The sequence below is a fragment of the Arachis ipaensis genome, chromosome B8, assembly GCF_059453495.1.
Source record: "Arachis ipaensis isolate K30076 ecotype BB chromosome B8, ASM5945349v1, whole genome shotgun sequence".
Taxonomy (NCBI): domain Eukaryota; kingdom Viridiplantae; phylum Streptophyta; class Magnoliopsida; order Fabales; family Fabaceae; genus Arachis; species Arachis ipaensis.
Window position 1 is genome coordinate 87281183 of NC_142443.1, and position 136615 is coordinate 87417797.

The following is a 136615-nucleotide window of genomic DNA, read 5'->3' on the forward strand; positions in this document are numbered from 1 at the left end:
TCGTGAGCAATAGTTAGAGAAATTAAGAATGCGATGCACCCGAATCATACAGTACAGTTAGAAATCGATTCTTGACATAACCTGACCTTGAATGAGGGCGTTCGATTGCACAACATCGTCAATAGTGATAGCAAACACTCATCCTTGTTGCTGGGTTCTAACTGAATTTTGAGTAAATCCCTTCGGACAATCCTTGGCAATATGTCCAAGTTCTCCACAAGCATAGCAGTTAGGTGATCCAAACTGGCAAGACCTGTTACTATGCTTTTTTCCGCATTGCTTACATGCAGGGTTTATGTAAGCCTGACGGGCTCGTTTACCATTGCCTTGCCTTACTTTACCTCGAGCGATAAATCCAAACTTTATAGTATTGCTAGTGGACTCATCTACCATTCTTGTTCGACAGTCTCTTGCCCGATGTCCTTCCTTATTACAGTAGTAACATAAACCTGTTCTGAACCGGCAAAGCCTACTACCATGATGCTTTCCACAAGTTGGACATACTACACCACTTTGAGCTTGGTGAGGTTGACTCTCATGTCCTTGTTCAATGTCACGGTTATTGTCACTACCATTATTGCAAGTTAAAAGGCTGACATCTCGGTGGTTTCCATTCCAACACTGGAATTGATCAATGGCTTTAAAGTTGCGACCTTGAGGGGCTAAATTTTGAACAAAGTCTCTTTGTGAATCCTCCCTACGTCTTGCTCGAGCTATCGCCACCTTCTTTGAACATTCTTCCATTAGTTTACTTTTATTCACCAGTTCAGCAAAATTTCATATCTCTAGCGAAACAACAGAATTCATCAGTTCTTCTCGGAGTCCTCCTTCAAACTTTAAACACTTCCATTCCTCAAAGTCTTCTGGGTTCCCTTGACAAATCTTGGAGAAACGGCACAAGTCATCGAACTTACGGGCATACTCAGCAATAGTCATATCCCCTTGTTTCTACTGCATAAGCTCCATCTCCTTAGCATCTCGTGCTGCTCCCAGAAAATACTTTTTATAAAATTTGTCCCTAAAGATATCCTAAGGAATGTCATTTTCATTCTATTGTAGCAGTCGCTGTATCCCCTGCCACCAGTACTCAGCTTCTCCCTCGAGCATATAAGTAGCAAACTCCACGTGTTGTCCTTCCGGAACATGTTGCGCTTTCAGTGATCGTTCAATACCTCGAAACCAATTATCAGTGTCAGTCGCAACGAGTGTACCCTTGAACTTAAGCGGATTAACCTTCAGAAATGTCGCAAGGGTCATAGGTCTTTCAGGATGCCCTAAGTTGTTCTCATCATTCCCATTATCTTCTCCGTATTCATTCTCGTTCCCATTTCTCACTCCGAGACGTTCAACAGCCCTAGCCGTTGCTACAGCAGCTTCACGCACTACTTCAGCCACGTTGTTCATGGTAGCCATAAACGTTTCCTGTTCCCTCTCGTAGTTAACATTAGGAATTCCTTCCCGTACGCCTCGTCTCTGTGAATCCATTGTAGTCTTGTTCACACCAAACAATCATTGTTAAGGTGATCAGTCTTAACACTTCAAGTCAAGTGTGAACATTCCCAAAATGAAAACACAGAGACAATCATGCAACATATATCACTGGGATATCCTATATGCATGAGACACACAACAGAGTATGCAATGAAGCATAGTCAGTCCACTCCCCAGGCTCTACTGGGAACGAACTGCTCTGATACCAAATTGGAACGACCCAATTTTCAATATGTCTAGATCATACCGGAAACTGAACGCTACCAATTTGTCTTCCTAATTATTATCTATTATTTATCATATGAGCCTGATTCGTTGTTAAACGCGTAGTTAATTTGCGTGGTGTATTTTTTTTTGAAAACATTTGGATTAATAGACAGAATCATTTATAATCAATTCATAAGTAATAACAGATAAAGCAGTTATAAACAACCACACAAAAATACGTCACAAGTAGTTGACAACATTCGGTAATTCAGCCTTTATTAGCATATAGACTGTTAGTTAGAACACCCCTAGATATAGCTAAATAATATCTATATACATATATATACATACAACATCCCAGGTCCTGACCTGTTCAAGAGGTCCCTAAACTGGCACCTAGGCTAGCCTAGACTCTATACTCACCTAGTCCCTCTAAACTACTAAAGCGAGGGAAAGTACGTTCTAGGTCTTCAAAACTCAAGTCAAGTGGAACGTCATCAAAAGATAGAACATCATCTGCTACTCCTTCTGCACGATCAGACTTTTCCACAGGACGTCTCTCTGGTACCTCATGAAGTAGCCACACAATAGGAATCTCGTACACAGGATTTAGGTTAAAGTACGCATATGAACGGGGTGCAGACGTTGGCTAGTCTCACAGTATATACATATAATCAGAGAACGATATTCACCCTAGACTAAGAAGACTATCTAGAGCAGAATCCTCTTCTTGCGAACGGTCATCAGCGAACTATGGTAAGGTACTCTTACTTCCATCTGAAGGGGAAAGGGAGAGAGAAGGGGTAAGAACTGGGGAGTTCTTAGTAGGGTCGGGGTTATTAGTTACGTTCATTTATTTGGGATTGATTAGTAGACGGATAATATAATATAGCGCAGCAGTAAACAGAAAATAAAGATAGGAAGAGAAAGTAGAGACAACAGAAAGCAGAACACAAACAAAAGAATACAAGAAAATAAAACACAGAAATAGCATACAAGCAGACAAACATAAAGAAGTAGATCACACACAGAAAGGAATGCAACAGAGAATGATGTGCAGACAAGAATGATGCATGTCTAGCCCTAGCACAGGCCATGAGCTCATGTGTCGGTTGGCTGCCCGCAATCCCGACATTTATCCGGTCACGAGTAATCCCGATTTCCCGAATACGATTTTCCGTTCCTAAATAAATGCGCATATAATAATAGCCGCTCATTTGAGACAGCCTCTGCTTACTGCAGAAAAATATATATATACTCTGCTCTGCTCTGGGGAAGCGAAAAATAGCTGTAGGTAACTTAGTTTCCCTACAGAAGCTCTGGGTTGCATTAAGCAACTAATATATATATATATATATATATATATATATATATAAATATAGCTCTGGGTTGCATCAAGCAACTAATATATATAAATATAGCTCTGGGTTGCATTAAGCAACTAATATATATATATATATATATATATATATATATATATATATATATATATATATATATATATATAGCTCTGGGTTGCATCAAGCAACTAATATATATAAATATAGCTCTGGGTTGCATTAAGCAACTAATATATATATATATATATATATATAGCTCTGGGTTGCATCAAGCAACTAATATATATAAATATCTCTTTATTATATTACTCTTCTCTTTATATCTCTTTACTCTGTATCTTTTTACTCTATTTTAATTACTCTGTTCTCTGTATCTCTTTTCTCTTCTCTGATTACTCTTTTCATCTGTATCTATATTACTCTTTTTCTCTTTATCTCTTTACTTTACTCTGGTTACTCTGTTATCTGTGTTATTTTAGTCTGCTCTGATTTCTCTGTTTAACATGTGTATTTAAAGCTTATGTAAATTTCGGTATGAATAGTTAGCCTGTCCCAAGTATAGGTTCATTAAGTCTATACTGAAACAGTTTAACTTTTCATATTATACCTAACCCTAGTCGCAACTCAAGGACTAACTATGTTGCCCTAGTTCGTTCGCTAGTCTCTGTCTGTTTCTCTGTCGTTAAAACGTTACAGACTTCTTCTTTGGTTTTTATCTTTTCTTTAACTTTTTATCTTTTATTTATCTTTGCCTCACTATCATGTTATTACCACTCCCTAAGTGTTTTATGAAGGTAATTATGAGATTCTGCACTTAAAGTTGTCTTTCTAAAGTTTTTACAGAAAATTGCCTTTTCCGCATTATTTTATTATTTTTATTAAAATATTATTTTTAATTAAATATTATTATTTAATATTTTATTATTATTTATTATTTTATTAATATATTTTCGAAAATTACCTTAACTTTACCTTTAACCTTTAAAATTCACTTTTTACCATCCGTAACTTTTAATATTTCTACTTTTACCACCCTAACTTCCAGAAATTACCATATAACCCCTCAAACACCAAAAATTTTACTTCCTTGCCCTTTCTAAGATCTAAAAGGTGTTCTTCAATGTTCTTCACCACACTCAAAGTGTTCTTCATGTTCTTCATAAATTCTTCAGATTCTTTCTCTGTTTTTAACCTTTTTTCAGTCTTTTCAGCAACCGATTTTTACCAAAATTCATAATAAATTAGCAGCCACTAAAACCCCATATTTTCTACATGATTTTAACACAAATTGAACCTCAATTTAAGCTTAGGGTTTCATTTTTCCAGCTGCCCAAGAACATGAACTTTAAAGCTTGAATTTCATCAAATTTCATCAAAATTTCACCAAAATTTCAGCAAGAATTACTCATACAAACAATCAATTTCAAGCACAGCCAAACCATATCATAATCATACAACTCAAACACAATCAATCAAGATTAAATTCGTCAATCCCTACCTGGTTTTGCTGCTCCTAATTCGGTTAAACTTTCAGGTGGTCCTTAAGCACTTTTTCCTCCTAAATCACATCAAGAACAACTTTAAATCCAAAAACTCTCAACTGACCAAATCTCACTCAGTATGTTAGGAAGAGATATCTCACCTTATACTTGCTGGAAATTCACGTTTCTTGGCCCTCAAGTCAAGTTAAGCATGATTCCTAAGGAAGAACATCAAGAAAACACATGTTTTGCATGGTTTTTCTTGAAAACCGAATTGAAATGGGAGAGAGACAGCCATCTCACCTTATTTCCATCCTTGATAAGTTACTTGGTTATGTAGAGGAAGAAAAGAGGATCATTTTGGTGAAATCGGAGTTTTGATTTGAGTTTTAGTTCAGAAGAAATCAAGCTTTGAAGATTAAGTGTTCATGAAAGTTTCTCTCTTTTCTCTCTTGTTATTTTCAGCCAAAATGATGAAATGAGACAGCCTTGGAGGTCTTGGGGGTGTAAGGTGAGTTGTGATTGGTTGGCTTGGAGGTGGATTAAAATAATATTAAAATATCTCTGGTGTACAACTACTAAAACTAGGTGTATCGGAACACTCGTAAAAACATCTCTAAAAATTATTTTCTGAGCTACTAGCATAAATGACACTAGTAACATTTTTATTATGAGAATAGAACATTATAATGAGGCCTTAGCATTGCTAAAGTCATCAGAGAGTGCTGGTGCTAAGCTGCACCAGTAAACCGTAAACCCGGTAACCTTATAATATCATTCAAGCATTTTCTAATACTAATATAATGATAATATTATACTATTATCTCTCTCCTCTCATGAATCGAGTCCGGTTCGTCAAACAGAGACTATTTACGAAAATCAGAATCAAAACTGCCAACCGATACGGTTCAAAAACTAGGTTCTTCGCGATTGCATTATCGAGCTTGCCTCAAAGGAGGTTCTAGCTTAAGGATGACATAATGATAATGAGGATTGAGATTCTTGATGATATAGCAGAGGTGTTCCCTTTACTGATCTTCCGAAGAAATCCATACTTTCAGAAAAGATCTCATGTACTCGAAAATCAGGGTTGTTACAGCACTTCCCATGACTTGGACTAGAACTTTGATGCACTTTATTGCTTGATTTCAGGACAAAGGAAGCAAAGAAGAACCACATTAGTTGCTACGTTAGTTATACTAACCTTAACACTAACGTGGAATGGGAGTAACTTGCAAAGTTAATGAGAAAAGTGATTGCCAATAACGCTCTCGAAGCCATCATTACCCACGTTAAGAGTCACGTTAACTAAGTTAACGTGAACTCTAACGTGGAAGTAAAGAAATGGAGCCAACGTTAGTGATACTTAACATTATCACTAACGTTGGACCAGGATCATGAGTGGCCACGTTAGAGTCCACGTTAACTTAGTTAACATGGCCTCTAACGTTAAGAAGAAAAGGGGGGAAGCCAACGTTAGTGACATTCAACATTGTCACTAACGTTGGCCAAGTCACACAAGGCCACGTTAACTTCCACGTTAACCTAGTTAACGTGGAAGCTAACGTGAAAAGACTAGGTGTCGACAACGTTAGTGACACTAAACATTGTCGCTAACGTTGGGATGAACACACACTATCCCCAAGAAGCCACGTTAACTCCAACGTTAACCTAGTTAACGTGGAAGTTAACGTGAAGAAGAGAGGTGACACCAATGTTAGTGACACCCAACATTGTCACTAACGTTGGAAGGAGCCCACACATGCCACCATGAGCCACGTTAACTCCCACGTTAACTTAGTTAACGTAGAAGCTAACGTGGATAAGAGAATGATGAGCCAACGTTAGTGACACTCAACTTTGTCACTAACGTTGGAGATGGCTAGCATGGCCACGTTAGAAGCCACGTTAACCTAGTTAACATGGACTCTAATGTGGGAGCTAAGGGTCACATTGGAACGTTAGTGACAATGTTAAGTGTCACTAACGTTCTCGAAGGTTGGCAAGCCTACGTTAAAAGAGCCACGTTAACTACGTTAACGTGGACTCTAACGTAGAGAAGGGGGAGGCTTCTCAACGTTATTGGGAAAGTTGAGTCCCAATAACGTGCGCGAAGGACAAAGAGGCAAAGTTAGTGGCAACGTTTGTGCCACTAACGTTGAGGTTAACATGGCTCTTACTTAGGTAAGGAACGTTAGTGAAAATGTTGAATGTCACTAACGTTCTCGAACCCATATCTTCACTGAACGTTAACACCACTAACGTCCTGAGCTAAAGTCTCTGCCCACTCCACACTTTCTCTCTACAAGTAAAGATGAGCCCAATGAAGAAGAGAACTGCTTCAAACTCAAGATCCAAAGGCCCATACCCAAGACTTGAAGAATCAACTAGAAGAACAGAAGAGTAGTATATATAAGAGGAGCTTTGAATTATTTTAGAGAGTTAGAAAATAGAGGGAGCCTCTTGGCATAGAACTACTCTCTGTATTTTACTTTCTTTGCACTTCTAGTTTTCATGATGTATTCTCCATCCTTGTTTTCATTTTCCAGAGCTATGAACAACTAAACCCCTTTCATTGGGTTAGGGAGCTCTGTTGTAATTTGATGGATCACTACTAGTTTTTATTATTCTTCTTCTATCTTTTCTCTTGATTTTACTTGAAAGCTTTCGATCTTCATCCAATTGGGTAGTTATCTTGGAAAAGAAGCTATTCATACTTGGATCTCTTCTGAACCTTGAAAGAGGAATGAAGAGATCAAGCTAGAAATGCTTTCTCATGCTGGACCAAATTGGGTTTGGATGGATATGTGACTATAATCCTCTCAACACTTAGTTTGGGAAATGCATGTGGTATAATCAGTGACCATACTTCATCTCTTCTCATGAGCAATTGACCAAGGAATTGGCTATTGATCAAGATTTGAGAGATTGAATTACAAGAAATTGCAATTCAATCACTTAAGATTTCTGTTAGTTACCCATTCTCTTTAATTTCTGTTAGTTACTTTTATGAGCAATTTTCCCATTCCCATTTACAATTCTGGAATTTACTTTCGGTCATTTACTTTCAGCTCTTTAATTCTAGCATTTACTTTTCTGTCCATTACCTTCCCGCATTTTATTTTCTGCAACTCTCAACTCAAATTCTGGATTCGCTCAACTAGAACATTCCTCTAACTAAAGTTGCTTGATCAATCAATCCTTGTGGGATTCGACCTCACTCTATTGTGAGTTTTTACTTGACGACAAATTTGGTACACTTGCCGAAGAAAATTTGTTATGAGACAAGTTTTTCGTGCATCAGTAGTTAGTTGCATTAAATAAATTGCTTACCCTACTTAATCCTTCTCCTTTGATTGTGATTAGCATGAGGACATGCTATTGTTTAAGTGTGGGAAAATTGATGAATCCATATTTGACGATATATTTTGCTTTGATTTGAGTGGATTTCATCACATAAACCCACATTTATTCATCCAAATAGCATACTTTTGTGTTCTCTCCATAAGTTGAGCTTAATTGTAAAAACATGCTATTTTGTGCTTAATTTAATCACTTTTATCCCACTTTTATCCCATTCGATTCCTTGATGGTTTTGATGAGTGATTTCAGGTGTAATAGGTTGGAATGGCTTGATAAAAGTGGAAGGAAGCATGTACAAAGGGAGAAAACATGAATAAAATAAAAGAGGAGCACACATTGGAGTGTGCATGCGCACAACCCCCTGTGCGTACGCACAAGAACCACACAGCCATGTGTGCGTGCGCACAATACCTTGTGCGCGCGCACAAGAGGAAAATCAGCATGTGTGCGTACACATATCCCAGCACGTGACTCACTTAATGAAAATCACTGGAGGCGATTTCTGGGCCTCCAAAGCCCAGTTTTTGGACTTTCTGAAGCTGATTCTTCCTATATCAAACAAGGCCTCACTCCATGTGAAAGGGGGGAAAATTAGGGTTAGTTTAGCATTATATAGGTTGTTTTCTAGAGAGAGAAGCTCCCCCTTCTCTCTAGAATTAGGGTTTCTTAGTTTAATTTCTTGCAATTTCTACTTTTAATTATTGTTTTCATTTACTTTTCCTTGTCATTTATTGTTATTGCATCTTTGTTCTTTCCTTCTATTTGTTATTTCATTTCTTTTGTCTTTTATGTTTATGACACTTTGTTATTTTAATTTACAATTAATGCAATTTATGTTTTATGCTCATTTATTGCTTTCTTTAGTTGTTGTTATCATTTTCTTGCTTTTGGTAGTTAGATATTATTTTTAATACAATTTAATATTATTTTATTTTCATGCATACCAAGTGTTAGATAAAATGCTTGGCTTAGTTTTTACTTAGTTTTTCTTCACTCTTGGCTTGGAATGGATGACTTTGGTGACGCTTGAGTCATTGATGTCCATTCTTGTTTGATACATTGGAGTAGTTAGTTGATTTGGTTTCCCTTGACTCTAGTGTTGACTAGGACTTAGGGATTGAAATCAACTATGCCTATTTGACTTATCCTCGATGTAGGGTTGACTAAGTAGGATTAACTCTTCATAATCATCATGTGTTTGTGGTCAATGTCTAGGATAGGTAACCTTAGCTCTCAATTACTTGCCAAGAGGTTTCTCGCATTTTAAGTTTCCTTCCCTTGCACTTAATTGCTTTGACTTTCATTGCTTTGACTTTTAATTTCTTGCATGCCTCTTTATTTTATTGTCATTTACATTTCTTGCCTCTATCAACCAAAACCCCAAAGAGATCTCTCATAGCCAATAACAATAACATTTCATTGCAACTCCTAGGGAAGACGACCCGGGAGTTAAATACCTTCGGTTATAATATTTTGTGTTTTGTATTGTGACATCTTTAAAATTAAATTTGATTGGGAGTTAATTGTTGATCTAGACTATAATTGCAATGAAGAGATCCTATTTTGATAAATTCTAGATCAACGATAAATTCTTATCATCAGTCGTCGCCTCAGCGTCGCAGGTCGTCGCCTCACCGTCGCGGGTCGTCGCCTCACCGTCGCAGGTCGTCGGCTTCTTGTCGTCACCGTCACCGAAGCGTCGTCAGGTCGCTCTGGCCTTTTGTGCTCTTCTGTGGTTAGTTCTGGATCATCTTCTGTTCTTCTGTTTTTCATTTTTTCAATCTTTTTGAGTTTTTGTTTTGAGTACTGTGATTTTTTCAATTAAATTTTTATTCAGTAAAGAATTTAGGAAAGATTTAAAGTAGGTTCATGTTCTTCAGATGCAGAGTTCTTCTGCTCTCTTGTTTTGTTCTTTAATTTTTTTTTATTTTGTTTATTATATGATTAAATATTCTGTAATGTTGAATAAATTTGATGTATGAATCATTAAATGGGATAGATTTGAGTTCATGGTTCTTGTTCTGTTTGTTCAAATCTTTTCCTCCGCCATCTTCCCCTCAATCTGCGACTTTCTCTCTCTCAGAGTCGAAGCTGAGCTTCTGTTCCATCCTCTTTCCGTTAGTGGATTCTAGGTTGTTGGAATAAGATAGTTCAATTTGTAGATTCTAGGTTTTTTGCAAGTTTTGAGAATTGAAAATTTCTTGGTTGGCTAATGCTTTGATTGCTGATATAAGCTTGGTTACTTCTATTTATTATTGTGTTTGGCTGTATTAAGTGTGGAAGTTGTTGAATGGGTAAGCATTGCAGCTGAAGTTTGTTTGTTTATGCTGAATTTGTACATTGCATGCTAGGTGTTCGATTAAATGCCTCTATGATGCTTTGAGTTTGAATTATATGTTGTAGTTACCATATAGTTTGAACCACTTTTTGTTTAGGCAAATTGTTCAAGAATAATGCACTTTGGTTGTCTCTTGATGCTTGTTTAAGTTATGAAACTCATGTTTATCCATTGCTCATGGTAGCTATTTATGCTTGTGCTTGATGTTATTTTTGTCATGAAAACACCTAAATGAGTGGAATGCTCAAACTTCTTGCAATTTAGGTGATTTCATAGACAGAATGCTTTAATTTTGTGAAGTGGTGGTGAATTTTAATGATAAATTATGGATAATTTATTTTGTGAAATTATTAAATTTTGAATTTTATTATTTTAGAAATGATTGAATTTAAATTTTTAAAATTATGTATTGAATTTTTTATAATTTTACTCTATATTTAATTAAATCGGTTCAATCACGGTTCAACCCTGATTAAACCATTGAACCGTTGAATCAGTCACTCGACTGATTCGATGACCGATCCAGTTCTCACAACCTTGCTTTAGACAAAAAAAAATACAAATACACCTATGTAATTATTATTATATAAATTTTTGTTAAAATGTTTTGACCATGGTTCACCTTGCACCAATTACTTTTTTCTAATTTTGTAACTGCAAGTTGAGCATGACCACTAATTAAGGTAAACACATGATTTTTTTTTTTAATTTTGAATGAAATATGAATAAGGAGGCTAACGCTTTTTGCAATGAGAAACCACAATAATAATACTTATTTTTTATTTATTTAACATAGATATAATGTATTTATCAATTATGATATTTAAAATAGAAATTTGACTATGTATTGTCAGTACAATTCTTTAATTACACAACCAACCAATGATAACATGTCAATAAGGAATAATTGTGTAAACATAGAAGAGTGTGATAGTTTTTTTTTTTTTTTTTTTAATTTGAATGTGCAAGTAGCCTTTATATAGTGTCAATACACAAAAATTGTAAAAATAATGTAACATATAGTTAAAATAAACTAATAATAATAATAGTAATAACTCATATACTAATTGACAACACACATCGAGAATTTCCCTCAAACATGCAAATGAAATTTCCTGGAAATTTCCAAAGTAAGAAGGATGAACGTCCTCTAGTTCAAAAATGGTAACCTTTGATATGAATGTAATTGGAGCTGCCTCATGATTTTGGGGGTTCCTGGATGTGGCAGGTTAGCAATGTAATTGCCGTGATGTTGGGTGGGCATTTTTCGAGGCCCAATGTAAAGAAAAAGGGCATTTATGTAATCTTACCGTTTCAATTAAGGGCATTATCGTCATTCACCTTGTGGGAATTTGCAATGTGGTCGTCAAATAAAGATAACGATGGCTTATGCTTTATAGGAATTAGAAAGAAGTATACTACTTCGAATGTACTCTTTCTTTTTCTTCTTTTTATTTTTTATTTTTTTTAATTTATTTTCGTGTCACTAAAATCATGTAGTAATGACTAGAGAGGTGTTACGTCTTTTAGACGAGTTTTGTTTTCAGAGATAGAACTGAAATTGAAAAGTTGAAATTTAGTATATATTATGTTTGATAATTAAAAATTAAAATTAAAATTTTAGTTTTAAACTATAAAATTTAATTTTTTTAATATTTTTAAAAAATAAAAACAAAAAAAGTTAAAATTTTAACAATATTTTTTAAAATATTTTTATGTAATTTTTTAAATCTCAAACCTATTTTTTTATTTTTATATTTATCTTAAACCAATACATAATATTTAGACATAACTTAATCTAATATATTTTACACTAAATATAATATAAAAATTTAATTTAATCTCTGTTTTTTAATCTTTGTCTTTCACTTTTAAACGTCGTCTTAAAACTTACTTCTTCAGCTGAGTGTATTTAGAGATGTCTCCAATTTTAACTAAAATTTAATTTTTTTGGGTAGATTTGTATACTTAAATCATACATTATATTTAGAATCAATCTCTTTTAAAATTAAAAAAAAAGTAAAATAAAAAAAGAGAATCTAATCACCTTCAAATTAGATTAAAGTAGCAAGATTTACAAATGATAAAAATTACATATTTAACAATAATTAACGGTTTACTTTATCAGTTTATAATTCTTTTTCGAAGATATTTTAATTATATATATTTGCTCTCTTTCATTCAAAGTTTTCGACTTTTCGCCATGATTATTCAATAAAACTGTATATTTTTAAGCCTTTCTTAGATAATGTGAATGGTTATTGATTAAATTAGATATTTTTATTAATCCGATAATATGCAAATTAAGCCAATGAGTAATAGCTCAAATGGCATAGACTCCACATACTTAATTAAGAGGTTGTGGGTTCGAGTCTCTTATCTTTCCAAATTTTTTTGCGGGAGTACGTACTCCGCATTCAGCGCCCCATGAGTTCGTTCACGCTCTGCTAGGGTTTCACTGCGCCGCCTCCATAGTTACACCTTTCTTTGTCTTTTCTTCGTCAAAGTCTTTTCTATCTTCTTCTACTTTCTTCTCTTAATTTCTTTTCCACTTAGTTCCCTAATTTTCGTTTTCTCTCCCAATTCATTCCTCTTTTAATTTATTTCGTTTCCTAATTCACCCATTCCATATATCTTATTTCTCTCTGAAATCATTAAATACCAATTCTGTTTTTCTCTACACCATGAGCAACAAATCAGAGACACAAAACTCTCATATAATTGATAGTGATCAGGAGGATGACTTGATCGTTTTAGCTTATGAAGATGTTTCTGAATGAATTCAAGCCTGTACACGGAGCCTGTCTGGAAAATTTTCTCAGATCGGATCTTTTCCGTAGGTACCATGGAAGGAGATCTCTATGCAATATGGAGAGAGGTTCACCTTGGTTATTCAAGAGTTTTGTCATTCATGTTCGCAGATGGAAGCAGTCAATAAACATGGAGGATAATCACATCTCTTCTTTTCCTGTAAGGACACAATTTTGGGGATTGCCTGAACAATACAAAACACTTGAGGTTGGACGAAAATTGGGTGGGAGACTTGGTCAAATTGAAGATGTTGCTCTATTTGAAGTTAGAGGCAAAGATACACGCATAGTGAAGGCTAAAGTGGAACTGAACGGTGATAAAAGAGTGAGGGATACACTGAAACTGCTTGATCCTAATCAGAAAATGCTGGAAATTGGAGTACGCTATGAATGTATAGGTGTGTTCTGTACTTATTGTGCAAAATTGGGGCATGAATCTAAGAACTGCCAATGTTTTATTGATGATTCTGCCCAAAACAATATTAAGGAAGATAAAGTTGGTGAATAGCTTAAGGCAGATCAAGTCGGTAGGCGTTTAACTGAAAAGAGAACTTCCTTCAATCCTAACCAACCTCGGGATGGTTCTATTCCAGCTCAACCGAAGAAAAAATCTCCACCTGCTTGGCTTTTTGATAGTTTCTCAAAAATGAGTGTGCAAGATGATCAGAAAAAATAGAATAATGAAAAAATTGCTGCCAATTCGGGTTCTAGAGAAGAAAATGAGGGTGAATCAGAAAACACAGGTACGGCTACTGATACTAATTCTTCTTCTAATGCTTTATTGGGGATATCCTATCCCATGAATAATGTCCAATACAATAACAACGTCATATCCAAGCTTAAAAAGGAGAAGAAAAAGCCAAACCTGAAACAACTTGCCAGAAAGTCTGTGATAGGTTTCAAACGGAGGAGTGGAGGTAATGGTACTGAAGAAATTTCAAAGAAAATTTGTCTCAATGATATTGTCTCTGATGCTATGACGGTGGAGGGTGCCAGCCTTCAAGTGGCACCTAAAGAAATATGAAACTGCTCTCGTGGAATTGTCGGTGTTTGGGGAGACCCCTGACAATCCACAATCTTAAAGGGATTTGCAAATCCTACTCCACCGAGGTTGGTTTTATCTGTGAAACAAAAAATCAATCTCGACAAGTTGAAGAAAAATTAAGATCTTGTGGTTTCAAGGAATGGTTTATTGTGGATCCGGATGGATTATCAGGGGGTTTGGCAATGGCATGGAGGGATGGTTGCACTGTTCAGATTTTGCAGCATGGTAGATTCTTCATTGCGGCATCAGTTCTGACAGCTGGTTCTAATGATCCCTGTGGTGTTCTAGGTGTCTATCTCAGTTCAAATGATCAACATAGAATGGCTCAGTTTGCTGAATTAACTTCAATCACGCAACAGTTTAATGGTAAGGTTGTGTTAATGGGTGATTTTAATGCCATTTCTAGTCAATTGGAGAAAGCAGGTGGGGGTGCTAAATCTCCTTCTTCTATCGAAACCTTTAACAGTTTTATTGATGATAATTCTCTGATTGATATTGGTATGGTCGGAAGACCATTCACTTGGTCGAATAGACGGAGGGGTGATGAGTTGATACAGGAAAGACTGAACCGATTCCTGGTAGGAGTTGATTGGCAGCAACTCTATCCCAATGCAACGGTTCTTAGACTATCAGAATCAGGCTCGGATCACTCCCCTATTCTCTTAGACTCTAATCCAAGAACTGAGAGATCTAAACACCGATTCAAATTCCAAGAAAGATGGTGTTCCAATGATGAAATAAGGCAGATTGTTAGAGAGGTTTGGCACGAACAGATTGATGGTTCAGCCATGTATATCCTAGCTCAAAAACTAAAGCGTTGTCGACATAAGATTGTCAGATGGCAGCAAGAATACAGATCTAATTCGAAGGTGGAGATTGATTTACTACAGTCTGAATTAGAGGAACTTCGTTTAGCAGGAATTCATGGAGGCGACATCATTTCAGAAATAGAGGACAAACTTGAAAAAGCATTGCAAAATGAGGAATCTTATTGGAAAGATAAGTCTAGAGTCAAATGGCTCAAATTTGGCGATCAGAATACAGCTTTCTTCCATCAGAAATTTAGAAATCGAACCCGAAGGAATAGAATTTGGCAACTAACTGGCAGTGACGGTGAAGTGGCTACTTCAAATGCTGGTATTGCTTCCGTGGCTGAATCTTATTTCAAGGACATCTTTTCCTCCACTTGTCATGAGAACCCTGAACCTCTGTTTACTGATTTTGAACCTAAGGTTACAGCTCACATGAACCGTAGGCTTCAAAGACCAGTGACTATGGAGGAAGTGAAACGTGCAACATTTAGCATTCATCCCCAAAGTGCTCCAGGAGATGATGGTATGACAGCAAAATTTTTTCAAAACTTCTGGAACATACTTAGTGGTTATGTGTTTCGAGCAGTTAAGAGCTTCTTTTCAGGGGGCAGAATTTTGAAGGGTTTTAACCACACTCAGATCTGTCTTATTCCCAAGATTTCTGATGCTAAAGATATGACTCAGGTAAGACCAATAAGCCTATCTTCAGTCTTTTACAAGATTATCTCCAAAGTATTTGTACATAGACTTCAGGGTATGATGAATAGACTAATTAGCCCTACGTAGAGTGCTTTTATTAAAGGCAGATTAATCTCTGATAATATCCTAATTGCTCACGAGTGTATGCATTACTTAAAGAACAAAAAAAGGGGACTCGAAAATGAAATGGCGCTAAAACTAGATATGAGTAAGGCATATGATAGGGTGGAATGGCACTTTCTTTGGTTTATATTGGAGAAGTTTGGTTTTGACTCCCGGTGGATCATGTGGATTCGAGAATTAGTGACAACTGTTTCTTATTCTGTTATTGTGGAAGGACAACCTTATGGTTTCTTCAAACCAAATAGAGGTATTCGACAAGGAGATCCTCTATCTCCCTATCTTTTTCTTTTCTGTGCAGAAAGCCTCTCCTTCTTGCTACACAAGGCAGAACAAAACAGACTAATTCAGGGTCTTCAGATACATAGGCGATGTCCCAAGGTCAACCACCTCCTCTTTGCTGATGATTCCATCTTATTCTGTAAGGCTAATCCTGAAGCATGTTCAAATATCCTGCATTTATTGAATTCTTATGAAAGCATTAGTGACCAGAGGGTAAATCTTAATAAATCTGCTGTATTCTTTAGCCACAACACTCCCTCCACTACTCGTACACTACTTGCTAACTCTATGAATATTAATCATATTGGGGCTCAGGATAAATACATTGGTTTGCCTTCTACAGTCTCTAAATCGAAAAAGGCTTCTTTTAGTATGATCAAAGAAAAGGTTCGGAAAAGAATCCAAGGGTGGAAGCGCAATCTTCTATCGTCAGGAGGTAGACACGTATTGCTTAAGGCAGTGGGAGAAGCTATTCCTATTTATACATTGTCTTGCTTCAAGTTGCCTGATGGTTTAATCTCGGAAATTCACTCTCTACTTTCTCAGTTCTAGTGGGGACAAAAAGGTTCTGAAAGGCGGATGGCTTGGATTAGCTGGGACACTATGACTCGCCCATGAAAAGAAGGAGGCCTTGGATTTAAAGATCTCAGAATCCAAAATCTGGCGCTTTTAGGCAAACAGTTTTGGCGACTTGTAACACAGCCTACTTCCTTATTATCCAAAATCCTAAGAGGTAAATACTTTAGCAATGGTAATGCTATAACGGCAGAAATTAGAGTCTTACCTTCTTGGGGATGGAGGAGCATACTGGAAGGCCGAAAGATTGTTGAAAAAGGTCTTAATTGGGCTGTGGGTACTGGAGAGAATATCCGAACCTTTGAGGATCCTTGGCTGCCTCCTCCGTATCCTTTAAAGATTTCTGACATGCCAAATAGACAAGCTATCTCTGAGTTGGTTCCAAGAGTTAAAGATCTAATTACTGAAGATAGGAATTGGAATCAGAATCTTATTCAAGAATTATTTCCCCAAGACGTTGCAAACAGGATTTTGTCAGTTAAAATTCAGCAGAGTATGGACAAATTGCAATGGGATTTGAACAAATCCAAACAATATGATACAGCTTCAGGTTACATAATTGGCTATTTATTTTACCATCCGCCTCTGGAGCTTTGCCCTAATTATATGCAACAGAAAAAGCTGTGGATTGATCTATGGAAGTTGAACTTGCCTCACAAAATTAAGCTATTTATTTGGAAAGCTCTCCATGGCCGGCTCCCGGTGCTTGCTCAGATTCATCACTGCATCCCATCTATATCACCAATATGCCCCTGTTGTCATGAAGCAACCGAAACAGTCACTCATTGTTTGATCGATTGCTCTAGAATTAAAGATGTATGCTCTCATAGTTATCTTCGTGATTGTCTTCCCCCTCAGAGTCCTAGCAACTTTTGGACATGGTGGATTGCATCAACAGAGATGCTTAACCCGTTGAAGAATGCTGACCGTAATCCTCAATTACTTGCCATCATTTGCTGGAACTGCTGGAAAGCTCGCAACCAGTTGATTTTTGAAGGTTCTACTTCAATGCCGTCTGCCATTCTAGCAAGCTCTGTCAAGTTGCTCCGTGAAATCCAAAGAACTCCCAGTTTAGGTCGTCATCTCCATGAGGCAAGCTCTTAGTTGCATTCAATTTGATTTATCATTCTTTCTTCTTTAAGATTTTTTTCGTTTTTCGACCATGCACCGTTGGATGAATACCTTCAGTGTAGTGTTTTTGGAAAATCCCCACTTTTCATTATGCTGTCCTGCTTTTGGACATCTTTGTATTTCATTTTTCAATAATTAATGAAATATAACCTATTATCTTTGGAAAAAAAAAAGATAATATATAGATTAATGTCTAGATAATAACTTTGTTTTCACAAACATTGTGTAGATGATAGAAATTGAATTTCTTAAATTGACAAATCACTTGTAAACAGTAATGTATTATGTATAGTGCCAGTTGAACTATTGTGCCATGAACACTTCAACTAATTAAGATTTGAATCCTATCACTTATACATTAATTAGTTTAGAAAAAAAGGATCACCTATAACACACTAACTACCCTTATATTGGTATATTTTTATCTTGGCATATAATTAATTCTTCTTATGACTTACTTCTATTGGTACAAAGGGATGTACTTCACAACAAACTTTCGTACAAAACTATATATAACATAGAAAATAAAATAAAAACAATTGAAACCTAAAATATGGGTTTCAATTATTTATGCTAAAAGAAAGAAAAACTTTCTTGTTAAGAAAAAAATTCACATACATTTATCTTTTTATAAAATTAATAATTAAAAATTATTATATAATAATTTAATTAAATATATCGAATCATCTAATAACGTAAGTGTAATTTAGTACCAAGCTCACTATCAACTCTTTTTAAAGAATAAAAATTTAAAAGTTTAAATTTTATTTTATACATAAAATAGTCCAATTAAAAAATTTTATGGAAGTTAAAAGAGCATGCAACCACAAAAACGATAGATTTTATTCAAAACCTACCCTTTGATTGGATTATGTTTTAAGTTGGCATTACATGCGCAAGTCAAGGTTGTGATTTTATTAACACTGCTACCTACACCACAATAATATAGACCATTATTTTCCATATGATTAATTCCATGAACGAATTGCATATGCCACCTAAGCTATAAGGATTAGGTTTACTGTAGGTGTGAACGAGCCTCCTCTCTCTCCAAAACCATACACTAATAAAACAAAAATCATATTATTAAATTAATTGCATTGAAATTAATTATATGATTAATTATGGATATTACTTCACGACACGGGAACTATTCATGGCAACAAATAATGTTTCAAAGATTTCATCATCCTAGTTCCATGATCCCCTTAATATGCTTAATACCCTACTCCATGTATACATGATGTATCTGTCTCAAAAGCTTGATCAAGGTTCAAGGAATGCTCTTAATTATATTCTCTTCAGATAATAAAAAAAAAAATTGCTTTTGTATTATATTGTATTAGAAACAAATAAACCGTTATTGATTTATGATCAAAATTATAATAATTAAAATAGATTTTATATGTTAAAAATATGATATTTTTTCCCTTCTTTATTGTAGTTACTTACGAGGAAAACACCCACACAGAAAAGGAGGTTGTATACTTTTAGTTTTATGTAATATGCACATAATTGTCCAGACCACATGTATTATTAGTATATTAGAGGTAATATAGTGTTCAATTATTAGAAATTTTACATAGAAGTTAGCTCTTTATTATTATTATTATTATTATTATTATTATTATTATTATTATTATTATTATTATTATTCAAGACAACAGTCTAATATGTTTCAAATAAAGATAATAAATAAAGTAATAGGTTATATGTTTAATTTTTTTCTCTTTTTTTATTTGTAAAAAATACATAACCTATTTATTTTTTTAAAATACTGTTAATCTGATAGTTAAACAGAATATTTTTTAAAATTTCAACCATTCGTATAAAATATAATAAAAAATAGAATTAATATTTAACTAATTAATAAAAACACCATTCTTTAGTTAGTAATAAAAAATGTTTTAGAATAAGCAATGCTTTTTAGTATTTAAATTTTCATACTTAGCATTAAAACTCAAATAAAATATGTTTGATACTTTAACCGACTATGATGTATTATTGGTTTGCATGAGAAATTGAGAATTAGGGGGTGAGTGAAATTAAGTTGGGTGTGACCTAGCTACATTATCTCCTCAAATAGGTAAAGTTTGTTCATACTTGTCAAAGATGTTTTGGTAAGTCTTCCCATATCAATTTTCAAAGAAGTTTCGGTGAGAATTGGAGCAGATGTTTAATTTGATATCAATTTTCTTTGGGTTTTGGTAAGTATGTGACCCAATTTGTGAACGTTAATATGTTTCTAATCAAGGAGGAGTATGTAGTGCAGGTAATAAAGACGAACTTCATGATGATGATGCTTTTCACTATTCAAGTATAGTACTTTTGTTGTCCTCTACGGCCGTTTAATTTCCAATCAATTCAGATAAAATGGTTTATTTACACAATCAAATTCAAATTAAAAATGGATCAAAACTTGATAACCTGGATTTTATTGATCCTATTTTTAACAAATTGTGGATCAGATTTTGGATTTATTTTCTAAAACTAATACAAAAATATTACAATTATTTTATATAATATGTTTAATTTATTTAATATTTTATTATATTTTATGGGTTTAATTACCGTGTCAGTTTTTATAATTTTATAAAATTTTTAATTATGTTTTTATATTTTTTTCTTTTCAATTGAATTCATGTACTATACCAGATTTTATCATAGTTGTAAAATTTAAACTGGACAGGCCGGTTGATAAACTATAATTTTATGGTTTATTTTATATTGTATTTGGTAGATTTTGTTAACTTTTCTCCCATTTATCCACTAAAATAGCATGATTTTGTAATTCTCCCAAATTTGTGCTTAATGATTGAAAACATGTTTTTTAGGCTTTTAAAGTGATGCTAAATTTAATTCACTTTTCTCCCATTCGATGTCTTGATATGTTTGTTGAGTGATCTCAGGGTTTATAAGGCAAGAATTGGATGAAAGAAGTGAAGAAAAAGCATGCAAAGTGGAGAACTCATGAAGGAATGAGCATTTGAAGGATTCATAGCGACGCGTACGCGTGACCACGCATATGCGTGAGGAGAAAATTTGGCAGGCGACGGGCACGCGTCAACTACGCGCACGCGTGACGTTGGTCATGTGACCTCATTAAAGTGAATATGTTGGGGGCGATTTCTGAGCCATCCAGGCCCAAATCCAACTTATTTCTGAAGCTATTAGAGGTCAAATTCAAAGAGGATCAAGGGGAGAGTAATTAGAACAGTTTTTACCATGCTTTAGGTCATATTCTAGAGAAAAGAGAGCTTCTCTCTAGAATTAGGGTAGAATTAGGTTAGATATCTCTTAGATTTAGATTTAATTCTTGTTTTTATTTACTTTTCCTTGAAATTTATTGTTCTTGCATCTTTGTTCCTTTAGTTTTACTTGTTATTTCTTCTATTTTGTTGCTTTCATGTTTCTGAACTCTTATTGATTTTAATTTCCTTTAATACAATTTATGTTTTATGCTTCTTGTTTAATTTAGTTGTTATTAGTGTTTTCTTGCAATTGGTAGTTGTTAGATTTTATATTTCTTGTCATTTTACCATGCTTTTCTTTTATGCCTTCCAAGTGTTTGATAAAATGTTTGGTTGAATTTTAGAGTAGATTTTTGTGTTGGCTTGGGTTGGTAACATGGGTGTCCTAGAGTTACTAATGTCCAAGTGATTGATAATTTGATGCCATTGACTCTAGTTTCTCATTAAATTAATTAGTGAGTTAGCTAGGACTTATGGACTAGGATCAATTAAGCTCACTTGACTTTCCTCTAATTTTGGAGATGACAAAGTGGGAATGATCTTTGTAATTATTATGTTGTGGTTAGTAACAAGGATAGTGATCCTTAACCATCAACCCTTGTCAAGGCCTTTTTATTATTTAAGTTTCCTTTACTTCCTTATAATTTACATTTCTTGTCCCTTATTTCAAAACCCCAAAAATATTACCTCATAACCAATATCATGAACATTTCCCTACAATTCCTTGAAAGACGATCCGAGGTTTAAATACTTCGGTTTATTTTTATTGGGGTTTGTACTTGTGACAAATAAATTAAACTTCGATTGAGGATTAATTGTTAGTTTGGAACTATACTTGCAACGTGATTATTTTTGTGAAATTCTTAACCGACATTTATCCTACATCACCAGTTTGTCCAGAAAAACCGGTGAAACTAGACTCTAAATCGATTTGGTTCATTCCTTGGACCGTTCAAGGATGAGAATCAATGTGAACCGATGAAAACCAGTCAAATTTGGTGAGAACTGGCAAAAATCGATCCAACCGGTTCAATCGGTTTGATCACACCAACTGCTCACTCTATGGTGCTCCATAGCACGGCTTGTCCACCTGTGATCTAATGTAGAACGTGCAGCCTACGGTGATCCAGCCTCCAACTAGCGCGTCACTTGTCCACCAGTGATTAACGTGTGTTATTTTGGAATTTTTGGTCCAAAATAGTAGAATCAGGTTCGAACAAGGAACCTCCTGGTTGTAGAGCCTCCTAATTCAATTTTAATTTTGTATTTCCTATTCTTTGAATTAGTTATATTTTTAATGATGTACAATTATTAATAGAAACATATATTTTACTAAAAATTTATTAATATGTTTAATCTATTTCAATGCTAGTGTTGTGGCTAACGTTCTTTGTTTTAATGTTAGTGTTGAAATCTACTGATATTATAGTTAGAAGATAGATTTTGTGAATTAATTAGGTGATGTACTAATGTGATTATTATTTTTATTGTGTTAAATTAAGATACTGTTATAGTAATACTAGCAAATTTTTATGTTTATTTTTATTTAGAATTTGAGACTTGATTATCTTAAATATTAGTAAAGATATGTATTTTAAATTTTAATTTTAAAATTTTGGCTATTTTATATTTTTTATTTACGTTGGATTGAGTCAATTGGTTCAACTAGTAACTTATCAGTTAAACCAATAAATCAGTAATCCGATCGGTTCAGTTATGATAATTATGAATTTTATAATTAAGTCTTTCTCATGACAAAAATATTAGAATTAAGAGAATATTTTGTTAATTTTAACAAAATATTTTATTAAGTCAAATGAAATATATTATTAATTTGAATATTTTTTGTCACGGTAAAAATTTATTAGTTACAATATCGGATATAATATAAAGATTTAATTAAAAAATATAAAAATTTAATTAAAAATTAGATAAAATTATAAAAACTACCAGAATAATTAAACTTATTTTATGAATGTAAAATAAAAATTATTTATTTATTATTTTTTCAAACCAAATCAAATAGTTCAATATAAATTTTATATGATACTTTGAATCGGATTAAATTAGATTGAAAAATAAAATCAAACCAACTCTATTAAAAAATTGTAACAAATACGGGTTATCATATGTATTTATATTTATTTATAATTATTTATAATTCAATGCTTTTAATTTATTAATACGGATTAATACTATTATATATTTGACCGTTATTTACCAAATCATATTAAAATGTTATCTATGTATATTAATAATATTTTAACAAATATTAAATATACTTTATCTTATTAAAGCATTTTACTAATAATTTTTTAAAAATTTAATAACATTTATTAAAAATCTTACAATAGATATTATATAGTTGTTCCGAGGGTTACCTGAAACCGCATGATGATTGGGCTTATTTGTGAGGCCCAAACGTTCAAGGAAGGTGGTCTCCGACTTGTCCTGCGTCAGTGAGCCGCCATCCGAGTTTTGTGTTTGAAAAGGTGAGGGTGGTACCTACAAAACACTCCGATGCCTAAGTCAGCAAATGGTTAAGCATGTTTAAATGTATTGGAACTTAAGCATATCTGGGGGTGTCAGTGTATTTATAGGTGATGAGCCAATAACTACCACTGAAGTAGTTCTACTTTTGATGGTGGATAACCGTCCCTTTATCTTAGGGTTGTTGAAATCTCTCTTCTAGAAGTGGGTGAGAGATTCGAGGAGGCAGTTACTCACTCAGATAAGCATGAGCTGTCTGCTTTCGTCGGACCCGACCTCTTTAGAAGAGGTCGGAGAAGTGGATAAGGCCACTCTTCTTGATTGGGCTCTTTAACTTTGTTGGGCCTGACCTACTGATAAACCACAATTTTATGGTATATTTTGGATTGAATTGAGTGGATTTTGTCAACTATTCTCATACTTATTCATGTAAATTGCATGTTTTTAAGTTTCCTTCCTAATTTTGTGTTATGATTGAAAACATGCTTCCTAGGCCTTAAAATCGCTAATTTTTAATTCTCTTTTATTACCATTCGATGCCGTGATATGTGCGTTAAGTGATCTCAGGTTTATACGGTAGGAATGGCTTAGAGGATGGAAAGGAAGCATGCAAAAGTGGAAGGAACACAAGAATTTGGAGATTTGAAAAGCTGGTTTCGACGCGTATGCATGGATGATGCCTACGCGTGACCAAGCCATAGTCCAAATGACGCGTACACATGTCTGACGCGTACGCGTGGCCAGTGCAGAACCCACTGACGCGTATGCGTGGCTGAAGCGTGCGCGTGACGAATGTCACATGCTGCAATAAAGGGAATACGCTGGGGACAATTTCAGAGCTCATTTCTGGCCTAGTTTCGAGCCCAGTATGTAGATTAGGGGATGGGAAGTGGAGCTGAATCATCAATTCATTCATTCACACACTTTAGTTTTTTATAGATGTAGAATTCTAGAGAGAGAGGCTCTCCCCTCTCTCTAGGTTTTAGGGTTTCCTCTTTTATTTCCAATTTCATCTAGGTTTAGATTCTACTTCTCATTTTAATTCAAGTTCCTCTTTTAATTTCTTGTTATTGCTTCCTAGCTTTCTTAGTTTTATATGTTGTTTCCTTTACCTTGTTGCCTTATTGTTCATGACTCGTTGTTGATTTCAATTTCCTTTTAATGCAATTGAGGTATTTTATGTTTATTGTTACTTTCTTTAATTTCTTGTTATTGTTTTCATGCAATTGTTAGCCTTATATTTTAATATTTCTTGTTAATTTTCTATGTTTTTATTTTGCGCCTTCCAAGTGTTTGATGAAATGCTTGATTGGATTTTAAAATAGATTTTTATGTTCTTGGCTTGGGTTGATGATTTGGAGACTCTTGAATTGTCAAAGTCTCTTGTTGATTGGTAATCGAAGATTGTCAGATAGCTTGAACTTCACTAAATCTAATCTCTCACTATGAGTTGACTAGGACTTGTAAACTCAAGTTGATTGTATGCACTTGACTTTCCTTCATTGATTAGAAGTTAACTAAGTGAAGGCAATTTACATTTACCATCACAATTGACAATGATAATGATGATAGGACTTCTAATTCTCTTTTCTTGCAAAGAGCTTTCTTAGTTATTAGTTTATTTTCTTGCCATTTTACTTTCTTGTTTCTTATTACAAAACCCCAAAAGTATACCTCATAACCAATAACATAAACACTTCCCTGCAATTCCTTGAGAGACGACCCGAAGTTTAAATACTTCGGTTATTTTTATTGGGGTTTGTACTTGTGACAAACAAATTAAACGTTGATTGAAGGATAATTTGTTAGTTTGGAACTATACTTGCAACGCGATTTTATTGAGAAATTTTTTACCAAGATTTATCCTCTGTCAAGTTTTTGGCGCCATTTCCGGGGAATTGCAAATGTGCGCCATATTATTGGTTAATGTATATATTGTGAATATGTTTAACTTTTTCTTCTTTGTTAGTTTTTGCTTGTTTTAGAACTTTGTTTGCTTATTTTTTGTTAGTTTTTGTCTTTATTTTATCTTGCTATCATGAATTCTCACCCCTTTGGCTATGAGTGTGGTTATAACTATGTTGTAGAAAATGAGAACTACAATGAAGGCTTGCAACAAAGATGGGACAATCAAAGGTGGGAGGAGCCTCAAGCATTTGATCAACCTCCATGGCAACAACCTCCACCAATGTACTATGAGTAAGAGCCATTCTAAGATGCATGCCAATTCAATGGTTATGGTGGACCTCCTTATGATTATCAACAACCACCACCATATACCTATGACTCCCCTCCTCAATATAGCCCTCAACCACCATACTCACAAGTCCCATACCACCAAACACCTCCCCTTTATCCACCATACCAACAACCATATGAACCATACATAAAACCACAACAATTCCAACCCAATTACTCCCAAGAAACACCACCTCAATATACACCATCTCCATATCATTATCAACATGAACCACCATCCTATTATGAGCCCTTTCTCCCAACCAATGAACCCCCTAATAGATGATTCTCTCACTTCACTATTTCAAGGGCAAAGAGAGATGTAAAGGACGACACTAGAAATCGTGGCTACCTTGACAGAGTTAGTAAATATTCTAACATCGCAATGTTTGGACACTCAAAGTACTCCCATGGCCACATGTGGAGAATCAATTGAAGAGAATAGCATGAAGGAGAGATTAGAAACTCCGGTGGAAAACCACGAATGGGACTTTGTACTAGAGCAAGTGGAGAAATCTGAAATCATCGAAAAAGATGAAGTGGTTGAAGACTTAGGAGATGCTGAACCTCCATGGGAATCTAGAGTTATAGAGTATTTCTCAAAGAAGCTTGAATTTGATGCTGAGAAGGATAATGCACAACCTCCAAGGCATATTCCCTATGAAGAATTGGAAGGAATAGAGCAAGAAATAAGTTCCTTTGGTGATGTAGATCCCACATCACATCCTCCTAGTGATGAACTTGCATCCTCAAGTTAACTCATTAAGTTTGAAGAACCTTCTCCTGATGGAATTGAAAGCAACGTTGAGGTAGATTTCTATCAACGTCCGGTTTATGATTTGAGTGACGGGAAAGAGTTGGAAGAAGTTAACAAGAAAGTGGGAATCGAAGAAAGTTGTCAAGAGGTGGAAGTCATCAAGGAAGAGCACAAGGGAGTGGAGTGATGACCGGAAAATTCACTCACTATATAATGAATCCATTCCTTGGCAAGTGCACTGACGGGCGAAAAATTGCCGATTAAGAATTTATAGTGAAAATAGCGTTGCAAGTACAGTTCTTAACCGACGAAAATTCCACTTATCAATTTAAAAAGAGTTGTCACAATTTAAGAATAAAATACTGGGAGTAGAATTCCCAGGTCGTCTCCCAACGAGTTGACAAAAGAGTGCTATTTATTGGTCAGAAATTTTCTAGAAAGTTTTAGAGTTGGAGAACGGGAAAATAAAATAATTATTAATTAAAGCAATGAAAATTAACAAGAGGTTTTATATATTTGAAATAAAAAGCCTTGACTGAGAGAAGATTAATTGGAAGTTCTATCCTTGTTGAATTTTCCCAAGTGTAATGGTAAGAGGTTGTTGTTTCTACTTAGTTATCCCTTACCGAATAAAGGAAAGTCAAGTAACTGAACCAGCTCCGATTCACAAGTCCTAATCATCTCTTATGAAAGGATTAGCGTCAGTGACTAGAGAGCCAGCCAACAACTTCCAATTTCCAATTAACAATTGAGTATTCCAACTTAAGGGTCTCCTTTTAATCAACTCCCAAGTCAAGTTGGGAGTCTACTCCATTGACATGAATGCCATTTTCATAAACATATAACGAGAATGAAAAGAAGACATGGTAATTTAAATAAAATAATAACAGAAAATTTATTAAAGGTAAAAATAACTCTTTGCATTAATTCTTTCCAAAATCGAAGATATCCATATGTAACTCTGAACAAAGTGAATGAAAAGTAAAAGAGCAAGGAAATAAGAAAGCAAACTGTAATGGCAAAGACTTCAAACGGAGGTAGTAACTCTTCTCAATATCCTAATCAAAAGCATAAAACTAAAAAACTATGAATGTGACGAACCCTCGAGGAAGTAGTAGTTTTCTCTCTAAGATTCAAAGCTAAAAACTAAAATTGTGTAAAGTGAATGTGTCTTGAGTCTCTGCTTGTCCCTTAGCTCTAGTCTGTGTTTCTGGGCCAAAAACTGGGTCCAAAACCAGCCGAAAATCGTCCCAGCGTCTTCTACAATTTTTGCACGTGGCGCACGTCACGCGTACGCGTCGATGGTGTTCTGCGCATGATGAGAGGACTTTTGTGTGGCTTAGAATTTCACAAATGAAATCTCGTTGCAATATAGTTTCTAAACCAACAATAGTCCTTTCATACAAAAGATTGTTTGTCACAAGTACAAATCCCTAAATTTATAAACCGAAGTATTAAACCTCGGGTCGTTCTCCCTAGGAATTACAATAAAGTGTCCTTGTTATTGGTTATGAAGTATGTTTGGGGTTTTTTTGAGATAGGAGACAAGAAATGTAAAATGCAATGAAAATAAACTAATAACTATGAATAGCTCTTGGAAAGGTTATGAGAACTAGAAGTCCTATCCTAGTTATCCTCCTCAATTGTGATCATAAATTGTCCATTGCTACCACTTAGTTAACCTCTAACCATGGAGGAAAGTCAAGTGGATGAATTAACTTGATTCCACAAGTCCTAGCCAACTCCCAAGGGAAAGACTAGCTCTAGTGGTATCCAAATCAATTAGCAACTTTTAATTATCAATCAACAAGGGAATTAGATAACTCAAGCGTTACTAATTACTCTACCATAGCCAAGAGGAACAAAATCTACACTAAAATCCAACCAAGCATTTCATCAAACACTTGGAAGGTACAAAAGAAAAGCATAGTAAATGGATAACAACAATAAAATCTAACAACAATTATTATAAGAAATCAATAACAACAATCAAAAGGAACACAATTATTATGAATTACCTCTAATTGAATTGAAAGAGAAGAGAAGGAACAAAAGTAGATCTACAACAAAGTATAAAAGAAACATAAAAGGAATTACAACAAAAGAATAGAAGAAGATGATTGCAACAACAAAGAATTAAGAAGCAAAAGTAGAGGGAAGCATGAATGAAAACCTAGATCTAAGAACTAATCCTAATCCTAATTCTAGAGAGAAGTGAGAGCTTCTCTCTCTAAAACTAACTAAAACTACTCCTCAAGCTTAAAACTAAAACTAATGATCAAAAGTATGTAAAGTATATTGATTCCTCTTCAATCCTTGGCTTAAATAACATCAGAAATGAGTTGGATTGGGCCCACAAGGCTTCTAAAATTGCTGGCCACGGGTTGCATTAAGTGAAGCATGTGCCACCATCGGCGCGTCCGCACACTGTGCACGTGCGCGCCCCTATGCAGGAATGCAACTATGGAAAATTTTATATCATTTCGAAGCCCCGGATGTTAGCTTTCCAACACAATTAGAACCGCATCATTTGGACCTCTGTAGCTCAAGTTATAGTCGTTTAAGTGCGAAGAGGTCGGCATGACAGCTTTTGCGATTCCTTCATTTCTTCATGAGTTCTCCATTTTTACATGCTTTTCCTTCATTCCCTTGATCCAATCATTGCCTCCTAAATCTGAAATCACTTAACAAACATATCAAGGCATCTAATAGAATCAAAGGTAAATCAAGATTAAACAATTAAGGACCTAAAAAGCATGTTTTCACTCTTAAGCACAATTAAAGGAGAATTTACAAAACCATGCTATTTCATTGGATAAATGGAAGAAAGGTTGACAAAACCCTCTAAATTCAACACAAGATAAACCCTAAATATGGGGTTTATCAGCGCATGTCGTGCGTACGCATCGCTGTGAAAAGCTCCAAGTCATGTACACGCATGAGCCTTGCGTGCGCGTCGATCCTCACTGGTCATCTCCTTTATTTCTTGTGTTTCTTCCATTTTTGCAAGTTTCCTCTCCATCCTCTAAGCCATTCCTGCCCTATATAGCCTGAAAACACTTAACACATGGATCACGGCATCGAATGGTATAAAGAGGAATTAAAAATACACACTTTAAAGGCTTAGGAAGCAAGTTTTCAATTATAGAACAAAATTGGGAAGGATTTGTAAAACCATGCAAATTATATGAATAAGTGTGCAAATAATTGATAAAAACCACTTAATTTAGCACAAGATAAACCATAAAATAGGGGTTTATCAATCTCCCCACACTTAAACATTAGCATGTCCTCATGCTAAGCTCAAGGAGACCAAAAGAATGAATGGGGGAAAGTAAGACTCATGCAATGCAACCTATGTATATGAATGCAACTATATGTTAAGATGTTTGATAAACTAGTATTTTATGATTTATATTGTGTTTAATTATGTGGTTTTATCAATTCTTTACCCACTTATTCATATGATAAGCATGTATTTACAATTTCTTCCCAAAATCACTCCATGATTGAAAACTTGCTTCCCAGAGACTTTTAATTATGTATTTTAATTCTCCTTTATCCCATTCGATGCCGTGATTCATGTGTTAAGTGATTCAGGCTTCATAGGGCACGAATGACTTGGAAAGTGGAGAGGAGGCTTGCAAAAATGGAAGGAACACAAGAAACTAAAGAGATGACCAGCGAGCAATGACGCGAGCGCATGGCCCACGCGAACGCGCGGAAATGGAGAATTCGCAATGACGGGGACGCGTGCCTGACGTAAACGCGTGGATTGGAGTCTGCACGAATGACGTGAACGCGTGAACCACGCGAACGCGTGGTAAGAAAAAACGCTGAATGACACGAACGCGTGGATGACGCATACGCGTGACCTGCGCAATCTGCAGAAGTAACAGAATTTGCTGGGGGTGATTTCGGGCCGCATTTTGACCCAGTTTTTGGCCCGGAAACACAGACTAAACCTAGGGAACATGCAGAAACTCAAGGAGGCATCCACAGGCATTCAGATTCATCACATTAGGATTACTCTTAGTTTTAGATCTGAATCTAGATTAGTGTTACATTGATAGTTTATGCTTTTGTTTTTGGATTGTGGATGTTGAAGAGCCATTACCTCCATTGAAGACATTACTTTAGTTTGTTTCTTTACTCCCTTATTTTTAATTAATTACTCATTGACTCTGTTCAGATAATTATGTTGCGTTTTGAATTTATTAATATATAGAGTTATTTTTATTTTAATTAATTTTAATTCTCTATTTTATTTTAATTAATTATGTATTCTCATATTTTTATGATTATTACTTTCATGTCAATGGAGTAGAATTTCTACTTGACATGGGGGTTGATTAAGAGGTGATACTTGAGTTGGAATGCTCAAGTGCTTGGTTAAACTGGACGTTGTTAGCTAACTTCATACTTACTAACACTAGACCTCCCCAAGGGAGAAGGCTAGGATCTGAGGGTAAGAGTTAGTTCAATCACCATACCTTTCCTTATTTAGTAAGGAAAAATCGAGTGAGAACAACAACCTTTTTACACCACATTTGAGAAGATCCCAACAAGGATAAAAGTTCCATTTAATCATTCCCCCAGTCGAAGCCTTTTATTCAGAATATCAATAATTATTCTTAGTTTATTTTTATTGCCCTAATTCATAGCTATTTTAATTACTCATTATCAAACTCAACTTTCTGGGAATTTTCTGATTAATAAATTAGCACTCTTTCCTGCAACTCGTTGGGAGACGACTTGGGACTCATACTCCCAGTATCTTTATTTCTAAATTTGTGACAACCCTTTTTAAATTGGTGAGACAGATCTTAGCTGGTTAAGAGCTATACGTGCAATGCTGTTCTCTTAATTGAAATTTCTTAATTGGTTAACTTCTGCCACGCACCAATTTTTGGCGCCGTTGCCGTGGAGTTGCAATAGTGTGCTAAATTATTAATTAGTGTATATATTTTATTTTATTTGCATATTTTATTTTTATTTCTGTTACCATGAGTTACATGTCTTTCTCATTGAATGACGCGTTCATTGCCCGATCCAAGTTTAGTCCGATTTGATCCTGAAATTGAAAGAACTCTTTCACATATTAGACAAACTCGACGTCAGTTAGCCTCCGAGGGTGGTGAATTGATTATTATCAATTCACCAGTCTCATCTGAGGACGAATCTGAACCGCCATCTGAGAGCGAGACAAGCTCATTTACTACTGATCCAGTTGATTTACGTGAAGGAAACATGGCAGCACCTAGGAGGATTACTCTCCAGGAGGCAGGAGCCCCAGATTTTACACTGCAGCCGTATCAAGTGCATCACCTGACTGCAGCTGCAGATTTTGAACTAAAAACCGCACTGATCAACTTGATGCCCAAGTTTCATGGTTTACCTGCTCAAGAGCCTATCAAGCACCTTAGGGATTTCCAGATAGCCTGTTCTACTGTTAGGCGTCATGGTGCAGATGAAACTTCTGTTCTGTTTATACCTTTCTCGTTTTCTCTTGAGGAAAAGGCAAGAGAATGGTACTACTCCCAACCTCAAGCGACTGTTACCAACTGGGATACGCTTAGAAGAGAATTTTTGGAAAAATACTTCCCAGCTAAAGTCACAAATAGACTGAGAAAAGAGATTTCCTTTATTGTTCAAGGTGAATCAGAGACTCTCTATGAATATTGGGAGCGCTTCAACAATCTCCTGGACGCATGTCCCCATCACATGATTGATAGACTAGTATTGGTCAGCTACTTCACCTAAGGCATGAACCCCCAGGATAAGACCACACTGGAAAGTGCTAGTAATGGTTCTCTGAAAAAGTACAAAACCGCAGATGAAGCATTGTAACTGATCATCGACTTAGCTGAGTCCACTAGGAATCACAGACAGAGGCGCAACCCCAAAGCTATTGCAGAGGTTTCCTCTAGCAAGGAAACTACTGCTCTGACATAGAGTATATGTGAAATGACCAACTTATTTAAACAGATGCAGTTGAACCAACAACAAGCACAACAAGCTCAGCCTCTTCCACCCCAATAAAGCCAACAGTTAGTTCCACAAAGAGTATGCGGGATCTGTGCTGACTATAGTCATTATACTGATGAATGCCCGCAACTCCAGGAAGACAACATTATGGCAGCCACTCACAACTTCTATGACCACCCGAATCAAGGATACAATCAACAAGGTGGCAACTACAACCAAGGTGGCAACAATAACCATGGATGGCAAGACAACTCCAACCAAGGCTGGAAAGATAATTCTAACCATGGCTGGAGGGATAACTTTAATAGAGGAGGCAGAGACAATAATGGAAACCAGAGGTGGAATAACAACAACAACAACAGACAGCAGAATCAGAACCAACCTTACAGAGCACCCCACCTAAGACAATCACAAGGACCCCAGCAACCCCAACAACAAGTTTCTCAGACTGCTTATTCTAATTCCTCATCAAATGACGAGATGCTCCGTTCTCTTGCACAAGGATAAAAAGACATGTAAGTGCAGCTGAACTCTGGTCTGAATGGCTTGACTGCCACTTTACAAGCTCTCATCTCCTGGATGGATTTCTCACTTAATTTCACACATCAACCTTCAAGCTCCAGTGGAATTCCTTCTCAACCACTGCCTAAGCCCAAAGGTGGCATCAACGCCATCACTTTAAGGTCAGGAACCACATTACAGGGGAGGAACCATGAGGAGCCAAACCCACCAGAAAACGTGCCAGCAGAGTATGTGGTGGAAGTGGAAGATGCTGAAGAGGAAGAGGACGTACAAGACATAGTTGAAGAAGAAGAATTTCAACCACAGATTGAAGCCCTAAGGGATGCTGAAGCTACAAATCACACCCCTCCTATCCCATTTCCACAACTTGCAAGGAAGCTCAGAAAGCAGATGGAACTTGATCCCAAAATAGTAGAAATATTCAAAAAGGTCAAGGTAACTGTTCCACTTTTTTATGTTATTCAACAGGTACCTAAATACGCAAAGTTTCTAAAGGATTTGTGCATACATAAAGATAAAATTAATGAATTGAAACTATTCCTTTAGGTAGTTCTATATTTGCTTTAATGGGGGGAATACCTGAAAAATGTAGTGATCCAGGTCCATGTATGGTTAGCTGTACCATTGGAGGTGTAATATTTTCTGACTGTATGTGTGATTTAGGAGCATGTGTTAGTATAATGCCTTTATCCATATATGATACTTTGAGGCTCCCTCCCTTAAAAAGGTCGGCAGCTCGTTTTGTGTTAGCAGATAAAAGCATTATTACAGTAGTTGGAATTTCTGAAGATGTACTGGTGAGCATTAAGGGGCTCACATTTCCCATTGATTTCTATATCCTGGAAATTCCCCCTAATGACTCAAGAAGACCATCATCAATCCTGCTTGGAAGACCATTCCTGAAGACTTCAAAGTTCAAGCTGGATGCATTCTCAGGAACTTACTCCTTTGAGATAGATGGCAGAACAGTGAATTTCAATTTAAATGAAGCTATGAAGCATCCTCCAGAAGATCATTCTATCTTCCAATGTGACATTATTGATGAAACTGTAGCTGAAGTTCACCAGGAAGAATTAGAAGAGAAGTATATGGAGCAAGGTCCAAGTGTGGGGACACTTTCTGAAAACCATGAGAAGACTTTACCATTATTACCAGTCCCGGATGATCCAGAGCCTAGCTATGAGCAGAAATTAGAGTTAAAGCCCCTTCCTCCACACCTCAAGTATGCTTACCTTGAGGACAAGCAAAGGTTCCCAGTTATCATTGCAAGGAAACTCACTTCTCAATAAGAAGAACAACTACTCAGTGTGTTGAGAAAACATAAGAAAGCAATTGGATGGAGCTTGGTGGATATAGTAGGCATTAGCCCCCAAGTTTGTGAACACAGAATATTCTTAGAAGAGGGAGCAAAGCCTGTCCGTCAGCCTCAAAGAAGATTGAATCCCACCATCTTAGAAGTTGTCAAGAAAGAAGTGACCAGGCTACTTGAAGCATATATTATTTACCCGATTTCAGATAGTGAATGGGTCAGCCCAGTACAAGTAGTGCCCAAGAAGTCTGGAGTCACAATAATAAAGAATGAGCATGGAGAGCTTCTGACAACTAGAGTGCAGAATTCATGGAGATTTTGCATTGACTATAGGCGTCTCAACCAAGCCACTCGCAAGGATCATTACCCCTTGCCATTCATTGATCAAATGCTTGATCGCCTGTCAGGTAAATCTCATTATTGTTTTTAGATGGTTATACAGGCTACTTTCAAATTCATATAGCTTCTGAAGATCAAGAAAAGAATACTTTTACATGTCCTTTTGGGACTTATGCTTATAAGAGAATGCCCTTTGGCTTATGCAATGCACCTGCTACTTTCCAAAGATGCATGATGAGTCTTTTCTCTGATTTGATTAAGAACTGTATGGAGATTTTTATGGATGATTTCAGCATATATGGTGATTCATTTAGCCTTTGCTTGGATAGTTTATCTAGAGTGTTAGACAGATGTGTTAATACAAAGCTTGTATTAAATTTTGAAAAATGTCACTTTATGGTCAAACAAGGAATTGTACTAGGACATGTTGTGTCTAATACTGCCATTTCTATAGATCTAGCAAAGGTGGATGTTATTTCTAGTTTACCTTATGCCTCCTCTGTGAGGGAAGTCCGTTCGTTCCTTGGCCACGCAGGTTTTTACAGGAGATTTATTAAGGACTTTAGTAAGGTAGCATTGCCTTTATCCAGACTGCTCCAGAAAGATATTGAGTTCGAGTTCAGTGAGAGCTGTATGCAAGCGTTTGATAAACTGAAGACCGCCCTGACTCAAGCTCCAATTGTGAGAGGACCTGACTGGAGCCAGCCATTTGAAATCATGTGTGATGCTTCCAACCATGCAGTAGGAGCAGCGCTGGCTCAGCGCGAAGGTAAGGAACCTTTTGTAATTGCTTATGCATCCAAGACTTTAGATGCTGCTCAGTCTAATTATACTACTGAAGAACTGAAGATTGATGGGTTAGAGGTTATAGTAAACTCTCGTTGTAAGTATAGTTACTAAACCAAGCAATCAACCTTTCTTACAAAAGTTTTGGTTGTCACAAGTAACAAACCCCTTTGAAATTGATAACCGAGTATTTAAACCTCGGGTCGTCTTCTCAAGGAATTGCAGGGAGGTATGTTCTTATTATTGGTTATGAATCTTGTAAATTAGGGGTTTTAGAAAGTAAGGAAGCAGTATGTTGAATGATAAGAAAAATAAAATAATAAAATAAACTCTTGGCAAGGTATGAAAATCAAAATTCCTATCCTAGTTATCCTTATCAATTGTGATGAGAATTGGATTTTTCTCTCACTTTGTTAACCTCTAACTATGAAGGTAAGTTAAGTGGATGAATTAATGAAATGAAGAAATCCAATTTTCAATCAAAAATGAGTTTGATAACTCAAGTGTCTCCAATGACTCAACCAAAGCCAAAAGGGAAAAAGGTCTACTTGAATGAAAATAATTTGGATAAACAAAGAGCATTAATAAATTAAAGAGAACAATCATAATTCTGAAATACCTCAAATTATATTAAATGAATATATCAATTCTAACATGGAAAAGTTCATAAATTAAATTAGAAAAATAAATAAAAAGAACATTGAACCTGGGATTGAGAGTCACTCCTAAAACTAAGAGAAATCCTAAATCCTAATCCTAAGAGAGAGGAGAGAACCTCTCTCTCTAAAAACTACATCTAAATCCTAAAATTGTGAATATGAAATCTTGTTCGATGAATGGATGCATTCCCCCACTTTATAGCCTCTAATCTGTATTTTCTGGGCCGCAAACTGGGTCGGAAACAACCCAGAATTCGCTGGTTGCGAATTCAAATACGCTGATTTTTTGTCACTACGACGCGTCCGTATGGAGCACGCGTTCGTGTCACCTAGCATCCTGGCAACTATGGCATATTATATATCAAATCGAAGCCCCGGACGTTAGCTTTCCAAAACAACTGGAACCGCATCGTTTGGACCTCTGTAGATAAAGTTATAGCCGTTTGAGTGCGAAGAGGTCAGGCTGGACAGCTTAGCAATTTCTCCAACTTCTTGTATTCCTTCCACTTTTGCATGCTTCCTTTCCATCCTCTGAGCCATTCCTGCCATGTAATCTCTGAAATCACTTAACACACATATCAAGGCATCTAATGGTAATAAGAGAGGTTTAAACATAGGGAACTTAAGGCCAAAGAAGTATGTTTTCATTCAAAGCACATAATTAGGAAGGCAAATGTAAAACCATGCAAATAGTATGAATAAGTGGGTAAAGAGTTGATAAAAACCACTCAATTAAGCACAAGATAAACCATGAAATAGTGGTTTATCAACTACTTCTGAAAAAGAGCTTCTAGCTATTGTTTTTGCTTTGGATAAATTCTGAGCCTATTTACTTGGTACTAAGGTAGTAGTGTACTCAGACCATGCAGCTCTAAAATATTTATTAGCTAAAAAGGAGTCCAAACCAAGGCTAATACGTTGGATACTGCTGCTGCAAGAATTTGATTTAGAAATTAAGGATAGGAGTGGTAACCAGAATCTAGTGGCAGACCACTTGAGTCGCCTTGAGCACATTAAGGGTGGCTCCACTCCTATAAATGATAATTTCCTATTTGATAACTTACAAGCAGTATCTGAAGTAGTTCCTTGGTATGCACCTGTAGCTAATTATCTAGTTAGCCACACTTTTCCTCCAAATTTTACTAAACACCAAAGAGACAAATTGAAAAGTGAGTCCAAATATTATATATGGGATGATCCATATTTATGGAGGTGCGGTGTTGACCAGGTAATTAGACGGTGTATGCCTCAATCAGAATTCCAGTCCATTTTAGAGGCCTGCCACTCATCTGAGAGTGGAGGACATTTTGGCCCTCAAAGAACAGCTAGAAAAATTCTAGACTGTGGATTCTAGTGGCCTACTATTTTTAAAGATGCTGCTGAATTTTGTAAATCTTGTTCCCCATGCCAAATGTTTGGTAATGTATCCAAGAGGGATGAGATGCCTCAACAGATTATGCATTTCTGTGAAATTTTTGATGTTTGGGGAAGCGAGTCTAAATATTATATATGGCATGATCCATATTTATGGAGGTGCGGTGTTGACCAGGTAATTAGACGGTGTGTGCATCAATCAGAATTCTAGTCCATTTTAGAGGCCTGCCACTCATCTGAGAGTGGACATTTTGGCCCTCAAAGAACAGCTAGAAAAATTCTAGACTGTGGATTCTGGTGGCCTACTATTTTTAAAGATGCTGCTGAATTTTGTAAATCTTGTTCCCCATGCCAAAGGTTTGGTAATGTATCCAAGAGGGATGAGATGCCTCAACAGATTATGCTTTTCTGTGAAATTTTTGATGTTTGGGGCATTGACTTCATGGGTCCATTTCCAAATTCTAGCGGTTACTCTTATATACTGTTAGCCGTAGATTATGTTTCTAAATGGGTGGAAGCAATTCCTACCCGTACTGATGATGCTAACACTGTTGTTTCCTTTGTTAGAAACCATATTATCTGTCGCTTTGGATAACCATGAGCAATCGTGAGCGATCAAGGCACCCACTTTTGTAACAGGAGACTAATAGGATTACTGAAAAAGCATGGGATAATTCACAAAGTAGCAACAGCTTATCATCCCCAGACCAATGGGCAAGCAGAAGTCTCTAATAGAGAGATTAAACATATTATAGAGAAGATAGTAAAACCTCATAGGAAGGACTGGAGTGCCAGGCTACAAGATGCACTATGGGCATATAGAAGAGCGTACAAGACACCCATTGGGATGAGCCCCTGCCGCCTGGTATACGAAAAGGCTTGCCACCTCCCTGTAGAGGTGGAACACAAGGCTTTCTGGGCTGTGAAGGAGTGCAACATGAATCTTACGAAAGCTGGTGCTGAAAGAAAGCTGCAACTAGCAGAACTAGAGACCCTCCGCCTAGAAGCATATGACAACTCCAGGCGTTACAAGGAGAAAATGAAGGCTGTCCATGACAAGCACATTAAAAGGAGAGAATTCAGACCAGGGGAGTTAGTTCTTCTTTATAACTCTAGACTGAGGCTCATGCCGGGTAAACTGAGATCACGATGGGAAGGTCCATACAGAGTAGAAAAGGTAGAGCCATACAGAGTTTTCCACCTGCGTCATCCTATTAACTCCAAATTTTTTAAGGTTAATGGACATCGCCTAAAGCTTTACCATGGTGAGAAGATGAAGAATCAAAAGGAACTAGAGATTTTCCTCTTGGAAGATCCACCAAGAGAAGCTGAATGAGCCTAACGAGCGTCCAACTTAAGGACGTAAAAGCAAAGTGCTAGGTGGGAGACAACCCACCATGGTATGATCGTTCCGTTTCAGTTTTAGTTTTATTTTTACTTTATTTTTATGATGTTAATGACTCTTCTCATCATCCCTGCATTTAGCTTCATATAGTTTGCATGTGCATTTTTCATTTTAGTTTTATATAAAAAGAAAATACACTCACGCGACGCGGCAGCGTCGTTGACGCGTCCGCGTCACCAGTGCGTTATGAAGAAAAGAGAATTGGACAGCAAGTCATGCGAAAGCGTGGATGGAGGTGTGCCTTAGGCACAAACATGCTTACGCGTCCATGTCACCCACGCGGCCGTGTCAATTGGAAAATAAGCCTCCCACGCGTCCGCGTCACCCACGCGAACGCGTGACCCTAAAAATCGACGTAAAAGAGGTGTATGGCAGCAAGTTGCGTTGGAGCTGGGCTGGAATGATGCAAGAAGCACCAGCCTTGTCACGCGACCGCGTGCCCCACGCGGCCGCGTCACCTCTCCAAACATGGCCATTCACGCGATAGCGTCAATCACGCGATCGCGTCACCCAGAATTTTGGCACGAAAGCAATTGAGAAAGAGAGTTGCGCGAACGCGTCGTTGCCCTCGCGCTATTCGCACAAAACAACTCACGCGACCGTATGACCCACGCATTCACGTCACTTGAACACATCGCATACCAAGCGACCGCGTCACTCACGCGTCCGCGTCGCATGCGGCGCGCAGAATATCCAGATTAGCCAAAATATCTTATCTTTTCTTCTCCCAAATCCTTATTTTTCTTTTCCCTTATTATCTCTTTCTTCCCCCTTCCCCTTTCTCTAACCATTCTCACTTTTTACCTTCTTCTTCCTCATTTTTCACACCCATCATCAAAGTTCTTTTCTTTCTCTCTTTAATTTTTACTTTCCCTTATCAATTTTATTTATGTTTTAAATTTTTTTTCACCGTCATTATCTATATTTTCCCTTATTCCCTTCCTTTTTATTCCTTTTTATTGGTGTTGAAAATTTATTTCTGTCTTTATTTTCCATATTTTGCTTGTGGATTATCATGGATTTGTTTGACAATTATATATTACTTTTTATAAGGGTTGCTTGCATGTTCCAATTTCCTACTCTCAATAATATTTTCATCATGCATGCCAAGTGTTGTGAAAATGCCCGTATGGCATTGCACACTACTTTACTTTATTTTATTCCACTACTTTAATGCCTTCTTTCCACATAACCTCTTTTATATTTTATTGATTAAAATATAATTATCAATACAAACAGATTGTTAGTTTGAATGATGTGGTAATCTAACTTGGACATTGAATGCTTGATCTATGCTACTCATGCCTTTGCCGGCATGCCAATAAACATCTTGCATTTAATTGCTATCACATGCATTTACTATCTTACCTTTGATGAACTTTTCACATGTAGTCTAGACCATGTGTTAATGACATACTTATTTATCGTGCATGGATTACCACCCATATTGTTCGCTCCCTTGCTCGAACCCTTCACTTTATACATTACTTCCTCTTTCCTTTTTCAGGATGGCCACCAAGAAAGGAAAAGAGAAAACTATTTCTAAACCACCAGCAAGGAGAGGAACAAAAAGAGCATTAGTGGCAGAGCCATCTTCAACAGCAGTAAAGCCCTCAACAAAAAGAATCAAGAGGATCATCAAGGTCGATGAAAAAGAAAAAGCCTTTCCAGCAAAAGACACTGCGCGGTTTCCTAACCGCTACTGTGAGCAGATGTTCCCCATCCTGGCAGAGAGGAATTACAACAATGAATACCTTCTTATCCTTCCAACCCACATTGCTGAATTTGTTGAGCCCCGCTTTGAGCGAAGACAATGGGGATTCCTACGGAAACAGCCACGGCAAGTTAATCTCTCATGGGTAGTAGAATTCTACTCCAACTTTCACGTGCCAACCATGCAGTCTGTCTATGTCCGTCAGAAGCAAATTCCTATAACTGAAGAGGCCATTCAACAATCTTTAGATCTTCCCCCTGCTCTAGAAGGATTGGACGCATTCCAAGAAGCCTCACTCAAGCGCCAAACATACCAATTTGACTGGGATGCCGTTCTCAGAGTTATCGCACAACCTGGTAGTAGATAGATCTACGGATACCATCGATCCCGACCAAAAGGGATATCGGCTTCAGCACTTACCCTGGAGGCTTGATGAGCGGATAATTTATACGCTTTTTGGCATTGTTTTTACTTAGTTTTTAGTATGATTTAGTTGGTTTTTAGTATATTTTTATTAGTTTTTTAATTAAAAATCACATTTCTGGACTTTACTATGAGTTTGTGTGTTTTTCTATGATTTCAGGTATTTTCTGGCTGAAATTGAGGGAGCTGAGCAAAAATCTGATTCAGGCTGAAAAAGGACTACTGATGCTATTGGATTCTGACCTTCCTTCACTCAAAGTAGATTTTATAGAGCTACAGAACTCCAAATGGCGCGCTCTTAATTGATTTGGAAAGTAGACATCTAGGGCTTTCCAGCAATATATAATAGTCCATACTTTGCTCAAGGATAGACGACGTAAACTGGCGTTCAACGCCAGTTCCATGTTGCAGTCTGGCGTCCAGCGCTAGAAACAAGTTACAAGTTGGAGTTCAACGCCAGAAACAGGTTACAACCTGGCGTTGAACACCCAAAACAGCCCAGGCACGTGAGAAGCTTAAGTCTCAGCCCCAGCACACACCAAGTGGGCCCCAGAAGTGGATTTCTGCACTATCTATCATAGTTTACTCATTTTCTGTAAACCTAGGTTACTAGTTTAGTATTTAAACAACTTTTAGAGATTTATTTTGCATCTCATGAAATTTTAGATATGAACTTTGTAATCTCTGACGGCATGAGTCTTTAAACTCCATTGTTGGGGGTGAGGAGCTCTGCTGTGTTTCGATGAATTAATGCAACTATTTCTGTTTTCTATTCAAACACGCTTGTTTCTATCTAAGATGTTCATTCGTACTTCAATATGATGGATGTGATGATCCGTGACAGTCATCACCATTCTCAACCTATGAATGCGTGCCTGACAACCACCTCCGTTCTACTTTCGATTGAATGAATATCTCTTGGATTCCTTAATCAGAATCTTCGTGGTATAAGCTAGAATCCATTGGTAGCATTCTTGAGAAAACAGAAAGTCTAAACCTTGTATGTGGTATTCCGAGTAGGATTCAGGGATTGAATGACTATGACGAGCTTCAAACTCGCGAGTGTTGGGCGTAGTGACAGACGCAAAAGGATCAATGGATCCTATTCTGACATGATCGAGAACCGACAGATGATTAGCCGTGCGGTGACAGCGCACCTGGACCTTTTTCACTGAGAGGACGGATGGTAACCATTGACAACGGTGATCCACCAACACACAGCTTGCCATAGGAGGAACCTTGTGTGCGTGAAGAAGAAGACAGGGAGAAAGCAGAGATTCAGAAGACAAAGCATCTCCAAAACTCCAACATATTCTCCATTACTGCATACCAAGTATTTATTTTATGTTCCCTTGTTCATTTGCAAGTCAACTGATAATTATAATTGACCTCCTAACTGAGATTTCAAGATAACTAGAGATTGCTTAAAACCAACAATCTCCGTGGGATTCGACCCTTACTCACGTAAGGTATTACTTGGACGACCCAGTGCACTTGCTGGTTAGTGGTACGAATTGTGAAAAGTGTGATTCACAATTCGTGCACCAAGTTTTTGGCGCCGTTGCCGGGGATTGTTTGAGTTTGAACAACTAAAGGTTTATTTTGTTGCTTAGATTAGGAATAATTTATTTTTGTTGCTATAGAGTCATCAAATTCCGAGTCCTTTATTTCCTTTTCAAAAATTTTTCAAAAATATTATTTTTCTTTATCAATTTTTAATTTTTTTTGTGAGTTTAGTGTCTTGTTCTAAGTTTGGTGTCAATTGCATATTCTATATTTTTCTTTTAAATTTTCGAAGTTGTGTTCTTTGATCTTCAAGTTGTTCTTGTTTATTTGTCTTGTTTGATTTTTAGTTTTTCTTGTTCTGTGTCTTTTCTTGTTTTTCTTGTGTTTTTCCAAAGCATTAGTCTTCAAAAAGGAATTTATTTTTAGTTCGTGAAAATATATCTCTTCAAAATAGGTGTTACATTTACAGCTCAATTGCCTAGAGCATTGGTTTATGTTCTTGATAATTGGGCACCGGTTCTATTAAAAATCTTTTTCAAAAATAATTTTTCTTGATTTAATCTTGTGCCAAACTTTAAGTTTGGTGTTTTCTTGTTAATCTTTATATAATTTTCAAAAAGTTATTTTGGTCTTCTAAAAATTTGAAGTTTGGTGTTCTTTCTTTTGTTCTTGGTGTTCTTGTGAATCTTCAAAGTGTTCTTGAGTATTCTTTGTGTCCTGATCTTAAAATTCTTAAGTTTGGTGTTTCTTGGTATTTTTCCTCCAAAATTTTCGAAAACAAGGAGCATTAGATCTAGAAATTTTAAGTCTTGTGTCTTTCATGTGTTTTTCTCTTTCATCATAAAATTCAAAATTCAAAAAAAAAAAAATATATCTTTTCTAACTATTTTTAAACCATATTTTCGAATTTTTTTTATAAAAATTCAGATTTCAATTTCAAAACTTTTCAAATCTTATCCTTTAAAAAAAATTTTTTTTTTATCTTTTTCAAAAAAAATCTATATCTTTTCCTTCTTAAAATCTTTTCAACTCATAAATATCTTTTTCAAATCTTCACAATATCTTTTTCAAAACAAATTTATCTTTTTCAAATATCTTTTATATTTTTTTTAATTTTCAATTACATCTTTTTCCTATCATATTTATCTTTTACAAATTATATCTTCTATCTTATCTTTTCTCATAATTTTCGAATTACTTGGGTTGACTTGGTCAAAAATTTTCAAATCATATCTTTTTCAAAACTTTCTAACCAATTTTTTTTCTCTTTTCTTTTTCGAAAATCTTCACCCATTTTTATTTATTTTATTTTAATTTATTTTATTTTTGAAATAAATAAATAAATAAATAAATAAAAATATTTTTTCTCTATTTTACATCATCTCCCTTTCTCCATCATGGATCTAAGTGGAAATGAACAGTCCAGAAGGACTCTGGGGTCATATGCTAACCCCACCACTGCTTCATATGGGAGTAGTATCAGTATACCCTCCATTGGAGTCAGTAGCTTTGAGTTGAATCCTCAACTCATTATCATGGTGCAGCAAAGTTGCCAGTATTCCGGTCTTCCACAGGAAGAACCTACAGAGTTTCTGGCACAGTTTTTACAAATTGCTGACACAGTACATGATAAGGAAGTAGATCAGGATGTCTACAGATTATTGCTGTTCCCATTTGCTGTAAAAGACCAAGCTAAGAGGTGGTTAAATAACCAACCTAAGGCTAGCATAAATACATGGAAACAGCTGACAGAAAAATTCCTGAATCAATACTTTCCTCCAAAACGGATGACACAGCTAAGGCTGGACATCCAAGGCTTTAAACAAGGAGATAATGAATCTCTTTATGATGCCTGGGAGAGATACAGAGAGATGCTAAGAAAATGCCCCTCTGAGATATTTTCAGAGTGGGTTCAGCTAGACATCTTCTATTATGGGCTTACAGAAAGAGCTCAGATGTCTCTAGACTACTCAGCTGGTGGATCTATCCACATGAGGAAGACAATTGAAGAAGCTCAAGAGCTCATTGATACAGTTGCCAGAAATCAGCATCTGTACTTAAGCAGCGAACCTTCCATGAAAGAAGAAGCTAAAACAGTGACTACTGAACTCAGTCCTGCTGAACAAGCTACTGAATTCAATCAGCAATTGGATTTTCTAACAAAACAGTTAGCCGAATTCAAGGAGAGACTACAAGAGACAAGGATGGCTAATATAAATATGGAAGAACAATTAAAGCAAACAAAGTAGCAGCTGTCAAAACAAATAACAGAAGAATGCCAAGCAGTTCAATTAAGAAGTGGGAAAACATTAAATACCCCACCTCAAGGCAGCAGGAAGCCAAGAAATGAGCAAACTACCCAAATTCCATCTGAGGACAGTAAGAGCCTAGGAAAAAATAATTCTGGCGCTAAAACGCCAGAAATTGGGTGGAAGGCTGGCGCTGAACGCCCAAACCATGCTCAGGACTGGCGTTCAATGCCAGAAACAAGCAAGGAACTGGTGTTGAACGCCCAAAGGAAGCACAGTTCTGGCGTTCAGACGCCAGGAACAGATGAGGAGTTGGCATCTAACGCCACTCCAGCTTCCAACCCTGGCTTTCAAATGCTAGTGAGGGATCAGACACCTGCAAGTGCTGATAATAAATCCTTCAAGAAGGCTTCTCAACCTACCTCTGTAGGAAATAAACCTGCAGCAACTAAGGTTGAGGAATACAAAGGGAAGATGCCTTATCCTCAAAAACTCCACAAAGAGGAGCAGGATAAGCAATTTGCCCGCTTTGCAGACTATCTCAGGACTCTTGAAATAAAGATTCTATTTGCAGAGGCACTTGAGCAAATACCCTCTTATGCCAAGTTCATGAAAGATATCTTGAATCATAAGAAGGATTGGAGAGAAACTGAAAGAGTTCTCCTCACTGAAGAATGCAGTGCAGTCATTATGAAAAGCTTCCCAGAAAAGCTTAAAGTTCCCGGGAGCTTTATGATACCATGCATGTTAGAGGGTAACTGCACCAAGACAGCTCTATGTGATCTTGGGGCAAGCATCAACCTAATCCCTACATCCACCATCAGAAAGCTTGGCTTGACTGAAGAGGTCAAACCAACCCGGATTTGTCTTCAACTTGCTAATGGCTCCATTAAATACCCATCAGGCATAATTGAGGACATGATTGTCAAGGTTGGGCCATTTGCCTTCCCTACTGACTTTGTAGTGCTGGAAATGGAGGAGCACAAGAGTGCAACTCTCATTCTAGGAAGACCATTCCTAGCAACTGGACGAACCCTAATTGACGTCCAAAAAGGGGAGATAACCCTGAGAGTCAATGAGGATGAGTTTAAGTTGAATGTTGTCAAAGCTATGCAACATCCAGACACATCAGACGACTGCTTGGGCGTTGATATTATTGACTCCCTGGTGGAAGAGGTCCATATGACTGAGAGTCTCGAATCAGAGCTAGAGGACATTTTTAAAGATGTTCAGCCTAATCTGGAGGAACCAGAGGAAATAAAAGAACCTTTGAAAACTCCTCAGGAAGAGGAGAAACCTCCTAAACCCGAGCTCAAACCACTACCACCATCCCTAAAATATGCATTTTTGGGAGAAGGTGACACTTTTCCTGTAATCATAAGCTCTGCTTTAGGGCCACAAGAAGAGAAAGCACTAATTCAGATGCTAGGACACACAAGACAGCTCTTGGGTGGTCCATAAGTGATCTTAAGGGCATTAGTCCAGCCAGATGCATGCACAAGATCCTATTGGAGGATGATGCTAAGCCAGTGGTTCAACGACAGAGGCGGCTAAATCCCGCCATGAAGGAGGTGGTGCAGAAAGAGGTCACTAAGTTACTTGAGGTTGGGATTATCTATCCTATTTCTGATAGACCCTGGGTGAGCCCTGTCCATGTTGTCCCTAAGAAGGGAGGAATGACAGTGGTTCATAATGAAAAGAATGAACTGGTTCCTACAAGAACAGTTACAAGGTGGCGTATGTGTATTGACTACAGAAGGCTCAATACAGCCACCAGGAAGGATCATTTTCCTTTACCATTCATAGACCAGATGCTAGAGAGACTAGCAGGTCATGAATATTACTACTTTTTGGATGGCTATTTAGGTTACAACCAAATTGCAGTGGATCCTCAGGACCAAGAGAAAACAGCATTCACATGTCCTTCTGAAGTGTTTGCCTACAGAAGGATGCCTTTTGGTCTGTGTAATGCACCTGCAACCTTTCAGAGGTGCATTCTCTCTATCTTCTTTGATATGGTAGAGAAGTTTCTGGAAGTCTTCATGGATGACTTTTCAGTATTTGGAGACTCATTCAGCTCCTGCCTTAACCATTTAGCACTTGTTCTGAAAAGATGCCAAGAGACCAACCTAGTTTTAAACTGGGAAAAATGTCACTTTATGGTGACTGAAGGGATTGTACTTGGGTATAAAATTTCAAACAAGGGAATAGAGGTGGATCAAGCTAATGTTGAAGTAATTGAAAATTACCACCACCTGCCAATGTTAAGGCAATCAGAAGCTTTCTGGGGCATGCAAGATTCTATAGGAGGTTTATAAAGGATTTTTCAAAAATTGCAAAACCTTTGAGTAATCTGCTAGCTGCTGACACGCCATTTGTGTTTGACACAAAGTGTCTGCAGGCGTTTGAGACCCTGAAAGCTAAGCTGGTCACAGCACCAGTTATTTCTGCACCAGACTGGACATTACCCTTCGAACTAATGTGTGATGCCAGTGACCAAACCATTGGTGCAGTATTGGGACAGAGGCATAACAAACTTCTGCATGTCATTTATTATGCTAGCAGTGTTTTATATGATGCCCAGAAAAATTACACAACCACAGAAAAAGAATTACTTGCAGTGGTTTATGCCATTGACAAGTTTAGATCCTACTTAGTAGGATCAAAAGTGATTGTGTACACTGACCATGCTGCTCTTAAATATCTACTCACAAAGCAGGATTCAAAGCCCAGGCTCATAAGATGGGTGTTGCTTCTGCAAGAGTTTGATATAGAAATAAGAGACAGAAAAGGAACAGAGAATCAAGTAGCTGATCACCTGTCCCGGATAGAACCAGTAGCAGGAGCATCCCTCCCTCCTACTGAGATATCTGAAACCTTTCTGGATGAGCAATTGTTTGCTATTCAGGAAGCTCTGTGGTTTACAGACATTGCAAACTATATGACACAAGGTTCTCCTTCTGTAACCATGGAGAGGAAGCATGAAAAGATTCTCTCACTGCAGAGTCAACCAAAGCCCCCACAGTCAAACTCTAAGTTTGGTGTTGGGAGGCCACAACCAAACTCTAAGTTTGGTGTTGAACCCCCACATTCAAACTCTAAGTTTGGTGTTGGGAGGTCCCAACCTTGCTCTGATTATCTGTGAGGCTCCATGAGAGCTCACTGTCAAGCTATTGACATTAAAGAAGCGCTTGTTGGGAGGCAACTCAATGTTATTTAATTATATATATTTATTTTCCATGGATATTTTATGTTTTCTTTAGGTTGATGATCATGTGAAGTCACAAAAACAAATGGAAAATCAAAAACAGAATGAAAAACAGCATGAAAAATAGCACACCCTGGAGGAAGATCATTCTGGCGTTTAAACGCCAGAAACAAGCATCTGTCTGGCGTTTAACGCCAGAAACAAGCACCAAGCTGGCATTTAACGCCAGAAACAAGCATCAGTCTGGCGTTAAACGCCAGAAACAGGCTATATTTGGGCGTTTAACGCCAGAAATAGGCAGCAGTCTGGCGTTAAACGCCAGGATTGCACAGTAAGGGCATTTTGTACGCCTAATTGGAGCAGGGATGCTAAATCCTTGACCCCACTGGATCAGTGGACCCCACAGGATCCCCACCTACCTCACCATTCAAATTCAAACCATTCCCCTCCCAAACCCACCCATTCACACACTTCCATCTCCTCCATCTTCTCCATCTTCTCCACTTCTTTCTTCTTTTGCTCGAGGACGAGCAAACCTTTTAAGTTTGGTGTGGTAAAAGCATTGCTTTTATTTTTCCATAATTCAGTGGTAAAGCAATTGACTGCAGATCAAAGAGCTATGAGGAAAGAGCAACAAAGGCAAGGAAGAGACATAGAGGAGCTCAAGAGCACCATTGGTTCTTCAAGAAGAGGAAGACACCACCCTCATTAAGGTGGACCCATTCCTTAATCTCCTTATTCTTATTTTCCTGTTTTTCATTTACTATGCTTCATGTTTAATTATGTTTGTGTCTTTACTATATGATCACTAGTATCTAAGTGTCTATGTCTTAAAGATATGAATGTCCTATGAATCCATCACCTTTCTTAAATGAAAATTGTTTTCTGAAAAAGAGAAAGAAGTACATGAATTTCAAATTTTAAAATAGTTTAATTATTTTGATGTGGTGGCAATACTTTTTGTTTTCTGAATTAATGCTTGAACAGTGCATATTTCTTTTGAATTTGTTATTTATGAATGTTAAAATTGTTGGCTCTTGAAAGAATGATGAAAAAGGAGAAACATTATTTGATAATCTGAAAAATCATAAAAATGATTCTTGAAGCAAGAAAAAGCAGTGAAGAACAAAGCTTGCAGAAAAAAATGCGAAAAAAAAGCAAGCAGAAAAAGCCAAAAGCTCTTTAAACCAAAAGGCAAGAGCAAAAAGCCAATAGCCCTTAAAACCAAAAGGCAAGGGTAATAAAAAGGATCCAAGGCTTTGAGCATCAGTGGATAGGAGGGCCTAAAGGAATAAAATCCTAGCCTTAGCGGCTAAACCAAGCTGTCTCTAACCATGTGCTTGTGGCGTGAAGGTGTCAAGTGAAAACTTGAGACTGAGCGGTTAAAGTCGAGGTCCAAAGCAAAAAAAAAAAAAATAGAGTGTGCTTAAGAACCCTGGACACCTCTAATTGGGGACTTTAGCAAAGCTGAGTCACAATCTGAAAAGGTTCACCCAGTTATGTGTCTGTGTCATGTATGTATCCGGTGGTAATACTGGAAAATAGAGTGCTTAGGGCCACGGCCAAGACTCATAAAGTAGCTGTGTTCAAGAATCAACATACTGAACTAGGAGAATCAATAACACTATCTAAATTCTGAGTTCCTATAGATGCCAATCATTCTGAACTTCAAAGGATAAAGTGAGATGCCAAAACTGTTCAGAAGCAAAAAGCTAGTAGCCCCGCTCATCTAATTAACACTGATCTTCATAGATGTTTTTGGAATTTATTGAATATTCTCCCCTTTTTATCCTACTTTGTTTTTAGTTTCTTGGGGACAAGCAACAATTTAAGTTTGGTGTTGTGATGAGCGGATAATTTATACGCTTTTTGGCATTGTTTTTACTTAGTTTTTAGTATGATTTAGTTAGTTTTTAGTATATTTTTATTAGTTTTTAATTAAAAATCACATTTCTAGACTTTACTATGAGTTTGTGTGTTTTTCTGTGATTTTAGGTATTTTCTATTGAGGGAGCTGAGCAAAAATCTGATTCAGGCTGAAAAAGGACTACTGATGTTGTTGGATTCTGACCTTCCTGCACTCAAAGTGGATTTTCTGGAACTATAGAACTCCAAATGGCGCGCTCTCAATTGCGTTGGAAAGTAGATATCCAGGGCTTTCCAGCAATATATAATAGTCCATACTTTTCTCAAGGATAGATGACGTAAACAGGCGTTCAACGCCAGTTCCATGTTGTAGTCTGGCGTCCAGCGCCAGAAACAAGTTACAAGTTGGAGTTCAACGCCAGAAACAGGTTACAACCTGGCGTTGAACACCCAAAACAGCCCAAGCACGTGAGAAGCTTAAGTCTCAGCCCCAGCACACACCAAGTGGGCCCCAGAAGTGGATTTCTGCACTATATATCATAGTTTACTCATTTTCTGTAAACCTAGGTTACTAGTTTAGTATTTAAACAACTTTTAGAGCTTTATTTTGCATCTCATGACATTTTAGATCTGAACTTTGTAATCTCTGACAGCATGAGTCTCTAAACTCCATTGTTGGGGGTGAGGAGCTCTGCTGTGTTTCGATGAATTAATGCAACTATTTCTGTTTTCTATTCAAACACGCTTGTTTCTATCTAAGATGTTCATTCGCACTTCAATATGATGGATGTGATGATCCGTGACAGTCATCACCATTCTCAACCTATGAATGCGTGCCTGACAACCACCTCCATTCTACTTTCGATTGAATGAATATCTCTTGGATTCCTTAATCAGAATCTTCGTGGTATAAGCTAGAATCCATTGGCAGCATTCTTGAGAATCTGGAAAGTCTAAACCTTGTCTGTGGTATTCCGAGTAGGATTTAGGGATTGAATGACTGTGACGAGCTTCAAACTCGCAAGTGTTGGGCATAGTGACAGACGCAAAAGAATCAATGGATCCTATTCTGACATGATCGAGAACCGACAGATGATTAGCCGTGCGGTGACAGCGCACCTGGACCTTTTTCACTGAGAGGACGGATGGTAACCATTGACAACAGTGATCCACCAACACACAGCTTGCCATAGGAGGAACCTTGCGTGCGTGAAGAAGAAGACAGGGAGAAAGCAGAGATTCAGAAGACAAAGCATCTCCAAAACTCCAACATATTCTCCATTACTGCATACCAAGTATTTATTTTATGTTCCCTTGTTCATTTGCAAGTCAACTGATAATTATAATTGACCTCCTAACTGAGATTTACAAGATAACCAGAGATTGATTCAAACCAACAATCTCCGTGGGATTCGACCCTTACTCACGTAAGGTATTACTTGGACGACCCAGTGCACTTGCTGGTTAGTGGTACGAATTGTGAAAAGTGTGATTCACAATTCGTGCACCAAGGCTCGAGTCTGGACACAAATTATGTCTCATTATGTCTTTCCGAGCACTCACGAGTCCTCCTTCACTGCAGACATGGCTATTTTACTCTGGTCTATCCTTACAGACCAGCACCTCAATTTACCAAGACACATCCGGAATGCAATGGGACACGTATAGATAGCGGGCAACTTACCTTTTCCCGCCTTGGTTTTAGATCTCGTCTCGGCAGCCGGAGTCTCCTACAGAGCTGGGGACACCAAAGCCATACTCCCACGGGATGATCAGTACGTCCCTAACAGGAAATATATTAGACCACCAGCAGCCACTACAAGCCAGCCTACAGAATCGGCTGAAGACATTCCTCCTTCAACACCACAAGCACCTACAACAAACCAACTGCTCCATCAAATACTTGAAAGGTTGGATTGGCAGGAACACAAAGCAAAGTTAAGAGAACGCCGTAACAAGCACCGATTTACATACCTCAAGGAGCTATTTATGGGAAAATACAGATCTGACGACGGCCCAGACGCCCCGGACTCCACCTCATTTACCAGCACAGGGAGCCATGACGGTCCCGATAGTGGAGATGCTGCTACCAGCCCCCCTTTATTCCTGACAGATGGCACCGAAGACGGTGTAAAGCCTTAAGTGTGGGGAGGTCGGTCAGTACCTGACTTCCAGAGGTAATTTCTTTTCCTTAAAACACCAATAAAATAGGATATTTAGTTAATTTTTCTTTTGTTTAGGATAGGATAAATTGCATAGTAATAATTAGTTGCATGCATGTTCTACTTGATTGAAAATAATAAGTTTCTTCTAAGACCCTACTTTTTGAAAAATTTCACTAATTTAAATCAAAACCTTTGTGTAAACTTGTTTGAAGTTGTATTTGGAACATAGTTTAAAAAGCTACGAACACACAACCTGTGAGATTTGAGCTTAATTACATGGTTACATTATTTAACCATAAATATTTTATTCTTGTGTGTTTACTTCTCTATGATTGTAATCTTATTTTGTTTCATCCTATATGTCCAATATTTAATATGTTATATGCATGCGTATGATTGAGGCCATTATTTGTTTAGCTCACTTATCCCAAATAAGCCTACCCTTTAAATTACCTTTGTTAGCCACTTTGAGCCTTTTTATCCCATTTGTTCTATATTTTACCACATTACTAGCCTTAAGCAGAAAAATAAAATATAAACTCCAAATTGAATCTTTGGTTAGCTTAAGATAGGAATAGTGTGTTAATTGAGTATGGGAAGATTGTGGGAACAAGGGTTAATAAGGGGATGCTTCATGATAAAATAATGGGAATTTGGGTACCTACTCATGTGAAACTATAAAAATTCAAAATCCATGTGCATTGATAAAGCTATATTTATTTTCACGTTCAAAAAAAATTTTTTAAATAAATATAAGAGGACAAAATTACCCTGATTCTAAGTTAGGTTCAAGGATCAATGCAAGTGTGATGAGCGGATATTTTATACGCTTTTTGGGGTTAATTTCATATAGTTTTTAGTATGTTTTAGTTAGTTTTTAGTTTATTTTCATTAGTTTCTAGGAAAAATTCATATTTCTGGACTTTACTATGAGTTTGTGTATTTTTCTGTAATTTCAGGTATTTTCTGGCAGAAATTGAGGGAGCTGAGCAAAAATCTGATTCGGCTGAAAAAGGACTGCTGATGCTGTTGGATTCTGACCTCTCTGCACTCGGAATGGAGTTTCTGGAGCTACAGGAGTCCAAATGGTGCGCTCCCAATAGCGTTGGAAAGTAGACATCCAGGGCTTTCCAGAAATATATAATAGTCCATACTTTGCTCAAGGATAGACGACGTAAACTGGCGTTCAACGCCAGTTCCATGTTGCAGTCTGGCGTCCAGCGCCAGAAACAAGTTACAAGTTGGAGTTCAACGCCAGAAACAGGTTACAACCTGGCGTTGAACGCCCAAAACAGCCCATGCACGTGAAAAGCTTAAGTCTCAGCCCCAGCACACACCAAGTGGGCCCCAGAAGTGGATTTCTGCACCATCTATCATAGTTTACTCATTTTCTGTAAACCTAGGTTACTAGTTTAGTATTTAAACAACTTTTAGAGATTTATTTTGTATCTCATGACATTTTAGATCTAAACTTTATACCTTTTGACGGCATGAGTCTCTAAACTCCATTGTTGGGGGTGAGGAGCTCTGCTGTGTCTCGATGAACTAATGCAAGTATTTTTGTTTTCCATTCAAACATGCGTGTTCCTATCTAAGATATCCATTCGCACTTCAATATGAATGTGATGAACGTGACAATCATCATCATTCCTCCACGAACGCGTGCCTGACAACCGTTTAACATTCAACTGTAGAATGAATGAATATCTCTTAGATCTCTTAATCGGAATCTTCGTGGTATAAGCTAGATTGATGGCAGCATTCAAGAGAATCCAGAAAGTCTAAACCTTGTCTGTGGTATTCCGAGTAGGATTCAGGGATTGAATGACTGTGACGAGCTTCAAACTCGCGAGTGCTGGGCATAGTGACAGACGCAAAAGGATAGTAAATCCTATTCCGGTACGATTGAGAACCTGCAGATGATTAGCCGTGCGGTGATAGCACACCTGGACCCTTTTCACTGGAAGGATGGATGGTAGCCATTGACAACGGTGATCCACCAACACATAGCTTGCCATAGGAGGACATGCATGCGTGAATTAGAAACAGAGGAAAGCATAATTACAGAAGACAAAGCATCTCCAAAACTCCAACATATTTTCCATCATTGCATACAAGTATAATTTGTGTTCTGCCCTTTTATTCCTTGCAATCAAATTTGATAAGTGAATTATTTTATTGTTTTCCTGACTAAGAGTTACAAGATAACCATAGATTGCTTCAAGCCAACAATCTCCGTGGGATCGACCCTTACTCACGTAAGGTATTACTTGGACAACCCAGTGCACTTGCTGGTTAGTTGTGCGAATTTGTGAAGAACTGTGATTTCCAATTTCGTGCACCAAGTTTTTGGCGCCGTTGCCGGGGATTGTTTGAGTTTGGACAACTGACGGTTTATTTTGTTGCTTAGATTAGGAAAAATTTTTCTTTTTGGTTTAGAGTCTTTTATTATTTATACCTTGTTAAAACACTTTAAATTTATAGCTCAATTAGCTAGAGCGTGGTGCTTATGTTCTTAGTAATTGGCTATCCTATTTTTAAAATCTTTTTCAAAAATAATTTTTCTTTGAATAAATCTTGTGCCAAACTTTAAGTTTGGTGTTTTCTTGTTGATTTTTCTTTGTTTTTCGAAAATTTTAGTTTGGTTTTCTAAATATTTTAAGTTTGGTGTTCTTTCTTCATGTTCTTGTGCTCTTGTGAGTCTTCAAAGTGTTCTTGAGTTTTCCTTGTGTCTTGATCTTAAAATTTTTAAGTTTGGTATTCCTTGGTGTTTTCCCTCCAAAATTTTCGAAAACAAGGAGCATTAGATCTAAAAAAATTTTAAATCTTGTGCTATCTTATTATTTTTCTCTCTCCTCTTTAAATTCAAAAATATCTTCTCTCTCTATTTTAAAGCAAATTTTCGAAATTTACCTTTAAAATTTAGATTTTTATTTCAAAATTTAAAACCTTTTTCAAAAATCATCATATCCTTTTCAAAATTTCCTAACCACTCTCTCTCTCCTCATTTTTTTCGAAAATCTTCACCCATTTTTATTTATTTTAATTTATTTTGTTTTCAAAATAAATAAATAATTAAATAAATAAAAATATTTTTCTTCTATTTTACATCATCTCCCTTTCTCCATCATGGACCTAAGCGGAAATGAACAGTCCAGGAGGACTCTGGGGTCATATGCTAACCCCTCTACTGCGTCATATGGGAGCAGTATCTGCATACCTTCCATTGGAGTCAGTAGCTTTGAGTTGAATCCTCAGCTCATTATCATGGTGCAGCAAAGTTGCCAGTATTCCAGTCTTCCACAAGAAGAACCTACAGAGTTTCTGGCACAGTTTTTACAGATTGCTGACACAGTACATGATAAGGAAGTAGATCAGGATGTCTACAGATTATTACTGTTTCCATTTGCTGTAAAAGACCAAGCTAAGAGATGGTTAAATAACCAACCTAAGGCCAGCATAAGGACATGAAAACAGCTGACAGAAAAATTCCTGAATCAATACTTTCCTCCAAAACAGATGACACAGCTAAGGCTGGACATCCAAGGCTTTAAACAAGGAGATAATGAATCTCTTTATGATGCCTGGGAGAGATACAGAGAGATGCTACGAAAATGCCCCTCTGAAATGTTTTCAGAGTGGGTTCAGTTAGACATCTTCTACTATGGGCTTGCAGAAAGAGCTCAGATGTCTCTAGATTACTCAGCTGGTGGATCTATCCACATGAGAAAGAGAATTGAAGAAGCTCAAGAGCTCATTGATACAGTTGCCAGAAATCAGCATCTGTACCTAAGCAGTGACCCTTCCATGAAAGAAGAGGTTAAAACAGTAACTGCTGAACTCAGTCCTGTAAAACAAGCTGCTAAATTCAATCAGCAATTGGACTTTCTAACAAAGCAGTTAGCCGAATTCAAGGATAGACTACAAGAGACAAGGATGGCTAATATAAATATGGAAGAACAATTGAAGCAAACAAAACAGCAGCTATCAAAACAAATAACAGAAGAATGCCAAGCAGTTCAATTAAGAAGTGGGAAGACATTAAATACCCCACCTCAAGGCAGCAAGAAGCCAAGAAATGAGCAAACCACCCAAAATCCACCTAAGGACAGTAAGAGCCCAGGGAAAAATAATTCTGGCGCTAAAATGCCAGAAATTGGGTGGAAGGCTGGCACTGAACGCCTAAACCATGCTCAGGACTGGCGTTCAACGCCAGAAACAAGCAAGGATCTGGCGTTGAATGCCCAAAAGAAGCACAGTTCTGGCGTTCAAACGCCAGGAACAGATGAGGAGCTGGCGTCTAACGTCACTCCAGCTTCTAACTCTGGCACTCAATTGCTAGTGAGGGATCAGACACATACAAGTGCTGATGACAACCCATCTAAAAAGGCTTCTTCAACCACTTTTGTAGGAAATAAACCTACAGCAACTAAGGTTGAGGAATATAAAGCCAAGATACTTTATCCTCAAAAACTCTGCCAAGAGGAGCAGGATAAGCAATTTGCTCGCTTTGCAGATTATCTCAGGACTCTTGAAATAAAGATTCCATTTGCAGAGGCACTTGAGCAAATACCTTCTTATGCCAAGTTCATGAAAGAGATCTTGAGTCATAAGAAGGATTGGAGAGAAACTGAAAGAGTTCTCCTCACTGAAGAATGCAGTGCAGTCATTCTGAAAAGCTTTCCTGAAAAGCTTAAAGACCCTGGGAGTTTTCTGATACCATGCACATTAGAAGGTAAATGCACCAAGACAACTTTATGTGATCTTGGGGCAAGCATCAACCTAATACCTGCATCCACTATCAGAAAGCTTGGTTTAACTGAAGAAGTTAAACCTACCCGGATATGTCTCCAACTTGCTGATGGCTCCATTAAATACCCATCAGGCGTGATTGAAGACATGATTGTCAGAGTTGGGCCATTCGCCTTTCCCACTGACTTTGTAGTGCTGGAAATGGAGGAGAACAAGAGTGCTACTCTCATTCTAGGAAGACCCTTCCTAGCAACTGGACGAACTCTCATTGATGTCCAACAGGGGGAAATAACCCTGAGAGTCAATGAGGATGAGTTTAAGTTGAATGCTGTCAAAGCCATGCAGCATCCAGACACATCAAAAGACTGCATGAAAGTTGATCTTATTGACTCTTTGGTAGAAGGGATCAACATGGCTGAGAGTCTCGAATCAGAGTTGGAAGACATCTTTAAAGATGTTCAGCCTGATTTGGAGGATTCAGAGGAAATAAAAGAGCCTCTGAAATTTCCTCTGGAAGAGGAAAAACCTCCTAAACCCGAGCTCAAACCATTACCACCATCCCTAAAATATGCATTTATGGGAGAAGGTGACACTTTTCCAGTGATCATAAGCTCTGCTTTAAATCCACAGGAAGAGGAAGTGCTGATTCAAGTGCTAAGGACACACAAGACAGCTCTTGGGTGGTCCATAGGTGACCTTAAGGGCATAAGCCCAGCTAGATGGATGCACAAAATCTTATTGGAGGATAATGCTAAACTAGTGGTTCAACCACAGAGGCGGCTAAATCCAGCCATGAAGGAAGTGGTGCAGAAAGAGGTCACCAAATTACTGGAGGTTGGGATTATTTATCCTATTTCTGATAGCCCCTGGGTGAGCCCTGTTCAAGTTATCCCCAAAAAGGGAGGCATGACAGTGGTTCATAATGAAAAGAATGAACTGGTTCCTACAAGAACAGTTACAGGGTGGCGCATGTGTGTTGACTACAGAAGGCTCAATACAGCCACCAGAAAGGATCATTTTCCTTTACCATTCATAGACCAGATGCTAGAAAGACTGGCAGGTCATGATTATTACTGCTTTTGGATGGCTACTCAGGCTATAACCAGATTGCAGTAGATCCCCAGGATCAAGAGAAAACAGCATTCACATGTCCATCTGGAGTGTTTGCTTATAGAAGGATGCCGTTTGGGCTGTGCAATGCGCCTGCAACCTTCCAGAGATGCATGCTCTCTATTTTCTCTGATATGGTGGAAAAATTTCTGGAAGTCTTCATGGATGACTTCTCAGTATATGGAGACTCATTCAGCTCCTGTCTTGATCACCTGAAACTAGTTCTGAAAAGATGCCAAGAGACCAACCTGATTTTAAACTGGGAAAAATGTCACTTTATGGTGACTGAAGGGATTGTCCTTGGGCATAAAATTTCAAACAAGGGAATAGAGGTGGATCAAGCAAAAATAGAGGTAATTGAAAAATTACCACCACCTGCCAATGTTAAGGCAATCAGAAGCTTTCTGGGGCATGCAGGATTCTATAGGAGGTTTATAAAGGATTTTTCAAAAATCGCAAAACCTCTGGACAATCTTCCATTTGGTGTTGTGATGAGTGGATATTTTATACGCTTTTTGGGGTTAATTTCATATAGTTTTTAATATGTTTTAGTTAGTTTTTAGTTTATTTTAATTAGTTTCTAGGAAAAATTCATATTTCTGGACTTTACTATGAGTTTGTGTGTTTTTCTGTAATTTCAGGTATTTTCTGGCTGAAATTGAGGGAGCTGAGCAAAAATCTGATTCGGCTGAAAAAGGACTGCTGATGCTGTTGGATTCTGACCTCTCTGCACTCGGAATGGAATTTCTCGAGCTACAGGAGTCCGAATGGCACGCTCCCAATTGCGTTGGAAAGTAGACATCCAGGGCTTTCCAGCAATATATAATAGTCCATGCTTTGCTTAAGGATAGACGACGTAAACTGGTGTTCAACACCAGTTCCATGTTGCAGTCTGGCGTCCAGCGCCAGAAACAAGTTACAAGTTGGAGTTCAACGCCAGAAACAGGTTACAACCTGGCGTTGAACGCCCAAAACAGCCCATGCACGTGAAAAGCTTAAGTCTCAGCCCCAGCACACACCAAGTGGGCCCCAGAAGTGGATTTCTGCACCATCTATCATAGTTTACTCATTTTCTGTAAATCTAGGTTACTAGTTTAGTATTTAAACAACTTTTAGAGATTTATTTTGTATCTCATGACATTTTAGATCTAAACTTTGTACCTTTTGACGGCATGAGTCTCTAAACTCCATTATTGGGGGTGAGGAGCTTTGCTGTGTCTCGATGAACTAATGCAAGTATTTTTGTTTTCCATTCAAACATGCGTGTTCCTATCTAAGATATCCATTCGCACTTCAATATGAATGTGATGAACGTTACAATCATCATCATTCCTCCACGAACGCATGCCTGACAACCACTTACGTTCCACTGTAGAATGAATGAATATCTCTTAGATCTCTTAATCGGAATCTTCGTGGTATAAGCTAGATTGATAGCAGCATTCAAGAGAATCCAGAAAATCTAAACCTTGTCTGTGGTATTCCGAGTAGGATTCAGGGATTGAATGACTGTGACGAGCTTCAAACTCGCGAGTGCTGGGCGTAGTGACAGACGCAAAAGGATAGTAAATCCTATTCCGGTACGATTGAGAACCTGAAGATGATTAGCCGTGCGGTGACAGCACACCTGGACCCTTTTCACTGGAAGGATGGATGGTAGCCATTGACAATGGTGACCCACCAACACATAGCTTGCCATAGGAGGACATGCATGCGTGAATCAGAAACAGAGGAAAGCAGAATTTCAGAAGATAAAGCGTCTCCAAAACTCCAACATATTCTCCATCATTGCATACAAGTATAATATGTGTTCTGCCCTTTTATTCCTTGCAATCAAATTTGATAAGTGAATTATTTTATTGTTTTCCTGACTAAGAGTTACAAGATAACCATAGATAGCTTCAAGCCAACAATCTCCGTGGGATCGACCCTTACTCACGTAAGGTATTACTTGGACGACCCAGTGCACTTTCTGGTTAGTTGTGCAAATTTGTGAAGAACTGTGATTTCCAATTTCGTGCACCAATGTGTAACAAAAATTAAAAGAAAGTTAATGCTTGAGTATGTAATGCAAAAGTGAAGACTATGGGTAGCTAGGCATGATTCTAAAGTTATATAGAGTATATGTATGTTAGGTGAAGGCTTAGGTTAATTAAAGATTCAATTTATAAAGCTCACTTAGCCATATACATATACTCTCACCTTTACCTTGACCTAATTACAACCTTGAAAAAGACCTCATGATGTTTGCATTGGTATATTAAATATTGTTGATTGGTTAGGTGAAGAACAAATTTTAGAAAGCATGACTAAAGAAGAGTAGAGTGATTACCCTATACACTTGAGAGAATAGAGTGCACATACACCATTAGTGAGGGTTCAGTGCTTGATTCTATGTTCCCTGCTTTCATGAGTTGTCTTCTTACAATGTTACCTGTATTTACTATATGAATTGAGTTAGTGAAATCTAATTTATATTTGTCTTGAAGAGCTTACTTACTTTTAACCAAGTAGACAAGAAACATATAGTTGCATTCATATATATATATATATATATATAGGTTGCATTGCATTTCATGAGTTTTATATTTCCCTATTCATTTACTTTATCTCCTTCAACTAAGCATGAGGACATGCTAATGTTTAAGTGTGGGGAGGTTGATAAACCAGTATTTTACGACTTATATTGTGTTTAATTGTGTGGTTTTATCAATTCTTTACCAACTTATTCATATGATAAGCATGTATTTACAATTCCTTCCTAAAATCACTCCATGATTGAAAACTTGCTTCCCAGAGAATTTTAATTATGTATTTTAATTCTCTTTTATCCCATTCGATGCCGTGATCTGTGTGATAAGTGTTTCAGGCTTCATAGGGCACGAATGACTTGGAAAGTGGAGAGGAGGCTTGCAAAAATGGAAGGAACACAAGAAACTAAGGAGATGACCAGCGAGCAATGACGCGAGTGCATGGCCCACGCGAACGCACGGAAATGGAGAATTCGCAATGACGCGGACGCGTGCCTGACGTAAACGCGTGGATTGGAGTCTGCACGAATGACGTGAACACGTGAACCACGCGAACGTGTGGCAAGAAAAAACGCTGAATGATACGAACGCGTGGATGACGCGTACGTGTGACCTGCGCAATCTGCAGAAGTAACATAATTTGCTGGGGGTGATTTCGGGCTGCATTTTGACCCAGATTTCGGCCCGGAAACACAGACTAAACCTAGGAAACATGCAGAAACTCAAGGAGGCATCCACAGACATTCAGATTCATCACATTAGGATTACTCTTAGTTTTAGATCTGAATCTAGATTAGTGTTACATTGATAGTTTATGCTTTTGTTTTTGGATTGTGGATGTTGAAGAGCCATTACCTCCGTTGAAGACATTACTTTAGTTTGTTTCTTTACTCCCTTATTTTTAATTAATTACTCATTGACTCTGTTCAGATAATTATGTTGCGTTTTGAATTTATTAATATATAGAGTTATTTTTATTTTAATTAATTTTAATTCTCTATTTTATTTTAATTAATTATGTCTTCTCATATTTTTATGATTATTACTTTCATGTCAATGGAGTAGAATTTCTACTTGACATGGGGGTTGATTAAGAGGTGATACTTAAGTTGGAATGCTCAAGTGCTTGGTTAAACTGGACGTTGTTAGCTAACTTCATACTTACTAACACTAGACCTCCCCAAGGGAAAGGGCTAGGATCTGAGGGTAAGAGTTAGTTCAATCACCATACCTTTCCTTATTTAGTAAGGAAAAATCGAGTGAGAACAACAATCTTTTTACACCACATTTGAGAAGATCCCAACAAGGATAGAAGTTCCATTTAATTATTCCCCCAGTCAAGGCCTTTTATTTAGAATATCAATAATTATTCTTAGTTTATTTTTATTGCCTTAATTCATAGCTATTTTAATTACTCATTATCAAACTCAAATTTCTGGGAATTTTCTGATTAATAAATTAGCACTCTTTCCTGCAACTCGTTGGGAGACGACCTGGGACTCATACTCCCAGTATCTTTTTCTAAATTTGTGACAACCCTTTTTAAATTGGTGAGACAGATCTTAGCCGGTTAAGAGCTATACGTGCAATGCTGTTCTCTTAATTTAAATCTCTTAATTGGTTAACTTCTGCCACACACCAATATTTTTGCCTACTTGGTTAAAAGTAAACAAGCTCTCCAAGACAAACATAAATTAGATTTCACAGATTCAAATTACACAATAAAAGACAAGTAAAATTGTGAGAAGATATCTCACGAAAGCAGGGAACATAGAATCAAGTATTGAACCCTCACTGGTAGTGTATATGCACTCTAATTGCTCAAGTGTCTAGGGTTAATCCACTCTACTATTATCTAGTCATGTTTTCTAAAACTTTGTTCTTCATCTAACCAATCAACAAATATTTAGTGTATAAATGTAAACATCATGAGGTCTTTTCAAAGTTGTAATGGGGTTAAGATAAGGGTGAGGATGAATGTATGGCCAAGTGAGCTATAATATGAATCTTTGACTAACCTAAGTTCTCACCTAACACACACACACACTCTATATAACTCTAAAATCATGCCTAGCTACCCAAAAATCCCACTTTTGCATCACATACTCATGTATCAATTTTTAATTCCACCACATATGCATTGATCTTTTATTGAACTCAGCAGTGGGGTAATCTTTGTCCCCTATTCATAAGTATTTTTGGTATATATATTTTTTTTATATATGAAAGCATAATATATCAATGCATATGGTTTTTCAATTTTTACATGAGTAAGCACCCAAATTACCAATATTTTTGTCAATAAAACACAACACATTCTCATTAACCCAAGTTCCCACAATTCCCCACACTTAGTTGACACACAATCTCTATCTTAAACTAACCAAAGATTCAAATGGGGTAATTAATTATTTTTTTGCTTAAGTCTAGTGATGTGATAAAATATAGAAAAAATGGGAATTAAAAGGCTCAAAGTGGCAAATAAAGGTAATTGAAGTGGTAGGCTATTTGGGATAAGTGAGCTAATAACAAATGATGGCCTTAATCATATGTATGCATGCAAATACACTAAACAATGGACATATTGAATGGAAAAAACTATAGATTGCAATCATAGAGAAGAAAACACACAAGAATGAAAGTCATGGTTAAATAATGTAACCATATAATTAAGCTCAAAATCTCACAGGTTGTGTGTTCTTAGCTATAAACCATGTCCAAGTTAAAATCTTCAAACAAGTTTAACACAAATATGAATTTGAATTAGTGAAATACTATAAAATAGGGTCTTGAAAAGAAATTTATTACTTCAAGCAAGAAAAACATACATGCAAGCAACTATTATCATGCAATCTATCCTATCTAACAAAAGAAAAAAATCAAATGCTAGTGTTAAGAGAGAGAGAGAGAGAGATTACCTTCTGAAGTCAAGGACTGACCTCCCCACACTTAAGGCTTGGCACGGTCCTCCGTACCGTCAGTAAGGAGCAAGGTAGGGGTGGAAGCATCGCCTCTGGTGTCTGGTTTGCCATGGCTCCCTGTGCTACTGGGTGAAGGGGAATCCAGGGTGTCCTTTGGTTCCGGAGGTGGGTGAGTACCAACAATGAGCTCCTTCAGATAGTTGTATTGGCGCTTGTTTCGGTGCTCCAATTGTTCCATCCGCCGGTCTTGCCGTTCGAACCTTTCAAGGATCTGAAGGAACATCTGATGGGTGGATGGTGCTTGTGGTGTGGATGATAGAGGAGTAGAAGAAGGAGGAGTGTCTAAAGATGGGCCAGAAGGCCGGCTCGCAGAGGGAACTGGAGTTCTGATATATTTCCCATTCGGGACATACTGATCGGCCCTAGGGATCATAACCTTTGTGTCTTCAGCCCGATGGGAAACACCTGCTGCAGAGACTAACTCTGAAACCAATGCGGGAAAAGGAAGGTTACCCACAATCTGTACGTGTTCTATTGCCTGCCGAATGAGTCGAGGCAGGTTGATAGGTTGCTCTGTCAGGATGCACCAGATGAGAACAACAATGTCCGCTGTGAAGGTGGACTCGTGAGTGCTCGAAAAGATATAGTGGGACATAATCTGTGCCCACACGCGAGCCTCCAAGGTAAGTGACTAGGCTGAGATGCTCTTGGATTTTGACCGATGCTGTCCATAGATCCAGGTGCTGTCAGGTTGGGCTATAACTCCAAGGACGCTATCCCAGTCGAACTGATATATCTGGTCCTTAAGAGAGGCCTCTTGATATGCATCCAATCCTTCTGGGCTAGGTGGAAGATCCAGTACTCTCTGTATAGTTGATGACAAGTCATCTTAGGCTAGTTTCACAAGGCTATTTCATTAGTTTTCCCTTAGTTTTCATGCATTTTTAGGCAATAAGTAAGTTTTTGAGTGAGAATTTCATGCTTGTCTAGATTCAACCAAACATTGGTAATTTTATGTATTTTCATTAGATTTCTTGCAAGATTTAGTTGATAATATGAATGGTGCAAGAGTTGATTATGCCAAGGCTTTGATGTATTTGTTTGGTTGATGATTGGTGAAAAGATGAAGGAGAAGGAGCAATAAAAGCACTAAAAGAAGAATCACAACTCCAAGGTGGCAAAAGAGTGGAAACAGAGTCAATGAGGAGCAACGAGGATTTGCACCCCTGACCTCTTTACAGTCCAACAAAAATAACTCAAGCTATAAAACTCTAAATGAGGTGATTCTAATGGTATTGGAAAGTAGGAATATAGAGCTTTCCAAGCATATATGGCACTGCATGGTGGACACTAAATCTGAGGGAGAAAACTTACCCCGAAAGTGCAAAAATGATCATAGTATCAACCTGCAGTAAGGCCAGCTGACCTCTCTACCTTCCAAGGAGGATAACTTGAGCTGTAAAGCTTGGAATGATTTGCTCTCAAATGCATTGAAAATTAGACATCCAGAGATTTCCAACAATATATAATCGTATGGGGTGAACATTAAGTTTGGGCCACAAAAGCTGGTGTTAACTTTGGCCTCCAATGCAGCGTTCACTAAGTGAACGCCACGTTCACTAAATTGAACATTTTCGGCCTCCAAAACAGCATGACCATGCCTTCTTCAAAGGACCATAACTTGAGCTACAGATGTCCAATTGATATGCTTCTAGTTGCGTTAGAAAGCTGACATTTAGAGCTTTCCAACGATATATAGCAATCTATATTTGGCCTGAAATTGAAGCACAAGTGATAGGCATCTTTATGGCCCAAGAACCACACTAAGCAACACTTTTGGAGTAACGTTCACTTCCAAAGTGAACGCTATGTTCAATTTTGTGAACTTTTTGGGTGCTCAACCAAGGAAGCAAAGGCCAGCGCTCAAAGGATCCAAGGGAGCACTCAACCAAGGGAACGCTAGAAGGGAGTGCTCAACCAAGGAAGCACTTATCCAAGGGAGCCACGTTCAGCAAAGTGAACGTGACGTTCACTAGAGTGAACGTTTTCGCGCGCATCCAAGGAAGCATGAAGTGTAGCGCTCACAATTTGAGTGCCGCGTTCACTTATTGAATGCTAGGAACCAAGGCGCACCAAAGGAGCACCAAAGGCATGCCATGAAAAGTGAACGTGGAGTTCACTTGTCCAAATGGAATGCTCCCCTGGGAGTGAACCAAATGCACCCTGACCTATACCCCCAAGTGCCAAGTTGGATCCATTTATTCACAAACCCAAAAGGCCCATTCCAAGCTTTGAAGACTAGTATGGAAAGTGTATAAATAGGATTTAATTTGATTTGATATGGACCTTTAGCTCATTTTTAGTTTTTCACTTTTAGTTTTTATTTTGAATTTGGGAATTGGGATTAGATCTAGTTTTCTTTCTGTTTGTTCTTGCCTCTGCAACTTCTACTTTTTGTTTTGGGTTTCTAAATTGAGATTGAAGAATTTCATTAAATTTCTGGATCTGAGAATCATTGTTTTGCTTTCATATAGTTATGAGAATTGAAAAATTGGATCTAAATCTTCTTTTCTGTTTTCAATTTTCATTTCTTCTGCAATTTATTTTCTGTTTGGTCAAGGGAGTGATTGAGATCTAGAGCTGCTTTCTAATCTCATTGCTCTTCTTCGATCTTCAATTTCTCTTTTAGAATTTCATAATTGAGCTAAGGTTTCTTGCTGTTTCTTCAAGCAATTCTCCATTTCTGTTTTGCTACTGAGCTGAATCTCTTCATCTCATAACTCTCTGATTTACTTCAATTTGTATTTTCTAGTTCAATTATGAATCCCAGTACCCAAATTCCTTTTATTCTTTGAGAAATTTACATTTCCCAGCAATTTAGATTCAGTAATTTATGTTTCTTGCACTTTAAGTTTTAGTCATGTACTTTTCTTGCAATTTAAGTTTTCAGCTCTTTTACTTTCTTGTTCTTTAAGTTTCTGTAATTTACTTCTTTTGCACTTTAAGATTCAGTCAATTTACTCTCTCCATTTTATTTACTTGCAATTTAGCTTCTGTTAATCAAGTTTCACTCAAATCATCAAATATTCGCTTAACTAAATTCATCACGTAACTAAAATTGCTCAATCCATCAATCCCTGTGGGATCGACCTCACTCTTGTGAGTTATTACTACTTGATGCGATCCGATACACTTGCCGGTGAGTTTTGTGTGGAATTATTTTTCCCTCATCAATGGCACTCTCAGAGACAGGGGCTTGCTCCTGACGAACATAGACAGTCTGCAGAGTAGGCAAGTAGAAGTTGGAGTAGAATTCAACTACCCATGATAGGTTGGCCTCTCGCGGCTGCCTCCTCAAAAATCCCCACTGTCTCCACTCAATGTAGGGCTCCAAAAAATCTACAAAATGGGTTGGGACAATGAGTAGATGTTCATTATTGTAGTTCCTCTCAGCTAGGATGGGGAACATCTGCTCGCAATAATGGTTGGTGAACCGTGTGGAGTCCTGTGCGGAAAATGCTTTCTCTGCTTCATCAACTTTAATGATCCTCTTTACCCACTTTTTTGGTGGCTTGACGCTTGTAGAAGGGAACGCCATAGCTGGAGCTCTCTTGGTTCCTCTCCTTACCGGTGGCTTTTCAGAAGCCTTCTCTTTTCCACTTTTAGTGGCCATCCTAATGAAGGAAGAAAGAGAATTAAATTCAAATATAGAGTACTAACAATTGGAAGGAGGGAAATTCAAGTAATAATGAATGCCAAAGTAATAATGATGTCGTATATATGGTAGCTACAACATGCATGGAAGACATTAAGTAAAAATCATAAAGGCAATTCATAGCAATTAGATGCAAGACGGTTAAAAGCATGCAAGTAATAGGCATGAGAAGCATAGCTCAAGCATCAATTATTAGATTTACCACTTTAAAGAGAATTTGTATGATGACAATTGTGAATGATAATCCCAATACATGTGAATTACAAGTGTTGTGAAAAAGAGAGGCATTAAAGTGTAAGAGTAAAGTAGAAAAGAGTCCAAAATGCCATGAGAATTTTTTTCACAAATACTTGGTGTGCAAGTTAAAATAGGAATTAAAATAATAGATCCAAATATATATGAGAGCCAAAATTAAATGTCAATTGTCAAATTACTCCTCATAATATCCACAAGCTCAATGATAATAAAGTAATACCCAAATAAAGTTTCAACACCAACATAAAAAAAAATGCATGATAAAAGAATGAAAAAGAAACCATAAATAACTAAGCTAAAAGAAAAATTGAGAAGAAAGTGAAATAAATAAATGCAATAAGTGAAAGAAGAATGAAAGAGGAGAGGGGAGGGAGAAAAGAAACCTGAGGGAGAAGATGAAAAAGGGAAGAAGTAAGTAGTAGATATTGAGAAGGAATAAGGAAGAAAGAAGGAAGAAGAAAGAAGAAAGAAGTAAGAATGAAAGAGAATTAGGATTTAGGAGAAGAAATATTAAAACTGGGCGGTGCGCTGGTTTAGTGGTGCGGCACATGCGACGCGCACGCATACGGCACGCATACGCGTGGGTCGCGCAAAATTGAAGGTGACGCGTAAGCGTCCGGCACGCGTGCGCGTGCCCTTGGTTGTGCGAATCGCGTGCGGGCAGCCCCACGCACGCACAACTCTCTGTTCATTCTGGGTTGGGGCCAAAATTTTATACGACGCGTGCGCGTGCCTGATAGCCAGTAAGTGAAATTGACGCGCACGCGTCAGGGACACATACACGTGATTGAGGTTGTGCCTCTAGCACAGTGCCAGCCCCAAACCATCATAACTCTCTGTTCAAACACCCATCTATGCCAATTTCCAGGATCACGCGTACGCGTCAGGGACGCTTACGTGTGGTTGCTAGAAACACAAGTGCCGTGCACGTGTGACGTACGCGTACGCGTGGGCTTGTTGGCGCGCAAAGCACGCTTCCTACACCATCCCCGCCTAACTCTTTGTTTGCTTCATATGTGTTGCGAATTCACCCCTTTTTTTTATGTAGAATGCAGATGAATTATGCAGAATTTATAAAGTAACACTTGATAAAAAGTAAGATAAAACTAAGAATAAAAAGGAAAGATCGTACCATGGTGGGTTGTCTCCCACCTAGCACTTTTCTTTTACGTCCTTAAGTTGGACGGTCCACAAGCTCAGTCTTCTTCTGTTGGTGGATCCTCCAAGAGGAAGACCTCCAACTCCTTATTGTTCTTCATTTTCTCACCATGATACAGCTTCAAGTGATGGCCATTGACTTGATGAATTTGGAGCTTGAAGGATGACTCAGGTGGAAGACTCCGTATGGCTCTGTCTTCTCTACTCTATAGGGGCCTTCCCACCTTGATCTCAGCTTGCCTGGCATGAGCTTCAACCTGGAGTTGTAAAGGAGGACCAACTCCCCAGGTCTGAACTCTCTTCTCTTGATATGCTTGTCATGTACAGCCTTCACCCTCTCTTTGTATAGCCTGGAGTTGTCATATGCTTCGAGTCGAAGGTTCTCCAGTTCTGCTAGTTGCAGCTTCCTTTCAGCACCGGCTTCCTCAAATCCCATGTTGAATTCCCTTACATCCTAGAAAGCTTTGTGCTCCACCTCCACTGGGAGGTGACAAACCTTTTCGTAGACTAGGCGGAAGGGACTCATTCCGATGGGTGTCTTGTATGCTGTCCGATAAGCCCAAAGCATATCTACAAGTCTGGTCCTCCAGTCCTTCCTATGAGGCTTGACAATCTTCTCCAATATGCGCTTTATCTCTCTATTAGACCCCTCGGCTTGTCCATTGGTTTGAGGATGGTAAGCCGTTGCTACCTTGTGAACAATGCCATGTTTCTTCAGTAGACCTGTCAATCTCCTGTTACAAAAATGAGTGCCTTGATCACTCACGATTGCTCATGGTGATCCAAAGCGACAGATAATATTATTTCGAACAAAGGAGACAACAGTGTTAGCATCATCAGTACGGGTAGGAATTGCTTCCACCCATTTAGAAACATAATCAATAGCTAACCATATGTATAAGAAACCACTAGAAGTTGGAAATGGACCCATGAAGTCAACGCCCCAAACATAAAAAATTTCACAGAACAACATAAGTTATTGGGCATTGGTGCACGAAATTTTGATCTCTAACGATGGCGCCAAAAACTTGGTACACACAATTTTGATCTCAACTCTTTTTCACAACTCCGCACGATTAACCAGCAAGTGCACTGGGTTGTCCAAGTAATAAACCTTACGTGAGTAAGGGTCGATCCCACGGAGATTGTCAGCTTGAAGCAAGCTATGGTCATCCTTGTAAATCTCAGTCAGGCAGATTCAAATGGTTATGAGGTTTTGATAATTAAAATATAAATAAAATATAAAATAAGATAAAGTTACTTATGTAATTCACTGGTGGGAATTTTAGATAAGGGTCTGGAGATGCTTTGTTGCTTCTGAACCTCTGCTTTCCTATTGCCTTCTTCCAACCATGCGTTACCTCTTTCTATGGCAAGCTGTATGATCCTCTCGGATGAAAACAAATCCATATGCGCTGTCACCGCACGGCTAATCATCTGTCGGTTCCCGCTAGCGTCGGAATAGGACCATTGTCCTTTTGCACACTGTCACTTGTGCCCCACATTCGCAGATCTCAGGAATGCTGCCAATAGTTCTAGCCTATACCACCAAGACTCTGATCTCACAGTATGGAATGCTCTGTTGTCAGGAGAGGCAACCATGCATCGTGAACCAGGAGGCCAAGAGATACACACTCAAACTATTACAGATAGAACCGAAGTGGTTGTCAGGCACGCGTTCATAAGTGAGAATGATGATGAGTGTCACGGGTCATCATATTCATCAGGTTGAAGTGCGAGTGAATATCTTAGAGAAGAAGTAGGCGTGAATTGAATAGAAAAATAATAGTACTTGTATTAATTCATGAAGAACAACAGAGCTCCACACCTTAATCTATGGGATGTAGAAACTCCACCGTAGAAAATACATAAGTGAAAGGTCTAGGCATGGCCGTGAGGCCAGCCTCCAAACATGTACAATGGTCTATGATAGCATAAAACTTATCAAAGATATAAAATAAGTCTCTAAAAGTAGTTTTTATACTAAACTAGTAACCTAGGGTTACAGAAAATGAGTAACTAAGTGCAGATAGTGCATAAATCCACTTCCGGAGCCCACTTGGCATGTGCTTGGGCTGAGCAATGAAGCTTTTTCGTGCATAGGCTGTTCCTGGAGTTAAACGCCAGCTTTGGTGCAAGTTTGGCTGTTTATCTCCAATCCTGGAGCCAGTTTGGGCATTTTACACCAAGATATTTTAGGCTGACTTTGAACGCTAGTTTGGGCCATCAAATATCGGGCAAAGTATGGACTATTATATATTTCTGGAAACCCAGGATATCTACTTTCCAACTAAATTAAGAGCGCACCAATTGGGCTTCTCTAGCTCCAGAAAATCCACTTCGAGTGCAGGAGGGTCAGAATGCAACAGCATCTACAGTCCTGTTTTAGCATCTAAATCAGATTTTTGCTCAGGTCCCTCAATTTCAGCCAGAAAATACCTGAAATTACAGAAAAATACACAAACTCATAGTAAAGTCCAGAAACGTGATTTTTGAATAAAAACTAATAAAAATATAATAAAAAGTAATAAAAATATACTAAAAACTATGTAAGAACAATGCCAAAAAGGGTATAAATTATCCGCTCATCACAACACCAAACTTAAATTGTTACTTGTCCCCAAGCAACTGAAAACAAAATAGGATAAAAAGAAGAGAATATACAATGAATTCTAAACTTATCAATGAACTTAGTTCAAATTAGATGAGCGGGACTTGTAGCCTTTTTGCTTCTGAACAGTTTTGGCATCTCACTTTATCCCTTGAAGTTCAGAATGATTGGCATCTATAGGAACTCAGAATTCAAATAGTGTTATTGATTCTCTTAGTTCAATATGTTGATTCTTGAACACAGCTACTTTATGAGTCTTGGCCCTAACCCTAAGCATTTTGTTTTCCAATATTACCACCGGATACATAAATGCCACAGACACATAACTGGGTGAACCTTTTCAGATTATGACTCAGCTTTGCTAGAGTTCCCAGTTATAGGTGTCCAGAGCTCTTAAGCACACTCTTTTTGCTTTGGACCATGACTTTAACCACTCAGTCTCAAGCTTTTCACTTGACACCTTCACGCTACAAGCACATGGTTAGGGACAGCTTGGTTTAGCCGCTTAGGCCAGGATTTTATTCCTGTGGGCCCTCCTATCCATTAATGCTCAAAGCTTTGGATCCTTTATACCCTTGCCTTTTGGTTTAAAGGGCTATTAGCTTTTTCTGCTTGCTTTTTCTTTTTTTCTTGCAAGCTTTGTGTTCACTGCTTTTTCTTGCATCAAGAATCAATTTTATGATTTTTCAGATTATCAAATAACATTTCTCCTTTTTCTTTATTCTTTCAAGAGCCAACAATTTTAACATTCATAAACAACAAATTCAAAAATATGCACTGTTCAAGCATTCATTCAGAAAACAAAAGGTATTGCCACCACATCAAAATAATTAAACTAATTTCAAGATAGAATTCGAAACCATGTACTTCTTGTTCTTTTGCAATTAAAATAATTTTTTATTTAAGAAAGGTGATGGATTCATAGGACATTCATAGCGTTAAGATATAGTCACTAAACACTAATGATCATGTAATAAAGACACAAACATAAATAAAACATAAGGCATAGGAAACGAAAAATAGAAAATAAAGAACAAGAAAATTAAAGAACGGGTCCACCTTAGTGATGGCTGCTAGTTCTTCCTCTTAAAGATCTTATGGAGTGCTTGAGCTCCTCAATGTCTCTTCCTTGCCTTTGTTTCTCTTCCCTCATGGCTCTTTGGTCTTCTCTAATTTCATGGAGGAGGATGGAATGCTCTTGGTGTTCCACCCTTAGTTATCCCATGTTGGAACTTAATTCTCCTAGGGAGGTGTTGATTTGCTCCCAATAGTTTTGTGGAGGAAAATGCATCCCTTGAGGCATCTCAGGGATTTCATGATGAGAAACTTCCTCATGCTCTTGTTGAGGTCCATGAGTAGGCTCTCTTGTTTGCTCCATCCTATTCTTAGTGATTGGCTTTTGAGATGAATCTCTCCATCTCTCATGACTAGGAGGTGGAAGCAATTGCCTTCCCTTTCCTCTTTCTAGAGGTTTCTCCGGCCTTAGGTTCCATTAGTGGTTATGGAAAATAAAACGCTTTAGCTTTTCCCACACCAAACTTAGAATGGTTGCTCGTCCTCGAGCAAAAGAAGAAAGAAAGGAGTAGAAGAAGAAGAAATGGAGGAGATGGAGGGGGGTGTGAATTCGGCCAAGGGGGTAGTAGTATGTATGTTGTGTGAAGATGAAGGTGGTAAGGAGGGGTATTTATAGGGTAAAGGAGAGAGGGTAGGATTTGATAGGTGATGGGTGTTTGGGGAAGAGGTTTTGATGGGATTGGTCAAGGGTATTTAGGGAAGAGTGTTATGGAAAGGTGTGAAGAGGAGAGAAGAAGAAGTGGGATAGGTGGGGATCCTATGGAGTCCACAGATCATGAGGTGTCAAGGAATTCGAGTCCCTACACCATTCTGACGTTCAAACGCCCATTCTGTGACAATTCTGGCGTTTAACGCCAGCTCTGCTACCTTTCCTGGTGTTAAACGCCACTCTGCTGCCCATTTCTAGCGTTAAACGCCAGTCAGATGACCATTTCTGGCGTTTAACGCCAGCCTGTGCCAAACAGCCCTTTCTGGCATTAAACGCCCAGAGTGCTGCCCATTCTGGCATTTAACGCCTAGAATGCTGCCAGGCTGGGCGTTAAACGCCCATTCTGCTATCCATACTGGCGTTTAGACGCCAGTAAGCCTGTCCTCCAAGGTGTGCTATTTTTAATGCTGTTTTTCATTCTATTTTTTTATTTTTTAGTTGTTTTTGTGACTTTACATGATCATCAACCTAAAGAAAACATAAAATAACAATGGAAAATAAATAAATATAATTAAATAACATTGGGTTGCCTCCCAACAAGCGCTTATTTAATGTCAATAGCTTGACAGTGAAGCTCTTAGAGAGCTTCACAGAGACTCAGAGCTTGATGTTGGCCTCCCAACACCAAACTTAGAAGTTCAGTGTGGGGGCTCTGTTTGACTCTGTATTGAGAGAAGCTTTTTATGCTTCCTCTCAATGGTTACAGAAGAAGATCTTTGAGCCTTAAATACAAGGTAGTCCTCATTCACTTGAAGGACTAACTCTCCTCTGTCCACATCAATCACAGCTCTTCCTGTGGCTAGGAAGCGTCTTCCAAGGATGATGGATTCATCTTCATCCTTCTTAGTCTCTAGGATTATGAAGTCAGCAGGGATGTAATAGCCTTCAACCTTCACTAAGACATCCTCTACAAGTTCATAAGCCTGTTTCCTTGAATTGTTTGCCATCTCTAGTGAGATTCTTACAGCTTGCACCTCAAAGATCCCTAGTTTCTCCGTTACAGAGAGTGGCATGAGGTTTATACTTGACCCAAGGTCACACAGAGCCTTCTTAAAGGTCATGGTGCCTACGGTACAAGGTATTAAAAACTTTCTAGGATCCTATTTCTTCTGAGGTAATTTTAGTTGAACCAGATCATTCAGTTCATTGATGAGCAATGGGGGTTCATCCTCCCAAGTCTCATTACCAAATAACTTGGCATTCAGCTTCATAATTGCTCCTAGATACTGAGCAACTTGCTCTTTAGCAATATCTTCATCCTCTTCAGATGAAGAATACTCATCCGAGCTCATGAATGGCAACAGTAAGTTCAGTGGAATCTCTATGGTCTCTATATGAGCCTCAAATTCCTTTGGTTCCTCATTAGGGAACTCCTTGGAGGCCAGTGAATGTCCATTGAGGTCTTCCTCACTGGAAATCATTGCCTTTTCTTCCTCTCCAGGTTTGGCCATATTGGTTATAGTTATGGCCTTTCACTCTCTTTTTGGATTCTCTTCTGTATTGCTTGGGAGAGTACTAGGAGGGAGTTCAGTAACTCTTTTACTCAGCTGGCCCACTTATGCCACCAAATTTCTAATGGAGGACCTTGTTTCAGTCATGAAACTGAGAGTGGTCTTAGATAGATCAGAGACTACAGTTGCTAAGTCAGAGTGGCTCTGCTTAGAATTCTCTGTCTGTTGCTGAGAAGATGATGGAAAAGGTTTGCTATTGCCAAACCTATTTCTTCCACCATTATTATTATTGAAGCCTTGATTAGGCTTCTGTTGATCCTTCCATGAGAGATTAGGATGATTCCTCCATGAAGGATTATAAGTGTTTCCATAGGATTCTCCCAAGTAATTCACCTCTTCCATTGCAGGATTCTCAGGGTCATAGGCTTCTTCTTCAGAGGAAGCTTCCTTAGTACTGCCTGTTGCAGCTTACATTTCAGACAGACTCTGAGAAATCATATTGACTTGTTGAGTCAATATTTTGTTTTGAGCCAATATGGCATTCATAGTATCAATCTCAAGAACTCCTTTCTTCTGAGTTGTCCCATTATTCATAGGATTCCTTTCAGAAGTTTACATGAACTGGTTATTTGAAACCATTTCAATGAGTTCCTGGGCTTCTGCAGGCATCTTCTTCAGATGGAGATCCTCCAGCAGAGTGGTCCAATGACATCTTGGACAATTCAGACAGACCATCATAGAATATACATATGATGCTCTATTTTGAAAACATGTCAGAAGGACACCTTCTGATCAATTGCTTGTATCTTTCCCAAGCTTCATAGAGGGATTCACCTTCCTTCTGTCTGAAGGTTTAGACTTCCACTCTAAGCTTGCTCAACTTCTGAGGTGGAAAGAATTTGACCAAGAAAGCATTGACCAACTTTTCCCAAGAGTTCAGGCTATCTTTAGGTTGTGAGTCCAACCATGTCCTAGCTCTGTCTCCTACAGCAAAGGGGAAAGCATAAGTCTGTAGACCTGAGGATTAACCCCATTGGTCTTAACAGTATCACAGACTTGCAAGAATTCAGCTAAAAACTGATGAGGATTTTCCAATGGAAGTCCATGAAACTTACAGTTCTGCTGTATCAGAGAAACTAATTGAGGCTTAAGCTAAAAGTTGTTTTCTCCAATTGCAGGAATTGAGATGCTCCTTCCACAGAAGTCAGAAGAGGGTGCAATAAAGTCACCAAGCATCTTCCTTGCATCTCCACCATTATTGTTGGGTTCGGCCATCTCTTCTTCTTTTTCGAAAAATTCTATCAGGTCCTCTCCAGAGTGTTGTGCTTTAGCTTCTCTTAGCTTCCTCTTTAGAGTCCTTTCAGGTTCCGGATCAACTTCAACAAGAATGTTCTTATCCTTGCTGATGCTCATATGAAAAAGAAGAGAACAGAAAAGAATAGGAATCCTCTATGTCACAGTATAGAGATTTCTTTATGTGAGTAGAAGAATAGAAGAGTAGAATAAAGAAGAGAGAAGATGAAGAATTCGAACACAGAGAGGGAGAGAGGGTTCGAATTATAAGAAGAAGAGAATTGTTGGTAAATAAATAAATAAATAGAAAGAGATGAGGGAGAGAGAATTCAAATTTTAAATTAAAATAAAAGAAAAATATTTTTGTTTTTATTTTAATTATTGGTTAGTATTCGAAAATTAAGGGAAGAAGTAAAATAAAATTTGAAAACTAAATAAATTAATTAATTAAAAAATATTTTTGAAAAAGTGGTTAGTGATTTTTGAAAATTGGAGAGAGAAAAGTAGTTAGGTGGTTTTAAAAAAGATATGATTGAAATAGTAAACTTTTAAAATTAAACAAAAAGTTAAGTGGTTAATTGAAAAAGATTTAAAAATTAATTTTGAAAAGATAAGAAGTTAGAAAAGATTTTGAAATTGATTTTGAAAAATATATGAATGAAATTTTATTTTGAAAAAGATTTGAAAAGGAAATTAAAAAGATTTGATTTTTGAAAATTAAAGTTGATTACTTGACTAACAAGAAACTAGAAGAAATGATTTTAAAATTCAAAGATTGATCCTTTCTTAATAGGCAAGTAACAACTTGAGATTTTTGAATTAAAACATTAAATGTTAGCATTAATTTTGAAAATATGAAACAAATTAAGAAAAAGATTTTGAAAATCAAATTTTTAGAATTTTCGAAAATATTGAAAAAATGAAAAAGATTTGATTTTTAAAAAAGATTTAAAAAAGATAGAAATTTTAATTTGAAATTTTGACTTGACTACCAAGAAATAACTAAATTTTAAAACTCCTTGACTAAATCAATTCAAAATTTCGAAATTTATGAGAAGAATAAGGGAAAGATATTTTTTTGATTTTTGAAATTAATGAGGAAAGAGAAAAACAACTAAATGAAACATGACATAAGAATTATGAATCTAAACAAGAAAAATATGCAAGAACATTTTGAATGTCAAGATGAACACCAAGAACACTTTGAAGATCATGATGAACATCAAGAACATATTTTTGAAAATTTTTAAGAAAAGAAAGACATGCAAGACACCAAACTTAAAAATTTTTATTCTATAGACAATAATAATTCAAGAAAGCATATGAAAAACAAGAAAAGACACAACCAGAAAATGCAAAGATCAAACAAGAAAAATCATCAAAAACAACTTGAAGATCATGAAGAACAGTTCCATGCATGTGTTCTTCGAAAATTTAAAGAAAAATTAAAAAGATGCAATTGACACCAAACTTAAAATTTGACACAATACTCAAACAAGAAACATAAAATTTTTGTTTTTTATGATTTTATTAAATTTTTTTGGATTTTTCAAATTAATTTGGAAAAGACAATAAAGAAATTCAAAATTTTTAATACGAATTCCAGGAATCATGCAATGTTAGTCTAAAGCTTCAGTCTAAAAAAGATTAGACATGGCTAGCAAGCTTCAGCAGGACATTACATACAATAGCCAAATTGATGGGAATCAACTAGCTCCTGTGATGATAAAAGCATCATCTGAAACTCTAGAATTCTTTCTTAAAATTTATGAAGAACAAAATAAATTTTTTTGTATATTTTTTTTTGAATTTTTCAAAAATAAAAAAAGCTTAAAAATAAATAAAATTACCTAATCTGAGCAACAAGATGAACCGTCAGTTGTCCAAACTCGAACAATCCTCAACAACGGCGCCAAAAATTTGGTGCACGAAATTGTGATCTCTAACAATGGCGCCAAAAAACTTGGTACACACAATCTTGATCTCAACTCTTTTTCACAACTCCGCACAACTAACCAGTAAGTGTACTGGGTCGTCCAAGTAATAAACCTTACGTGAGTAAGGGTCGATCCCACGGAGATTGTCGGCTTGAGGTAAGCTATGGTCATCCTTGTAAATCTCAGTCAGGCAGATTCAAATGGTTATGAGGTTTTGATAGTTGAAATATAAATAAAATATAAAATAAGATAAAGTTACTTATGTAATTCACTGGTGGGTATTTCAGATAAGCGTCTGGAGATTTGTTGCTTCTGAACCTCTGCTTTCCTATTGCCTTCTTCCGACCATGTGTTACCTCCTTCCATGGCAAGCTGTATGATCCTCTCGGATGAAAACAAATCCATATGCACTGTCACCGCACGGCTAATCATCTGTCGGTTCCCGCTAGCATCGAAATCGGACCAATGTCCTTTTGCACACTGTCACTTGTGCCCCACATTCATCAGGTTTAGACTTTCCAGATCTCAGGAATGCTGCCAATGGTTCTAGCCTATACCACGAAGACTCTGATCTCACGAAATGGAATGATCTGTTGTCAGGAGAGGCAACCATGCGTCGGGAACCCGGAGGCCAAGAGATACACACTCAAGCTATTACAGATAGAACGGAAGTGGTTGTCAGGCACGCGTTCATAAGTGAGAATGATGATGAGTGTCACGGGTCATCATATTCATCAGGTTGAAGTGCCAGTGAATATCTTAGAGAAGAAGTAGGCGTGAATTGAATAGAAAAACAATAGTACTTGTATTAATTCATGAAGAACAGCAGAGCTCCACACCTTAATCTATGGGGTGTAGAAACTCCACCGTAGAAAATACATAAGTGAAAGGTCTAGGGATGGCCGTGAGGCCAGCCTCCAAACATGTACAATGGTCTATGATAGCATAAAACTTATCAAAGATATAAAATAAGTCAAAGTAGTTTTTATACAAAACTAGTAACCTAGGGTTACAGAAAATGAGTAACTAAGTACAGATAGTGCAGAAATCCACTTCCGGGACCCACTTGGTGTGTGCTTAGGCTGAGCAATGAAGCTTTTTCGTGCATAGGCTATTCCTGGAGTTAAACGCCAACTTTGGTGCCAGTTTGGGCGTTTAACTCCAATTCTGGTGCCAGTTTGGGCGTTTTACGCCAAGATGTTTTAGGCTGACTTTGAACGCCAGTTTGGGCCATCAAATATCGGGCAAAGTATGGACTATTATATATTTCTGGAAAGACCATGATGCCTACTTTCCAACGCAATTGAGAGCGCACCAATTGGGCTTCTGTAGCTCCAGAAAATCCACTTCGAGTGCAGGAGGGTCAGAATCCAACAGCATCTGCAGTCCTTTTTTAGCCTCTGAATCAGATTTTTGCTCAGGTCCCTCAATTTCATCCAGAAAATACCTGAAATCAAAGAAAAATACACAAACTCATAGTAACGTCCAAAAATATGATTTTTGAATAAAAACTAATAAAAAGTAATAAAAATATACTAAAAACTATGTAAAAACAATGCCAAAAAGGGTATAAATTATCCGCTCATCAGGCATCTCATCCGTCTTGGATATATTCCCAAACCTTTGGCATGGAGAGAAAGATTTACAGATGGTAGTAGTATCCATAAAAAGAGTGGGCCACCAGAATACACAGTCTAAAATTTTTCTAGCTGTTTTTTGAGGACCAAAATGTCCACCACTCTCAGAGGAGTGGCAGGCCTCTAAAATTGAATGGAATTCTGATTGTGGCACACACCTTCTAATTATTTGGTCAGTACCATACCTCCATAAATATGGGTCATCCCATATATAATATTTGGACTCGCTTTTCAACTTGTCCCTTTGATGCTTAGTAAAATTAGGAGGGAAGGTATGACTAACCAGTTAATTAGCAATAGGTGCATACCAAGGAACTACCTCATATATTGCGTGCAAGCTATCAAATGGAAAAGCATCATTGATAGGAGTGGAGTCATTCTTAATGTGCTCTAGGTGACTCAAGTGTTCCGCCACTAAATTCTAGGAACCACTCCTATCTTTGATTTCTAAATCAAATTCTTGCAGCAGCAATATCCAACGTATTAACCTTCGTTTCGACTCTTTTTTAGTTAACAATATTTTAGAGCTGCATGGTCTGAGTATACTACCACCTTAGTACCAAGTAAATAGACTCGAAATTTATCTAGAGCAAAAACAATAGCCAGAAGCTCTTTTTCAGTGGTAGTATAATTAGACTGAGCAGCGCCTAAGGTCTTAGAAACATAAGCAATTATAAAAGGGTTCTTACCTTCGTGCTGAGCTAGCGCCGCTCCTACTGCATGGTTGGAGGCGTCACACATAATATCAAATGGCTGGCTCCAGTCGAGTCCTCTCATAATCGGAGCTTGAGTCAAGACGATCTTCAGCGTATCAAATGCTTCTATGCGGTCCTCACTCAGCTCGAACTCAACATCCTTCTGCAGCAGTCGGGATAAAGGCAATGCTACCTTATTGAATTCCTTGATAAATCTCCGGTAGAAACCTGCATGACCAAGGAACGAATGGACTTCCCTCACGGAGGAGTGGTAAGGTAAACCAGAAATCACATCTACCCTTACCGGATCTACAAAAATACCAGTATTAGAAATAACATGTCCTAGAACAATACCTTGTTTGACCATAAAATTACATTTTTCGAAATTTAATACAAGGTTTGAACTAACACACCTATCTAATACTCTAGCTAAACTATCCAAGCAAAGGTTAAATGAATCACCATACACACTAAAGTCATCCATGAAAACTTCCATACAGTTCTCAAGAAGATCTGAGAAAATGCTCATCATACACCTTTGAAACGTAGCCGGTGCATTACATAAGCCAAATAGCATCCTCTTGTATGCATACGTTCCAAAGGGACATGTAAAAGTAGTTTTCTCTTTATCTTCAGGAGCTATATGAATTTGAAAATAGCCAGTGTAACCATCTAGAAAACAGTAGTGTGATTTACCTGACAGGCGATCAAGCATCTGATCGATGAAGGGCATTGGCTAGTGATCCTTGCGAGTAGCCTGCTTGAGGCGCCTGTAATCAATGCACACCCTCCAGGAGTTCTGCACTCTAGTTGTCAGGAGCTCTTGACGTGGCGGAAATTGGCGAGTCAAGAATTGTTTTAAGATATGCGTTGCAAGTATAGTTCTTAACCAACCAGAAATCCGCTTATCAATTTAGAAGGGTGTCACAAAAATTAAAATTAAAATACTGGGAGTATAAATCCCAGGTCATCTCCCAACGAGTTGCAGAAAGGTATGCTATTTTATTAATCAGATGTTTTCAAAATGGTTTGAATTGAATAACAGGAAATTAAATTAGAGAATTTATGTAAATTAAATAAAAGCCTTGACTGGGAGTAGATTAGCTGGAAGCCCTATTCTTGTTGGAGTACTCTCAAGATTAATTGACAATTGATGGTTGTCATGTTTAGTTATCCCTTACTAGGTAAGGGAAAGTCAAACAAGTTGGAATGCTACGTCTATTCACAAGTTCCAACCCACTCGATTAAAAGGGATTGGTGTCAGTGACTAGAGGGCAATCCAACAATAAACTCAATTACAATTTTTCTTTTTGAGCATTCCAACTCAAGGGTTCCTTTCAATCAACTCCCCATCAAGTTAGGGAACTACTCGCTCATTGTGAATATAGAATTCATAACATAGGAAAGGGAATTAAAGAAAGACATGATAAATAAAAATCAAAGAAATCAATTAAAAATAAAAGTAATTCTTGTATTAATAAATCCTAAAATAATTCAATAGTAAAATTGAGTAAATTAAAGGACATGGAAAAGTAAGAGCCAAGTAAAGAAAACGAACTAGAATGGCGAAGTCTTGATGAGGTAATAGCTCTTCCCAATATCCCAATGCAAAAAGTAATAGAAATAAAATCCTAAGAACTATGAATGTGTACAGAGAAAAAACCTAGAGAAGGAGTAAAACTAGATCTAAAAACTAAAAATTGTGTAGAATGAATGTTGTTCTCGGTCTCTGCATGTTCTCTGGCTCTAGTCTGCTTTTCTGGGCCGAAAATTGGGTCAAAACAGGGCCCAAAATCGCCCCCAGCGAATTCTGCAGATTATGCAGATCGCGCACGTCACGCGATCGCGTCATTCATGCGGCCGCGTCATTCGGCGTTTTGCCCTGTCACACGAGCGCATCGTCCACGCCTCCGCGTCACTTGTGCTATTCCAATCTGCGCGGTCGCGTGAGCCATGCGGCCGTGTCACTGTGATTTCCTCTCTTTCGCGCGGTCGCATGAGCCATGCGGCCGCGTCACTTCTCGCTGGTCATCTCCTCAATTTCTTGTGTTCCTTCCATTTTTGCAAGCTTCCTTTCCAATCTCCAACTCATTCATGCCCTATAAAGCCTGAAACACTTAACACACAGATCACGGCATCAAATGGAATAAAGGAGAATTAAAATACATAATTAAAAGTCTCTAGGAAGCAAGTTTTCAATCATGTAATAATTTAAGGAAGGAAATATAAATGCATGTTAATCATTTGTATAAGTGGGTAAAGATCATGATAAAACCACACAATTAAACACATCATAAACCATAAAATAGTGGTTTATCAACCTCCCCACACTTAAACATTAGCATGTTCTCATGCTTAGTTGAAGGAGATAAAATAAATGAGTAGGAACATGTAAAACTCATGCAATGCAATGCAACCTATATATGTGAATGCAACTATATGATTCTTGTCCACTTGATCAATAGTAAATAAGCTCTTCAAAACAATTACAAATCAAATTCCACTAATTCAATTCTTATACAGTAAGAACAGATAAAAATGCAAGAAGGTAGCTCATGAAAGCAGGGAACATAGAATTTTAAGCATTGAACCCTCACTGATGATGTATGTACGCTCTAATCTCTCTAGTGTATAGGGCAATCACTCTATCCTTCTCTAATCATGCTCTCTAATTTTTGTTCTTCTCCTAACCAATCAACAACATTTAATATACCAATGCAAACATCATGAGGTCTTTTCAAGGTTGTAATGGGGCCAAGGTAATGGTAAGGATACATATGTAGCTAAGTAATCTTATAAACTGAATCTTTAATTAACCCAAGCTTTAACATAACCTATATATATTCTTTATAACTTTAGAATTCATACTTGGTTACCCAGAATTTCCCTTTCACATTCCATACTCGTGTATCAACTTTTTATTTTAATTTTATCATACATGCATTGATCTTTGAATTTTTAACTTAGCATTGGGGTAATTTTGTCCCCTTATTTATTTATTGAATATTTTTGGTTTTTTTTTTAACATGAACATAAAAATAAACATAGCTTATCAATGCACATAGATTTTTAATTCTTATAGTTTCACATGAGTAGGTATCCAAATTTCCATTATATTATCATGACACATTCCCTTATTATCTTTTGTTCCCACATGTTCCCATACTTAATTAGTACACACAATTCTATCTTAAGCTAACCAAAGATTCAATTTGGGTTATATAATTATTTTTTTTTGCTTAAGGCTAGTAATATGGTAAAATATAGAATAAATGGGATTTAAAGGCTCAAAGTGGCTAACAAAGGTAATTGAAAGGGTATGTTTAATTTGGATAAGTGAGCTAAACAATTAATGGCCTCAATCATATGCAAACATATAAATATAATAAACGTTGGACATAAAGGATGGAACAAAATATAGATTACAATCATAGAGAAGTAAACACACAAGAATAAAATAATTATGGTTAAATACTGTAACCATGCATAAAGGCTCAAATCTCACAGGTTGTGTGTTCTTTTAGCTCAAAAATCATGTTCCAAATACAACTTCAAGCAAATTTAACATAAGAGTTTTAATTAAAGTTAGTGAAATTTTGTTCCGAAAATAGGGTCTTAGAGGAAAACTTATTGTCTTTTCAATCAAGTAGAACATGCATGAAACTAACCTATTGCTATGCAATTTATCCTATTCTACAAAAGAAAAACTAACTAAATATCCTAATTTATTGGTGTTTAGTGAAGAGAAATTACCTCCGAAAGTCAGGTACTGACCGACCTCCCCACACTTAAGGCTTTGCACCATCCTCGGTGCCATCTGTCAGGAACAAAGGTGGGCTGGTAGCAGTATCTCCACAGTCGGGACCATCATGGCTTCCTGTGCTGGTAAAGAAAGTGGAGTCCGGGGTGTCCGAGTCCTTGAATTTTCCCATAATCAGCTCCTTGAGGTATGTGAATCGGCGCTTGTTACGGCACTCTCTCATCTTAGCTTTGTGTTCCTGCCGATCCAACCTTTCGAGTATCTGATGGAGCAGCTGGTCTGTTGTAGGTGCTTGTGGTGTTGAAGAAGGAATATCTTCAACCAGTTTAGTAGGATGGCTTGTGGCGGCTGGTGGAGGTCTGATGTATTTCCCGTTAGGGACATACTGATCATCCCGTGGGAGCATGGCTTTGGTGTCCCCAGCTTTGTAGGAAATTCTGGCTGCTGAGACAAGATCTGGGACCAAGGCGGGAAAAGGTAAGCTTCCTTTCCAATCTCTAACTCATTCATGCCCTATAAAGCCTGAAACACTTAACACATAGATCACAACATCGAATGGAATAAAGGAGAATTAAAATACATAATTAAAAGTCTCTAGGAAGCAAGTTTTCAATCATGTAATAATTTTAGGAAGGAAATATAAATGCATGCTAATCATATGAATAAGTGGGTAAAGATCATGATAAAATCACACAATTAAACACATTATAAACCATAAAATAGTGGTTTATTAGCTCTCCATGCTCATTCTTCACTGTTGTGACTCCAGATTTCTTTGGTACCACCTGTACTGGGCTAACCCATTCACTATCTGAGATGGGGTAGATGATGTCAGCTTCAAGCAGTCTGGTCACTTTCTCTTGACAACTTATAAGATGGTGGGGTTCAACCGCCTTTGAGGTTAACAGACAGGCCTTGCTCCCTCTTCTAAAAATATACAGTTCACAGACTTAAGGGCTGATGCCTACTATATCCGCCAAGCTCCACCCAATAGCTTTCTTGTGTCTTCTCAGCACACCAAGCAACTGCTCCTCCTGTTGGGAAGTGAGTTCCCTTGCAATGATAACTGGGAGCTTCTGATGATCCTCAAGGTAAGCATACTTGAGGTGGGGTGGAAGGGGCTTCAACTCCATTTTCTGCTCATGGCTGGGTACTTGATCATCTGGAGCCATGGTAGGTGGCAAGGTGTCTTCATCTTGTTCAGAGAGTTTCCCCACTCTTGGATCTTGCTCCATGTGCATCTCTTCTACTTCTTCTTGGTGAACTGTAGCTACAGTTTCATCAAGGATGTCGCACTGGAAGATGGAGTGATCTTCTGGAGGGTGCTTCATAGCTTCATCCAGGTTGAAGCTCACTGCTCTGCCATCTATCTCAAAAGAGTAAGTTCCTGAGAAGGCATCCAATTTGAACCTTGAAGTCTTCAGAAATGGCCTTCTAAGTATGATGGATGATGGTCTTCCTGAGTCATTTGGGGGCATTTCCAAAATGTAGAAGTCAATAGGGAATGTTAGCCCCTTAATGCTCACCAGCACATCTTCAGCAATTCCAACCACCGAGATTATGCTTTTATTTGCCAAAACAAAACGTGCTGCCGACCTTTTTAAGGGAGGGAGCCTCAAAGCATCATATACAAATAATGGCATAATACTAACACATGCACCCAAATCACACATGCAGTCAAAAAATTGTACACCCTCAATAGTAATAGTAACCATGCATGGACCTGAATCACTACATTTTTCCAGTACAACACCCATTAAAGCAGAAATAGAGCTACCTAGAGGAATAGTTTCCAAATCATGTATTTTATCTTTATTCATGCATAAATCTTTTAGAAACTTAGCATACTTAGGTACCTGATGACTGGCATAAAAAAAGGGAATAATTACCTCAACCTTTTTGAAGATCTCCACTATCTTGGGGGTCTAGTTCCATCTGCTTTCTGGATTTCCTAGCATGGTGTGGAAAAAGAATGGGAATGGTTTCTCTTGTAACTTCATCTTCTTTTGGTGCTCCATTCCTTGGTTGAGCCACTTCTTCTTCAACCATGTCTTGTACTTCCTCCTCTTCTTCAACATCCTCTACCTCAACAATGTCTTCAACTTGAATGTCCTCCCTTGAGCTTGGCTCCTTATGACTCCTCTCTTGCAGTGTGGTACCGGACCTCAAAGTAATGACATTGATTCCACCTTTGGGTTTGGGTAAAGGTTGAGAAGGTAGTGCACTAGAGCTTGAAGGTTGTTTGTTGGGAGTAGAGGCTGGCTCCAACCAGGAGATGAGAGCTTGTAGAATGGAATTAAGACCATTTATGGTAGATTGAAGTGTATTCTGAATGTCCTTTTGTCCTTGCGCAATAGAGCGAAGCATCTCATCATTGGAAGAGGGAAGGGGGTAAGTAATTTGAGGGGCTTGCTGTTGATTGTTCTGAAGTGCTTGGAATTGCCTTTGGTGAGGTGCTCGGTAAGTCTAGCCTTGGTTCTGCTGTTGGTATGGGGGGTTTGTTGATACGGGTTCTGTTGATTGTTGTTGTTTCACCTCTGATTTCCATGTTGTCTCTGCCTCCTTGGTTGTAGTTGTCCCTCCATCCTTGGTTGGAATTATCTCTCCACCCCTGGTTGGAATTGTCTTTCCAACCTTGGTTGGAGTTATCTTGCCAACCTTGATTGTAGTTCCCACCTTGGTTATAATTACCGCCTTGTTGATAATTCCCTTGATTCGGGCGGTTATAATAGTTGCTGGTAGCTGCCAAGGTGTTGTCTTCTTGTTGGAGTTGTGGACATTCATTAGTGTAGTGGGAATAGCAGGCACATATTCTACACACTCTCTGAGGAACCAACTGTTGACATTGTTGTTGTGGAGGAGGCTAAGGTTGTTGTTGATTCAGCTGTAGCTGCTTCAGCTGTAGCTGCTTCAGTATGTTGGTCATCTCTCCAGGGTCTTTGTGGGAGCAGCAGTCTCACTACTAGAGGAAACCTCCGCAATAGCCTTGGGATGGTTGTTCCTGTGCCTTACATTTCGGGTAGACTAAGCTAGATCGGCGATCAGTTGCCACGCTTTTGTCGCCGTCTTGTACTTAGTCAGAGAGCCATTACTCGCAGCATCTAATATATTCTTGTCTTGAGGCTTCATGCCTTATGTGAAATAGCTAATCAACACCAACTAGTCAATCGTGTGGTGGGGACATGAGTCTAGGAGATTCCTAAAGCATTCCCAATACTCGTAAAGAGTCTCTGATTCGCCTTGGATAATGCAGGAAATTTCTTTCCTCAGTCTATCTGTAACTTCAGTTGGAAAGTATTTCTCCAGGAATTCCCTTATGGGTATATCCCAATTAGTAACAACTTCTTTAGGTTGACTGTAGAACCACTCCCTTACCTTCCCCTCAAGAGAAAATGGGAAGGCATATACCCAAATAGTAGTCTCATCTGCACCATGATGCCTAGTAGTTGAGCAGGCTGTCTGAAAATCTCTGAGGTGCTTGATAGGCTCTTGAGTAGGTAGGCCATGAAACTTAGGCAGTAGATTGATTAGCACAGTCTTCAATTGAAAATCTACAGCCAGATTTGGATGACGCGCTTGATACGGTTGCAGTGTAAAGTCCGGAGCTCCTGCTTCCTGGAGAGTAATCCTTCTGGGCTCCGCCATATTACCTGCGCGTAAATTAGCAGAATCAGCAGAAGATGAGCTTGTTTCTGCCTCAAATGGCACTTTAGATTCGCCTTCAAAAAATACTGGTGAATTGGTAGTAACCACTTCACCACCCTCAAAGGCTAACCGACACCGAGCTCGCCTAATATGTGAAATAGTTCTTTCGATTTCAGGATCAAACTCGGCTAAGCTTGGATCAGGTAGTGAACGCGTCATTCAATGAAAGAAACATACAGCTCATGGTAATAAAATAAAATAAAATATGCAAATATGTAAATTTAAAAATATTTACACCAACCAATAATTTAGCACACTGTTGCAACTTCCCAGCAATGGCGCCAAAAATTGACGGGCAGAAAATTGCCGATTAATAATTCATAGTGAAAATAGCGTTGCAAGTACAGTTCTTAACCAACAAAAATTCTGCTTATGAATTTAAAAAGAGTTGTCACAATTTAAGAATAAAATATTGGGAGTAAAATTCCTAGGTCGTCTCCCAACGAGTTGACAAAAGAGTGCTATTTATTGGCCAGGAATTTTCTGGAAATTTTTAGAGTTGGAGAACGGGAAAATAAAATAATTATTAATTAAAGCAATGAAAATTAACAAGAAGTTTTATATATTTGAAATAAAAAGCCTTGACTGGGAGAAGATTAATTGGAAGTTCTATCCTTGTTGAATTTTCCCAAGTGTAATGGTAAGAGGTTGTTGTTTCTACTTAGTTATCCCTGACCGAATAAAGGAAAGTCAAGTAACTAAACCAACTCCGATTCACAAGTCCTAATCCTCTCCTATAGAAGGATTAGCATTAGTGACTAGAGAGCCAGCCAACAACTTCCAATTTCCAATTAACAATTGAGTATTCCAACTCAAGGGTCTCCTTTTAATCAACTCCCAAGTCAAGTTGGGAGTCTATTCCATTGACATGAATGCCATTTTCATAAACATATAAAGGGAATGAAAAGAAGACATGGTAATTTAAATAAAATAATAACAGAAAATTAATTAAAGGTAAAAATAACTCTTTGCATTAATTCTTTCTAAAATCGAAGATATCCATATGTAACTCTGAATAAAGTGAATGAAAAGTAAAAGAGAAAGGAAATAAGAAAGCAAAATGTAATGGCAAAGACTTCAAACGGAGGTAGTAACTCTTCTCAATATCCTAATCAAACGCATAATACTAGAAAACTATGAATGTGAAGAACCCTCGAAGAAGTAGTAGTTTTCTTTCTAAGATTCAAAGCTAAAAACTAAAATTGTGTAAAAGTGAATGTATCTTGAGTCTCTGCTTGTCCCCTGGCCCTAGTCTGTGTTTCTGGGACGAAAACTGGGTCCAGAACTACTGTCTATCCTGACCTCTTCGCACTTAATTGGTCATAACTTGAGCAACAGAGGTCCAAATGAGGCAGTTCTAGTTGCGTTGGAAAGCTAACATCCGGAGCTTCAAAATAATATAAAATCTGCCATATTTTCTTGGCGTTTAGGGATGCGTACGCGTGATGTACATGTACGCATAGAATGTTGCATGTGAGTCACTAAAGGCAACTCGTGGCCAGCGATTTCTGAAGCATCTTGGGCCAAATCCAACTCATTTTTGATAATATTTAACCCAAGGATTAAAGAGGGATGAACCAATTAGTGACCAATTAGTTTAGTTTAGTTTAGTTTTGGAGGGAAAGTTAGTTTCTAGAGAGAGAAGCTCTCACTTCTCTCTAGAATTAGGATGAGATTAGATCTAGATTAGAATTTCTTAGATCTAGATTAATTTCATGCTTTGATTTACTTTTCCTTTGCAATTTCTTCTTCTTTACCTTTTCTCTCTCTAGTTTAGCATTCAATTCTTGTAATTCTTTACTTTTATGTTGATGCATTTTTGTTCCTCCATTTTCCTTTTTATGCAATTCATGTTTTGATTTTCTTTATTGTTGATTTGCTTTATTGTTGATTTGCTTTATTGTTGTTAATTCCTTGCAATTGAGTAGTGTAGATGCCTTCCAAGTGTTTGACAAAATGCTTGGTTGGATTGTAGAATAGATTTTTCTCCTCTTGGCCTAGGTAGAGTAATTGGTGACTCTTGAGTTATCAAACTCCTTTGTTGATTGATAATTAGAAGTTGCTAATTAACTTGGATGCCACTAAAGCTAGTCTTTCATCATGATTAGGCTAGGACTTGTGGAATCAAGTTAATTCATCCATTTGACTTTCCATCATAGTTAGAGGTTAACTAAGTGGGAGCAATGGACAATTCTCACCACAATTGAGGAGGATAACTAGGATAGGACTTCTAGTTCTCATACCTTGCCACAATTGAGCCATATGAGCCACATATAGAACCACCACCATTCCAACCTCAATACTTCCAAGAACCACCTCCTCTATACTATGACCAAGATGAGCCACCTCCAATGTACACAAATTCTCAACCTCAAGATGAATTCTATCTCCTACCACAACCCTCCATGGAAGAATATCAATGTCCATCTCTCAAGGAAACCATGGATCGGCTTCAAGCAACCGTCCGTCAAAAGTTAGATGCATGGGACTCATACCACATGTCCACGAATGATTGCGGGAGAACAATCGAAGAGGGTAGTTTGAAGGGGATTGTGGAATATCAACTTGAGAATAATGAATTGGAGTGTGTTGAGCAATAAGAAGAACAAATGGAGAACATGGAACCACCACATCCTTATTATGATGACTCACCTTCCTATTATAAACCCTTTCCCCAAGATAATGAACCTTCTCATCCATCCCAACCTCCAATGGATGACATCCTTGGTGTTCTTCTTTAAGGACAAGCGGAGATGAAATGGGATGTACAAAATTTCACGGCCGCCTTAGACGAGGTGGTAAACCGGTTAGCATCCCAATGCTTGGGAACTCAAGGAACTCCCATGGCTACATGTAAAGGATCCAAGGAAGAGCATAACATGAAGGAGAGATTGGATGATGAGAAATATTGCTTAGTGTTGGAACAATTAGAGGAAGCTACCATTGATGAAGACAAGGAAGAAGTGGTTGAAGACTTAGAAGATGCGGAGCCTCCATGGGAACTTAGAGTTGAAGAAAACCCCTCTAAGAAGATTGAATTTGTTGCTAAGGAGGTATGTGCACAACCTCCAAAGCATATTCCATATGAAGACTTGGATGGGATAGAGCGAAAATCGAGTTCCCTTGGTGATGAAGATCAAGCATCAAGTCTTAGTGGTGAGGAATCCTTTGAGCATGAAGAACCTTTTCCCGGTGGATTTGAAAGCGTTGTGGAGGTAAATTTTTCTCACCCTCCCAATTATGATTTGAGTAAGGGAAAAGGCTTAGATAAATTGTTGAACAAAGGATTACATTTGAGAAAACTTGTGAAGAGGTGGGAGTCCTTAGGAAGAGAAGGACAGGAGTTGGATATGCTTTGTCACGACCCTTAGAAGCATCTTTGCCTAGGTTACCATCTACTCCTTCATTTGAGTGGGTGAAATTCATTTCTATTAGCTTTATTATCCCACTTGAATATGGATTGCTTGAAATGGATGGCCAACTTAGGGAACTTTGTGGGGGTGAAACGTAAGCGAAAAATATTTTGTGGTTAGCGTTGCAAATCAAGGCTCATTAGTGTTGACACATCAAACATGAAATATAAAGGTTGGAGTATTACTCAACTAGGTGGGTCTAGGAGGATTGTTGGTCACTTTATTGAGAATTCACCTTACTTGCTGCTCGGATGGACTAATAATGATCAACTTCAAGACGAGTGTGAAAATAAAGTGTGGGATCTAGGATTACAAGAAGCGGATCGGCTTTAGGAGCCCTAAGCTTGTGAAGAACTCCATCAAGACTTGGTGCAACTCATGAGAAATCTTGGGGCACAATGGAGAACCAAGCATTGGTGGGAGTTCCAAAAAGAATTCAAGCACAAGTGATGCACGAAAAACTTGTCTCTCAACAAATTTCCTTCGGCAAGTGTACCAAATTTGTCGTCAAGTAAAAACTCACAATAGAGTGAGGTCGAATCCCACAAGGATTGATTGATCAAGCAACTTTAATTAGAGGAATGTTCTAGTTGAGCGAATCCAAGATTTGAGTTTAGAATTGCAGAAAATAAAATGGCGGAAAGGTAAATGACAGAAAAAGTAAATGCTAGAATTAAAGAATTGAAAGTAAATGACTGAAAGTAAATGACTGAAAGTAAATTGCAGAATTGTAAATGGGAATGGGGGAATTGCTCATAAAAGTAAGTAATAGAAATTAAAGAGAATGGGTAAGATCAGAAATAGGGGGTTCATTGGGCTTAGGAGATGTTGCATTCTCCGGATCAATTTCATTTTCATCTCTTCCTCAATCAATGCACTCATTGATCTCCTTGGCAGTCTTAAGTGATTGAATTACAATTTCTTGTAATTCAATCTCTCAAATTTTGATCAATAGCCAATTCCTTGGTCAATTGCTCATGAGAAGAGATGAAGTATGGTCACTGATTATACCACATGCATTTCCCAAATCAAGTGTTGAGAGGATTATAGTCACATATCCATCCAAACCCAATTTGGTCCATGATGCCAAGGCATCTTAGGCTAGTTTCACTAGCATTTTTCTGTTAGTTTTAGTTGTTTTATGCATTTTCTTGAGCTTAAAGTAACCAAGAATGGTTAAATGAATAACAAAGCAATGAATCATCCAAACAGTATGATTTTGATGCAAATTCCATGAGTTTTTAGTTATATTACTTGAATGCTATGAATGGAAGATTTCTCATGAAATTTTGCAAGACTTTGATGCAATTGTTTGGATGATTTCAGGGAAGAAGAGGCTAGGCAAGGAAGCAACAAAATCAATAAAGGAAGCTTGAATATCACATGTGGAGTTTAAGTTCCAGTTTAAGCTTAAACTGGAGCTTAAACGCCAGAATCATGAAGGCTAAGAAATGCTGGAACTGGCGTTTAACCTCCAGTTTAACCTTAAACTGGAAGTTAAACGCCAGAATGAGAATTTCACCAAGGGAGCATTTCCACGTTTAAGCTCCAGTTTAACCTTAAACTGGAGCTTAAACGTGTTCGACACAAATTCTCACCAAAGAAGCATTTCCACGTTTAACCTCCAGTTTAACCTTAAACTGGAGGTTAAACGCCAGAAGTAAGAAAGGCACCAGGAGCATTCCACGTTTAAGCTCCAGTTTAACCTTAAACTGGAGCTTAAACGTGTTCGACTATTTCTCTCCTCCAGGGTTGCTTTCTCATTTCCACGTTTAAGCTTCAGTTTAACCTTAAACTGAAGCTTAAACGTGTTCGACCCAATTGCTCCTCCAGGGTTGCTTCCTTCATTTCCACGTTTAAGCTTCAGTTTAACCTTAAACTGAAGCTTAAACGTGTTCGACATTTCACACTCCTGGGTTGCTTTCTTCCATTTCCACATTTAAGTTTCAGTTTAACCTTAAACTGAAACTTAAACTTCAACTTAAACGCCACTTTTTGAAAGGGGTTTCTGGGCCAAATATATTGAAGTTTAAGTTAGCATTTGAGCACAAACATTAACTTAAACGTATTATGGTATGAAACCCAATTGAATATCATGGTTTATGGGATTGGGCCTGAAGAATTGATGAGTCTGGAGCTTTAATTTGTTGAGTCTTGTGTCATTACTTGTTTATCACTAAGTTTGCTCAATGAATGTTACAGAATTGGACCACAGCCTCATCAGAATTATGGACCATAAACCCAAAGCAAAAGGAATTCAGGGAAAGGCCTCAAAGCCCAAGAAACACAACAGAAGCTCAATTTAGAAAGTGTATAAATAGGATAGAATTTAAGTTAGTTGGGGATTTTTACATAGAACTTTTGGGGAGAAAAACACGGAGAACTTTGGATCATTTTCTTTTAGTTTTGTAATTGAATTCAGAGCTATGACTCACTAAACCCCTTTCATTGGGTTAGGGAGCTCTATTGTAATTCAATGAATCAATAATAGTTTTATCTTCTTCTTCAATCTTTTCTCTTGAATTTTGTTAGAAAGCTTCTCGATCTAATTCCATTGGGTAGTTGTCTTGGGAAAGAAACTACCCATAATTGGAATCCTTCGGAACCTTGGGAAAGGAATGGAGGATTCATGCTAGAGAAGCTTTCTCACAGTGAATTGGATTGGGGTTTGGATGGATATTGTGACATGTAATCCTACCAAATTGTGGTTCATGAAACTGTGTGGTATAATCAGTGATCGAGCATCATCTCTTCTTATGAACATTTAAACCAAGGGATTGGGAATTTGTTTGTTTTTAGAGAGAATTGGTGAGCTAAGGGATTGGGATCCAATCATATAAGATTGCCAAGCAAAATTCAATGAATGCATTGGTTGAGGAAGGGATAAAAGTTGTTTTGATTCGGAGATCTCAATATCTCCTAACACCCAATGAACTCCCATTTCTGATCTACCACTTTCTCTTTACATTCTGCAATTAAATTCATGCAATCACCCCCATCCCTTTTAATTTCAGCAATTTAGCTTCTCGCTCTTTAATTCATGCAATTTTACATTCCGCAATTCTCATCTAAATCTTGATTCCGCTCAACTAGAACATACTTCTAATCCGAATTGCTCACTCAACCAATCCTTGTGGGATTCGACCTCACTCTATTGTGAGTTTTTACTTGACGATAACCGGTGCACTTGCCGGAAGGAATTTTGCCGATCGTGCAATTTTCTAAATCGTAGCATAACAAGTTTATGCACATCAAGTTTATGGCGCCGTTGCCGGGGATTGGTTTTCGATTGACAATTCTCAAATTGGAAGTTAACTAGATTGAGCATTTTTCTTGCTTTGTTAATTCAGTTCAAGTTACTTGTTGAATTTTAATTTCTGCACTCTGTTACATGCTTTCTTTCTTTATGCCTTTAAATTCAAGCAACTAACTCACTGACTCACTAACTATTTGAATTAATTCCTCAACTGCTCTAACCATACTCTTCCATTAACCAAGAGTATTTCACTTGTTTGGTGCCTATGCTGTGTTCTTGTATGACAGGTAGGAGAGGAGAGACATCAACTCCTCCATATACCGAACCAGAGAGGACCCTTCATAGACTTAGAAGGGAAGCAAGAGGGAAGAGAGTACTGAGAGAAGAGGAATCTGAAGGAGAATCTGAGGACAATTTTGAGGAAGCTCTAGATCTCAACATGGATAGAGAAGTTCACAACCATGAGAGAGCTGATGGAAACAATGCCATTCCCGAGAGGAGGGTTCTTAGTTCATACATAAACCCAACCTCTGGGAATTGTGGTAGCAGCATTCAGAAACCACCGATTCAGGCCAACAATTTTGAACTCAAACCACAGCTAATATCACTTGTGGAGGATCATTGTTCATTTGGTGGGAGTGCTAACGAAGATCCAAACCAACATCTCACAAAATTCCTGAGAATTTGCGACACTGTGAAGTCCAATGGAGTCCAGGAAGATACCTATAAACTGCTCTTGTTCCCATTTTCACTTAGGGACAAGGCAGCTAAGTGGCTGGAATCATTCCCAAGGGGGAGCCTAACAACCTGGGATGAGGTGGAAAGCAAGTTTCTGGCACGTTTCTACCCCCCACAAAAGGTCAATAGGCTTCGATCTGAGGTTCAGACTTTTAGACAACAAGATGGTGAAACTCTCTACGAGGCATGGGAGAGGTTCAAGGATTTGACAAGGAAATGCCCACCAGACATGTTCCATGACTGGGTGCAATTGCATATTTTCTATGATGGACTTTCTTATGAATCAAGGAAGGCTGTAGACCATTCATCAGGAGGTTCATTAAACAGGAAAAAGACTGTGGAAGAAGCCATTGAAGTGATTGAGACAGTGGCTGAGAATGAGTACTACTATGCTTCAGAGAGACACAACACTAAGGGAGTCATGGAGCTGAACCATGTTGATACAATTTTAGCCCAAAACAAGGTGTTTGCCAAGCAACTAGCAGAGCTCACCAGGAAATTAGAAACAAAGCAAGTGGCTGCAATACACACACAAGATCAAGAGGAAGTAAGCACTGAAGGAGGTGATTGGGAAGAGGCCAACTATGTGGGAAACCAACAAAGGCAATCATATGATCCACATTCCAACACTTACAAACCAGGATGGAAAAACCACCCAAACTTTGGGTGGGGGAACCAACAAACCCAACCACAAAACCACAAACCTTACAACCATAACCAACATAACAATTCCACATACCAAAACTCCAACCAAAGATCATACCAAGCCACACAAAATACTTACTCCCAACCATCATATCATGGCCAAAATAATCAACCTACCCAACCTAATCCGAACCAACAATTTCAAGATCAATTAAACAGGATAGAAGGAACGCTTGCAAACATGGGTCAGGACATAAGTGAGTTGAAAAGCTTTAGGGATGATGTGAGATCTACCTTAAGGAACCATGGTGAAAAACTCAAGAGGATGGAGTCTCAAGTAGGAGAGCTATCTCAACAGGCCCCCAAGTCAACTGCAGTGTTCCCTAGTGACACAGAAAAGAATCCTAAAGGGGAACAAAAGGGAGTGAGATGGGAAGAATGCAAGGCCATCACCATATTGAAGGAAGTCTCAGAAGAAGAAAGAATCAGACCCTCAGAACAGGAGCCAGAAATCTTGATGGAAGGTGTGGAAGAAGCTAAGCAGGAAAGTGAAACTGAGCAAGCCAAGGAACTGCAAAAAGGCATGCTGGAAACATACCAACCAAAAGCACCATTTCCTCAGAGGTTAGGAGGAGGTGAAAAAGGGAAAACCTATTCAAGGTTTTTAGAGACATTTAAGTCTCTCCATATCAATATTCCCTTTCTTGAGATTCTCCAGCAGATGCCTACACATATCAAGTATTTAAAGGAATTGCTGAGCAAGAAAAGAGTTTTGAAGGGAGGACGAACTGTAATAATGAACAAAGAATGCAGTGCCCTCATCAAGAAGGACATAGTCTCTAAGAAAACAGACCCAGGAAGTTTTCATATCCCCTGCATCATAGGGGAAACAAAAATTGACAAAGGATTCTGTGATCTAGGAGCTAGCATAAATGTGATGCCTCTGACTCTTATGAAGAGGCTACAACTGAATGAGGTGATATCCACTGATGTAATCATACAACTGGCTGACAAAACTCAGAAGCAAGCTGAAGGGGTAGTTGAGAATATGCTGGTGAAAGTGGGAAATTATTTCTTCCCCACAGACTTTGTCATTTTGGACATGGAGGAAAGCTACCTACACCCTATCATTCTGGGAAGGCCATTTCTAGCCACTGCTAGAGCGCTCATAGATGTAGAACAAGGAGAGCTAATTTTGAGAATACATGATGAACAGCTCATTTTCAATGTTTTCAAACCTGCATCTGAGCCTGAACCAGAACCTGAAAAGCCTAAGGATGATAGTAGCCATCTGTGTTTGGAGGAAAGCAATCCAGCAGCTGAAATTCTGAAACAGTCCTTGGAAGGCAAACAAGAATTGCAAGAGTCAAAGCCACAAGAATCAATAGAAACAGATCAGAAGGATCCTCCTGGCATAAGGGTCAATGAAGAAATCCTCAAGAGAAAGGGAAAAATTGTAAAGAAATTGCCAAGAGGGTGGAGAAACAAGAAAATTCCCACTGAAGGTTTCTCTCCAGGAGATAAAGTGATATCAAGTCATTATCTGCCAATCCCACCTGGCCTCAAAACCATTCCTTCCCAGCTCCCTCAAGTGTTCACAATCAGAAAAGTTCTTTCTATGGAACATTTAGAAGTCATGAAGGAATCAAATGGGGACGTTTTCATAGTGAGAGGAGAAGACATCAAGCACTACAATCCACCCTAACAAGGGGCAACCGTCAAGCTAATGACGTTAAAGAAGCACTTGTTGGGAGGCAACCCAACCTGAGGTAATACTCCCTTGCTGTTTCTTTTATTTGTTTCAATAAAAAGGTGAAGTAGTTTCTGTGCATTGCAAAGAATTAAGTTTGGTGTTTCACACCAAACAATGAATTCGTGGATCAATAATTCAAAGGGGAATGTGTGACTCTAAGTTTGGTGTTCCACCACACAGATCAACTGAACACAACAACCTTTGAATTATATGAAAGGAACAACCATTCTAAGCAATCACAGGAATGCTTAAAATCCTTAGCAGCAACTTCATTCCAAGGAGAATTCAAGGACTCAAAGAGCAGAGGAGTAAGTAGGAAACTAAGTTTGGTGTTCACACACCAACTTAAGACTCAGACACTTGCCCATACATAGTTGAGCTAACCACTCAAGTGCTTGAGAAGCAAGCAACTTCATCACTCTTTGCAAGAAAGGAAACAAGGATCTGAGAAAGAACATGAAGCAACAACTAGGAGAAGAAGGAGAAATCAAATTGTTTCCTGGCAACAAAGAGAAAACAAGAAATTTCACAAGGTGGTGGTGTTCCTTGACCATTCTTTAAAAGGCAAACAAAATCATGCTTGTTCTGGTTTAAACTGTAATTGTTGAATCTTTCTGGAATGTGAAGTTTCTAGTATGTTTGTCTGTTTATTGCTTTGAATAAAGTGAATGCCTAGATGTTTGGATATAACTTCACCTTCTTAAACAAATGCTTGCCATGCTTGTTCTGTTTCCAAAAATAAAATAAAAGTTTGAACAAAAGTAACTTGGCTCAATTAGTGACAAATCAAGTAGAATTAAGTGGTGGTATGCATGCTTGATTGTTTAGTCAGATCACTGAAAATAGAATGAAGAATTATCATTTTTTGTGTAGAAATTGAAAACTGTCTATGGATCTTGATGAATAAATGTCTTTGGCCATGAAAAAGAAAGAAAAAGAAGAAGAAAAAGCCACTGAAAAAGGGCAACCAAAAAGCAAAAAAATTGAGAAAATAAGCTAGGCACCAATGGTTTGAACTTCTGAGACAAATGCCTGTGGTGTTTATGTATTAAGGATATGCTTGGATGAATAGGTTCTGAGGAGTGTTTCAACACTTGGTAACTTGGGTTAACTAACCCGGGATTATCAACCAAAAGTCCATTATCAAGAGCAACCTAAATACAAAACATTTAGTCACACAAAGAGGTGCTAGGCACCAATGTCTCAAGAAGAAATGTGAACTAAAATGCCTGTAGTGGATATGTGTAGTGCACTGATAAGAAAAAGAAAATGCCAAAGGCTTGTGCAACACATGACACTAAGCAAACAAGGAGCAAAGGAGCTCTAAGAAAAAGAAAAGAAAAACAAAGAAGAGAAAAGTGCCAAGGACATAAGAATAACAAGAGGCCATAGCAGTGTTTGATGGATGCAATGAAAAAGTGATAATCTTACCTGATAAGAATGAAAAAGTGATGCTGCAACTTTCTGCATAAAACCCTTCTGATGAACTTCAAATGCTTGCTAATATAGCCAATGTAATTGCTTTCTGTTTCATACTTTCTTCTCAAATAACTCAGGACTTGCTTAGGGACAAGCAAGTATTAAGTTTGGTGTTGTGATGCCAAGGCATCTTAGGCTAGTTTCACTAGCATTTTCTGTTAGTTTTAGTTGTTTTATGCATTTTCTTGAGCTTAAAGTAACCAAGAATGGTTAAATGAATAACAAAGCAATGAATCATCCAAACAGTATGATTTTGATGCAAATTCCATGAGTTTTTAGTTATATTACTTGAATGCTATGAATGGAAGATTTCTCATGAAATTTTGCAAGACTTTGATGCAATTGTTTGGATGATTTCAGGGAAGAAGAGGCTAGGCAAGGAAGCAACAAAATCAATAAAGGAAGCTTGAATATCACATGTGGAGTTTAAGTTCCAGTTTAAGCTTAAACTGGAGCTTAAACGCCAGAATCATGAAGGCTAAGAAATGCTGGAACTGGCGTTTAACCTCCAGTTTAACCTTAAACTGGAAGTTAAATGCCAGAATGAGAATTTCACCAAGGGAGCATTTCCACGTTTAAGCTCCAGTTTAACCTTAAACTGGAGCTTAAACGTGTTCGACACAAATTCTCACCAAAGAAGCATTTCCACGTTTAACCTCCAGTTTAACCTTAAACTGGAGGTTAAACGCCAGAAGTAAGAAAGGCACCAGGAGCATTCCACGTTTAAGCTCCAGTTTAACCTTAAACTGGAGCTTAAACGTGTTCGACTATTTCTCTCCTCCAGGGTTGCTTTCTCATTTCCACGTTTAAGCTTCAGTTTAACCTTAAACTGAAGCTTAAACGTGTTCGACCCAATTGCTCCTCCAGGGTTGCTTCCTTCATTTCCACGTTTAAGCTTCAGTTTAACCTTAAACTGAAGCTTAAACGTGTTCGACATTTCACACTCCTGGGTTGCTTTCTTCCATTTCCACATTTAAGTTTCAGTTTAACCTTAAACTGAAACTTAAACTTCAACTTAAATGCCACTTTTTGAAAGGGGTTTCTGGGCCAAATATATTGAAGTTTAAGTTAGCATTTGAGCACAAACATTAACTTAAACGTATTATGGTATGAAACCCAATTGAATATCATGGTTTATGGGATTGGGCCTGAAGAATTGATGAGTCTGGAGCTTTAATTTGTTGAGTCTTGTGTCATTACTTGTTTATCACTAAGTTTGCTCAATGAATGTTACAGAATTGGACCACAGCCTCATCAGAATTATGGACCATAAACCCAAAGCAAAAGGAATTCAGGGAAAGGCCTCAAAGCCCAAGAAACACAACAGAAGCTCAATTTAGAAAGTGTATAAATAGGATAGAATTTAAGTTAGTTGGGGATTTTTACACAGAACTTTTGGGGAGAAAAACACGGAGAACTTTGGATCATTTTCTTTTAGTTTTGTAATTGAATTCAGAGCTATGACTCACTAAACCCCTTTCATTGGGTTAGGGAGCTCTATTGTAATTCAATGAATCAATAATAGTTTTATCTTCTTCTTCAATCTTTTCTCTTGAATTTTGTTAGAAAGCTTCTCGATCTAATTCCATTGGGTAGTTGTCTTGGGAAAGAAACTACCCATAATTGGAATCCTTCGGAACCTTGGGAAAGGAATGGAGGATTCATGCTAGAGAAGCTTTCTCACAGTGAATTGGATTGGGGTTTGGATGGATATTGTGACATGTAATCCTACCAAATTGTGGTTTATGAAACTGTGTGGTATAATCAGTGATCGAGCATCATCTCTTCTTATGAACATTTAAACCAAGGGATTGGGAATTTGTTTGTTTTTAGAGAGAATTGGTGAGCCAAGGGATTGGGATCCAATCATATAAGATTGCCAAGCAAAATTCAATGAATGCATTGGTTGAGGAAGGGATAAAAGTTGTTTTGATTCGGAGATCTCAATATCTCCTAACACCCAATGAATTCCCATTTCTGATCTACCACTTTCTCTTTACATTCTGCAATTAAATTCATGCAATCACCCCCATCCCTTTTAATTTCAGCAATTTAGCTTCTCGCTCTTTAATTCATGCAATTTTACATTCCGCAATTCTCATCTAAATCTTGATTCCGCTCAACTAGAACATACTTCTAATCCGAATTGCTCACTCAACCAATCCTTGTGGGATTCGACCTCACTCTATTGTGAGTTTTTACTTGACGATAACCGGTGCACTTGCCGGAAGGAATTTTGCCGATCGTGCAATTTCCTAAATCGTAGCATAACAAGTTTATGCACATCAGTCCAGCATGAGAAAGCATTTCTAGCATGATCTCTTCATTCCTCTTTCAAGGTTCAGAAGAGATCCATGTATGAATAGCTTCTTTTCCAAGATAACTACCCAATTGGATGAAGATCGAAAGCTTTCAAGTAAAATCAAGAGAAAAGAGAGAAGAAGAATAGTGAAAACTAGTATTGATCCATCAAATTACAACAGAGCTCCCTAACCCAATGAAAGGGGTTTAGTTGTTCATAGCTTTGGAAAATGAAAACAAAGATGGAGAATACAAGATGAAACTAGAAGTGCAGAGAAAGTAAAATACAGAGAGTAGTTCTATGCCAAGAGGCTCCCTATAATTTCCAACTCCCAAAATAATTCAAAGCTACTCCTATATATACTACTCTTCTGTTCTTCTAGTTTATTCTTCAAGACTTGGGTATGGGCCTTTGGATCTTGAGTTTGAATCAGTTTTCTTCTTCATTGGGCTTAGCTTTACTTGCAGAGAGAAAGTGTGAAGTGGGCAGAGACTTTTAGCTCAGGAAGTTAGTGGTGTTAACGTTCAGTAAAAATGTGGGTTCGAGAACGTTAGTGACAATCACCTTTTTCACTAACGTTCCTCACCAAAGTTAAGAGCCACGTTAACCTCAACGTTAGTGGCACAAACGTTGCCACTAACGTTTCCACTATGTCCTTTGCACATGTTATTGGGACTCAACTTTCCCAATAACGTTTAGGATTCTCCCCCTTCCCTATGTTAGAATCCACGTTAACTTAGTTAACGTGGCTCTTTTAACGTAGGCTTGCCAACCTTCGAGAACGTTAGTGACACTTACCATTGTCACTAACGTTCCAATGTGCCCCTAATTCTCACGTTAGAGTCCACGTTAACTAGGTTAACGTGGCTTCTAACGTGGCCATGCTAGCCATCTCCAACGTTAGTGACAAAGTTGAGTGTCACTAACGTTGGCTCAACATTCCCTTATCCACGTTAGCTTCCACGTTAACTAAGTTAACATGGGAGTTAACGTGGCTCATGGTGGTATGTGTGGGCTCCTTCCAACGTTAGTGACAATGTTGGGTGTCACTAACGTTGGCGTCACCTCCCTTCTTCACGTTAACTTCCACGTTAACTAAGTTAATGTGGGAGTTAACGTGGCTTATTGGGGCTTGTGTGGGTTCCTTCGAACGTTAGTGACAATGTTTGGTATCACTAATGTTGTCGACCACCTTGTTTCCTCACGTTAGCTTCCACGTTAACTAGGTTAACGTGGCTTAATGTGACTTGGCCAACGTTAGTGATAATGTTGAATGTCACTAACGTTGACTTCCCCCCTTTCTTCTTAACGTTAGAGGCCACGTTAACTAAGTTAACGTGGTGACTAATGTGGCCACTTATGAGCTTGGTCCAACGTTAGTGATAATGATAAGTGTCACTAACGTTGGCTCCATTTCCTTTCTTCCACGTTAGAGTTTACGTTAACTTAGTTAACGTGACTCTTAACGTGGGCAATGATGGCTTCGAGAGCGTTATTGGCAATGACTTTTCTTATTAACTTTGCAAGTTACTCCCATTCCACGTTAGTGTCAACGTTAGTGTAACTAACTTTGCCACTAATGTGGTTCTTCTTTACTTCCTTTGTCCTGAAATCAAGCAATAAAGTGTATCAAAGTTCTAGTCCAAGTCATGGGAAATGCAACATTCAATTTGTCCTTAAATTCATGCAAAATCCTCATGAAATCATGTAAAGTGCACAATGTATGCTTGAATCAAGATGTAAGTGAATATGTACCCAAAACTAGCTTATTTCCTAAGGAAATGCATGAAACTACCCTAAAAACAGTAAAAAAAAGGTCAGTGAAACTGGCCAAAATTCCCTGGCATCAACAAGCCACCTTGAGAGGAGCTCCCCATAAGTCCAACTTAAGGACAATAAACAAAAGTGCTAGGTGGGAGACACCCCACCATGGTAAAATTTTTTCATTTTCTCTTTTGTAAATATTGGCCAAAGTAGTTTAATTTCATGTTTTGATTGATTTTTGTTGAGTTTATTTGGTAGTTTGGTATGTTAAATAAGGTTTTATAGTATTTGGGTAGCTGTTTAGAGGTTTCGAAGGTTTGGTTTGGTGCAAAAACAAAGAAAAATTTTTGAAAAAAAAAAGAACCATCCACGCGTACGTGATAAACCCCATTTGTAGGGTTTATCTTGTGCTTGATTTAGGGAATTTTATAACCTTTTAACCCACATTTACCCAATGAAATAGTATGGTTTTATAACTTCTCCTTTAATTGTGCTTAAGTGTGAAAACATGCTTTCTAGGTCCTTAATTAGCTAAATTCAATTCACCCTTGATTCCACTAGATGCCTTAATTTGTTTGTTAAGTGATTTCAGGTTGAAAAGGGCTAGGCATGAATCAAAGGAGTGAAGAGGAAAGCATGCAAAGTGGAGAACACATGAAAAAGCCAAAGATTTGGATATCTTCATCCACGCGCACGCGCACTGTACGCGCACGCGTGGATTGCGAAAACGCAAGGGGCAGAATTAGTCAAGCTAAGCAATAGAGATTGTTTAGTGCAGAATTCTAAATTTACAGAAATGTAATTGACTTAAAAGTAAAAGAAAGCAACAAAGTGCAGAAGAGTAAATTACAAGAATGTAAAGTGCTGCAAGATAAATGACTGAATAGTAAATGGAGAATGGGTAATAACAGAAATTAAAGAAAGCTATAAAGAATAGGGAAGATAAGAATAAGGGAAATTAATTGGGATTAGGAGATGTTGCTCTCCTTGTATTAAATCTAGATCATCTCATCTTCAATCATGCAACTCATTGACCTCTTGTCAATCATGATTGATTGAACCCCAATCCCTTGGTGATTCAATCTCTTAGATCTTGATAATCAGCCAATTCCTTGGTCTAATTGCTTATGAAGAGAGATAAGCTTGGTCCCTGATTATACCACACATCCTCATAGATCCAATTAGTTGGTGGATTATATGTCACCATATCCAATCCCAAAACCCATATCTCCTCAAGTGTGAGAATGGATTTCAAGTATGGTTTCATGTTTCCTTTTCCAAGGTTTCCATGAAAACCATTTTTCATTCAACCTCTTTCCCAAGATTATTGAACACTAGCATGAAGAACAAAATTCCCTCTAGCAAATCAAAGAGAAAATGAAGAGAAGAAGAAATTCACTATCATTAATCCATCAAGTATAACAGAGCTCCCTCTCCTAATAAGAGGGAATTTAGCTACTAATAGCTTAAAAAAAAGTACAAGAGATGGAAGAGATGAAGTGAAGTCAAAACTAAAAACCCTAAACTAACTCTTCAATCCACCCAACCCCCTTTTCAGTACTTCTAGGGGGTATATATACTACTTCCTATCACTAGAATTAAAAAGTACAAAAGAGAAAAGAAAATTACAACTAAAAAGAGAAAGGAAAAACTCATAAAATGAACCATGTGCCTGTTGTGTGACTGGCGTTTGAGTGGCGTGCCACACCTAGCTCCTCAGCTTGGCTGGGCGCGCCACGCCTAGCTTCTAAGTTGCATGCCACCTTCACCTAACTAACCTGGCGTGCCATGCCTTTGAGTCCAAGTGGCACACCCAGGGTCTTTCCTCTGCTCAGCTAGCCTGGCGTGCCACGCCTTCAAACTCAAGTGGAACGCCCAAGGGTCTTTCCTTTGCCCAGCTTCTCTGGAATCTTGAACTGGCGTGCCATGCCCGTGTTTGGCATGCCACGCCATTGTAAGCACTTCATCCTTGTTCTCTAGAAAATAATATTGGCATGCCATGCCTAGTAGTTGGCGTGCCACGCCTTTGATAGGGCTTCATCCTTCTTCTCTGGAAAACAACACTGGCATGCCACGCCTAGTAGTTATAATGGAGCTGGCGTGCCACGCCCCTTTATGGTCTTCAAAAAGTGCTCTTTGAAAAGTGTAGTTGGCATGCCATGCCTGGCCCTGGCATGCCATGCCCATAGTAGAGCTCCAATGATGCCTCTCTCGAAAACATAGTTGGAGTGCCATGCCCATAGTAAAGCATCAAGGGTCTTCTTCTGGAAAGTATAGTTGGCGTGCCACGCTGGCCCTGGCATGCCACGCCCATTGTAATTCTTTCACTTTGCTTCTCTGGAATTGTCAACTAGCGTGCCACGCTCCTTTGCTGGCATGCCACGCCCATTGAATTTGCTGGCGTTTGTACCAAGTGACATGCCCAGCACACACGCCCAGCACACTCTTCTTGTTTCCTTCTTCTTTTGTTGCTCTTTTCACCTGGAATTCAAACAAAACTCATTTCAAAGCAATGTACCATAATATTCATCATTTAACTCATGAAATTGCATTGATTGAATGAGATTAAAATCTTTTTATGGCCCTTTTAGATATGAGAAAGAGGTAGACGATGCAAGTCATCACAACACCAAACTTAAGCTTTGCTTGTCCCCAAGCAAATCGATGTGAATTATTCTTAATGGATTGAGACTGGACCCTTATAAGAATATGTCCTCAATTAAAGATAAAAGCTAAGTATCAACTCATGCATGATCCTTATTATGTCTATACCACAATGAACTCTTAACCTTTGAGGATTCTTTTTAAGTGCTAGCCTTTAGATCCCTTTCTATTGATTGTCACCTTGAAGTAGTAAGAATTGTTCTTGTTTTTCTTTTGATTGTTCTTTTCTTTTCACTTCCCTTTTATTGCTATTTGATTGACCACGACTCTAAGTGTTTTGTCTCAAGACGACCCTTTAGATTAAGCTTTCAATTAGCACTCCCACACCAGTTGGTTTTAGGGTACTAGGTGTTAAAACACCCTTAAAAATTTACTTTCTCAAGTCTCTCTTCTTGACACATCTTCACCACAAGCATATACTAGGATCTTGGCTCTTTGAGCTAGTTGTTTCTTTCTTTAAATCCTGGTATTTAAAGCTCAGAGCCTTGGGTCTTTTGCTTACTACTTCTTGGTTCTATGGATATTCAAGGGTCATACTTATCATTTACTTGTTTAATCCTTTATGTCTAATTGTTCATCATGGTCTGCACATTTCCAGAATTTCATTCATGATTACACACTTTGTTCCTCATCTTTTAATTTTGGATTACCTCACTTGGGTCTTAGTCTCTTTCTCTTACTTTTGCAACAATTCATCATTGGTTTTTATGGAAACATACTACTTTTATTATTGATGTGATGAAACTTGACAAACAAAGCATTTTCTTTCTCAAACATAAACATAAAGGACTCATAAAAAGACTTTAAAACATAAGAAACCAAACAACAACTAACTATTAATGCAAACTCTCAAGTAAAGATTCAGAAATGATATTTTTAACCATAAGACTCAACAACCTTGTGTCTTGGAGCAGCTTCACTGCATAGGCCCTTTCCTTTTATCCTTTTTCTTGGAGGAAGATTCATCACCATCCTTCTTCTTGGAGGCTCCTTCTTGCGCAGGGGTGTCTCTTGGCTTCCAAAAGCCTAGCCTCCTTGATGGGATATTTTTGTGGAAGAAACGAATTTCTCCAAAACACCCAAATCTAACCGGCAAGTGCACCGGGTCGCATCAAGTAATAATAACTCATGGGAGTGAGGTCGATCCCACAGGGATTGAAGGATTGAGCAATTTTAGTTTAGTGGTTGATTTAGTCAAGCGAATCAAGATTTGGTTGAGAGATTTGTGATTTGCAGAATTTAAATTGCATAGAAAGTAAAGGAAATGGGTGAATTACATGAAATTAAAGAGAACTGGAATTTAAAGTGCTAAATCTTAAAGAGCAAGAAATTAAATGGCAGAAACTTAGAACGCAAGAAATGTAAATTGCAGAATCTTAAAGTGCAAGAAATGTAAATGGCTTGAATTGTAAAGGGAATTGGGAGTTGGATTTGCAGAAATTAAACAAGGAAAAGTAAATTGCAACAAACAGAGAAGTAAAGGATGTCTTGAATCGAACCGGATCTTAAAAACAGAATTGTAAATGAGCATGAAAACAGTAAACAGGGAATGGGAAATGGGAAATGGGAAATCCGGATCTCAGGACCCAAGAGACTAGAAAACCAAGTCTAGATCTCAATGCCTTCCTAGATCCAACAAGAACAATTGCAAAGAAATTGTAAATTGCAAAGAAAGTAGATGAAGAAGCAATTAACCAAAACTGAAATCCAATTAAGCAGAGAATTAAACAAGATCCCAAGGTGAGATTGAAACAGAAGTTCTTCAATTCTCCACCCAAGATCCGAAGCAAGAAAATTAAAGAGTGCTGGGCAAGAATAAGGAAGAAGAGATATCAATTCTCCTCCCCAATTCTCTTGAATTAAAACAACAATGCTAGAATGTAAAAGTGAATTCCCAATCAAACCAGAAAAGAAAGCTCTATATGAAAACTAAAAAGGGAAGCTCTATAAAAACTTAAATCCTATGCTATTTATACACTTTCTTCAAATGGTCTTCAAGCCTTCAATTGGGCCTTTGCTCTTGATGGAATTGGGTTAATAGAGGCCTTGGTTGATTGCTCTTGGAGTTTGGAGAAGAACCGAATTGAATCGGGTTGGAATCATGAAAGCTTGAGTAAAAGTTGGAGTAAAAGTTTGAGGCTAACTTTTACTCCAACTTTTCACATCAGCCACCCTAACTTTTGCTCCAACGTTGGCCTCCCCTTGCACACTCATGGCGCCAACGTTAGCCAAAAAGTTAGAGGCTAACGTTGGCACAAACTTTTGCTCTCCAGGGTGTGTTTTTCATGTGCCAACGTTAACCAAAAAGTTAGGGGCTAACGTTGGCGTAAACTTTTGGTCTCCAGGGTGTTGATTTGTGATGCCAAAAGTTAGCCAAAAAGTTTGAGGCTAACTTTTGCTCCAGCTTTTTGCCCAAAAGTTAGCCAAAAAGTTTGAGGCTAACTTTTGCTCCAACTTTTTGCCCAAAAGTTAGCACAAAAGTTTGAGCTAAAGTTTGAGGCAAACTTTTGCTCAAACTTTTTGTCCTCTCTTCCTCCTAACCATTCCTTCTTGCTTCAACCTTTCTCCAAGCTTTCTTCACCTATCATTAATCAACCAAACACATCAAAGCTATGCTCAAAATCATGAGATATTCATTCTTTCATAATATGTGACAATTATAGCATAAAACCTCATGAAATTGCATTAATTCATACATAGTTGATTAAATCAAAGGAAACATGAAAATCTACCCAATTGGCTTGCTTATGGCTCAAGAAAGTGCATAATTCAATTGAAAACTAAAGAAAAAGACTAGTGAAACTAGGCTAAGATGACTTGTCATCACTCCTCATATAAACTCTTTCATCCTCTTTGTGCTTGGCTAGTATCTCTTCTTGCCTAGCACTCAATTCCTCCATTTCTTGCATGAATATTGGATAGCCTGGGTTCAAGGCAGCCACAACATTACACAAGTGATTCAGCTTTGCTTGTGTGTTTATATTATACTGCCTCTTTGAAGTGGTTCTAGCCTTATAGAGATGCCTAAATTCAGCAAGGTTCCTCTGTTGCACTCGATTTTACTCCATGATTGTGTTGAGGCTACCCTGCATCTTTCCCCAGTGGAATTATCCTTGTTGCTCCTTCATATACTCCATACTCCCTTGGAGTTGCTGAATACTTTCTTGCATTTGGTCCCATTGCTTTTGTTGCTCCCTTATTTGAGTCACATCCTCTTTCAGATGGTTGATATCTCCTTGCATTTGGTGAATATTTCCTTGCATCTCCTCCCAGTTGAAACCTTCAGGGAATTGTGGAAATGGTGTTGGAAGTGGTAGATATGGTGGTTGAACAAAAGCCTCTTCATGTTGTGGTGGACCTTATGCCCTTGGCACATGAGCCCTGTGCTCCCTTGCTCTCTGTAATGGGTTGATGGCCACCACGTTCTCCATCTTTTTGGCTGTGATTGGGTTGTCCTGCTCCACCAATGTTTCATCAATTACTTTCTCCAGTCCAGCCTCATTACAAAGCTTCTGAATGATGCTTAGGAATGCAAGTCTTGTGCTGTCCTTTGTGCTCTTCAATACCCTATGAATGTTGTTGGCAATCATCTCCCCCACATTGACATTTTCCCTTTTCATGATGCTGTAGATGAGTACAACTCTTTCCAAACTGACCTCCGAAATGTTGGAGGTGGGGTTAAGGGATCTCCTCAAAAAGTCTAGCCACCCTCTAGTTTGGGGGCACAGGTCTCTTCTCCTTAGTTGATTTGGCATTCCATCTTTGTCATTGATCCATTGTACATTGAGGACACAAATTTCGTTCAGAATCTCGTCAAATCCAGGAACAAGTTGCTTCACTCTCTCATCATAGCTCTGGGTAGAGCTTGTTCGCTTCACCATCAGCATCTTGTTTATGTTGGAAGGGCTATAGTTGATACCCTTCCCCCTCACAGAGCTTTGATAATTGATGAGTATTTTGGTGAAAAATAAATTTCTCCCAAAACACACAAATCTAACCGGCAAGTGCACCGGGTCGCATCAAGTAATAAAAACTCACGGGAGTGAGGTCGATCCCACAGGGATTGAAGGATTGAGCAATTTTAGTTTAGTGGTTAATTTAGTCAAGCGAATCAAGATTTGATTGAGTGTTTTGTGATGTGCAGAAATTAAATTGCATGGAAGTAAAGAGAACAGGGAATTAAAGTGCTGAATCTTAAAGAACAAGAAATTAAATAGCAGAAACTTAGAGTGCAAGAAATGTAAATTGCGGAATCTTAAAGTGCAAGGAATGTAAATTGCTTGAAATGTAAAGGGGATTGGGACGTGGATTTGCAGAAATTAAACAAGGAAAAGTTAAATTGCATCTAACAGAAGAGTAAAAGGGAATTGGGATTGGATCGGATCTTATAGCAGAAAAGTAAATGAACATGGAAAGCAAGAAACAGAATGTAAATTGGAGATTTGGATCTCAGGACCCAGAGACTAGAAAACTAAGTCTAGATCTCAATGCCTTCCTAGATCCAATAAGAACAATTTCAAGGGAATTGTAGATTGCAAAGAGAATAGATGAAGAGCAATTAACCGGAAATTAAATTCAATTAACAGTAAAGAAACAGAGAGATCCAAGGTTGAGATTGAAACAGAATTTCTTCAATTCTCCAACCCAAAATCCAAGACAATGGTAATTGAAATTTAAAGCAATAAAACTGAGAGGAAGAGAAGTGAATTCTCCTTCCCCAAGACAAAGAAATTAAAGTTCACTCAATATCAAAAGCTCTCCGAAAACTATTATGAAAATTCCAAAAGGAAAGCTCTCCGAAGAACTTGAATTCTATCCTATTTATACACTTTCTTCAAATGATCTTCAAGCCTTGAGTTGGGCCTTTGCTCTTGGTGGAATTGGGTTGAAAGAGGCCTTGGTTGATTGCTCTTGAAGTTTGGAGAAGAACCAAAGTGAACCAATTGAACTGGTTTTGAGGTTAGCAAAAGTTGGACCAAAAGTTTGAGCCAAAGTTAGGGGTCTAACTTTGGCTCTAACTTTTCATATCAGCTAGCACAATTTGCTGATATCAACGTTGGTGCCAACGTTAGGGGTCTAACTTTGACCCTAACGTTGGCCTTGCCTAGTGTGCTTGTGGCGCCAACGTTAGCCTCCAAGTTAGGGGTCTAACGTTGGCGCAAACTTTTGCTCCTCTCCCTTGTAATTCATGTGCCAACGTTAGCCTCCAAGTTAGGGGTCTAACGTTGGCGCAAACTTTTGGTGCCCAGGGGAGAAATTCATGTGCCAATGTTAGCCTCAAAGTTAGGGGGCTAACGTTGGCGCAAACTTTTGGTGCCCAGGGGAGAAATTCATGTGCCAACGTTAGCCTCAAAGTTAGGGGGCTAACGTTGGCGCAAACTTTTGAAGCCCAGGGGAGAATTTTCAAGTTCCAACGTTAGCCTCCAAGTTAGGGGGCTAACGTTGGGGCTAACTTTTCAACCAAAAGTTTGTGCAAAAGTTTGATGCTAACTTTAGGTCCAACTTTTTGCTTCCTGGTTCAATTTCACTTATTCCATTGTCCTCTCTTCACTCCTAGCCATTCCTTCTTGCTTCAACCTTTCTCCAAGCTTTCTTCACCTATCATTAATCAACCAAACACATCAAAGCTATGCTCAAAATCATGAGATATTCATTCTTTCATAATATGCAACAAATACAGCATAAAACCTCATGAAATGGCATGGATTCATATATGGTTGATTCAATCAAGGGAAACATGAAAATCTACTCAATTAGCTTGCTTGTAGCTCAAGAAAGTGCATAATTCTAATGAAAACAAAAGAAAAAGACTAGCTAAAATAGGCTAGGATGACTTGTCATCACAACACCAAACTTAAAGCTTGCTTGTCCTCAAGCAAGAAATGAATTATGCTCAGAGATTCTTTCAATTAAGATGGATTGAGGAACACTTGTAAAGTACAGTGAGTGAAGTGATCAAGTAACAGTGGGGTGAACTCTAAATCATATGCTCATGCAAGGGCTTCAGTGCTCACTAGTCCTTACATATTGGGAGTCTTAGGTCTTAGGATTTTCATCCAAATGGTATCATGGAGATCTCTTAATATGTAATCACCTTGAAGCAGCTTATAGTTTCTGTGCTTCGGCCTCGACTCTAAGTGTCATGTCTCAAAGCGGCTCTTTAATTAAGCTTTCAATCAATACTCCTAAACCAGTTGGTTTTAAGGTATTAGGTGTTAAAGCACCCCTAAGGATTTACTTGCTCAAGCCTCTTTCCTTGACACACTTCAACCACAAGCATTTACTAGGATAACAACTCTTTGAGTTTTTGTTTCTTTCTTTCTTTTTCTGCCTAGTAATTGATGCTCAGAGCCTTGGGCCATATTCTTTTTGTCTTTGTATTTTCTTTTCTTTCTTTTGTTTTGTTTGCTGCTTCTTGGATCAATAAATTTTTGATAATCTCCACAATACTTCTTTGAACTTCATGTCCCGCCTATGAGCTCCCATGCAAGTTTTCACAAGCATGCAACCTCAATACATAATCATACAACTAGAACCACCACTTCTCCTAATCTTTTGCTTGCCTCAAAATTGTTTAATTCCTCAATCCTTCTTTTTAAAGAACTTTCATGTGATGCATTTCTTGGAAATTGAGTGCAAACAGGTTTTGAAGATGAGAATGTTGTGAATGATCAAACATCTTGCTTATTGAATTATAAAGAAAGAAATTATACTATGCATGCAGGCACGGGTATATAGAAAGAAGTTATACTATACAGACAGGCAGGGCAATTAAGGATACAATCCAACTTTCAATCACAGCAATATTTGATGTAGAATAATCACTTAACAATACAACCTGTTGGAGTTCAATTGCTTTCCTTCTTCTCATCATCATCATTGCTGGCCTTTATGTTCATCTTTCACCTCTTTGACTGATGATGCTAAACATCTCCAAAAGCTTGTATGATACTCTGCAGTGATATTGAAAGTTGCTTGTTCCCCAAGCACTTGGAAACAATGGTTAATTTTCATGATTTATTTGCGGGCTTTTTGAACTTACTTTGGTGTGGGAACACCAAACTTAGTACCTTGCCAATGGTTAACCATTTGTGATAATTTCTTTTTCTTTTTCAAAAGAGATAGAACTGAAAACTAAGAACAAACAGTAAAATGGTTAACTAGTTCATCCATTACGCTTGAAGCCTACATTATGCAGAAAGTGAGAATGTGTGTTTTAATGGGGTTTTGGTGGACACCAAACTTAGAATCCTTCATTCTCCCTTAGATTGTTTTGGTGTGCAACACCAAACTTAGCTTCTTGCATTATAGATAAAACTAATTAACCTTTTTATTAAAATAGTTATGAACAGAAACTACCTCGGGTTGGGTTGCCTCCCAACAAGCGCTCTTTTATTGTCACTAGCTTGACATCCTTCACTCTGTGCTCATGGAAGTTGAGGCTTCTGTTGCCTTAGGTTTCCTCCTCTTGCTATGGGCTTCCTTCCCTCTATTTCTCTTTCCATAGCCTTCTTATTTTCCTCCATGACTCCCTTCTCTTTCAACACAGCATCCTTTTCATGGCTCTTTGGGTTCAGAGTCCCCTTTTTCTCACCCAATTCAGCAAGGTTTTGCACTAATTGTTCCATCTGCCTTTCAAGTCTTCTGAGTGAAGCCTCCTGGTTCTTGCTTATCATCTCTTGATGCTTCTTTATTTCTTCCCGCTCTATTGCCATCATTTCTTGAATTTTGATGGACCTCCCCATCAGCATTTCTAGAATATAGATCCTTTGAAAGGTTAGAAGTGGTTGTGGCAATTGTGGTGGTTGATGAAGGTCATTTTGAGCGAATGGTGAGGTAGGACGGGGTTGGAAGTGTGTGTGATTGTTGTTGTGGGGGTACGTTTTAAGTTGATTTTTGAAGTTGGAATTGTTGCAGTTGAAGTCCCTTGGTCTTTGGTTTTGGTTATGAGTTCTCCAAGGTGGATTGTACACATCATTCTGAGGCCTGTTCTGGAGCATGCTAGAGTGATTGCTTGGAGCTTGTAGTTGCTCATAGCTTTGTTGCTCATGGTTAATGGCCCCAAAGCTGTGTTCAGCTTGATTACACCCATATGAGCTTTGAGTCAGGTTGTATGTATGTACTACAGCATGTCTCAACTCAGTGATTTTTCTAGCCATCATATCTAATTGTTGTAGAGTCTGCTGATGCATCTGCTTGTTTTGGCGTATTACTGCACGAGCACCTTCAATTTCTTTCTCTAATGGATGCACTTCTGCCTCTTGCTTAACAACTCTTTGTGATGGGTTAAATTTGACTAGGAGTCCATTCATCAGTTCTTCCCATCCGATAATGCTTCCTTGTGGAAAAGCTTCAAACCATTGGGCAACATCATTCATGGCTATGGATAGTTGCTTCGAACTATGGGTTACATTATCATCCAAGGTGGGGGTATTACTCTCATGATTGCTAGAATTTGTTGAGTTCCCTTCCATGATCTGCACAGTCACAACCAATTCAAGTGAAGATAGAGTATATTCAGGCCAGGATATGATTGAAGGATCAGTTGACACAAAGTATCAAATAGTTGGCAAACTTGAGAGAGTAATGAACGAAAACCACTCCTCTCGTTTGTTTTTCAAGCTATGAAAATCATATTCAGCAGGATGAGCCAAGGAAATTTCACTCTATTGCTAGAATGAGGTTTCTATTAGCTCAGGCAAAACTTCAAACAGTTAGTGGGTTAGTCAAAAATTAAAGAAAAAGCGCTTGATCTAGATCACCACCTCACTTAATCATTGTCAATCTATTCAATCCCCGGCAACGGCGCCAAAAACTTGATGAGTATTTTGGTGAAAAATAAATTTCTCCCAAAACACACAAATCTAACCGGCAAGTGCACCGGGTCGCATCAAGTAATAAAAACTCACGGGAGTGAGGTCGATCCCACAGGGATTGAAGGATTGAGCAATTTTAGTTTAGTGGTTAATTTAGTCAAGCGAATCAAGATTTGGTTGAGTGTTTTGTGATGTGCAGAAATTAAATTGCATGGAAGTAAAGAGAATAGGGAATTAAAGTGCTGAATCTTAAAGAACAAGAAATTAAATAGCAGAAACTTAGAGTGCAAGAAATGTAAATTGCGGAATCTTAAAGTGCAAGGAATGTAAATTGCTTGAAATGTAAAGGGGATTGGGACGTGGATTTGCAGAAATTAAACAAGGAAAAGTTAAATTGCATCTAACAGAAGAGTAAAAGGGAATTGGGATTGGATCGGATCTTATAGCAGAAAAGTAAATGAACATGGAAAGCAATAAACAGAATGTAAATTGGAGATTTGGATCTCAGGACCCAGAGACTAGAAAACTAAGTCTAGATCTCAATGCCTTCCTAGATCCAATAAGAACAATTGCAAGGGAATTTTAGATTGCAAAGAGAATAGATGAAGAGCAATTAACCGGAAATGAAATTCAATTAACAGTAAAGAAACAGAGAGATCCAAGGTTGAGATTGAAACAGAATTTCTTCAATTCTCCAACCCAAAATCCAAGACAATGGTAATTGAAATTTAAAGCAATAAAACTGAGAGGAAGAGAAGTGAATTCTCCTTCCCCAAGACAAAGAAATTAAAGTTCACTCAATATCAAAAGCTCTTCGAAAACTATTATGAAAATTCCAAAAGGAAAGCTCTCTGAAGAACTTGAATTCTATCCTATTTATACACTTTCTTCAAATGATCTTCAAGCCTTGAGTTGGGCCTTTGCTCTTGGTGGAATTGGGTTGAAAGAGGCCTTGGTTGATTGCTCTTGAAGTTTGGAGAAGAACCAAAGTGAACCAATTGAACCGGTTTTGAGGTTAGCAAAAGTTGGACCAAAAGTTTGACCCAAAGTTAGAGCTAACTTTGGCTCCAACTTTTCATATCAGCTAGCACAATTTGCTGATATCAACGTTGGTGCCAACGTTAGGGGTCTAACTTTGACCCTAACGTTGGCCTTGCCTAGTGTGCTTGTGGCGCCAACGTTAGCCTCCAAGTTAGGGGTCTAACGTTGGCGCAAACTTTTGCTCCTCTCCCTTGTAATTCATGTGCCAACGTTAGCCTCCAAGTTAGGGGTCTAACGTTGGCGCAAACTTTTGGTGCCCAGGGGAGAAATTCATGTGCCAACCTTAGCCTCAAAGTTAGGGGGCTAACGTTGGCGCAAACTTTTGGTGCCCAGGGGAGAAATTCATGTGCCAACGTTAGCCTCAAAGTTAGGGGGCTAACGTTGGCGCAAACTTTTGAAGCCCAGGGGAGAATTTTCAAGTTCCAACGTTAGCCTCCAAGTTAGGGGGCTAACGTTGGGGCTAACTTTTCAACCAAAAGTTTGTGCAAAAGTTTGATGCTAACTTTAGGTCCAACTTTTTGCTTCCTGGTTCAATTTCACTTATTCCATTGTCCTCTCTTCACTCCTAGCCATTCCTTCTTGCTTCAACCTTTCTCCAAGCTTTCTTCACCTATCATTAATCAACCAAACACATCAAAGCTATGCTCAAAATCATGAGATATTCATTCTTTCATAATATGCAACAAATACAGCATAAAACCTCATGAAATGGCATGAATTCATATATGGTTGATTCAATCAAGGGAAACATGAAAATCTACTCAATTAGCTTGCTTGTAGCTCAAGAAAGTGCATAATTCTAATGAAAACAAAAGAAAAAGACTAGCTAAAATAGGCTAGGATGACTTGTCATCAATAATCATATGGTTTCCCAGGTTGAGGTACAACATTGGCTTAAAACTCCCTTACCAAGCTTTCCACCACCTTCTTTGGTGGGTTGCACAAGAGTGCCCAACCTCTATTGTTGATTTCTATGTTGATCTCCCTATGCTTATCTCTTCCAAGTTGAAAAACAACCTCACGAATGATTTGTCTCTCACTCACCCACCCATAAAACTAATTTTAGTGGAAGAATGAGAGGAATTTGAATTCGTTAAAGCTTGATGAGCTAGAGCCAGCTTCTTTGGTTTTTCTTTTATTTAATGAAGTGGCTTTTGGTGGTGCCATTTGGGTGAGAAGGGAAGGTTTAAAAGGTTGATGGAGAGTGGTTAAAAGAGGAGAAAGAAGGAAGCAAAGCAAAGGTTTGCTCAACAACAAACTTAGGACTTGATTGTCCCAATCAAGAGGGCAAGAAAGAGTGAGAAAGAGGGAAAGCAAGGAGTATAGAAGGGGGTTTCGGTTGTGAGTAGTAAGGATTATAGTGTGGGAAAAGATGGAAAGGTGAGTGGGATTTATAGGGGTGAGAAGAGAGGTCTGGAAGGTGGGAATTGGAATAAAAAAATTGAATGTTTTCCCACTTGGGGGTGGCGCCCAGCGTGGAAAGAGGTGCTAACCCCTATCTCTTTAGCTTTCTTCAGGTGTTTGAGTTCCAAAGTGTGAGTACACTTTGACTCCTTGACTTAATGAGCTATCAATGTCATGTGGGCCCCACTTCTTTGCTGAAAATCCAATTTTTGAAACCCCCTATTAGTAATCAAAACAAATTGCTTCATATTCTTCCAGTTAAATGGCATTTAATGGCTGTCTTTTGGACACCAAACTTAGATTCACTGCATGTAGTAAATTGGTTTTCATGATTAGACTTTATTATGTACATTATGAGTGGAATAAATTCAATTCTTTCACACTCTTCCACTTCCAATCCATATGTACACAATAAAGTGGTCATTTATGTACCCACACATTTACTAATTGCTTCCAAACATGAATCAAATGGGCTGTACGTATGACTCTCTTATGATGGAGGCCATACCAAACTTAATTTTGGGCTTACTTCCAAGATTAATCCAATTGTTTTGATGTAAGCTCAAATTAAATAGGTTAGTGGCCACACCAAACTTAGCTCTTTAGCTAGTTTCTCAGCCCAATTAATCAACCTCAAATAATGTAGTATGCAACTTTACAAATCCAGTAAATTAGAAAAAACCTTTGAAATTTAAAGCAAGGGAACTATCACTAATCAACTACAAATGAACTAAAAATTAAACAATCTAAGTAACTAAACATAAACTACTCTAGAAAGCAGTAAATTGAAAGGATATGAGTGTTGGGGTGCCTCCCAACTAGCGCTTCTTTAACGTCACTAGCTTGACGATTCATCCTCTTCAGCTGAGGGTATAGTTCACTCTTTGCTCATTGGCTCCCAAGTAATGCTTAAGCCTGTGGCGATTGACACTGAAAGTCCTTTGTGTCTTATCCTCCGTAAGCTCCATATGACCATAAGGAGAAGCCTTGATGATTATGAAGGGTCCAGACCATCTTGACTTTAGCTTCCGTGGGAAGAACTTGAGCATTGGATTGTACAGCAACACTCTTTGATCTTTTATAATCTCTCTTCTCGCTAGCTTTTGATCATGCCATTTCTTTGTTTTCTCCTTCTAAATCTTGGCATTTTCATAGGCTTGAGTTATGAACTTTTCTAACTCATTAAGTTGTAGCAATCTTCTTTTCCCAGCAGCTTGATTATCAAAGTTCAACATTTTTTGAGCCCAAAATGCTCTATGTTCAAGCTCCACTGGTAGATGACAAGCCTTTCTAAACACCAATTGGTATGGAGATGCCAATGGGTGTCTTAAAAGCTGTCCTATAGGCCCATAATGCATCATCTAGCTTCTTGGACCAATCCTTTCATGAGTTCCCAAAAGTCTTCTTAAGGATTCTCTTGAGCTCTCTATTTGAAATTTCAGCTTGACCATTGGTTTGTGGGTGGTATGGAGTTGCTATCTTGTGCTTGACACCATATTTTAGGAGAAGTATCTCAAGTTGCTTGTTGCAAAAATGGGTCCCCCCATCACTTATAAGAGCTCTTGGAACCCCAAACCGCCTGAATATATTCTTTCTCAAGAAATTAATCACAACTTTGTTGTCATTTATTGGAGTAGCTATGACCTCTACCCATTTTGATACATAGTCCACAACCACCAATATGTAGTTGTTTGAGTGTGAGGGTGGGAATGGTCCCATGAAATCAATTCCCCAAACATCAAATAACTCCAACTCCATGATGAATCTCTATGGCATTTCATTCTTTTTGGGTAGGTTGTCAGCTCTTTGACATTTATTGCACCTTGTCACAAACTCCTTTGCATCTTTGAATATTGCAGTCCAAAAGAATCTACATTGCAACACCTTGGCTGCAGTCTTTTCTCCACTAAAATGTCCTCTATATGTGAATCCATGGCAATGCCAAAGAACCTCTATCATTCTTCATGAGAATTGCATCTTCTTAGAATCCCATCCGCACACTTCTTGAAGAGATAGGGCTCATCCCAAATATAGTGCTTGGCATCATTGATGAGCTTTCTTCTCATGTGCTTGTTGATGTTGGAAGGTAGCTCTCCAATAGCTTTGAAATTGGCTATATTTACAAACCAGAGGGCTTCTTGGATCATCATCAACTGTTCATCCAGAAGGCTCTCATTCACTGCAAGGCTATGTGCTTCATCTTCCTCATTTGTGATTCTTGATAAGTGGTCAGCCACTTTGTTTTCTGCTCCACTTCTATCCTTAATCTTAATATTAAACTCTTGAAGTAGCAAGACCCATCTTATCAGTCTAGGATTAGATTCTGGCTTGGCTAACAAGTACTTAAGAGCTGCATGGTCAGTAAAAATAATGACTTTAGAACCAATAAGATAAGATCTAAATTTATCAAATGCAAAGACTATAGCAAGAAGTTCTTTCTCTGTGGTGGTGTAGTTCCTTTGGGTTTCATTAAGAACCTTGCTAGCATAATAGATGACATGTACTAGCTTGTCTCTCCTTTGTCCTAGAACAGCACCAATAGCAAAATCTGATGCATCACACATCAGTTCAAAAGGTAAATTCCAGCTAGGTGGTGCTATATTTGGTGCAGAGGAGAGCCTACCTTTAAGCTCATCAAAGGATTTCATGCATTCTCTATCAAAAATAAAAGGTACATTAGAGACAAGCAAGTTACTTAAAGGTTTCGCAATCTTTGAAAAGTCTTTAATGAACCTTCTATAAAACCCAACATGTCCCACGAAACTTCTAATTGCTTTGACATTGAAAGATTGGGGTAATTTCTCAATCACTTCCACCTTAGCCTTGTCCACCTCTATGCCTTTCTTAGAGATTTTGTGGCCAAGGACTACCCCTTCGGTGACCATAAAATGATACTTTTCCCAGTTCAAAACTAGGTTGGTCTCTTGGCATCTCTTTAGCACCAAAGCAAGATGGTGTAAGAACTTAGAAAATGAATCACAAAACACAGAAAAATCATCCATGAAAGCTTCAATAGACCTTTCAATCATATCAGAAAAAATGGACAGCATGTACCTTTAGAATGTGGCAGGTACATTGGACAACCCAAAGGGCATTCGTCTATATGCAAAAATACCATAAGGACAAGTAAAGGAAGTCTTCTCTTGGTCTTTAGGATCCACTACAATCTGATTGTAGCCTGAGTATCCATCCAAGAAATAGTAGTATTCATGTCCAGCAAGCCTTTCCAATAATTGATCCATGAAGGGTAGAGGAAAATGATCCTTCCTTGTGGCTTCATTGAGCTTCCTACAGTCAATGCACATGCGCCATCCAGTCACTGTTTTTGTTGGTATCAATTATTTTTTTCATTTGGCACAACTGTGATTCCTCTTTTCTTGGGGACTACTTGCACTGGGCTCACCCAAGGGCTGTCTGAGATTGGGTAGATCACCCCTGGTTGCCACAACTTCAATACCTCTTTTTGAACTACTTCATTCATTGTTTGATTTAATCTTCTTTGTGGCTGTCTTGAGGGCTTGGCACCCTCCTCAAGAAGAATTTTATGCATGCAGATAGAAGGACTGATCCCTTTTAAATCTGCAAGTGTCCATCCTATGACATCCTTATGTTGTCTCAGCACATTGATAAGCTCCTCTTCTTACTCCTCACTCAAGCTTAAATTAATGATGACTGGGTATGTGTTATTGTCACCCATGTAAGCATACTTCAAGCTTGGAGGAAGGGTCTTCAACTCCAACTTTGGGGCTTCCACTTCTTGCTTGCCTTATCTAACATGATTGAACCTTTTATGATTTTCTGTGGTAGTTTACCACATGATGCTTGTTGATCTTGCTCCATTGGTTCTTCACAATGATCTTCTTCCAGGACTCCTTGAACTAGCTTCTCCATTGTGTCCACCATCATGTATTCACCAATGGACTCCTTTGGGTAGCTTATTCCTTTGAAAACATTGAATACCATCTTCTCTTCATGCAATCTCAGGACTAACTCTTTCTTTTGTACATCAATTATGGCCCCAGCAGTAGCTAGGAATGGTCTTCCTTGTATGATTGATGCATTGGACTCTTCCTCCATATCAAGTACAACAAAATCTGCTAGGAATATGAATTCTCCCACTTTTACGAACAAGTCTTCCACCACCCCATGAGGAAATTTGAATGTTCTGTCAGCTAATTGAAGATTCATTCTTTTTAGTTTGGCCTCTTCAATTCTCAACCTTTTCATCATGGCCAAGGACATTATATTGACGCTAGCCCCCAGATCACACAATGCCTTCTCAATGCTTATATCCACTATGATGCAGGGGATTTGGAAGCTCCCAAGATCTTTCATCTTTTGGGAAAACTTCTTTTGTATGTTGGCACTACATTCCTCTGTGAGAACTATAGTTTCCTTTTCTCCCCAGTTTCTTTTCCTTGTCTTGAGCTCCTTTAAAAACTTGGCATAGAGTGGCATTTGCTTGATAAATGAAAATTCTTGTATAGTTTGTAATCAATCAAAACAAGAATCAATTAGTTGGTAGCATAGTCCAAACCAACAATGAATTCTCAAGATCAAATATTAAATCCAATACAAAATAATCGAGAGTAATTAAACCTCGGATCGTCTTCTCTAGAAGTTGCAATGAAATGTCATGTTATTGTTGGCTATTAGGGAATTGGGGGTTGGGAATGCAAGAAAGAGCAAGTACTATAAATGGTAAGAAATTAGAATGCAAGAAGGTAACTTAGCATACAAGAAATTAAAAGTCAAAGCAATTAAAGCAAGAAAGGGAAATTAAATGCTAAGAAGAACTCTTGGCAAAAAGTGGACAATTAAGGATTCCTATTCTAGTTGTGGACCATAAACATGGTAATTGTGTGTGGATTAAACCCAATTAGTCAACCCTACATCGAGGATAAGTCAACTAGGCATAATTAATCTCAATCCCTAAGTCCCAAGTCAACACTAGTGGGTCACTTAGAGTCAAGGAAAACCAAATTAATTAACAACACCCACACAATGTGGAATGGACATCCACCACTCAAGTTCACCCAATTATCCAATTTTCCAGCCAAGAATGTGAAAAACAAAGCAAAAACCCAACCAAGCATTTTGTCAAACACTTGGTGGGCATGTAAAGAAAGCATGGTAAAATGACAAGAAATAATAATTGCTACAACTACCAAGCAAGGAAAGTAAAGATAACAACTCAATAAAGCAATAAATGACATAAAAACATAAATTGCATTAAATGTAAATTAAAATAACAAGAGTGTGCTTAAACATGAAAGTGACAAAAATGAGAAATTAACAAGATAACATGAGGAAATTAGGACAATAGAACAAAAAAATGTAAAAGAAACTAGATAAAAGCAATAATTAAAACCAGAAATTACAAGGAAATTAAACTAAAAACCCTAGGTTCTAGAGAGAAGGGGGAGCTTCTCTCTCTAGAAAATGAACTACATGACTAAAATCTAATCCTAATTTCTCTCCCCTTCATTCCTCTTCACTTTGGCCTCAAATAGCTTCAGAAATGAGTCAGACTGGGTTCTGGAGGCCCAGAATTTGCCCCAGCAATTTGCATTAATGAGCTCACGTGACTCCGGTCACGTGTACGCGTCGCTTGCAAATCTTCATTGTGCGTACGCACGCATAGTTGTGCGTGCGCACACATGCTGGAATTTCCAAACTCGATTTCTTCATAGTTTCTTCCCTTTGGCATGCTCTTTCTCTCACTTCTTCAACCCATACTTGCCTTGAAAACCTGAAATCACTTAATAAATACATCAAGGTACCAAATGGGATTAAAGTGAATAAAATTGACTAGAATTAAGGACAAAAGAGCATGTTTTCACTTTTAAGCACAATTTAGGAAGAAATCACAAAAGCATGCTATTTAGATGAATAAATATGGGTTTATGTGATGAAATCCACTCAAATCAAACCAAAATATATCGTAAAATATGGACTCATCAATTCTCCCACACTTAAACACTAGCTTGTCCTCATGCTAAATACAACCAAAGGAGATGAATGAAGGGGTAAACGATTTATTCAATGCAACTACTTATACGTATGCAACTATACTAAATGCTATTTATCTATACCTATACTATGATTTCCATTGAGTTTGGCAAAAATAAACAAAAGAATCTCAATCAATCCAAAATAAATCTTCGGGCTAAGACAAAGCAAATATAGCAATATGATCAATGTCCAAAGATTTGATTTGAAATTTTCAAAATTAATTTCAACAACTTGCAAGAAGACACAAGATAAGCAATGGGAACATAGAATTGAGCAATTGAAACCCTCACCGGATGTTTTTACACTCTAATCGCTTAGTGTCTAGGGCTTAATCACTCAATCCTCCTTTAATCATATTTTTCAAAGATTTGCAAGTCATCTAACAATCAACTAATATTTGATGCATGAATGCAAATATCATGAGGACTTTTGAGGGTTGTAATGGGGCTAGGGTAAGGGTAGGATTAATATGGTTAAGTGGGCTAATAGATTGGATCCTTGATTAGCTCAAGTATCCCACCTAATCCTATACTAACTTATGTACCAATTTATCCTCTTTCTCACATTCACTCATGCATCCTTTTTTTCAATTCACACACATATGCATCCTTTATTTTCATTCTTATTATCATTTCTTTTTTTTTCTTTTCTTTTCTTTATTTTTTTTATAAACAAAGTATGTACAACAAATTTTTTTTATCATATAAGAGAGATGCATATGTTCTAAGTAATGAATGCATGAGTATTTACCCGTTTTGCCAAATATTCTCAACGAACACCCAAAGACAACTAACTACCAATGTTTCCCACAAATCCCCCCACACTTGATTAACACACACACTCAAACCCAAGCTAATCAAAGATACAATACATGGACATAATGGTTTTTTGCTTAGGGCAAATGATGTGCTTAAAATTAGAACAAAGGGGAATTAAAAGGCTCAAAAGTGGTTACAAAGGTAGATATAGGGGTTGGCCATATGGGTTAGTGAGTTCAAATTCAAAAAATGGCCTCAATTATACTAAATGCATTCAAAACAACAAATATAGGACATAAAGATTCAAGCAAATCTAAGATTATAATCATAAAAGGAGTATAACACACAAGAACAAAATTTGTGGTTGATAATGTGCAACCACACAATTAAGGCTCAAATCTCACTAGGTATTTTGTTCAAGCTCTTTTCTATGTTCCATAACAAAGAATACTTCAAGCAAGTTCAAAAATAAATTTTCAAATCTAATCAATGGAAAGCCCTAAAAGGAATTTCTTGAAAATTCTTTGTTGTTTTACCAAACTCATTCAATCTAACATGCAAGTATTTACTACCATAAAAGTATAAGCACTAAAGAAATATATACAAACAAACCAAACAAAATGCAAATAAGAGCAAAAACTGCAAAAAAAAAAAGAACTAAAAAAGTATTGCAAAGTGTTTAAGAAAAGAATTTTACCCCCCTCGAAATTGGCAATCCTCCCCCACACTTAAATAATGCACGGTGTAAGACCCATAATTTTTGAAAAATATTATTATGAGTTAATTTCAATTTATTTATTCATTAAAGACTTTATTTTTAGAAACTATTTTATTAAAAGTAATTAAATCAAGTTTTGACAATTAAATTAGAAATTTTACTAAATTTTATAATTATTGAATAATTTTCTATATTTAAGTTATACAGCTTAACATTTGCAAAAGAATAAGAATTTTATACAATTTAGTTAAATAATAGAAACTCTAGAATTTAATACTTCAATTTTATAAACAAAGAAAATTAATTATATTATCTTTAATTTTAAATTAAAATATTCGATTAAAAGTCAATTAGTAAATTAATAATCAAATAACATTTTCAAAATAATTTTAATATTCAATTAAAACTCTAGGGTTTAGGGTTTATTAAAATTACCTAAACTACCCTAATCCTAACCTTCTACCCCCACTGTCTTACCCTTTCCCCAAAACCCTAACCTTTCCCAGCTTCAGACAAAAAGAAATGAAAGAAAGAAAAAAAAAAGAAGAAGAAGAAAAAGAAAGAAAGGAAGAGGGAAAAAAGGAAAGGGGGAGGAAGAAAGGGAGATCTGAAAAAGAAGGAAAGGGGGAGGAAGAGAAGGAGATTCGAGGGTGAGAGCGCGCTGGTGGAAGGGCGCCGGAGCTGCTAGGCCACACCGTCGGGTCGCCTTGGCTGCCGTTGGGAGTAGAGACGCATGCAGAGGAGAAGCCACCACTGCCTCATGTTCGTCGTCATCCTCGCCAGGAAGCATGTCGCCGCTGCTGTCTGTCCGTCCAGCCCGAGCCGTCGCCGTCACTGCTGGTCTGCCTTGGAGCCGCCGTCATTACTATTGAAGCCGAGGAGAGAGAGACGCGGTGAGAGGAGGGTCATGCCCAGTGTCGTCGCCGCCTTTCCTCTGCCGTCACCGAAGCTACTGGGCTCGCCGTCGATGCACCCATGTTGCTGCTGTGTCGCCGGAGCTCCATGCCGTTGTACTGGCCGCCGGAGAACGCAGATGAGGCCTTTGTCTTCTTGGGTTTTGATTGTTGCTAGTTACTCCATTGTACGCCATTGTCGGAATTGCGCCAGATTTACCGGTAACCACTTTATCCTTTCTTGAATTTGTTCCTTTTTTATTTTGCTCCGCTATTCTGATTTTGCTGGTGTCTCTACTGTCTTACCGATCATAATGGTGTTATTGCCACTAGAACAGATGCACAGGTCCCTGATTCTCTTCTTTGTTGCCCCATCGTTCTATTTTCTATAGCTGCAGTAAGTTATTCTAACCTTGATATCCTTACCACTGTTATTCTCCTGTAAATTTTTTAGAATTTTGTGATGTTGACATTCTAGGGTCGAGTTCCAGTAATTGCATGGTTAAAATAGAAACCGTTTCTGTTGTTGTGGAAGTGAACGGAGCAGCGGATACAGCTGCCATTGAGTGCGAGTCGAGAGAAAAAGGTTTTTTGGACATATTTGATTTATGGGTTTTGATTATTCGAGGTAGGGGCACTTTTCTTAAACTTGTTTTACTTTCCAGAGTTGTTATAAATCGATATTAATGCATAAAATACTTTTTTGTGATTACGTAAGTCTTATGAATTGAATTTAGTTGCTTGGATGAATGAGATTGTTAGTTCGATTAATTGATCGATTAAGAAAGTTGAATATTCTGGTTAATTGACTGATGTTGTTAAAGTGGTTTTCCTTGAATTATCGGAATTTAATTTTGAAACAAATTTGGAAAGGACTTGATATTTGAAAATTGTTTATTTATTGAGAATGATTTGCTATTTTGGAAATGATTCAAAAAGGGTTAGAGGAAGGGTTTGGTTTGAAACTGTTTGAGAAGACCGAGAATTCTTTATTATTGATTGATGCTGTTGATTGAAGCTGGTTTAAATTGCGATTTATAGATTGGTTGATTGAATTCTGGATTTTGTAATTTCTTTGGGTTGAGTGTTGTTGTGATAATGGTTATTGGAAGTGATTTGAATGATTAACAGGCGTTTGGTTTGGTTTGGTTGGGACCCGAAAAGGGTGGCAGAATCTGAGTTTTAGAGGAGATGCTGCCGAAATTTTATAAAATTAGAAGTTTCATTTGAAGTAATTATTTAAAAAGATTTGGTTTTAAACATTATATGTCTTAAGATTGATTTATTTATTGAAGAAAGAATTATGTTTTGAATTGGGATTGTTAATAAACAGAATGGAAAGAAGGATAATGAGGATTTTCTTTGAAATATGGTTTCTGAATGAATTTGGAAAATGAGATTTGGATTGATGAATGATTATGGTGTTGAGAATATTGAGAATGTTGAGATATGAACTTTGAATTATTCACATGGCTTATGAATTTGAAATATCTGAGATACGAGGTTCCCTGGATTAAGTGCCGTGGCTTGCCACCACGTGTACCAGGTTGAAAACTCGATACTCTGTTGACCCTACGACGTAAGTATGACCGGGCACTATATAAATTCCCGGGAATTTTACCCCATTGAGCAATATTGATTATTTGAGAAAAAGCTATGCATAGACTCTTGGGGATGCACGTCGGGGGACAGTCTAACGACAATTCAGACTTGTCGGGTTGGCTGGATAACCGACAGATGAGCCTCATCAGCCATAGGACAGGCATGCATCATATGCATTTGTATGCTTTGCTTGGGTTTGAACTTGCTTTGGTTTGCCTGATTGCTAAACTGTTCTTAACTGCTACTTGAACTATTTGCTGTAACTGCTTCCTACTTGTGCTTTCCTTGTCTGTCTTGCCTGTGTTTGTCCGGCGTGTTACATTTGAGAATGGACTTTGGTGCTGAATTAATGATTGTGTTGTTTGATTACGTGGTTGGTTTCTGATTGAGATTTTCTTATGAGAAAAGAAAGACTTTGGATTTCTGAAAATATTAAACATTGTTTCTTTGAAATGGTTTTGAACGATTAGCTATTGGATTTTAAAAGGATTCATAAGGCAATGATAATCAATGAATTTGAAAATAGTTTTCTTATTGAATATCTTCTTATGACAACTTTGAAACTCCGTGGTGAGACCGTGTGGTTAGGTTCTCACCCCCTACAGCTTTACCTTTTCAGGAACGAGATGAAGAAGCATTAAGAAGAGTTATACTACGTTTGGTTTATATGTTGTTGTATTAATTAGATTATTTTCTTCCCTCGTCTTTGTTATTACAAGTTTGTAAGAGGGATAGGAATTGTGTTATATATATATATATATATATATATATATATATATATATATTATATTGAGTTATTATGTAACGAGTCTTGTATACGAATCTATGCCTGTTTGTAATTTTCTTAAAATGAAGTATTTATCTCCGGTTTTTCAAAGAAACCAGTGATACATTATCGAGTTACAGGCTCCTATTCTAGTATTTAGTATGTAAAGTAGTCGTAATACTTCTTGCTATCAGAGTAGCGCAGCTGGAAGCGTGATTTCTGATAGTGAGGGTGTTACACACGGTGCTCCGTGCATACACATGATCCGGGGGATGAAGGACCATGAGGCTCCACCTTCAGCTGGTGGGCTCCGGGGGCTCCGGTTGCTCTGTATAAACATATAAACAACAATTGAGGAAGAAGTCATAGAAGTGTGATATGAGAAAAAGAAATTTGCGTATTCTTAATGCACACGGTTTAGAACACAACACATTGGCCGGGTAAAAACAAAAACCACACAATAAAAAAAATAGCATGTTCCTCAATCAAGTAGTCCAAGGTTGCAAATGAAGAATAAGTAAAACTTGAGGCACAAATAACCCTAGGTAACCACAAAATGGAATTGAGTATAAAATATATTGGATAGTGAAATTGTGCAAGTGAAAGCGTGAGATTAATAAAAATAGCACAACACACAATTACCAATTCAATGATGAAAAGAGACTACTTATTCATTCTTAGGAATAATGAAATAATCACATGTATAAGGTGCTTGTTACAAAAAGTGACAAGTCCTGATAAGAATCAAGTCAAGTCAACTCAAAAAAAAATGCAAAGCATTAACAAGGAACAAATACCTTGTTATGCGATTATATTCACTTAAGAACCATGATGACTAAATAGCTCAACTCAATTCGATAAAGTAAAAATGCACAATTCAAGATGCCAAACAAGGATAAAGTCTAATGCATATGGTAGCTACAACATATGAATCAAACTCACAATTCATCTAGGCAATTAAACAAGACTTTAATGCTCGGTGCACATGTTCATCAACAATTAAACCAAATTTTAAGGAAGAAGCAACCCAATCAATCATCAATCAAAACACTTGCAAATTATTTAATCACAAACACTTAAACTAAAACTAACATAATTACTAAAACAAAAATGAGATGCAATGAAAACTAACAAGAATAAGTAGAAAATAGGGTAAAAGGGGGAGAAGAGAGGGGTAGAAGGGAAAAGAAGAGAAGAAGTAGAGAGAAGAGAAGAAGAGAAGTAAAGTGGGAGAAAACAGGGGTGTGCATATGCACACTAGGTGAAAAAGGGACGGTGTGCGAGCGCACACTTTATGCGAGAGCTCCGGGCAGAAGAGGAATTCAGGAGTGTGCGTGCGCACAAGGGAGTGCACACGCACAGGTGAATTTTTTTTTTTAGAGGAAAGGATCATGTGTGCGTGCGCACATAGGTCCGTGCACACACACAAGAGCGAAAAGGGGCAGGGGTTCACGCGCACAAGCTGTGCCAACGCTGCAGACAGAGGACAAAATCATGCGTGTGCGTGTGCACAGGTTGGTGCGTGCGCACAGAAAGCAGAAAATAGAAGTTGTGTGCGCACGCACAACTGTGTGCATATGCACAGATGCCCTGTTTTTCAAAAATTTTTTTCTTTAAAATCTAAGGTACCAAGCCTTAGCTCAATCAAAACTAAACACCAAAACATGGAAGAACCCATAATTTCATGATCCAAACCAAAATTAACCTAACAAATCTCAAAATTAATCTAATTCTAAGCTAACTAAAGAAAGCAAACATGCAATAAACCAAAATTATAAACAAGGAAAGGGTAGGAACAGTGTTACCATGGTGGGGTGTCTCCCACCTAGCACTTTGGTTTAATGTCCTTAGTTTGGACTTATGGAGAGCTATCAAACTTGAAATCTCACCCAAGCTTGTATCCTCCAAGGATTTTGAGATTCCAAAGCTTGTGCACCCAAATCTCTTATGAGTTCCTTTCATTCCATCTAGGCAACAAGCAATTGAAATTCCCAATTCCTATATATAATAGCAACAAAACTCACAATGCCATGGGTGAGAATTCATAGGATAAAAAGAAAGTAAAAACCAAAGGTAGCAAGAACAAATAAAATGAACTCCTAAAACTAGTAAAGACAAGCAATCAATCAAAAACAACTATTCACATATTCACATGTTAACATATTCACAATGACCAAACATAAGCAAGAAACATATGTACAATCAACTAAAAATAAGCTATTCACACTATTCACATATGCACAATAGCCACTAACATAACACCATTGCAACTCCCTGGCAATGGGGCCAAATTTGATAGATGAGAATTTTTGTATAGTTTGGAATCAATCAAAATAAGAATCAATTCATTGGTAGCATAGTCCAAACCAACAATGAATTCTCAAGATTAAATATTAAATCCAATACAAAATAACCGAGAGTAATTAAACCTCGGGTCATCTTCCCTAGGAGTTGCAATGAAATGTCATGTTATTGTTGGCTATGAGGGAATTAAGGTTTGGGAATACAAGAAAGAGCAAGTACTATAAATGGCAAGAAATTAAAGTGCAAGAAGGTAACTTAGCATGTAAGAAATTAAAAGTCAAAGCAATTAAAGCAAGAAAGGGAAATTAAATGCTAAAAAGAACTCTTGGCAAGAAGTGGATAATTAAGGATTCTTATCCTAGTTGTGGACCACAAACATGGTAATTATGTGTGGATTAATCCCAATTAGTCAATCTTACATCGAGGATAAGTTAACTAGGCATAATTAATCTCAATCCCTAAGTCCTAAGTCAACACTAGTGGGTCACTTAGAGTCAAGATAAACCAAATTAATTAACAATCCTCACACAATGTGGAATGGACATCCACCAGTCAAGCTCACCCAATTATCTAATTTCCTAGCCAAGAGTATGAAAAACTAAGCAAAAACCCAACCAAGCATTTTGTCAAACATTTGGTGGGCATATAAAGAAAGCATGGTAAAATGACAAGAAATAATAATTGCTACAACTACCAAGCAAGGAAAGTAAAGATAACAACTCAATAAAGCAATAAATGACATGAAAACATAAATTGCATTAAATGTAAATTAAAATAACAAGAGTGTGCCTAAACATAAAAGTGACAAAAATGAGAAATTAACAAGATAACATAAGGAAATTAGGACAATAGAACAAAAAATGTAGAAGAAACTAGATGAAAACAAGAATTAAAACCAGAAATTACAAGGAAATTAAACTAAAAACCCTAGGTTCTAGAGAGAAGAAGGAGCTTCTCTCTCTAGAAAATGAACTACATGACTAAAATCTAGCCCTAATTGCTCCCCCCCTTCATTCCTCTTTACTTTGGCCTCAAATAGCTTCAAAAATGAGTTGGACTGGGTTCTAGAGGCCCAGAATTCGCCACTAGTGATGTGCATTAATGAGCTCACGTGACTCGGGTCACACGTACGTGTCACTCGTAAATCTTCCTTATGCGTACGCACGCATAGTTATGCGTGCGTACGCATGCTGCAATTTCCAAACTCCATTTCTTCATGGTTTCTTCCCTTTTGCTTGCTCTTTCTCTCACTTCTTCAACCCATACTTGCCTTGAAAACCTGAAATCACTTAACAAATACATCAAGGCACCAAATGGGATTAAAGTGAATAAAATTGACTAGAATTAAGCACAAAAGAGCATGTTTTCACTTTTAAGCACAATTTAGGAAGAAATCTCAAAAGCATGCTCTTTAGATGAATAAATGTTGGTTTATATGATGAAATCCACTCAAATCAAACCAAAATATATCGTAAAATATAGACTCATCATTCCTCTAATGCCTAAGCAAAAGGCATGTTAATTTGAAGTTTCTTAAAGATCTTCGATGCTCAGTTTCTTATACGGTTTAGAATTTCTCAAAATTAATTCTCGTTGTAAGTATAGTTCTAAACCAACAAAGAATCCTCACATGCAAAAAATTTTGGTTGTCACAAGTACAAACCCCAATAAGAATTAACGGAAGTATTTAAACCTCGGGTCATCTCACAAGGAATTGGAATGAAGTAGTCAATGGCTATAAAGGAACAAGGGGTTTGATTTATAAAAAGGGGCAATGGAATAAATGACAAGAAAAGTAAATCAAGCAAGCATTTAAAGATGACAAGTAATAAAGAGAAGCAATTAGTAAAGAGAGACATTCATGGCAAGGATTGAGAATATAAGCTTTCTATCCTAGTCATACAATAATTAGCAAGAATTTATCCTATTTAGTCATCTCCGAAGTTGGAAGAAGGTGTAAGTTATCTTCCATAAGAGAAAGTCAAACAAGACTAGTTAATCTCAATCCAAAAATCCTAATCAACTCACTAATTGAATTAGCAAGAGATTAGAGTAAATGGAAATAATATTAACTAACGACCTAGATCACAAATCTAAATTGGTTGTTCATGACTCAAGATTGCCTAATTACTCTTTCCAAGCCAAGAATGCTCAAACCTACTCTAACATCCTTCCAAGCATTTTGTCAAACACTTGGAAGGCATACAAGGAAAGCATAATAAATTGCAAGGAAGAATAAAATCTAACAAATACTAATTGCAAGGAAAGCAAATTCACAACTCAAATCATCAATAAAAGAACATCAAACATTAAATTGCATTAAAAGAGATCCAAATCCAACAAGAGTTCATGAACATAAAAGAGGCATAAAAGAGAAATTAACATGAAAACTAAGAGAATTGAGGTGTAGAAGCATGAAATTGTAAAGAAAACAAGATGAGAACAATAATTAAAACCTAGATCTAAGATGGAAATAAGCCTAAGAACCCTAATTCTAGAGAGAAGAGTGAGCTTCTCTCTCTAGAAACTAAACTACATAATGCTATTCTACAACTAAGTGCTCCCCCTTTGCTCAATCTTCAATTCTGCATCAAATACCCTAAGAAACAAGTTGGATTTAGGCCTGGGCAGCTCAGAAATCGCCCCTAGCGTTTTGCCTTTAAGTGAGTCACGTGCGAGCATCGACGCGTACGCGTGGGTCACGCGTGCATGTCGCTTGGCAATTTTCCTATCCACGAGTATGCGTCATGTGCGCGTACACGTCGCCATGCAACTTCAATTCCACGCGTGCGCGTCTGTTACGCGTGCGCGTGGGTTGATGTACTCCAAATCCTTGTTTCCTCATGCAATCTCCACTTTGTATACTTTTCTCTTCATTTCTTCCATCCAATACTTGCCTTATGAACCTGAAATCACTCAAAAAACACATCAAGGCATCGAATGGAATGAAAGTGAATTAAAATCACCATTTAAGGGCCTAAAAAACATGTTTCGTTGAATAAATGTGAGAAAATATGATAAAATCCCCTAAAATAAGCACAAGATAAACCACAAAATTAGAGTTTATCAAACCTCCCCAAACTTAAACTAAGCATGTCCTCATACTAAAATCAAGAAAGAAACAAAGGGGTATCAACATTTATTCAATATAAACTAGCTATATACAACCACCTATATGCAATCTATCTAAATGAATGCAAGTATAAGGGCTAGAGCAATAGCAATCAAAGTGATAAACCCCATTTGTAGGGTTTATCTTGTGCTTAATTTAGGAGATTTTATGACCTTTTACCCACATTTATTCGATGAAATAGTATGGTTTTATGATTGTCTCCCAATTTGTGCTTAAGTGTGAAAACATGCTTTTTAGGCCCTTAATTAGCTAAATTTAATTCACCTTTAATTCCACTAGATGCCTTGATTTGTTTGTTAAGTGATTTCAGGTTGAAAAGGCTAGGAATGGGTCAAAGGAGTGAAGGGGAAAGCATGCAAAGTGGAGAACACATGGAAAAGCCAAAGATTTGAAAATATTCATCCACGTGCACACGCACTGTACGCGCACGTGTGGATCGCGAAAACCTCAATGGACGCGTACGCGTGTGATGAAAGGACTTTTGTGTGGTCTAGAATTTCATTAATGAAGTCTTTCGTTGTAAAGTATAGTTTCTAAACCAACAATAATCCTTTCATGCAAAAATTTATTTGTCACAAGTACAAACCCCTAAATTTATAAACCGAAGTATTCAAACCTCGGGTCGTTCTCCCTAGGAATTGCAATAAAGTGTCTTGTTTTTGGTTATGAGTTATGTTTGGGGTTTTTGATAAGAGACATGAAATTTAAATGGCAATGAATTAAACTAATAACTAAAAAGGTCTTGGCAAAGGTTTGGTGGTCAAGGATCTCTATCCCTATCACTAACCACAACATAAGAATTGGCAAGGATCAACCCCACTAAGTCATCCTCTAACTAGTAGTAAAGGAAAGTCAAGTGAGCTATATCAATCCAAGTCCATAAGTCCTAGTTCTCCACCAATTCAATTAGTGAGATCTAGCGTTAATGGCTCCCAATCATCAATCACTTGGACATTAGCAACTCAAGAGTTCCTAAGTTACCTTTCCAAGCTAAGAGCACTAAAATCTACTCTAAAATCAAACCAAGCATTTCATCAAACACTTGAAAGGCACAAAAGAAAAGAATAGTAAATTGAAAGGATTAAAGGAATCTACAATTACAAAGGTAAGAGATTAACAATAGAAAGGCAAAACAATAGAAAAGTAAACTCATAATGAAAGAAGCATTTTAACAAACACATAGAAGGAAATAAAAGTAAACAACATGAATTGCAAGAGTTAAAGAGAGATCTAACTAGAATAGCAAGAAATCAACAATAGAAAAGGAAACAATCATGAAACAACAAAGAACTTACCAATTGCATTGAAGAAGAAATGTAAATCTACAAAAGAAAGTTCATAAAATACAACAAACAATACAAAGGAATTACAAGAGAAGATGAATTCTACAATCTACAAGAGAACAATTGAAGATGAAAGAGGAAAATTAAGAGAGAAGAAGAAGTAGATCCAGATCTAAAACCAAATCCTAATTCTAGAGAGAAGTGAGAGCTTCTCTCTCTAAAACTAACTAAAACTAATCCTAAAACTTAAACTATGACTAATGATCAAAATAATGTAAAGTATGTCAATTCCCCTTCAATCCTTGGCTTAAATAGTATCAGAAATGAGTTGGATTGGACCCACAAGGCTTTAGAATTCGCTGGCCACGAATTTGCATTTAATGAATCACATGCAAATCGGTGCGTACGGGTACCGTGCATGTGCGCATCCCTATCTGCAATACAACTATGACAAATCTTATATCACGTTGAAGCTCCGGATGTTAGCTTTCCAATGCAACTAGAACTGCATCATTTGGACCTATGTAGCTCAAGTTATGGCCGATTAAGTGCGAAGAGGTTGGCTTGACAACTTTTGCGATTCCTTTATTTCTTCATGAGTTCTCCATTTATACATGCTTTTTTTTCATTCCCTTGATCCAATCTTTGCCTCCTAATTCTGAAATCAATAAACAAACATATCAAGGCATCTAATGGAATCAAGGTGAATTAAGATTAAACAATTAAGGGCCTAAAAAACATGTTTTCACTCTTATCACAATTAAAGGAGAATTTACAAAACCATGCTATTTCATTGAATAAATGTGAGGAAAGGTTATCAAAATGCTTTAAATTCAACACAAGATAAACCCTACAAATGGGGTTTATCAGCGTGCTGTGCACGTACGCGTCGGTGGCCGCACGTGATTTTTAAATAGAAAACGTGACCAGCGAATTCTGGGAGATGTGGGGCCCAATTTACAACCAACTTTGGCGCCAAAATGCATAAAAGGACCAAGGATTGAAAGGGATTATCATCATTCACATCTTTTGCTCATTCATACACATTAGGATTAGTTTAGAGTTAGTTTTAGAGAGAGAAGCTCTCACTTCTCTCTAGGATTAGGATTAGGATTAGGTTTAGTTCTTAGATGTAGGTTTCAATTCATGCCTTCATCTACTTCTACCTTTCAATTCCTTGTTGCTACATTCATCATTCTCCTATTTCTTTGTTGTAATTTCCTTTATGTTGTTCCTATACTTTGTTGTAGATTCCTTCTCTTCTCTTTCAATTCAATTTGAGGTAATTCATAATAATTGTGTTTCTTTTGTTTGTTGTTGTTAATTCTTTGCAATACTTGTTGTTAGATTTCATTCTAGTTGTCAATTTACTATGCATTTCTTTTGTGCCTTCCAAGTATTTTATGAAATGCTTAGTTGGATTTTAGTATAGATTTTGTTCTTCTTGGCCTAGGTAGAGTAATTAGTGACTCTTGAATTATCTAATTCCTTTGTTGATTGACAATTAGAAGTTGCAAATTGATTTGGATACCACTAAAGCTAGTCTTTCCCTTGGGAGTTGGCTAGGACTTGTGGAATCAAGTTGATTCATCCACTTGACTTTCCTCCATGGTTAGAGGTTAACTAAGTGGTAGCAATGGACAATTCTCATCACAATTGAGGAGGATAATGAGGATAAGACTTCCAATTCTCATAACCTTGCCAAAAACTTTGTTAGTTGTTAGTTTATTTTCATTGCATTTTACATTTCTTGTCTCTTATCCCAAAAACCCCAAAGCATACCTCATAACCAATAACAAGACACTTTATCGCTGATGCACGAAAACTTGTCTCTCAACAAAATTCCCTCGGCAAGTATACCGAATTGTCTTCAAGTAAAAACTCACAATAGAGTGAGGTCAAATCCCACAGTGATTGATTGGTCAAGCAACTTTAATTAGAGGAATGTTCTAGTTGAGCTAAACAGAAATTGAGTTGAGTAATTACAGAAAGTTAAATGGTGGAAAAGTAAATAACTGAAAGTGTAAATGCTGGAAATAAATGACGGAATGTAAATGGCATAAAGTAAACTGCAAAATCTTAAATGGGGATTTGGGGAGATTAGTAGAAAAATAAATGGCAGAAAATAAAGAGAATGGGTAAGATCAGAAATGGGAGATTCATTGGGCTTAGGAGATGTTGCATTCTCCGGATCAAGTTCATTTTCATCTCTTCCTCAGTCAATGCATTCATTAATCTCCTTGGCAATCTTAAGTGATTGGATTCTAATTCCTTGGCAACCCAATCTCTCTAAGCTTGAACAATTGCCCAATTCCTTGATTTAATTGCTCATGGGAAGAGATGAAGTTCGGTCACTGATTATACCACATGCATTCCCAAATCAAAGTGTTGGTAGGATTATATGTCACTATATCCATCCAAACCCCAATTTGGTCCAGCATGAGAAAGCATTTCTAGCATGATCTCCTCATTCCTCTTCCAAGGTTCCGAGGAGATCCAATTATGGAGAGCTTCTCTTCCAAGATAGCTAACCAATTGGATGAAGGACGAAAGCTTTCTAGTAAAATCAAGAGAAAAGAAAGAAGAAGAATAATGAAAACTATTATTGAT

The 136615-nt window shown here is 37.7% G+C and overlaps 2 protein-coding genes and 3 non-coding genes across 5 annotated transcripts; 3 read left to right on the forward strand and 2 right to left on the reverse strand.

Annotated features, from left to right (window-relative positions):
• Positions 1 to 14257: 14257 nt before the first annotated feature.
• LOC148548726 (uncharacterized) lies at positions 14258 to 108602 on the forward strand. Its single transcript, XM_088495654.1, has 3 exons — positions 14258 to 15104; positions 15474 to 15571; positions 108546 to 108602. Exons 1-3 carry the CDS (start codon positions 14258 to 14260, stop codon positions 108600 to 108602), a joined length of 1002 nt encoding a protein of 333 aa, XP_088351780.1.
• LOC148548727 (small nucleolar RNA R71) lies at positions 32054 to 32161 on the reverse strand. Its single transcript, XR_015897874.1, has one exon. It is a non-coding gene; the product is annotated as a small nucleolar RNA R71 (small nucleolar RNA).
• LOC148548728 (small nucleolar RNA R71) lies at positions 75002 to 75105 on the forward strand. The gene has a single exon (XR_015897320.1). It is a non-coding gene; the product is annotated as a small nucleolar RNA R71 (small nucleolar RNA).
• Positions 94793 to 94896, reverse strand: LOC148548729 (small nucleolar RNA R71). Its single transcript, XR_015898591.1, has one exon. It is a non-coding gene; the product is annotated as a small nucleolar RNA R71 (small nucleolar RNA).
• Positions 108603 to 124757: 16155 nt separating the features above from the next.
• On the forward strand, positions 124758 to 125428 carry LOC148548730 (uncharacterized). Its single transcript, XM_088496251.1, has 3 exons — positions 124758 to 125139; positions 125256 to 125314; positions 125396 to 125428. The coding sequence occupies exons 1-3, from the start codon at positions 124758 to 124760 to the stop codon at positions 125426 to 125428; spliced, it is 474 nt and encodes a 157-aa protein (XP_088352377.1).
• Positions 125429 to 136615: the final 11187 nt, after the last annotated feature.

What these genes read in the sequence shown, in the direction of transcription:
- LOC148548726 (XM_088495654.1), top strand. Translation starts at nt 14,258, where the DNA reads ATGGCATGGAGGGATGGTTGCACTGTTCAGATTTTGCAGCATGGTAGA. An exon ending in AGTCAAATGGCTCAAATTTG is followed by an intron (nt 15,105 to 15,473) that starts GCGATCAGAATA and finishes TGTTTCGAGCAG; the next exon opens with TTAAGAGCTTCTTTTCAGGG. An exon ending in ATGCTAAAGATATGACTCAG is followed by an intron (nt 15,572 to 108,545) that starts GTAAGACCAATA and finishes ATCTCCTCCCAG; the next exon opens with TTGAAACCTTCAGGGAATTG.
- LOC148548730 (XM_088496251.1), top strand. Translation starts at nt 124,758, where the DNA reads ATGCAGAGGAGAAGCCACCACTGCCTCATGTTCGTCGTCATCCTCGCC. An exon ending in GAATTGCGCCAGATTTACCG is followed by an intron (nt 125,140 to 125,255) that starts GTAACCACTTTA and finishes CCACTAGAACAG; the next exon opens with ATGCACAGGTCCCTGATTCT. An exon ending in TTCTATTTTCTATAGCTGCA is followed by an intron (nt 125,315 to 125,395) that starts GTAAGTTATTCT and finishes TTGACATTCTAG; the next exon opens with GGTCGAGTTCCAGTAATTGC.